We start from the raw sequence: 106614 nt of genomic DNA on the forward strand, positions 1-106614 counted from the left end.
CTGGCACCCACTAGAGAGCTTGCTCAATAGATTGAGAAGGTTATGCGGACACTTGGAGACTGTCTTGGTGTAAGAGTACATGCTTGTGTTGGTGGAACAAGTGTTCGTGAAGACCAACGCATTCTATCAAGTGGGGTTCATGTTGTTGTTGGCACTCCTGGTCGAGTGTTTGACATGTTGCGAAGGCAATCACTTCGTTCTGATTGCATCAGGATGTTTGTATTGGATGAGGCAGATGAAATGCTTTCCCAGGGTTTCAAGGATCAGGTCATTTTCTCATTCTTTCTCTCTTCTTATTTTTGGATGAATATTCTTTCTCTCTTCTTCCTTTGGTTTTTATATCCAATATGTTTGTGCCTTGTGGCTTTGATATATACTGCCTCTCAATTGATCTTCTTGTCATCTTTCCCTCTTTTCATTCTCTCTTGTATACTTCAACATAAACCCCAAAAAGGAAACCTCAGTCTTACATGAAATTCATCCAAAGATTTCATTACCAGGGGTCCAGGACTTCTAATACCAAAAACCCACTTGTAGAAACTCAGATCGTGAATCCATGTGTCTTGGTAAAAATTATGGAAAGAAATCATGACATGTCAATCTGATTTGTGCTCCACACGTCCATCACCAGGAGTATATGGAAAGAAAATCATCTTGTGCATGAAAGGAATTTGCTTTGGAAAGAAAATCTGCATGATATGGTCCCCTACTCATACACATCCTTTGAAATTCCAATCAAGTAGGAAAAAGACTCCATATCCGCACAGATTTGCGCTATTTTATTATGGGGCAATTTGGGCATAGTAAAAGTCCGAAATAGGAAAAACCTATTTCTGACTTATTTGTTGCATTTTTCATTAGCATTCCAACGCCACAAAATTCAATGCAATCCGATTCTTGAACCGAAAGTTATGATGAAAATAAAGTGACATGCTCAATCTGGATTCTTTCCATAAATAAAGGATTTTGCCACTTCATTAAAATCTTGGAATTTGAAGGATTTTCTTCCAAAACCTTTTTGCCAATAACGTGAGAGCTGCTACCCATTATGGAGGGAGATATGTGCTTGATTTGGTCCCCACAAGTCTAGAGATAAAATTGATTTGGACATTCCTTGCATCTTTATGTCAATTCCCCAAAAATAACGACATTATTTCTCAAAGACCTGCAAAACACTAAAATACCAAAACTAACAAAAAGTATTAGAAATAACAAAACTAAGGGTTTAACAAATATAAATTAAGGGGCCCAATTATACACTATTTTGCACTCATCAAAAAGACATTGTCATGATGTAACATTTGGATACCTCTTGTGCTATGTTTTTCTAGTTGCTCATACATGCTATCTTATGGTTTGTCTTTAGGGTAAAAAAGTAGATCCCTTGAAGATGTAGTGGCAAAAGAAAATATTGAAAAATATACAGCTTAAAGGTGAATTAAGCAACTTAATACTTGCTCCCCCCCCCCCCCCCCTTCTCACCCCTTTTTGCTCCTTTGAATGATAAAAAAATAAAAAAAATAAAAAAGTGCAACTTAATACTTGCTTTACGTACGAAAATCAAGTGCCTATGATATATCGGTTTGTAAGGATCCCAAGGAGCAAGCTATTTACTTCGACTTTCCAAGACAAGCTCTTTATGTATTTTATCAAGTTAGAATGATTATATGATTTGTATAATAATACATATATATTATCTTATGCTCATTGTATATATTCCTTGATTTTTATATTATATAATCATTGCATTATTGGATGTGCAATTTAGCAATTTCTTAATTTGTTAGACATGTTAAGTTTGTCGTGGTTCTATTTGGTTTATTCAGATTTAGATGATCTCTGGATTAATTAATTCACATGAGCATACCTTCTCTATTGAGAAAATATGTTTGATTCGTCTTAACATAACTAAAAGTTTGTTGCATTAGTGCAAGACTACATAGTAGTCAAGCTCACGATCAAGTTGCCAAATTATTTTCTATAACCAGAATATTTTATATGGTATTTCCTTACGACGAAATAAAAAAACGAAAATGAAATTAGTTTTCATTTAAAAGACTTAGAATCTCACAGGGGTTAATTAGTACTTTTCACTTTATATCCTTGGCAAACAAAGGGAGTGAAAAATTGCAAACAGAATGATGTCTACCTTTATATCATTTTTAGAAAAACTAATTAACTTTTTCTTTTTATACATTTGGCAAAAGAAATGAAAAAAAAAAAAAGAAGAAGAAAAGGAGAAAGTTGTGCTACCAACTTTTGCACGCAAATCTAACGTAGAGTGAGGGGTTCCATCACCAAGTTGTCCTTTTTTTTTAATGTTAGGATTGACATTGTGTCAATATTATATTAGGGGTTTATTTACAAAATTGTGTGCGATTATATATCACTAGAATTATTGCAAATTGAATAGTGCATGAAAAGATATAGGATTTTGGTTTATACAAATTTAGTAAAAATGAGAGATGAAAAGATTTCACCTTTATATATAGGCTATGTTTGAAAGAGAAGGATTTTCTTTGGTAGTCACATGAAACCATGTATAGTTTGGTGTTAGCAATTGTGAGAATTTGTTTTCCACCTCTAAATCAGGCTGGCTGTGATATATCTATAGTCTTGTATGTCAAGAATTTTCAAAGTAATGCCTATTTTTTTTATTGGAAAAAGGGCCCAGGTTTTCTTTGGAACTTATAATAGTATAATGTTGTGAAGAATGTAGTGTTACGTTAGTCTGGTTTTTTTAAGCTAATTTTACCATATTAGCCTCCTTATTTTTTCCTTTCTTTTTTTGTAATGCTCTGATTGTTGGTGGAGACATTATAGTTTCTGATCCCTAAATTAATGCTCTGTTTTCTTAGAAACCACTCAGGCACTCACTCGTTTAAAGTGAAGTCAAGCTACTCTCTCTCACACACATTTCAAAACATAGAAACATAGGTGTCATATATTTTATTTATCCATTCATTCACTATTAACGTACTGTGGTGGATACTTTTATTCAGCAGACTGTAGACTACAGAGTGCAAGTGTTCTGAAAGTTATCTATGAGCATTTCCACTACAAAAACAACTACAATATATAAATATATAGGAAAAGAGAAGTTACATCATCTATATATCATTTGCAAAACTTTTCATTATCATGTTATTCTCTTCATATTTCTTATGAATACAAATCTACCCAGTGGTATAATCATCAATTTTGCAGTGGGAAAATGCTATCAATATCTCAATAATATGCTATCAAACTAGTTCTCTTTTTAGTTTTCTTGTAGTTGGTTTATTGTAAGTTACTTATTGCTTGCTTTTGTACTAATTTTCTAAAGCTCATGTATAAATCTATTATGCTAAGAAAAAAAAATTGTAGTTGTTATTTACCTATCAGCATTATTAGTTGTCTTGTATTATGTTGTTGGCATCCATCTACCATTTATCTTTCATTGATATGATTGAATGTTTACTTGCAAAGATGACTAAGATTAAAGCTCAAATGAAAGAGGCTGAAGTTGATGAGGTAGAAGCTAAAATGAAGCAGCGACGAGAAACAGAGGGTGAAGCCTTTCGAGCTACACTTGAAATGGTTACCTTCTTCTATCTAATACTTGTTCACATTTTTAGCATATCAAATATAATTTTTTACATTGGGTTGAACTTGTATTTGATGTTGTGCACCTCTCTGTAGATGACAAAAACAATTGATCTAGAAGACAATTTGTGGGCTCAAAAAGAATTTGATATGTTGAATAGGTCTTCTTGTTCCTGTTATTGGCCTCGTGTTGTACATTAAACATACATTTTAGTGTTGTTTGTATGATGTTAGATGAAATTTTGTTTTCAAATGTAAAATGTATTTTTATATGCAAATAGTAGTATTATTGTAAATGGTGAATTTAGCTATTTGTAAACAGGGAGAGATCAATAATCTAATCTTAACTGCTGAGCCAGGTTCCTGCAATCATGATATAGCATAAATATACAGTTCTTTTGGCCAAAATCAGTTGTATGTGGACATCCACATGCTGGTTCTTTTGAATATACAATTCTTTTGAACAGTGGTCAAGCTCATAAACCTAGTACTATAATATATACCAATTTTGTAATAGGAGTAGAGAACTCATTCATGTTGTACTTCAAGAAAAGAAAAAAGGGAGCAAGGATAAACGAAAATCCTTCCCAAGGCATGTAAGCAATGTGGCCCAATATAACCAACACCAAAATGTTGTTGGGATTCATAAAACTAACAATTCTTTATCTAAGATATTTGGGTTGATAATACATTACAGTGTTCCAAGTATCTATTGAAGCCCCCCTCATCTTGTTCAAATAATCCAATTGTCATTGCAAATAAACATAAAAAAATAAAATAAAAAAAAAATCCCAAAAACCACCTTTTTAAAAGCAAATCTCATAATTATTTAGTAAATTGTCTAAACTATAAAAGTTGAAATACACTTGTTCTTCCAACAAGTCTTCTATAGCTAGTAGGAACAGCTAGTAAAACACCACTAGAACAAGACAATTTCAGATTTGATTCCATAGGAACTTGGAGGGTTTTGTAGCAAGTAATCCACTGTCTTCTAGGATTTCTAAAGTGAATTTTCTTTAAGAAAAAGAAATACCCTTTGAAGCACAAGCAATTTCCAACCCAAGAACAAATTTCAAATCACCAAGATCATTGAGTTTAAACTGATTGTTTAGAAATTGAATAAGCTGCATCAACATCATTACTAGCTAAGACAATATCATCTACATAGACAAGAAGAGCAATAAAGATCTTTCCTTGAACTCTAGTGAACAAAGAATAATCCGATTTGGATTGAAGAAATCCATGATGGATTGAAGTAGTCGAGAATTTGGCAAACCAATGTCGTGAAGCCTGCTTAAGGTCATACAAAGATTTTGTGAGCTTACACACTTTGTTCTCCCCCTTGATGACATAACTAGGTGGCAACTTCATGTAAACTTTTTCATTGAGTTTCCCATGTAAAAATAAGTTATTAACATCAAGTTGATGTAGCAACCAACCATTTGATGCAGTTTGAGCAAGAAGTCATCTTACTGTTGTGAGTTTAGCAACCGGAGAGAAAGTCTCATAATAGTCTAATTCCTCATATTGTGTATATCCTTTAGCAACTAATCATGTTTTATACCTTTCAATAGATCCATATGCTTTAAGTTTCACCTTATAAACCCATTTGCATCCAATAGGAACTTTAGTTGAAGTCAAATCTATAATAATCCAAGTCTGGTTTTCTTCAAGTGCAACAATTTCAGCATTCATAACATTACGCCAATGCCGAAATTTGTTGGCTCGGTAATAGAATTGAGGTTCATATGTAGAAGAAACTGATAAACATAAGGCATTATATGAAGATGACAGTTTATTATAACCAAGAGAAGAGGAAATAGAATACGGAATACCTGAATTCTAGAATCAAAATGAGGGGAATGAGAAGCAAGTTGACAATGATAGTGTTATAGATAACTCGGTATACATTTAGAACAGGATGATCTTTGAGGAATAAAGTTGGGATGTTCAATTATAGGAAGATGAGATGATAAAGCAATGTTAGAAGAGGATTAAGGTGGAGAAGTAATATCAGAAGCAAGGGACTATTGGTCAGAAGAGTGCTGATGTGACAAAGAAATATCAGAAGTGATGATAGGTGGAATGTCTTGAATTACATTGGGTAAAACAGACTGTGTGGGAGAGGATGAATGAGAAAAACCACCATCAGAAGAAGGATTATGCAAACCAACAACAAAAGGAAAGATAGATTCATGAAAAACTACATCCCTAGATATGAAAATCGAATGTATATGAAGATCAAATAATTTGTACCCTTTTTGTTGAAGAGGATAACCAAGAAACATACAAGGTTTGGCTCTAGGATCAAACTTTGCTTTGTTTCTAGAAAGAGTGGAGGCAGAGTAAAGGCATCCAAAGACTTTAAGATGATCATATGTAGGAGGTTTTGTATAAACCAACTCATGTGGAAATGTGTTTGATAAGTGTAGAGTAGGAATTCGATTAATAAGGTAAGCAGCTATTAGAATGCAATCTCCCCAAAAAATGAGAGAAAGATTGGCTTGAAATCGAAGTGATCGAGCAACATTTAAAAGGTGTTGGTGTTTCCTTTCAACAACTACATTTTGTTGAGGAGATTCTACACAACTAAGTTGATGTAAAACCCATTTGTTAGAACAGAATTCTGCCCTGGTAAATTCTGGACCATTGTCTGATCTTAAGACTTTAATTTTAGAGTTAAATTGAGTTTTAACAAAATGAAAGAAAGCTTGAATATAAGTTTAGGTTTGGTCTTTGGATTGCATTAAATGAATCCATGTAAAACTACTATAGTAATCAACTCTAGTGAGAAAGTAATGATGACTATTCCTAGAACCAATAGAATATGGACCACATATGTCACAGTGAATTAGATCAAATATAGATGTTGAAGAAGTAACACTATGAGGAAAATATAATCGTTTTTGTCGAGCTAAAGGACAAATAGTACAAGGAAGAGACAACAAATCACATGAGATTTGAGGATTATTTGAATGTAAAAGCTTAAGCCTAGAGTAAGACAAATGTCCCAACTTATAATGCCAAATATCTATAGAAACAGATTTGACATTTACAGAAAATTGAAATGGTGCAGAATTGAAAATACAAGATGAAGAGATATCTGGTTGATGTAACTCAGGTTTCTCTAGCAAGTAAAATAGCCCATTTGCTTCTCTACCCGCTTCAATCGTCATCCATGTTGCAAGATTCTGTATGAAACAATAGTTAGCAAAAAACAGGAAACAATAGTTGAAGGATTTAATGAGCTTTCTAATTGAGAGAAGGTTAAAAGAAAACGATGGAACACATAGAATATCAGTGAGTGTCAAATGTGCTGAAATTTTGACTGTGCCGATGAGTAACAAGAGCAAAATTACCATTAGGCAATTTCACTTTGGTAGAAATGGTGGCAGTAATAGAAGTGAAAAGAGAAACGGAGTTGATCATATGATCAGTGGCTCCAGTATCAATAATCCATGAATGATGTTGACATGAAATGGAAGTTTGACAAGAGGAAAAAAGAAGAAGAATATTTTGGATGTAAGAACACTGATTCACTGTGAATAAGTGCAATGGAATTACCTTCAGTGGATGGAATCAGACAATTAGTTGTAGTATTGGAAATACTACTTGGTTGAAGAGCTAAGAGTGAAGTTGTGAAGGCATAATTATTTTGCATGAAGGCCATCAATTGTTGGCATTGAGCTTGAGTAAATGGAAACGAAGGAGGATCGATTGCTTGAACTTGATTGGCAGAGGAAGTACTAGCAGACTTATTTCGAGTAAACTTGAATCCAAGTGGGAATCTATGAAGTTTATAACACTTTTCAACCATGTGACCAATCAAACCGCAATGGCCAAGTAGGCTTATTCTTGCTTTGAAACAGCTTAGCATTTTGATTAGTAGAAGAAGGAGATGTGCTTGACAACAAGGTCGAGCTATCAGCAAACTGAGAAGTTTGAAAGGTTCCTTCAGAAACTTCTTTTTGTCTCTCTTCTTGTAAAACTAGTGAGAAAAAATTGTTGAAAGGGGGAAGTGGTTCAATCAACAGAATTTGACCACGAATATTTAAAAAAGAATCATTTAAACCCATTAAGAAATGGTAAATGTATTCTTGTTGATGAAAATCCATGATTGTTTTCATACAACCACAGATACAGAGGCCACAAGAACATTGAGGAACTGGACGATAATTGAAAAGCTCATTCCAAACACTTTTAAGTTGAGTGTAATAGCAGCAATAGACTTTTGAAGTTGAAAGATACATGGACCATTGCCTTGAGAAAAGTGTTCTTTCAAATCTTTCCACATAGTTTCAGCATTGTTGATATAGATTATACTAGCTGCAATCTCATTTGAAACTGAATTAATGGTCCAACTCAGTACCATATCATTACATCTTGTCCAGGCTTTGAAATTTGCTGATGAATTGGAAGGCTTTGGCATTGAACCATCGATCAAACAAATTTTGTTCTTGGCACTTAGAGCCATCAACATTGATCGAGTCCAAGAATTAGGGATAATTACCTTTTCCCCCATCAACTATCAGTCATTGTCAACATGCCCTCATGAACTGACACTTCGACAAAAAAAAAAAAAAAAAAAGCATCAAATTACAATCTTTACATATTTTGGCCCCTTCCGTCAGGGAATCCTATTAACTTTGATGGAATATGCCATTTTTTACTGTTAATTTTGGTTTAAAGACCAAAATGCCATCTACAGTAATTAATAAAAAATATAAAAATTAATATATATTTAAAAAAAAAAAAAAAAAAAACCAGCCACCCCTTTTGGTGGAGGGGGTGACGTGCGAACCCTCCGGCCACCTCTGGGGTGTCTCGCGGCCACCCTAGAGATAAGCTGGGGTGGCTGTGAGGCCACCCCTAGTTTCGGGGTAGCCGCGAGCCACCCCAGAGGTGGCCTGAGCGACCTCTGGGGGTGGCTCGTAGGCCACTCGACCACCTCAACGGGTGGCTGCCGCCACCCCCTTTTGCCAAAGTATGTAAAGATAGTAGTTTGATGCTCTTTTTTGGTCGAAATGTCAGTTCATGGGGGCATATTGACAATGACTGGTAGTTGATAGGGGGAAAATGTAATTACTCCCAAAAATTATAATTCTCACCTATCAAAGGTTGGGAAACCAGAATTGATCTCGGACCATCTCCCTGATGGAGATAGAGAGAATAAGAAAATTCCTCATGAGAATGAATAGTGGAACTAGAAGAAAGATTAAGAATTTCCATGCTTGAGGATCGATAAAGCTTTGATACCATATCAGATATGTGAGCAACACATATGGAAATGAAGAAGAATGAAGAACATGATCAAAACAGAGAATGAACGAAGAGAAACAATCTGGAGAGAAAAAGTGATCTCTTGTATTGAATGAGTAAACAATTACAAACTATGTATTTATATAGAATGAATTATCAGCAACTAATTTGTGTTTAACTTTTTGAAAAAAAAAAGAAGAAGAAGAAGAAGAAAAATAGGGGCGGTTGAGTCACCCCAATAGTCGATCTGGGGGTAGCTGAACCACCCCCCATGGGCCATGGAGGTGGTTCGGCCACCTTCAAAGGCCAAACTTTAATTCGAGTATTTTTGTTTTATTATTATTATTATTATTTGGGTTTGTGGGGGTGCCAAACCACTCCCAATGGCCATAAATTGGTTCAGCCACTCACAGATTGGCTGATCTGGGTGGTCGAACCCACCCCTAGGCCAAACGAGGGTTGCCGAGCCATCCCCAAGGCTCTTGGGGGTGGTTTTGACCAACCCCATACCGGTCATGGTGGTTTTCTGTATTTTTATTATTATTTTTCAAAAAGTTTTTTCTTATATTATTTTTTTTAAAGCTTTTATTATTTTTAGTTTTTTAGTTTATTTTTTAATTATACATAGTGACACGTGTCTATTTTTTAAGATATGTGGCGTGAACTTTCGTCAATTTTTGAACGGAAGTACCATTTTCGTCTTTTACGATAAACAAGATACCATCTACGGTATGTAATAAACCACATGGAACAAAAAATATAGTCATTAAACCACATGGGGCAAAACGTATTTAACCCTTAAAAGTAAATATTTAGACAATAAAAATTATTTGACGTGACTTTCAAAAAAAAAAAGTAAAAAATTATTTGATATGAAAAAAAAAAAAAATTGATAAACGACTACTATTCTGTAATTAATAAAGATTTCCTGAAAAGTTTAGAATGCAATGCTCTTAAAACTACACGTCGTTCCAAAGGCCCTTGGGTTCCCATCTCCTTCCCGCGCGTTTGTCTTTTGACTGGGCGTTTCGGACCGAAGCTAAGGGCAAGCTCCAATACTTGTTTCCCAATCAATGCGCGACGCGTGGACTATTTTCTGCCTTAACCAACAAGTAACAACTGAACGTCTTCCTTTCAAAAAAAAAAAACAACTGAACGTCTTTCTCACTCCTTCTTCGCTCTCTCACTCTCTCAGTCTCGCTCTCTCGCTCTCTCACAACCGATCGCCGTTTCCGATCTCTGCGTCACTGAGAACCATCGCTCCCGATCCGCTCTCTCTCTCTCACTCCCGTTTTACGTTCCTTTGTCACTGACGCACAGCCATCAAAATACAGAGGTAAGTCCAAACCCTAACCCTTATTTATTGTTTTTCTTTTATTTTTTTATTTTTTAAATGACAATCCACGGCAACGATTGGGAGCTTGAATTAGGGTTTGGGTTAGGGTTTGAGAGAAACGATCTCTCGCGCTCTGTCCCGGGAAAAGAAAACGGAGCCAAATTTTCAAATCTTAGTGTGCTGTGTGGTTTGGAGCATTTTTTTTATCATCATTTCGGGTGCTAGGACCATGCGCTTCCTTTTTTTGGCTCTTACTGTTGTGTGGGGTCTGAGTGATGGGAAAATTTGTTGGAAGAAACAGAGGCATGCCTAATCAAGATGAAAACAGAGGATTGGCAATCCAACTGTAGGACCGATGGTACTGGGTTCGAGTTACGGGTGGAGGGGCTTTGTTTTTTTTGTTTTTTGTTTTTTAAAGTATCTATGCTTGGTTCCTGAGAAATGTTTGTATGTTTTGACAATTGAATACCATGTGTTTGTATTTGAGTGAAAGAAACATTTTCTTCCTTTATCCTGCATTTCTCGGAAACAATATACAGAGCATATATGCGTACAACTGCCGTAATGTAACTTAAATTATTTAGATTAGTGAAGCTATTGCTTACCATAATTAGGAGGTACACTCATTGATGATGGTATCATAGATTGAACACTATTATCTCATACTTTCTGCTTGCATGTATTAATTATGCTATCGCATTTCATTAATTATTTCTCTTTCTTTATTTATTTTTTCTTCTAAATTAACAAGACGATCAATTGCATACTCGTTCCACAAATAGTTTATTGTGTTGCTTATTTGCTGAAAAATCTTTTGTCGTGCTCAACACCTGAAACTGGCTTTGTTTAATTCTTGCAGATTCTCATTATGGGTGCAAGTGAAGCCATAGTATTTGAGAAGTTCTCGGTCAAACACTCCTGGAAACGACTAGAAGCCACTTGTGGTATGCGATCATGTGGCCTGTCGCACAATTCTACGACCAGTGTGTCTGATGGTGGAAAGAAGCTAGATTTGGAGTATTTAAAAGAAAAATCCTCTATGCCAAGGTCTCGCAAGCGTGAGGCTCCGAAGTTGATGGAGTACCAAAGGGTGAAGAGGCAAAGGATTGATCATAGTTTGTCTTCGCAGTGCTCCACCCTTTTGAAACTACAGACGGCTCATCCAGCTGGTTGGGTTTCCAACCAACCTGTGTTAGTATCCCATATGAACAAGTCAGATTCAGATCCAGATTCTGATGGTGAGTGACTTTCTATTTTACCATAAATATGTCTAATATCTCTCCATGATCTAATTATTAGCTTGCTGTTGGTGATGATGTGTAGGGGCTGCAAGTGGTTTGGACAGTGAAAACACATGCCTTAGTTCTCAACACACAGCTCCTGCCACAGATGTTGCTACTCTCCAAGGATGCCCAGTTTATGATGTACATCCGTCACCAAAGAAGGCTCTCCGTGCGGCAATGATGAAGAGCAGGTTTTCAGAAACTATTCTGAAAGCGCAAAAGAAGACACTTTTTGACCATGTAAGATAAGATTTTTATTATTGAGAGAAAATACATTGTCATGATGTAACATTTGCATACCGCTTGTGCTATTTTTTTTTTTTTAATAGATATGTGCTATGTTTTTTAAGTTGCTCATACATGCTATTTCTTGTTTGTCTTTAGGATAATAAAGTAGATCCTTTGAAGATGCAGCAAGAAAAGAAAAGATTTGAAAGTATACAGCTTCAAGGTGAATTAAGCAACTTAATATTTGCTCCCCCCTCTCTTTTTGCTCCTTTGAATGATTAAAAAAAAAGGGTAACTTAATATTTGCTTTACTTACGAAAAAATTATGATATATCGGTTTATAAGGATCCGAAGGAGCAATCGCTTTACTTTGACTTTGCAAGATAAGCTCTTTATGTATTTTATCAAGTTATAATAATTATATGATTTATTGATTTGTATAATAATACATGTATATTGTCTTATGCTCATTGTATATATTCCTTGATTTTAATATTATATTATCATTGCATTATTGAATGTACAATTTAGCAATTTCTTAGTTTGTTAGACATGTTAAGTTTGTCCTGATTCTATTTGGTCTATTCAAATTTAGACGATCTCTAGATCAATTAATTCACATGAGCATACCTTCTCGTTTGATAAAATATGTTTGATTCGTCTTAACATGACCAAAAGTTGGCTGCATTAGTGCAAGACTACATAGTAGTCAAGCTCAACGATCATGTTGCCAAATTTCTTCTTGTGTCATATTCAACTTTCTATGACCAAGAGATTTTATATGTTATTTCCTCACAACCAAATAAAAAAAATAAATAAATAAATAAAAAATTAGTTTCCGTTTAAAAGACTTGGGATCTCACAGGGGTTAATTAATACTTTTTACTTTATATCATTGGCAAATAGAAGGAGTGAAAAACTGCAAACAAAATGATGTTTACCTTTATATCATTTTTAGAAAAATTAATTAATTGAATTTTTTTTTTTATTATTATTATTTTTTTGTTATACATTTGCCAAAAGAAATGAGAAAAAGAAAGAAAGAGAAAGTTGTGCTATTTGCTCAACTTTTGCACGCAAGTCTAACGTAGAGTGAGGGATTTCATCACCAAATAGTCTTTTTTTTTAATGCAGGATACACATTGTATCAATATTATATTAGAGGTTTATGCACAAAATTATGTGCGATTATATCACTAGAATTATTGCAAATTGAATAGTGCATGAAAAGATTTAGGATTTTGGTTTATACAGATTTAGTAAAAATGAGAGAGATGAAAAGATTTCACATTAATATATAGGCTTTGTTTGAAACAAGGAAAGAGTAGGATTTGCTTTGGTAGTCACATGAATCCATGTGTCGTTTGGTGTTAGCAACTGTGAGAATTTGTTTTCCACCTCTAAATAAGGTTGGATGTGATATATCTATATTCTTGCAGGTCAAGAATTAACAAAGTAATGCCTATTTTTTTTTTTTGAAAAATGGCCTAGGTTTTGTTTGGAACTTATGATAGTATAATATTGTGAAGAATGTAGTACTATGTTAATATGGTTTTTTTAAGCTAATTTTACCATATTAGCCATTTTTATTTTTTTGTAATGCTCTAATTGTTGGTAGAGGTATTCTAGTTTCTGATCCCTAAATTAACGCTTTGTTTTCTTAGAATTCACTCAACACTTATTTGTTTAAAGTCAAGTCAAGCTACTATCTCTTACGTCCCCAAGAGGTAGCTCAATCGACTGAGGACCACGCCTTATGAAGCGGCAAAAAAAAAAAAAAAAAAAAAAAAAAAAAAAAAAAAGCTTCTATCTCTCACACACATTTCAAAACATAGAAACATAGGTGTCATATATTTTATTTATCCATTTATTCACTATTAACGTATTGTGGTGGATACTTTTATTATGTAGACTGTAGACTACATAGTGCATGTCTTTTGAAAGTTTTCTATGAGCATTTCCACTACAAAAACAACTACAATATATAAATGTATAGGAAAAGAGAAGTTAAATCATCTAGATATTATTTGCAAAACTTTTCATTATCATGCTCCTCTCTTCATATTTCTTATGAAAAAAAATCTGCACAGTAGTATAATCATCAATTTTACAATGGGAAGATGCTATCAATATTTCAATAATATGCTATCATACTAGTTCTCTTTTTAGTTTTCTTGTAGTTGGTTTATTGTGAGTTACTCATTACTTGCTTTTGCACTAATTTTCTAAAGCTCATGTATAAAGCTATTATGCTAAGAAAAAAAAAAATTGTAGTTGTTATTTACCTATCAGCATTATTAGTTGTCTTGTATTATGTTGTTGGCATCCACCTACCATTTCACTTTCATTAACATGATTAAATATTTACTTGCAGAAATAACTAAGATTCAAGCCCAAATGAAAGCGGCTGAAGTTGACGAGGTAGAAGCTAAGCAACAACAAGGAATAGAAAGAGAGAAGCAGCGACGAGGAATAAAAAAGGAAGCCTTTCGAGCTACACTTCAAAAGGTTACCTTCTTTTATCTAATACTTGTTCAAATTTTTAGCATATCAAATATAATTTTCAACATTGGGTTGAACTTGTATCTAATGTTGTGCACCTTTCTGCAGATGACAAAAACAATTGATTTAGAAGACAATTTGTGGGCTCAAAAAGAATTTGATATGTTAATTGGGTCTTCTTGTTCCTATTATTGGCCTCGTGCTGCACATTAAACATTCATTTTAGTGTTGTTTGTAAAATGTTAGATGAAATTTTGTTTTCAAATGTAAATTCTATTTTTATTTGCAAATAGTAGTATTGTTGTAAATGGTGAAGTTAGCTATTTGTAAGGAGAGAGAAATCAATAATCTTTAAGTTCTTAACTACATGACATAGCATAAATATAGGTTCTGTATACATGACATAGCATAAATAGTCTTTTTGTATGTGGCATCCACATGCTCTTTTGAATATACAATTCTTTTGGACAGTGGTCAAGTTCATTAACTTAGTACTATAATATATATACCAATTGTGTAATAAGAGTAGAGTAGAAGGAAAAAAAAAACACAATGTTTCTACTTTATGATGAAGCATGCATTATAATACTCTCAAATTAATGTTCTTACAATAATCACAATGCTAGCACAAGAAAAGAACGGATTATTTAAGCAAGAGACTGAGTTTTTTTTTTTACTGTGGCTATTCTACTTGAACATGACCATTGGAGACTGAGCTTAGATAAAGTATGTGTACCTCTATTGAGCTAAAGAAGAAGAAGAAGAAGAAGAAGAAAAAAAAAAGGAGCAAGGATAAACTGAAATCCTTCCCAAGGCATGCAAGCAATGTGCCCCCATACGACCATCACCAAAATGCTGTTGAGATTCCTAAAACTAAGAATCCTTCATCTAAGATATTTGGGTTGATAATACCATTACAATGTCCCAAGGATCTATTGAAGCCCTCCTCTTGTTCCAATCATCCAATTGGCATTGCAAATAACCATAAAAAAAATTTAAAAAAAAAAAAAAAAAAAAAAAAAAAAAAAAAAGAAGAAGAAGAAGAAGAAAAGAAAGACCCAGAAAACCACATTTTCAAAAGCAAATCTCATAATTACTTAGTAAATTATCTAAACAATAAAAGTTGAAATACACTTGTGCTCCCTAAAATTTAGCTTGAGTTTGAATTCCAATTGTGCATCAGATTAAAAATATGAAGAAAAAAAAAGAAGTAATATCATCCTTACTTCCATCACTCGTTTATTGAATTGCACTGGTGAAAAATATAAGGCAAATGTGGAACTATTAGGATTTGAGATGACATGCACAAAAATGACACCCGAACAACTATGGATAAAAAAAAAAGAGATGATATTACTCCCCTTTAAATTGTAGGGGGATGAAAGAAAAAAATTCAGAGACCAAAAACTGAAGTCCAACCAACTATAAAGTATACTAGCAATTAACATAAAAATGACACCATACAAATTACAATGAATACTATGAAAAGATTATGAAACCAATATTGTACCCTAATCATATACCAAACAACCTATATCTATTACATTCAATTTCCATTAACATTTCATAAAAGTCCAAGATCAGAAAAATCTATTACACCTTGTTACCATATGCCCTCCATAGAGAATCCCATTGTATGTTTGGTAGCTGTGTGGAATTGCTTGATATTTCCTCATTTAGGACATGCTAAACTTTTATATTCATCAAGCCATCCCAAATCTTTTACCATCAAACACAAATTTCAATCCATAAAATTGCAATTATTGATCACTCTGATGCCACCTAATCCAATAGACACCAACGTTGGCAGATTCTCTAGGAACTGTGAAGGCTGAATCAATAAGGTAATTAAATTCAGGGTTTTCCATGCACTTTATCCACAGAAAACCCACTCAAATTTCTTTACCACATAACAAACTCAACTCAACAATCCAGAATTAATGCTCTAAATCGTTCCTAAGAGAAAGCTATGAATCCAAATAAACACCCTGCTTGAACCAAACAAAGTATAAAGTAAACCCCCCTCTATCCTAAGCCAGAAAATTTCATGAAAATTCCCAGTCCTACTGACATCTCAGCAACCACAAGCACGAGTAAAATCACAGATCCACATATGTTCAGTTAGTGCATAAACCACCCTATCTCTAAGCAAAGGAGCTGTCTTTTTCCTTATTTCTTTTAGCAAAAAAAATTACCAAAAAAATTTCAGTTTTAATCCCCAAAACCAAATCTTTCAGTCTCTCGGCACTCAAACAAAGACAACCCAGAAGAAGAAGAAAAAAAATAAAAAAGGCTTTCACCTCCAGAAGTCTTCGACGGCACGAAGGCGTAGATCTGCCTAACAGAGCTACCCCAAGCTGCCTGCTTGGACTTGGCAGAAGGACTGTCGAACCAGAAGGCCTGTCCAGCGGATGTGGGTGATTGACCACCGGCGTGGTCTATTGCATCTAGTCGTCGTCTCCCCCTCCCTCATCTCCAGCTCCGCCAGCAAGAGGGTTGGGGCGCTGGTTGGTGTGTGTGTATTTATAGTAGGAAGGTGGCAAATGGAGCGGCACTCAACAACCCGTGAAATTAATACGTTGGGGCTGATGGGCTTGTTTGTTTTATTTAAGAATGTTTTCATTTTTCACATCAAATGCCCAACATGCTCCATCTCCGAAACCACAGCCCATTTAACTAACGTGTGAGTGTGCAGACCGAGCGGCAGGGGTCGACCCAAAGTTTCTGATACCTTTTCCAAAAGCGTGTCAAAAGATCTTTCCAGTTTTCAATATCATTGAAAAAGACAGAGACGGAGCAACTAAAGTAGAAATTTGGCAAAATCGTGATTTATGAAAGTTTGGAATATTGATGGTCCAATTTGCATCGGTGGCCGGACGTGAGTTTGCTGTCGCAGTTGAAGCATAACTCACGATCCTGTCGGTCCTCCATCTCCGATGCTGTGAGCTTCTTATGGGATGCGTGGTTGGTGTTATAATATATTATGAGATTTGATTTTAAATATTTGATTAGAGTGCAACTTCTATCGGGTCGTGGCATAAAATGGCTATTTTTTGCCCTCCAATAATAACATGCCACGTCGGTTTAGCACACGAAAATACTGTAAGCCGAAGACACCCGATCACACCAAATTTATGAAGAAAAAAATGAACAAGAAAAAAACCTCAAGCTCCCCAACTCCACCATGTCAAGACATGTGCCAATCACGATTTAACTTTCATGGCATTCTGGGCAATCTCAGGTCCAGGTTCTACACGGAAAAATGGGGAAATCTAGAGAGAGATTTCCTCAGCATCTTTGCTTTCTCTTTTTTTTTTTTTTGCTGGAATTTCATTTGTCCCCTCTAGGGTTCTCTGTTTACCTTGACGGAATATATTCCCTAAATCCCAAAATCCCCCTTCACTTCCTTACCATATTAAACCTCTATTTCTCTCTCGAACAAATCTTCCAAATCTAACCCACAATCATCCAATTTTTCTGACATCACCCAAACGGTGCTGCAATGTGTAAAATAAAATATAAAAGATAGAAGGGAAGAAAAGGAGAACACAAAAGAGAGAAAACACTACATTACTTGTTATTTCATTGAGTGCTTTTGAATACAAAAGATATGAATATATAGGCTAATAGAGGGGAGCACATCCCATTAATCATGGCACACAATCATGAAATATTAAAGTGAAAAATATTGAGGAAATCATGTAGGAAAATATGGAAAAATATTGGAGAGGAAATCAAGGAGATATTCTTGATATGCTGCAACGACTCTTTATTTTCTAACACAATGCAGGAACACTCGTGTCTGAGAGCAAGGGCCGTCGGTGGTGGGGCGAGCTATGATTTTCCTTCCGGTATTCGAGAGGGTGGGTCCGGAGGCGTGGTTGTGTGTGGTCGTGGGAGTTGGCCGTGTGTGGTGCTGTTCTATAGTGGTAAAACAGGTGGGAGAGGAGGGGAGCCACTTGAGGACGAGAGGGTGAGGGCGGAGGTGGAGAGCGTGCGGTGGAGGTGATCGGAGGCGGCTGCAAGTTGGTAGAAGAAGATGCCCATCTCTCTGCCTCTCTTCATTTCACTGCAAATTTGGCTTTGTTAATTTTTAATGATTTTGTTCTTATTTATTTATTTATTTTTCATGAATTTGGTATGATCAGTTGTTTTCAGCATATAGTGTTTTGGTATGCTAAACTGGACGTGGCATGTTATTATTGGAGGGCAGAAAATAGCCATTTTATGCTAAGACCTGATTGAAGTTATTCTCATTTGATTATAATTGATTGTAATTTCTTATAATAAGATTTAATTGTATCCAAATTTTATTTGATTAGATTTCATTTTCTATCTTTTAGCTATTAGGTAATCAGATTTAATTGTATTCCAATTTGATATTACCTCTATATTTATATTATTTTCATTTACCTTAATTATTGTATAAACAAGAACGTGTTGTATTATGACAATAAAAAGTGAATAAGAGTAAAATATCATCCTTGAAACTTTGTTACGCGGATGTAATCATAGACAAACCATGTATTTTTTTTTATTTTTTTTTTAATATTATCTTTTCTTCTGGTTGGCATGTGCTGTTTTGTTTCGGGAGTGACTGTTTTTCTTTGAGACACCGCGTGTGTCTCATAAACTCAAGACATGATAAATATACATTTTTTATACATATTTTTTTAAAAATTAATTATTCGATCTATAGGACTCACAAGTAGGTTCTACAAATTCAATAATTATTTTTTTTAAAAAAAAAAAAATTCAAATCTAAAGTGACAACTCTAACATGCTAGTCACAAAATGCATGTAGCGTCTTGAATTCACAACTTTATCAAAGTTTCTCCTTTCTTGTTGCTTATGTAAAGTACATATTCTCTATGTGATAGAAACATAGTACAGGATACCTCAGGCCAAAGGCACAACTTTCTTTAGTTTTTCCTTTCGTGTTGCTTGTATATATATATATCAAAACTTAAAACGTACATGTGTTTACATGTGCAAAATTCAAGAACAATATTATGACAAAAAAAAAGTTATCTCTTTTAAAGAACATTGCAACAACAATCACAGTTTGTAAATTGTAATTAACATTATCAAACAATATAGATCTAGTGATAAAAAAATTCATTTTAGTGCATAAATTTGAGGGAAAACTTCACTAAAGTCACCTGAACTTTCATCATTTTTGTAATATTTATCTTGAAGTTAAAAAACTCTCAATTTAATGTACTTAAGAAAACATTGAAATATCACCCCTCCGATGGGATTTTAAATCCCAACGGAGTGGTGAGAAATGCTAATTATAATTTAAGGGTAATTTTATAAAGTTTATATGCTAATTATGTTCAAATTAAAGTTTATACAGTAATTTTACTAGTTAGTACCCAGTTATCTGGACCGGTAATCAAAATTTTAAAAAATTGAGTCTTTAGAGCCTAATTTGAGTATTTGGCCAACTTTTTTGGCTTAATTTATACATTTTTAGCCATTTAATAAAATATTTCAACCTTATTTTATGAATTATGATCTATCATTGAATTTGTTTTCTTACATGTGGGCCCTAAATATTAAATGGTTAATATTAAAAATAAGTTGTTAGAGTTGTACAAAAATTGTGTATGAATTAGACAAGAAACATTACTATATCTATTTAGTATGATGGAATGAGACACCATTAATTAATTAAACAATAAGTTAACGGATGAATCAATTTGAAATTAAGGTAAAATCTAAAAAATTAATTATCAAAATTAAAAGCTTAAGAATTAAATTGAAATTGCGTAAACTAAGTTTGATTTTTCTCTTAAAAAAGAAAAAGGTGAGCCCAAGTGTTCCTTCCAGGCCCAGATATGGAACCGGTTGAATCCCTTTCTTCGTTTCCGAAATTCCAAAATAACTCCGACCCAACTCCTACCCACAAAATCAATCCTTCCGCCCGCGCAACCTCTCTCTCAACTGTCCGATCAGCCCCTAATCAATGGCCAAAACCGCACCATCACCATCACCCTCAACCTCTCGCGTCCTCATCATCCTCCTCCTCCTTCTGAGCACCGCACCGGAGCCCTCCCACTCCCTATCCTACTTACCGTACCGAACCCTGGTTTCCCTCTCCCACTCGCTCATGACGCGGGTGGCCAACCTCCGCGCCTCCCGGGGCGACATCTCGGGCTCGCACCGGGCCAAGCTCATCGCCCAACACCTCGAGCGCGGCCTCGGCCTGGGCTTCTTGGGGTTCACGTGGTCCGTTGGCTGGGACTACCTCAAGAACTACGCGTGGAGGGACGTGAACTACGCAGATCTGAGCGGCGCCATTTCGGACGCGAAAATGCTGCTGAGTTCTCTGGGCGAGTTGACCCGCACGGGCTCGGACGCCGAGAGGGCCGCATGGATCGGACGAAATTACCAAAATTTGCTCGGAATCTCAAATTCGCTCTTCCAGAGGCTTCTCAAAGTGTTTCGTCAACCGGTACGGCTCTTTTCTTTTAATTTGATTTGGGTCCAATTCTTGTGGTACGGTTCGAAACTGTTTGAAATATTGACAGGGCGCACTGAGGGAGGTGGTGGAGACGGTGCAAAGAGAGGTGGCGGAGGGTGGGTTACTGAGGGACTGCCTTGAATTGGGGGCGAATGACTTGAAGGGATTGCTTCAGATTTTCAAAGACTTGGCTTTACAATTCTATTCCACCTCCGGCGATGATCGGCGTGATGATCTATGACACTCCATGGGTTTGCACACACACGGATACTTCTTTATTTTATTAGTAGAATGTGGAAAAATAGGCTAAGGATTTGTAATAACATAAAAAAGAAAAATATACTCACAAAATATTTTTAGTTAATTATTTTTCAAATGAAGGTTATTTTTTGGGTCGTTGGACCAAATTGAAAAGAAAGTAAATCCTCTAGCTGTGTGAAGGTAGATAGGTCAAAAATGCTCCCCATTCAACTTTTTAGCATATAATCACTACTCAAAATACACATTTTTCTTTTTAGTTATTTGTTTTTCAATATAAATTTCAACAGATTATTTATCTCATATTCTCTAATTTTTTTTTAAAAAAATATTATTTTTTGGTGTATTTTTTATTGTGAAGTCGAGGGAGAGGGAGGGGAGAGAGAGAGAAAATAATAATAATAATAAAAAGGACTAAAATGTGCGGATGGAGATATTCTATTTTGAAGTATTTGCTGAATGGATAAAGTGGCTCATAATAACTATATGAAGGGTCTGCGGATTGCTGAAAATCGGTAAAAAATGGATAACAATGTCATGGCAAAGAGGAAAATTATTACAACTCACATTTCAAGTTGATATTATATTATATCAACAATATTGATAAGGAGTGTATTTTTTAAAATGTACGATTTTAAAGGTTAAACTGCGATTTTAAATGTCGATACATAATTTTTTTATCAAACGTCTAACTACGATTTTTTAATTTAAAAATTTTGTTTTATCATTGTCTTTTTAAACTGTATGTTTTGAAACCGTTAAACCATAGAAATACGTAAACTTGGAGGGGGGGGGGGGGTGGTTGGTTTGAATGGATGCTTGTATGGTTGTATGGCAAAATTTTATTGGGATGAATCTCATGTCAATGTTATATTGTATGCAAGTCCAAACTCATATAGGAATTCTCAAATTTGTTTTCTTCACCTAGATATATGAAAGGAGAGAGAAGGCAATATGGGCTTCCTTTACGGGCTCTTTGTTTAGGAAGGGAATTGGATATGCTCAGCAAAGATTTGGTAGGCCAGTGGAGCTAGGCCATAAGTAGCCCATAATAAGCCACATAAGACCCACTATAGGCACATACCCTCTAAAACCCATATGTGGATAAACTTGCCAATAAGATAATGGATTCACATTAAATATTTATTTTTTCAAAGCGTATATATTAGACTCAGCATTTTAGTTTATGCAGTTTTACTATTCGAGTTAAATATGATTTTCCAAAGATTTCTTTATACTTTTTCCTTCCAACAATATTATCTTTGAAGATTTGTATTTTTTTAACTGTCATATTTTTAAAAATGTATGATTTTTGTAATAGTCATATTTTATAAAATTTATATTTTCTTAACTGTCATAATTTTTTTTTTTTTTTAATTCAAATTCATTGTCTCGCACCAGCCCCAAATATTCAGGTTGCTATCCAAATGAAAAAAGAAAAAAAAATGAAGAGTGCGATGAGAAAACAAATTTAAATAAAAAAAAAAATGAAGGGATATTCATGTTGGTATACCAAGAGGAGAGGGGAAAATGAAATGAAAAAAATAAAAATAAAATAGAGGAGAGAATATTCAGAATTTATTTATTTATTTATTTTTATTTGGTGAGTGAACTGTGCTCACAAAATATAACGAGCACTCTTCATGGTTAGTAATTTTTTCAACAATTTAATAAAGCTGATGAAGAGGTTTTTAGAGTTTCTTAACTTAAGATACCGAAAATGGCACGGCGATGCACAAAGATGCTGATCATAAATAAATCATGTGGTGGGTGATGAAGTGGAAACTTGTATTAATACTTGTTTGAGATTGTGTTAAAAAAATAGAGTTTTTAAAGTTAAAAAAAGCCTTATTTTTCGGCTTCTACTAAAACTGCATTTTAGCCTTTTTATAACAAAAAAGTCAAAGAAGTATTTTTAAAAGCGCGCATCTCCAATAAAATAGGCAAATGGTTTATAATATAGTCAAATTTGACTATTATGAGCAATTTTTCATCTTCAGCAGAATAGGTAAAATAGATTATTTTCCTACTAATGTGAATAGTAAATAGACTCTTCTACCTATTCACTATTCCTTTCCTTATTTCTCTTTTTCCCTATTTCTTTTACACTTTTTTTTACATAAAATAATATTTAAATGCAAGTAGAGAGTAGAATAAATAATTTGTTGGAGAGAATTAATATAGAAAAAACAATAATTAAAATAAAAAGTTGTATTTTTTCAACCGCTACTTTGACTATTATTACTGGAGACCGATGCTTTTAAATTTTTTACTATTTTTATTTTTCATAACTTTTTATGTATTAAAAGTACTTTTAAACTTCTTAACGTAATCTCGATCAAACTTTAAGTAAACAGAAGCCGGGAAGGTGATGGTGTGGTTAATTAACAATTATTATTTCAACCACCCTAATTTAATTCTCACCCCCTCCGTGACTGTCGCATTAATTAACAGCATTATGAATGCATGCTTCCCCTTTGATCTTATCCTCCCGTTATATACGTGCCATAGATTTACTCATACTAATTACTCTCACTGTTACACTGGGACTTTCACACAAGTATTATATACACAGTTACAGTCTTACAGAAGCAAACAAGAACAAAATAATAATAATAATAATAATTTCTCCATTGAAGACATTAGCCGCAAGTTCTTGAATGTTCTCTCCCTTCGAGATTAATTTCTCATTTCCATTAGGTTTTGTTAATTTCTTGTCATTTTTTTGGCTACATATGGAATTGATCCTGTACGTTGGTATAGTTTCTAAAAAATCTGTTCAATGCATATAATATTGAGTCTTCGTTTATATATGGGATATAGGCTTATTTATAGGTAAAGATTTGAAGTTAAACTTAAACTTGGTTTTTCTACTCCTTGATCTAAGACTACTGTCATAGTTTTAATTGGATTTTTATCATTTATTAAACTTCGAATCTGATCTCTTATTAGACTTTTGATGTGATTGGACCATTAGTCTTATTCCAATTCCACCAAAAATAGAACTACTAATCAAACAATATTTGAACTAAGAGGTATTGGACCGAGTTGAGTGTAATTTATTCCCAAACTGATCCTAAGTTTAAATTCGGAGAAATTGAACACACATCATTATTGTCTTCTTTCAAGTAAATTTTTCCTTAAAGCATTTGTCTCAAAGTTTTTATTAAGATATTAATTAAATAATTTTTTTTTTTATCGGTTTAAGTTTTTAAAATAATTCATTATTTAACATGTTATTAAAGTAACGCGACATTTGCCATCACTCCCTAGCTTTTAAATTTTTAGGTTTGTGTTTTTTTTTTTTTGTCCAGTTTAGTACTTACAAATAATGTGTAAATAATTGATAATTAAAGGTGTTTAGTGTAAATAACCCCAAAAAGAATTATATAATTACAAACAATGAATTTAGTTCTAAACTGATGTGTCACAATCCCATGAGATCTATCATTTTGGGAAGTGTGCCACAATCTCATAGGATTGTAGCACATCAGTTTGAAATCAAATTCTGAAAAAAAGTATTGGGATGTCTAGCATTTCTCATGAATTATTAAAAGCAAGCTCAACATAATTGGACTGAGATCTCTATAATTGGAATTAGAATATTTTATAATTATTTGTTAGAATTCAGATAGGTGATTGTAAGAAATTATTTATAAGACCTATTTGATTAAATAAAAATTTAATTATATTATAAATGGTCTCTCATAATTATCTACTTAAAATCTTTTAAATTTAAACAAATAATTATAAAAAATCTTGATCGTTAATTAATTGAAGTATCAAAATATAAGAACCGTAAATGGATGCCACCGACGCGTTACGCGTACGTTAAGTCAATGACAGCTAATTGTGAACCGGCCAACTGGATTGCAATTTTGCCTTCAATCATGTTGGCCTTATAACTCCACTTTGGTCGTCTAAGCGGACCCACGTTACTCGGTATTTGACTACTCCTAAGCATTTACTTTTGCCAGCACCACTAGCATTTATGGTGTCAGACCTGACTTTATTGATCACTAGCTAATAATTCCAACCGTGAATATAAAAGACTTTTTGGGAAAACTTTTTTATTTAAGCGAGTAGACGGATGGCTCGAAACTTGCTTAAATAGGAGTGCTCTTTTATATAAGGTTGTCAATTTTTTATACGATTTGTGAATCTGCCACGACCCAATATGATATTAAAAAGTTAGAATTAAGGAATATAACTCGTTTAATTAAATGAGTCAAGTTAGAGTTGATCACATAGTCTTATATCCATGACTTTGCTCAACACGACCTTGACATAATGACTGACAATTTTTGACATGACCTGTGACGAATCAATACAAAATTAAATAGTTATGGTTGAGAGATTTGACACATTTAATTAAATGAGTCGAATTAGGATTGATTTGAGTAATGATAGAAGTTTCCCTTGTTTTCCTCTAAAAATAATGTGATTTTAAAATCACTATTTAATTTGTGATAGATCACTATTGAATTTTGATCAAATGGTGATTTTAAAAGCCAAATCAATTTTTGAGAGACACAAAAAAGACATGGGTACGACGTTACTTATATAGTCTTAGATATCTCTCATACCCATACCTCAACACGACTCGAACCGAATACAAATAACCACCCATTTATACTCGCATATATTAATTATATATATTTACTTTCTTGAATTTCGGATAAGAACATTGTCCCTATCCGTTACGAGCTCTATATTGCTGGATTTGTTGCCATTTTGATTCTCGGCCGTTGATACAAATAGTGTTTGACTCGGATTCCCTTTTCAAACACTTTCCGATTTCATAGCTAGACAGCTAGTCCATTTCTTGGCCAATTTTCTGTGATTCATTGAAGTGGGCCGGGAGAGATTATAAGTAAACGCAAAAATTTAATAGAAAAAGGGGTTGGCACCACTTTTGGGTCTACGTATTTATAATGGCATGTGAGCAAGTGTATGTTAATTAACATTATGAAATTAATGCGTTACGTGCCATCAATCCAACGTCGTCAGGTCGATCGAGTAAATAATTAATGCTGTTATTTTAATTATTTAAAGTTTTTTTTTTAAATGTATTAATATTGATATCATTAGATGATATGCCACATTTGATTTTTTTTTTATGCGTAATTAAATTGTTTTATGAAAATCCAAAGTGTTAAGGTTGTTTGTTTTTGGGTCGGAAATAAAGATTTATTAATTATTATATTCAATAGACAGATGATCATCGATCAGATGCATAATGCAAACAAATTAATGGTCAAAAAAGTGAAGGCTCAACCCATAAATTTAGGTTTACGGTAGTTGGTTTTGGCTGAAATTAGTACCTACTAAAGAATACGAGATGACCTTCTGTAGCCTACTACGTACTATTATTATTAGTTAAATATTGGTACTGTACGTACATATCCAATAACATTTTTGCACAGTAATAACGTGTTAGAATTTGGTAATATAAAGTCAAATTTGTTGGGATGACACACGTACATCCAGCTAACTTTAGAAAATAGTGATACATAAAAGAGACCGATCCATAAAAAGTGTGGTCCACCTTGTAACGTCCGCGAAAAACGTAGCCATAACATTCAGCCAAATGCATGCACATGCACCCATACGTCAGACATATGTACACTTACAAGTTACAATTGTAATACAACTGTATTACAGTATTTATGAGTGAAAATGCAGGTAATTCAAAGTCATACCTCATTACATTCACTTTTTTTTTTAAGGTAATCCAAATACCGATTACTCTTTGAGACAATGACTCTCTAAGGCTGATAATCGTAAATTTTGTAATAAATGAAATCTTAATTTATTTAAGCTTCATATAGTAATAACCGCATTATTTAATATTGAATATAGTCTTAGATAATATATAATCTAAAATGTTAATTACCTTATATGCAGATAGCGAATAATAAAAATATTTAAACCACCCGGATGCAGATACTAATCGTATGATGCGAATACCTAAAAGTGATAATCGCAACCGCAACCGCACCGCATTTTTACCCTTAACTATTTTTATTATAAATTGATGCATGTAATATATAATTTGTGTGACACATTATCCCGGTCTCTAAATTATAAACTTTTACGTGGTAATCCGTATGACATTTACCGTATTTAAAAATTGAAATATCAATTAATAAAAGCCATGGTGGTTGCATGAGTGTTTTCCCAAACTTATATGTACTTGTTTTTTTTTTTTTTTTTTTTTTTCTTAATCGTTTTTGTTTTGTTTTGTTTTTTTTCATCTTTTTGCTAATCGATCATTGTGATTACGTTGGCCATCATTGCATGATTACTGCATACCTACAACTGTACAAGGCATTTTGCTGTATATGTCATTAAGAAATTCCAAATTAATCAAATAAACCCACAAGAATTTCAGAGCAGATCGAGAGAGGTGGCATGCAGCGCCGGCCTGTGCATATAATGGCATACAGACCAGTCATATCCGCGTGAAATTAATGCTTCGAACCAACCCTCTCAACTGTAAAAGCAAAAACATTGCCCAATTTTTTCTTCGTCTCTCCCTTCTATATATACATTACCAGTAGCTTTTAAATTCTTCACCATTCCCTTTGTACTTCCTCTTTTCTCTTTCCTTTTTTCGTGGCTTTCCAATATTTCTACTATGGCCAGGGAGCTGAAGAAAATGGGGGTTGTGTGTGGGATTGTATTGCTGTTGAATATGTGGTGCATGGCACAAGCAGAGCCTCAAGTACCATGCTACTTCATTTTTGGGGACTCTTTGGTGGATAATGGCAACAATAACCAGCTCCAATCGCTGGCTAGAGCCAACTACCTGCCCTATGGGATCGACTTTGCCGGCGGACCGACCGGAAGGTTCTCCAATGGAAAAACTACGGTTGATGTTGTTGGTGAGCAATTTTTTTTAATTCTCTCTAATTTTATGTTGTATTTACAAGTCGTATAAAAAATTATCTATAGTTAGCAAACCATGCACGTACACACATAAGTGTTTTAGCTACTGTTAATACTCTTACATGCATGGTTAAAAGTGAAAAAAAATAAAAGAAAGGTGATCAGTAAGCAAATCGAATGGCCTAATTGTGAGTAGTCAAATTAGGGTTCTTTTTTAGTTACTTCAATTTCTTAGAATATAAAATAATGAGGAATGCTAGAGTTCTTTCTAGTGTCTTTAGACATTGTCATCCAAGTCAATGTCTTTTTGGATGACATGGATATAATATTTTTATTTATTTTATTACATTTATATCATTTCAAATGGATACCCAAAAAAAATTAAAAAGAAACCTAGCATTCCCTATCAAATAATAGTACTAGTCCAACAATGAACTTAATTGATGTAATAAAGTACATTTAATAAAGGCATGTGTCTCTTTCCTTTCTAATGTAATAAATCTTAGTTTTATATGCAAACATCTCATGTTCACAATTAAATGAAGAAGCTGTCGTATTCTATATATCTCGAGGTGTGTGCCCTTTAATTTCCATGCACATGGTTTTGGTGTCTGCACTAAATATGAAAGTAACTCCTTCATTTTCCTTGGCAAAAAAATCAAAATAAGATAAGTAAATTGTGGTAAGAAAACTTTATTCATTAATTATGTCAGCTCATTTGTTGAAAAATATGAGAAGTACAATTTAATTTGGGATTTTATTTCTTCGAATAATATATATTATCATCTATGTATATGATAATCATGTACATTATTTAGAAAATAGTTAATAAACCAAGCCTAGGCATATCAAACTCATAATATTTAGCTAAACTATACAAGCAATCTAAAATACTTTTCCATCTACATACAGCTGAGCTTTTGGGCTTCGATGATTATATACCTCCCTATGTAACTGCAAGCGGCCAAGACATACTGAAAGGAGTGAACTATGCATCAGCAGCCGCAGGAATTAGAGAGGAAACTGGTCAGCAACTGGTAAGTACTAAACTTTGCACTTTCTTCTTCATTGGCTAATATCATCACTTCAAGTAAGGTAGCTAGGAGTGGCAATTCGTATTCGCATGTCGAGATATAGTTACAAGACTATATTATAGGTTAATTTTAACATGACCAATTTAATTAAATAGGTGAAACGCTTCAACCTCAACTAATTTTGTGCTGAGTTTGTGTCAGATTCACAGATCATGTAAAAAAATATTGCTCGCTGTAGGGTTATATGGTTCACTTACAAACTTCTTTTTTGTGTAGGGCGGCCGGATAACCTTCCGTGGGCAGGTGAGAAACTACCAAAATACAGTTTCACAAGTGGTAAACCTACTTGGGGATGAAAACTCAGCTTCAAATTATCTAAGCAAGTGTATATACTCAATTGGAATGGGCAGCAACGACTACCTTAACAACTATTTCATGCCCCTATTCTACTCGACCGGCAGCCAATATACGCCTGAACAATATGCTGATGTGCTTCTTCGAGATTATTCTGAGCAACTAAGGGTCAGTACCAATTTCTTTAATTTTTCCTTAATTTATTTCCATGTTATTTCTATATATAGTTGTTCTAGGTTGAAGTCCTACAACTTACGTAGAAAAAAAAAAAAAAATTATATATATATATATGTTGTCTATGTTACAGATTTTGTATCAGTATGGAGCAAGGAAAATGGTCTTGTTCGGAGTGGGTCAAATAGGGTGTAGCCCGAACGAGTTGGCTCAAAATAGCCCTGATGGTTCAACATGTGTACAAAGAATCAATTCTGCCATCCAAATATTCAACAACAAGTTGAAATCTCTTGTCAATGAACTCAACAGCAATTTCGCAGATGCAAGATTTATCTTAGTAGACTCTTATGGGATTTTCCAAGAAATAATTAACAGCCCTTCATCTTTTGGTAAATATATAATTTTCAGTACTCTATTATAGTTACAAGTTACTTAAGCTAATAAGAAGATGTAAATTTAATTATTTAATTAATATTTTAACAATTTTTTTCTCGCAAATTTTAGGTTTCAGGGTTACAAATACGGGGTGCTGCGGTGTAGGGAGGAACAATGGGCAAATCACATGTCTACCTCTTCAAACTCCATGCCCAAACAGGGATGAGTACCTGTTTTGGGATGCTTTTCATCCAACTGAGGCAGGGAATGCAATTATAGGGAGGAGAGCTTATAGTGCTCAATCTGCATCAGACTCTTACCCAATTGATATCAACCGATTAGCCCAGCTCTGAAGATGGAGATTATGGGTGCATGCATGCGGTTGCACCATAAGATATATATATATAGACAACTATTGATACTATTTTTCTTGCTATGAGCCTAAGATTATATTTATCTTTGTAACCTTTCGTTTCAATGGAATTCAAAATCCAATTAATTTATGTTTGTTGAGAGGTGTGGAGTTTGTTTAAGACTTATATTAGTAGCTAGAAGATCAACTAGCTAGCTAGAAGTATTTTTGGTGTGCCTCATATATCCCTATGTAGTTAATGATTCTGTTGAAAAAAAATGGGTGAACTTGAATACCAATAAGAGAAAATGTTGAACTTTTAACTTTCGTCTTTTTTTTTTTTTTTCTTCTGTTTTGCTGGGTTTTTCTTATTTTTGGAGCAACAAAACCTAGGTCAGGTGGATTCGTATACTTGATAACCCTAGGTCGAATGAGGATGTGTGTTCGGTTCCAGGCCTAAAAGTAAGGATTTGTACAATTAACAAAGATTATTTTAACGAGCGATTTGATAATATTTAAACTTTCGGAATTAATTTGAACAAAACCTTTACACTATAGACTAATTTAGTTTTATTTTTTAAATGAAACGCAATCACTCCAAAGGATTATAGCCTTTAGAGTTTTGACATATTCATTTACATTCTCCTCATATGATTTCTTTATGAATCGTCAACAATCTGGTTCACAAAGTTCAGTTGAAGTGTTGGTCGATTAATCCTGTCTGACCGAAGTGTTGTATCACATGTCTCGTTCGAACGAAACATCATTTCATTTGAACGAGGAGTTATATTATACAAAAACTCGATGCGTTTGGTTGATATTTCTATAAAATATCGGTCGAACCGAGGAGGTTATTACAAGTCTCGTTCGAACGAGATCGCAATTGAACGTTTTTATTTTGTCTTTTAGTAAGGTTACAACTCTTCTCTCTAGTCTCTATACAAACCCAATAAGGACGTATTAAGTATGATATTCCAGCCCGTAATTATTAGGAATTAACGGTGAGTTCAGTGAACAGATTTATGTCCCATTTAGAATTGATTTGTGAATTTACATAAATGGGCCTAAAAATGGAATTAATCGTCCCCATTGCAGGTTTAATGGGCCAAGCGAACCGAGTTTTGAATTAAAAAAAAAAAAAAAAAATGGACAGCACGGTGGTGTAACTGGTGTTCGGTCGCCTGAAGCAACACCATTTCTCCGTTCCTCCAGAGATCAGTGAGACGGAAGGCCGTGAGAGGTAGAATTTGAGAGCAAAAGCTGTGGGTTTTACAAGGTATGGTCACTCCCTTCGACTCTCTCTCTCTCGTCACAGTTCTTTCTCCCCTCCGGTATTTTCCCCATTTCCTAGCTCACTCTCTCTCAGATTCTCTATATGGGTGTATGGCTACTTTGAGTTTTGCTAGTGTTGGGTAATGTCTTTTTGATGTAATTTATGAGATTGGGAAAATTTTATGTGGATTGTGGAACCTTGATTGTAAACCGAAAAACCCCCATGGAACACGACGAATTTTGTTTCAGAATGGGATGTTGATGCTGGGTTTGGGTCAATCTCTGAATGGGTATTGGTTCTTGCTGCCTGATTGGAGGTTTTGTTAATTGTCTAAGAAATTGGGAGATTTAGAAGTAGAACCCGAAATGGGTATTCTCTGCATATTTGAATGTTTTTTCATTTTCGGGAGTTCCTCCGTGTGTGTGTGGTGGGTTATGGTAGAATTTTACTTGAAACAACTTGATTGTTTGGGGGTAACCGAAGCTCCTTAGAGGAGATGTTGATATTCTTGAAGCATGTGGAGTACCCGATTTGTTGGAAATTGAAAGATAAACCTAAATTCTTAATGTTTGGTTAATTTTTCTTGAAGAAAATAATGTGAGTATGAGTCTGAACTCTGAAGGTTTAGTTCTGGCTTAGGAGAGTTTTTCTGCAATTACTACTGCTTTAGTTGACGCCACATCCAACCGGATTTCTGAAACTATAATAGTTTGTTTCTATTAATTTGGTTTTCATGAACTGAAATGAATTATGTTCTGTGTAATGGGCTGAACAAGAAGAATTTTTTTCATAGACGAAATTGTTTATTACATAAGATGCTATCTTTTGAGCCATGGATGAAAATTCTTGCTGTCACTTAGTCCTTCTCAAGAATATCCTGATCTCTGTTCCTTAAGTTGATATCTAGGACAGAGGATACGTTAAGATTATTGCATGCAAGAGGAAAATTTGATTTGGCAGTGAAGTACTTTTTTTTTTTGAAGTAAATAAAGTTTTATTGAAGATTTGGCAGTGAAGTATTGTGGACGGTTAAAGTGTATTGTGTTAGTACAGATTATATGTTCATTACTAAAATGGGTACGAAATGGATACATGCAAAGCGGTGCCACCTGGATTGATAGCCGTAGCAGTAGCTACCAGGATGCATGGAAAGCGGTATTACTGGGATTGATAGCGGTAGTAGTAGCTGCCGGGAAATGTGAAAATTATGATTCTTTTGTTCTAAGAAGCTCATGAATGTGTATTTTCAGCGGCTCCATCTTTGTCAAATGTGTATTTTACTCTTTTCTGAATTTCACATTCATGTAAGATTTTATCTCCATATATGGCCTATATGCCACGTAAGGAAGCATTTATTAATAATTTAATAAATGAATAGTATATACGGTATTACGGTTAGGTAATTTAATTAATTTAGATTACCGTAATGGAATCAATTAATTGATTTAAAATCAATTAATAATATTGTTTCCTTGATGGGAGGAACAATACGGTACTTACCATATTTGAGGGTCCCTGACCTAGCCTATAAATAAACAGCCTGTGTACACCATCAGTACGACAATACAGTCATAGGCATAGGTTAGAAGATCCTTCAAATAATCTTTCTTGTTCTTCAGATGGATCGTGAAGACGCTTGAGCAAATATGGCTAAAGGTAAGCCTAGATCCCTGTCAAATTTATTTCCGCTGCGCATGTTAGTTTAAAGAATAATATCTTGAATATTTCTAACATGTGGTATCAGAGCCTGCCTCTATGGCAATTTGCTCAGCATTAAGTTTTGATTAATTTTTTCCGTTTATTGTTCATGTACAGACATATGGTTGAAAGACATACAGTTTTAGATGGTTTTCTATTTGTTTATATCGTTGAAAAGCTTTCAATCCTTCATGCTAGAGCAACCCTTGGAAACACACTGAAAGGAGCAAAAATTAGGCCACCGCCTAGTGAGACGTCGCTGGGCACAGTGGCGTCATCGCCAGCCTACCGCGCGGAGGGCGCTTCTGGTGGCCTTTTCTTGTGCCGTAACCGTTGGTTCTTTGTAGCCGGCACCTGAAGAAGAAACCTATGGTTGAACTTCACCGGCCGATCCTCAGCACCGGCCATTCACTGGTGAAAACCCGCATAAGGCTGAGCGGGTTTTCGCCGCATGCAGTAGGGACCGGCCCGTATGGGCCGGCGTCGTTCCGGAGGGAAGAAGTCGCTGCAAGCGGCCTCTTCCCCATCACAAGAATTGGCGGCCCGTAGGTTCTTGGGCAAATGGCGACCCCTCTGGGTCGCCGTTGCTGCTAAAGCAGCGGGCCACAGTGGCCGTGCATAAGGAGGCAGAGGATCTGGCCGGCGTTCATGGTGAAGAGAAGGGTTTTTCAGCTTTTCGGGTTCCGGGTGTGGGTGTGATGAGGAACCGGGTAGGGTTTCGACCCTTCAAGTAAACCGGGTTCCGGTTTTGGGTTCAAAAGACTTCCGGGTCAGGGTTGGGGTCGGGTCAAACTGGTGGTCGGGTTCCGGGTGTGGGTGTTTTAACCCATGCCCGATTCCTTTTTTTTTAATAATGCAATTAAAAAAAAAATATGGCCCATTAAGGGACCAATGCAGTTAAATATATATATATATATATATATGTATGGCCCATTAAGTGACCAATGTAGAAACCCGACCCGATTAACCAATAAGAAAACTGACCCAATTAGGTGGGTTGACCCAAATTGGGTCAGCCAAATACAGCAACCCATTTCAGTAGCCCATCAAGAATTAAAAATAGTAAACTCATGTGGGGTTTAGAACTTGGGTTGACCAAGTGTAAAGGGCTTAAGGCCACTTACTAAACCATTGGGCCATGTGTTTTATTATGTCCTCATATTGCAAATTTATTTCACTTGTTATTTATAGTGTTGTATATTAAAATTATTGTTTCTTTAATACATGAATTGATGAATATATTTTAATTATTGAATTTATATTGTTTAAATATAAATTGCTTGATGCCTAGACCTAAGAATAATCAACAATATCATATATACTGGTGTGTTTACAGTAATATCTAAGAATGCAATGTCGGGGAAAGTTCTGGCAAGGAAAGTCTTGGGATTTAAGTGTATCCGGTGTGACCCCCCTCACTTTCCTGGGAGCTCATCTGCTTGCACCTTGGAGAATGCTGTTTACCCCATTTAAGTATTGGTTTGTTATATTCCTGGGGCTATTAAGGGGGCATCTATAAAGTTGTTAGATGTTAATGAAGTCGCAATTATTATGATAATTTTGGGAGAGCCAAAGCATCTCAATTTTTGAATAATAATTGCATCAAGATTACACACACGTAATTTTCATAATAATTATGGGAGAGCCAAAGCATCCCATTTTCGTATGATAATTACATCAGGATTACACGCATGAACCTCATAAAGATATATTAGATGTTCATGAATTACAACGTGATTATTATAATTTTGGGAGAGCCAAAGCATCCTAATTTTGTAATAATTGCATAAGAATCGTACACATGAACTTCATATAGAAAAATTAACATCGTATTGTAATTAACTCATAAATTTAATTACCTATCCCCAAAGGGAAGTTTTTATTTTTATGACTTAATCAGAATGAGATAACAAATTTAGTATTAAAAGTAAAATTTCTTTCGGTTGCCCAAAGGTATGAAGAATTTTATTTATTAATATTTAAATTTGCTTTAGTCTTATTAATAAAGAGTAAATTTCGTGTGTGATGCAACTTTTGCCCACAAGTAGGTTGAAATTTACTATTTAACTTGGCATTGGCTAATTTAAAATAAAGTTACTTCATAGCATTAAAGTATTTTTATTTTAATATTCTTGGTGATTGCAGCTATTCCTGTCACTCTACCTTTTGGTAGTTTTATATTCCAATATATTATGGTAATATTTTTCTGACTGAAAAATGATTAATATGCCTTTTCATTTGAGTGTTTCTAATTACATTATGGGAATGAAGGATATTGTAGTTTAGCTTAAGTCCCTAAAGATTGAGATTTTTAAGTCATTATTGGTCTATTTCAATTTTTTGAATTCTCTCTTCTAAGTGTAGAATTTTATCTTGTAACACACGTAAGGATAAATGGTTAATAAATAAACTTCTAACCATGTGTGTTCAAGGATATGAGAGAATTTATAAAGTGTTCACATGATTACTCATGTCAAGGGAAGGACCAATAAATGCAATCATGTTCAACACTTAAAGCATGAGAATAAGGTGCCAATAAAGTATTATGGTAATCAAGATACCTATTTCTCATGCAATAAGGAAAATTAAGGACATATAAAGAAAGATTGCATGAAGTATAAGAAATGACTTAAAATAAAGATAATCTCATATATTTGGTATGTCGTGAATCTCTTTTAGTGACTCATTCAAATTTATTATGGATTGTTTATGGTTTAACAATCCATGTTGTCAACACAAATGCAGAGTCCTTTTAAAGTGAATAACACGTGTTTATAATTTGAGGTTGTTGGGATCTATAGGTTAATTTTGAAATTCAGTCATAATTTTTTCCTCAAAAATTATTTATATTCCATAATCTTTTAGAAATTTATTTTTCTAGTTTGGCTTGTTAAAAATTTCAATTTTATTTTAAACTTGAAATTTTTCTTATTTTTGGGTGGAATATTGGTTGGGGTTTATTTAAAATTTACCTATATCCCAACTTTTGAAACAAAATTATTTGTTTGTCTCTGCGTACTGATGTTGACGTAAAGTAGAGTCTTTTGAGAATTTTTAAAAAAATGCTCTTGTTATGGCTTTGGAGATTGAAATATATCTCCATACAGTAAATAAAAGTCGGTAATTTACTGACTTTGGTTCTTGTGTGGGCTACATAAGGGAAAGCATACCAATAAGACCACTAGAGGTGCCAGAGAGAGCGTTTTGAGATTCTTGAGATCATGTACATTGAAAGGTGTTAACCTTTTCATACTCATTGCCTAAATGATCAGAGATATTTTTTTTATCTCTTTTAGTGATGACCATATAAATTTTGTGTATCTCTATATTCTAAATATTAAAGCTGGGGTATTGAATGCTTTCAATATCTATAAGGAAGAAGAAGAGAAACAATATGAAGATCATAAGATCTAATATAGACATAGAGTATTAAGGTAGGTACACACAAAGGGAAATGATTAGTAATACTAATCTGTTATTACCCTTATAGAGTAAAGCTTTGAAAACCGTTGTGTATATGTTAAACAGGATTCCATCTAAGGTTATTTTTAAGACACTTTTTTTTTTTTTTTTTTTTTTTTTTTTAAAGTATGAAAAAGATGGAAGCCAGGTTTAAATTATTTACACATATGGGGTTGCCTTGCTAAAGAGGGGATTTATAATCCTCGGCTAAGGAAATTAGATTCAAGGACAACCAACGGATCTTTTATAAGCTATCTAGTAAACTTTAAAGGGTTTTAATGTTTTATTATCCTTCATATAATCTTAGAGTTGTTGATTGTAAAATTTTTAGAGGATGCAGAACCTAGTGGCAGTGCTCATTCACATAAATTGGAATTTGAGGAAGCACTAGAGTTGGCCAAGTCTCCTCCTCATAGAGGATGATTGATTGTATTCAGGAAAAATCAGATTGATTATCCTGAGCCACAATCATTTCTAGAACAACCAACTCATACAGAACAGGTTCAAAAGTCTATTCTCCCATTGCAAAATGCAGAGGGAGTAGAATTAAGAAAATCCTATAGAATAAGGAGATCAACAATTCTTAGTGATCATGTTGTATATCTCTCAGAGTCTGATGTTGACATTGGACATAAATATGATCCAAATTTGTTTTCACATGCTATGAGTGGAGAAAACTCCACATTGAGATTCAGTGCCATGAAGTGAGAGTTAAGTCCATGGCTGAAGGATCGAGCTAGACTCGTAGCCAATGGTTTTACTCATAATGAAGGCATTGATTATCGTGAAACATTCTTTCCAGTGTCTAAGAATGGTTCATCAAGATGATCATAGCATTAGTAGCTTATTTTTTATCCAGAGCTACATCAAGTGGATGCGAAAACAACTTTTCTGAATAGGGATCTTAAGGACGAGGTTTACATGAAACAATCAAAAGGGTTTTATAAATAACAGTCAGAAAGCTTACAAATTAAAGAATTCTATTTATGGGCTGTGATAGATCTCTCAATGGTAAGATACTTTTTACAAGGTTATTGTTTATAGAAAACCTTGTTGATTAGTATATATACCTTAAGGTCAGTGGGAGTACAGTAATCTTTCTGGTCCTATATGTGGATATTATTTTTGCAAGTGCTGATTTAGGTTTGCTACATAAAGTTCATTTCACAAAACTTTGAAATGAAGGATTTGGGTGAAATCTCTTATGTCTTTTGACATACAGATTCACAGAGACATAAAGAATATTAACATTGTCTCGGAAGGCCTACATTGAAAAAGTTTTGGGAAGATTTAGAATGAAGGATTATGTACCTTCAGTAGCAATTAAGAAGGACCAATTAAATACAGATTAATGCCCCAAAAGTATTGGAATAAGGGCAGATGAAAAGTTTTTTAAGCGTCTGCATTATGCATAACCATATGACTGACAATAAGAATATTGGGTCAATAAAGTGCTGCAAATAAAGTCTTGCGGTATATGCAAGGAACCAAGAAGTATAACTTAACATAAAGATACACTTTCCATTTGGAGGTGGTTAGTTGTTCTGATTTGAATTTTGCTGATTGTGTAGATAGTAGAAAGTCTACTTTAGGGTATATATCTTTTTATTGAGACATATATCTTAAAGATGCAGTGTGCAGACTATGGTTGCTACGTCTACCAAGAAAGCTAAAATTCTAGCGTGCTATGAATTTAGTACACAGGCATGATGGTTGAGACATTTTGTTGAAAGTCTCAATCTTGTCGATTTTACAGTTAGACCGTAAAGATATTCTACGGTAATTCTACTATAATTTTCTTTTATAAGAATAAAGAGTAGAAGCAAAAGTAAATCGACATTAAGTATCTCAGTACGAGAGATAACATTAAGAGACATAAAGGGTCTATTGAGCATATAAGTACTGAATTAATGATTGTGGATCCCATGACTTAAAGTTTACCGGTAAAGAAAGAATAAAGTCATGCGGAATATATGAGACTCATTAATTCATTTTCGCTTGGTTTGTCTCTTTTTGGTCTATAGACATAAAGTTATTATAATAAAGATTTTTTGTGCACATTTGTTATTTTATCCATGAGGATAAATAAAGTTGCACCCGAATGATTTATAAGAAGTTCATTCATAAAGCTTGATTATCCATAAGGTACTCATGTAAGGAGTGTTTTACATCGTGATACATGGAAGGGACGACCTAATTTTATAATGGTTTTACTGCCATGATTCGTGTGAAACATTTCTTATCTGAGTGGGAGGATTCCATAAGTGATTGGTCAAACTAAATAACCTAATACCATAAGGTTATGTGTCATAAAGGCCAAGTGGGAGAATGTAAGATTTTATCTCCATCTATGGCCTATATGCCACGTAAGGAAGCATTTATTAATAATTTAATAAATGAATAGTATATACGGTATTACGGTTAGGTAATTTAATTAATTTAGATTACCGTAATGGAATCAATTAATTGATTTAAAATCAATTAATAATATTGTTTCCTTGATGGGAGGAACAATACGGTACTTACCATATTTGAGGGTCCCTGACCTAGCCTATAAATAAACAGCCTGTGTACACCATCAGTACGGCAATACAGTCATAGACATAGGTTAGAAGATCATTCAAATAATGTTTCTTGTTCTTCAGATGGATCGTGAAGACGCTTGAGCAAATATGGCTAGAGGTAGGCCTAGATCCCTGTCAAATTTATTTCTGCTGCGCATGTTAGTTTAAAGAATAATATCTTGAATATTTCTAACAATTCAAACAAATTTAGTTCACACCCTGAGGTTTTCCCTTATTGTGGAATATTAGAAGTCGGGGCGTGACATTAGGACGCAGGTTATGTTGTATTTTCATCAATTTCCAATAAGAAACTTCCTAAGATTGAGTTTCTTGTATTTTCCCTACAAATCCTTCAGTTTTTGGATTGTGGAAGAGTTATGACTCTTGTGTTTGTTTAATTTTTGATCTACTACACCTACGCTGCATTAGTTAGTATTAGAGCCCAGGTTTCTTTCTTGCCATGGCATGAAGAGGGCGCGAAGGAGGAAACATATTTGCAAGCATTGGTGAAATGCATGAGTGCGAAGAGGCAATATGTGAGGAGCAACTGACAACACATTTGCAGCACATGGAGAAATGGCTTGTTAGGTTTGGTGATCAGTTTGAGTGGTTTGGAGATCAAATTGGTGCACAACTTGAGGCGCTAACCAAACAATTTGTCACCATGAGTGGTGCTAACAAGCGCTTCCATCAACCAAATCCGTGTTTCGTGGAGGAGGATTACAAGTTTATCGTTAAAGAGGTGTGGTTTCAACAAAATGAGGTAAGTCTTGATGCACTAGATTAGCTGTGCACCACCTTGATTGTTGTTAGTGAGCTTCATACCTATGTACCGAATCCATCTTATGTGGAAGAGGAAGATGAATTTGTTGATGAAGAGTTCCAACATGAAGAGGAAGTTGGAAAGCGTACATTCATCAAAAAAATGAAGAGCAAGTTGGAGATTCTTTTCAATATTTTGTGCTTTGGAATTCTCCGCCAATTTATGATATCGATGTCAATGATGAAGATCTTGTGGAGGTAAGTTCTTTGTCATATGATCAAGAAGTTGACCAAAATTGGGATATACATAATGTGTTTGATGAAAGTCCAAAGAGTGAAGTATCTTAATTGGGTCCTGATGAAATTAAATTTGTTGATTTTCTTTCCTGGGGTTGATAGTTTTCTATGAAGTTTACTTGATCAAAATTTTGATGTTGGAGGAAAATTTGAATTGTAGTGGGTAAGACATAATTGATCATTTTTGGGAGGTTTTATGTAGGGTGAGTTGGAGAAAAGAAATAAAGGACGTGAAAATTGAGTTATCTCAAAGTTGGAGGATTTCTTCCATTATCTCAAATATTCTCAAATCTATCTTAGCATCTTCCACTTGGGAAGCTAGGTAGATCAACAACTGTTTTGCAGCACAATGGGCCGCAGCCAGGTCTTCTTCTTGTAGGATTCCCATAGCTTCTCTGCCTATCCCTTTTGTTCCTATTGTTAGTGGGAAGGACCCACCTATTCCTGTTTTGTTAGTTTAGCTTTGTTTCTGGTTGGTTTATGTACTTACAAAAGAAAAAAAAATTTGTGGGAAGGATTTCAGAACTGTTATTCAGAATAGTTGCAAGATATTTCTTTTATGGTATCAGTTTGTTTTGCTATTGAGAAGGACAAGATGAAAGGGATTGATTCGCATCCGAAAGATTAAGGCAAAGTCGATCAGAATTCGAGGATGAATTCTCTTTAACCGGAAGAGAATGATGCAGGGCAGTTTATAAGCAGACCAGTGCTACTAAATCAGCCATATCTTGAGATTCAAATATTGGGTGAAGACAATCTTGGTGGCGTTGGAAATATTATTCAAAGGGCTACAAAGTCATTCATGAAACCTTTTCAATTTCAACGTTTGCTAGGTCAAAATGAGCCATCAATGGAAGTTCAACAATCTGGTTTGGGATGCTTAGTTGAAGTGCTGGTTGATTCCTGTTTGACCGAGGTGTTGCATCATACAATACCCGGTGTTTGGTCAATGTTTCGGTTGGGTCTCATTCAACCGAGGGGGTTATCTCAAGTCTCATTTGAAGGAGACTTAATCTTGTTTGAACGAGATCGCGATTGATCGTTTTTATTTCGTCTTTCAGTAGGGCTACAACTCTTTTCTCTATATAAACCTAATAAGGACGGCTTAGGCCACATGCTATGTTTTATTTTCCTCAGTTTTCAATAAAAAAATTCCCTAAGATTGGGTTTTCTTCTATTTTCTATACAAATCCTTGAGTTTTCTTGGTTTGTGGAAGAGTTATGATTCTTGTGTTTGTTTAATTTGCGATTCACCACACCCATGCTGCATCACTAAGTTTTTGACTTTTGGTCACGTTTTTAGTTTAGGAGAATTATGAGGGGAAGTGTGTAACACGTAAGTTATTTTCTATTACATTCCTGTAAATCTTCTATGAAAAATCAGGAAATGAAACTCAAACTGAACTTCATTGATGGAATGGAATGGATTTTTTACAAATTGACTGGTCTGATTCGAGGTAAACTGGGCCTCCAGTTAAAACTAAGATATCTAACAGAGCTAAGCTATCATTATACATCAAGATTCTGAATGTTCTCCTTCTACTAAAAGATAGCATTATATACAAGGCTTGTAACCCAACAAACAAACTAACGCCCAACCCAATCTGTTGGCCGTTCAGCCCATGTGCTTTTTAGCCCAAAGCTGGATGCTCGCACTTGATAAGGCTTCCACGTGCTCCCCTCAACTGCCTGCCAGATACAATGAATCTGGACAGCTAGCTGACTCCAGCTGTAACCCACAATCATCAACCTTCTTGTTGTTGCTTTGGCTAACTCACACACGTCCTTCTAACTGTGACTCATCCCTTCCTTCTTTCTTTGAAAAACCCTAACATTACAGCAACCACACTGCTTTTTCTCAACAACGGCTCTTTCAAATTATCAGAGAAATCCTTCTTTCCTACTGTAAAATAGTCGTTACAAAGTGACTCGCGTGAAGGGTGTAGTTGAGAGAGTAATGGATGGTAATGTTGTTTTATAATCTGTGTCTGTCTGACTAAACATGTTTGTGTTGATTCGTACTTTAAGAGGATATGTTATGTTGCTTTGGGTGGTCTCAAGTCCGTTAGAAAGGTTGAAGCATTGGTTGGGTTGTCTACAGAGTATGCTGGGTGATCTTAAATCTTGTTGTATGAAGCATTCACTTGTATTTAACATTTGCAAAACTTGCTTAATTAGTGTTGCAGTTTAGATCTTGATTTTTGACACGAGGCAGCATTTGGCCTATAATTATTGAATTCAGAATTTGAAGGGAATTGATACAGAAAGAAGTAAAAATATGAAAATTTTGATTCTTAACCGTTGATACAAATAGTGTTTGACTCGGATTCCCTTTTCAAACACTTTCGATTTCATAGCTAGTCCATTTCTTGGCCAATTTTCTGTGATTCATGCATTGAAGTGGCATGGGCTAGGAGAGATTAAAGTAAACGCAAAAATTTAATAGAAATTAATGCGTTACGTACCATCAATCCAACGTCGGTAGGTCGATCGAGCAAATGCTGTTATTTTAATTATTTAAAGGCTTTTTTTTAAAAAGAAAAAGAAAAAAGAATGTATTAATATTGATATCATTAGATGATCATATGCCTCATATATTTGACTTTCTTTTTATGCGTAATTAAATTGTTTTATGAAAATCCAAAGTGTTAAGTTGTTTGTTTTTGGGTCGGAAATAAAGATTTATTAATTATTATATTCAATAGACAGATGATGCATAATGCAAACAACTTAATGTTCAAATAGAAGCGAAGGCTAGCTCAACCCATAAATTTTGGGTTACGGTAGAGTTGAAATTTGTACCTACTAAAGATTAGTATCACCTTTTTTGTATCCTACTATGTACTATATATTATTATTATTAGTTGAATTTTGGTAATATTGTACATATCCTATTACATTTTTTGCACGGTTATAACGTGTTAGAATTTGGTAATACAAAGTCAGATTTGTTGGTATGACACACATCCAGCTAACTTTAGAAAATAGTGATACATAAATGAGACCGATCAATAAAAGTGTGGTCCATGTCAAAAAAATAATATCCACCTTATAACGTCCGCGAAAAACGTTGCCGTAGCCGTAGACTTAGATAATATATAATCTAAAACGTCAATTACTTCATGTGGATAATGGATAATAAAATATTTAATAACCACGCGAATAAAGATAATAATTATATGATGCCAATGTTTTTGTTATTTTTTTCCTCATCTTTTTGCTAATCATTGTGATTACGTTGGCCATCGATCATTGCACGATTACTGCGTACCTACAACGCTACAAGGCATTTTGCTTTGTATAAATATCATTAAGAAATTCCAAATTAATCAACTAAACCTACAAGAATTTCATAGCATAGAGAGGTGGCATGCAGTGCCGGCCTGTGCATAGAGTGGCATGCAGACCGGTTTGACATTATATCCGGCCGCGTGAAATTAATGCTTCGAACCAAACCTGTCAACTGTAAAAGCAAACGGCGCCGTTTGGTAAGTAATTGTGTTGTGAAATGTTTGTGTATTGTATAGTAAGAAGTAATTGATGTGATATAAAATTTGAAAATATTTTATAGAAAAGTGAATTTTTTTTTTTTGTTTTGTAGTGAGTTTTTTTTTATTTGAATAATAATAAAATATGATTGATGTGATATAAAAAGCGTAAAAAAATTAAAATATTTTTTATTTGATTTTTTTTTTTGGAAGAAGTGAGAATTTGAATTGTAGTGGGTAAGACATAATTGATCATTTTTGGGAGGTTTTATGTAGGGTGAGTTGGAGAAAAGAAATAAAGGACGTGAAAATTGAGTTATCTCAAAGTTGGAGGATTTCTTCCATTATCTCAAATATTCTCAACTCTATCTTAGCATCTTCCACTTGGGAAGCTAGGTAGCTCAATAAAAGTTCAAACTTCTAGGCCCGTTTTGCAGCGCAATGGGCCGCAGCCAGGTCTTCTTCTTGTAGGATTCTCATAACTTCTCTGCCTATCCCTTTTGTTCCTATTGTTAGTGGGAAGGACCCACCTATTCCTGTTTTGTTAGTTTAGCTTTGTTTCTGGTTGGTTTATGTGCTTACAAAAGAAAAAAAAATTGGTGTGAAGGGTTTCAGAACTGTTATTCAGAATAGTTGCAAGATATTTCTTTTACGGTATCAGTTTGTTTTGCTATTGAAAAGGACAAGATGAAAGGGATTGATTCGCATCCGAAAGATTAAGGCAAAGTCGATCAGAATTCGAGGATGAATTCTCTTCAACCGGAAGAGAATGATGCAGGGTAGTTTGTGAGCAGACCGGTGCTACTAAATCAGCCATATCTTGAGATTCAAATATTGGGTGAAGACAATCTTGGTGGCGTTGGAAATATTATTCAAAGGGCTACAAAGTCATATTTCAAGAAACCTTTTCGATTTCAACGTTTGCTAGGTCAAAATGAGCCATCAATGGAAGTTCAACAATCTGGTTTGGGATGCTTAGTTGAAGTGCTGGTTGATTCCTGTTTGACCGAGGTGTTGCATCATACAATACCCGGTGTTTGGTCAATGTTTCGGTTGGGTCTCATTCAACCGAGGGGGTTATCTCAAGTCTCATTTGAAGGAGATTTAATCTTGTTTGAACGAGATCACGATTGATCGTTTTTATTTCGTCTTTCAGTAGGGCTACAACTCTTTTCTCTATATAAACCTAATAAGGACGGCTTAGGCCACATGTTATGTTTTATTTTCATCAGTTTTCAATAAAAAAATTCCCTAAGATTGGGTTTTCTTCTATTTTCTATACAAATCCTTGAGTTTTCTTGGTTTGTGGAAGAGTTATGATTCTTGTGTTTGTTTAATTTGCAATTCACCACACCCATGCTGCATCACTAAGTTTTTGACTTTTGGTCACGTTTTTAGTTTAGGAGAATTATGAGGGGAAGTGTGTAACACTTCAGTTATTTTCTATTACATTCCTGTAAATCTTCTATGAAAAATCAAGAAATGAAACTCAAACTGAACTTCATTGATGGAATGGAATGGATTGTTTACAAAGTGACTGGTCTGATTCGAGGTAGACCGGGCCTCCAATTAACACTAAGATATCTAAGGCCATCTCCAGCAGTTGGAGTTAAAGTAGCTACTCAAAAAGTGACAATCTCTACTTTAACTACTGGTTATCTTAAAAACACTCCAACAATAATCTCTATCCCACTCTTTATTTTCTTTAAATAATATGTTTTTTTTCTCTCTTTCGTCCTCAGCCCCAACCGGCCAACCCCATCAAACCCACAACCAAACCACTGAAACCAACCTTGCCCACCCACGCCCAAGAACCAGAACCAAACCAGCCTTGCCCACCCACACCTAAGACTCAGAACAGTCGATGGTGGCTGGTGCGGTCGATGGTGGTTAGAGCGGTCGATTGTCGGTGGTATGGTGTAGTGAGGTAATTTTTCCTAAATTCAACATTTTCTTTGCTTCTCCTTGGTGTTTCTCGGCAAACAAACGAGGGATTGAGAATGGTATCGGTGTTTCTATACCATGTGGTGGGCGATTTGACGGTGGGGAAGCCGGATTCAACATTTTCTTTACTTCTTCTTGGTGTTTCTCGACAGACAAACGAGGGATTGAGAACGGTGTTTCTGTACCATGTGGTGGGCAATCTGACGGTGGGGAAGCTGGAGATTGTGGAGTTCCTGGAGACGAAGACGGTGGAGTCGGCCAGCAACGCACGTAGACGGCGGCGACATCTGGGTCGTCAAGGACAGTCTCGTTCGGCTCTGGAGCTTTGGGAGGCTCGGTCGGACCTCGGCGTCGACACTTAGAGAGGAGACCGGTGCCTATTCCGAGCGGCGTCAGTGCAAAGAGAGAGGCGTCGGCGTCGGCGTCGGACCTCATCTTCTCCGATGGGCGAGAGACTCTTCGGTGGGCGAGAGAGAGGAGTGAAAGAAAGAGGGAAGAGAAAAAAATAATAAAAAAATAGTAAACATGTGAACAGTGAATAGCCAGTAGTGACTATTCACTGTTGCTGAAGTTAAGAAAAAAATTAAGATAACTATTCTGTTGGATGAAGAAAAAGTAGTAAAAATAGTCAAATTTAACTTTTTAGTTAAAATGAAGCTTCTGCTGGAGATAGCCTAACAGAGCTAAGCTATCATTATACATCAAGATTCTGAATGTTCTCCTTCTACTAAAAGATAGCATTATATACAAGGCTTGTAACCCAACAAACAAACTAACGCCCACCCCAATTTTTTGGCCGTTCAGCCCATGTGCTTTTTAGCCCAAAGCTGGATGCTCGCACCTGATAAGGCTTCCACGTGCTCCCCTCAACTGCCTGCCAGATACAATGAATCTGGACAGCTAGCTGACTCCAGCTGTAACCCACAATCATCAACCTTCTTGTTGTTGCTTTGGCTAACTCACACACGTCCTTCTAACTGTGACTCATCCCTTCCTTCTTTCTTTGAAAAACCCTAACATTACAGCAACCACACTGCTTCTTCTCAACAACGGCTCTTTCAAATTATCAGAGAAATCCTTCTTTCCTACTGTAAAATAGTCGTTACAAAGTGACTCGCGTGAAGGGTGTAGTTGAGAGAGTAATGGATGGTAATGTTGTTTTATAATCTGTGTCTGTCTGACTAAGCATGTTTGTGTTGATTCGTACTTTAAGAGGATATGTTATGTTGCTTTGGGTGGTCTCAAGTCCGTTAGAAAGGTTGAAGCATTGGTTGGGTTGTCTACAGAGTATGCTGGGTGATCTTAAATCTTGTTGTATGAAGCATTCACTTGTATTTAACATTTGCAAAACTTGCTTAATTAGTGTTGCAGTTTAGATCTTGATTTTTGACACGAGGCAGCATTTGGCCTATAATTATTGAATTCAGAATTTGAAGGGAATTGATACAGAAAGAAGTAAAAATATGAAAATTTTGATTCTCAGCCATTGATACAATAGTGTTTGACTCGGATTCCCTTTTCAAACACTTTCGATTTCATAGCTAGTCCATTTCTTGGCCAATTTTCTGTGATTCATGCATTGAGGTGGCATGGGCCGGGAGAGATTAAAGTAAACGCAAAAATTTAATAGAAATTAATGCGTTACGTACCATCAATCCAACGTCGGTAGGTCGATCGAGCAAATGCTGTTATTTTAATTATTTAAAGGCTTTTTTTTTAAAAAAGAAAAAAGAAAAAAGAAAAAAGAATGTATTAATATTGATATCATTAGATGATCATATGCCACATATATTTGATTTTCTTTTTGTGCGTAATTAAATTGTTTTATGAAAATCCAAAGTGTTAAGTTGTTTGTTTTTGGGTCGGAAATAAAGATTTATTAATTATTATATTCAATAGACAGATGATGCATAATGCAAACAACTTAATGTTCAAATAGAAGCGAAGGCTAGCTCAACCCATAAATTTTGGGTTACGGTAGAGTTGAAATTTGTACCTACTAAAAATTACGCTCACCTTTTTTGTATCCTACTATGTACTATATATTATTATTATTAGTTGAATTTTGGTAATATTGTACATATCCTATTACATTTTTGCACGGTTATAACGTGTTAGAATTTGGTAATACAAAGTCAAATTTGTTGGTATGACACACATCCAGCTAACTTTAGAAAATAGTGATACATAAATGAGACCAATCAATAAAAGTGTGGTCCATGTCAAAAAAATAATATCCACCTTATAACGTCCGCGAAAAACGTTGCCGTAGCCGTAGACTTAGATAATATATAATCTAAAACGTCAATTACTTCATGTGGATAATGGATAATAAAATATTTAATAACCACGCGAATAAAGATAATAATTATATGATGCCAATGTTTTTGTTATTTTTTTCCTCATCTTTTTGCTAATCATTGTGATTACGTTGGCCATCGATCATTGCACGATTACTGCGTACCTACAACGCTACAAGGCATTTTGCTTTGTATATATATCATTAAGAAATTCCAAATTAATCAACTAAACCTACAAGAATTTCATAGCATAGAGAGGTGGCATGCAGCGCCGGCCTGTGCATATAGTGGCATGCAGACCAGTCTGACATTATATCCGGCCGCGTGAAATTAATGCTTCAAACCAAACCTGTCAACTGTAAAAGCAAACGGCACTGTTTGGTAAGTAATTGTGTTGTGAAAATTTTTTGTATTGTATAGTAAAAAGTGATTGATGTGAAATAAAATTTGAAAATATTTTATAAAAAAGTGAATTTTTTTTTTGTTTTGTAGTGAGTTTTTTTTATTTGAATAATAATAAAATATGATTGATGTGATATAAAAAGCGTAAAAAAATTAGAATATTTTTTATTTGATTTTTTTTTAGAAGAAGTGAAAAGAAAAATAGGGAGAATTGAGAAAGGTACGTAGCTTTTAAATTCCTCCATCACTCTCTCACCCCCACCATTCCCTTTATATATACTTCCTCTTTTCTCCTTCCTTTTTCGTGGCTTTCCAGTATTTCTACTATGGCGAGGGAGCTGAAGAAAATGGGGGTTGTGTGTGGGATTGTATTGCTGTTGAATGTATGGTGCATGGCACAAGCGGAGCCTCAAGTACCATGCTATTTCATTTTTGGGGACTCTTTGGTGGATGATGGCAACAATAACCAGCTCCAATCGTTGGCTAGAGCCAACTTCCTGCCCTATGGGATCGACTTTCCCGGCGGGCCGACCGGAAGGTTCTCCAATGGAAAAACTTCAGCCGATATTGTTGGTGAGCAATTTTTTCTATTTCTCTAATTTTATGTTGTACTAGCTAGCTCATAACCCGCGCTATGTGCGAGATTTTTCATTATAATTTAGTTTCAGAATTTAAACATATTTTCGTCGTACTTTTTATTATGGGCTAAAAAATGTTTGTAAAAAACCCATATAATTCAAAATATTCTAAAAAAAATGCATAGCAAACTAAACAAAATGGCTGAAAATCGAGTAAATCATACAAACGGAAACAAAAATATTCCTTAAAACATTCAAATGAACTAAAAAATTAAGACACTTAATTTTAGTTTAATCCATATAAATTAGAACACATGTTAAAATCTTTGTGCCCATATGAATAGTTTATAACGAGAAAGAAGTATAAAGAAAAAAAGAATAGCAAGAAGAAAACATGGTTTCACCTAATTACCAAAGCATTAATAAAAAATTAGTAGAAATCTATGATATTGTTAGTGTGATACCTATTATATTTAAATACAAATAAAACCCAAGTAATTATAAACATTTAAAAAAATACTGAACAAACTAAACAAATTTTTTTTTACGAATACAAAATAAAACAAAATCTTTTATTAAACATTTAATGCAATCAAATAAATTCTCACATCATGTTCAATGCTTAATATCTCTTTGGTATTTCAAAATTATTTATATTCTTTTTATGCACAACAATCAAATAAATTTTTGCCTTGTTTTGCTTTTACAAGCATAAAAACACTTCAAAAAATGGCTAAAAATATAGTAAATCACATAAACGAAAAAAATTAAATTTCGGAAAACATAAGTCTCTATCTTAGTTTAATCCATACATATTAAAACATGTTTAAATCTTTGTTCCTATAGGTATACATGGTTTAAAATGAAAAATATAAAGAAAAAAATATATCAAGAAGAATATATAGTTTAATCTAAATATCAAAGCATTATAAAAAATTAGTAGGAATCTTTGTGTGACACCTATTATATTTCAATACAAATAAAACACAAATAATTTTGAACATTAAGAAAAAAAAAATATAGAGAAAAATAAACATTTTTTATGAAAATTTATCCCCATAAGTAGACATGGTTGAAGATGGAAAGTATAAAGAAAAAAAAAATAGCAAAAGAATATTTAAATTCTAATTATAAAAATGCATAAAATACAAAGTCCTTCAACCTCCACAAAACCAAAAAAAAAAAAAAAAAAAGTAAAAAAAAAAACAAAACAAAATTATGTACTTCAACACTCTGTTCTTCTCTTAAATGTTGCTGCATGGTGCTCTTGATTTCACAATTCAAGATGTTTCAAACCCTAAAGAGAGAAATATATAAATAACCAATCTAAGAGAGTAATATGACTTTTCAGCTTACTTGTACGGTTTCTTTAGAATTAATGTATGTAATACCTATATGGTCAATTATGGATAGTTAATGTAGTACGTTCTTAATTTTAAATTTTGTCTCTCTAAAATTTTGAAGAGTTGTAAATTCTGAAGAGAAATGCTTGGTTGTACACTCTCATCCCACTCCTATCCCACTCTTGTCTACATGGACCAATAATATTGTTAAAAAAATCAGGGTCCCACTACACTCTCTATACTATCTCTCATATTATTGGTCCACGTAAAAAAGAGTGGGATAGTGGTAGGATGAGAGTGTACACCCAAGTATTTCTCAATTCTGAAACCATAATATGTACATTAAAATTTTGAACTTAATGAAATCTCATATAAGGAAAATTTTTGAAATAAAATTTTGGAGGAAAAAAAAAAAAAACTGACCAATTAGAATTAATGCATATTTTTAAATTTTAATTTTCTTAAAAAATCACACAACTTAATGCGGCTATAATGACACTTAATGATATATTGCGAAAAAATCCTTATTTTGGTCCCATGAAGATTAATTTCTTTTAAAAAAATATGACAAAATCGGTTCAACCTTTAAAATTCACCATTTTTTTATTTAAAAAACCGGTTCAATGTTTAAAAATTATGGGTTCACGCCACGTGTCATAATTCTCCATTGCACAAAGAACATTGGATAAACACATAAATCACATAAAATTTTACTATCAAAAGAACCATAACATTAGTTTTAATCCATATAAATTAAAACATGTAAAATATTCTCATATGTGTAGTTTAAAATGGAAAGAAGTGTAAAGAAAAAAAAAATAGCAAGAGAAAAACCTGGATTTTGATTATCAAAGCATTAATTAATAGTAGGATTAATAGTAGGAATCTATGATATTGTTAGTGTGATACGTACCTATTATGTTTCAATAAAAATAAAATCCATATAATTTTAAACATAAAAAAAAAAAGCATTTCAAATTTAATGCTTAATTAATTCTTTAGTGTTTTAAAAGCATTTCTATTCCTTTTGTGCACAATAATTAAATATGATTTTGCCTTTTTTGGTTTTCAAAAGTAGAATAACACTTCCAAAAAATGAGTGAAAATCGTGTAAATCATATAAAAGAAAAACAAATATCCCATAAAACGCTCAAATGAATTAAAACATAAGACCCTTATTTTTAGTTTAATTCATATAAATTAAAACATGTTAAAATCTTTGTTCTCATAAATGTAGTTTAGAATGAAAATAAGTTTGAAGAAGAAAAATAGCAAGAAGAAAAGCATGATTTTGATTATCAAAGCTTAAAATAGAAAATTAACACGAATTTTTCTTATTGTCGATGTGGTACCTATTATATTTCAATCATATATAATTCTGAACATTCGAAAAAGCAAATGAACGAAAAAAAAGATAAAAAAAATCTCATAAACATTCAAATGAAGAATTGCTCAACCAAAAATTTCACAAACATGTAAAATGGAAACATATTTAGATTTCAACTAAAAATATAAAATACTAAAGAAACACTTTTCTCCACAAAAGAGTCATACTTGTATTATTAATTGAGAGAGAGAGACTAATTGTATCATTAATAGAGAGAGAGAGAGAGAGAAAGAGATTAAATAGGCCGGTTCAATTTTATTTAAAAGATCGGTTCAGTACTTAAAGGACCGTTTTAGTTACTAAAAAATATGGGTTCATGCCACGTGTCCTCATTCTATGCCATTATAAGGAAGAACTCGGCTTTTATATATATATATATTAAAATATTCTCATATGTGTAGTTTAAAATGGAAAGAAGTGTAAAGTAAAAAAAAATAGCAAGAGAAAAACTTGGATTTTGATTATCGAAGCATTAATGATTAATTAATAGTAGGATTAATAGTAGGAATCTATAATATTGTTAGTGTGATACGTACCTATTATGTTTCAATAAAAATAAAATCCATATAATTTTAAACATTAAAAAAAAAAGCATTTCAAATTTAATGCTTAATTAACTCTTTAGTGTTTTAAAAGCATTTCTATTCCTTTTGTGCACAATAATCAAATATAATTTTGCCTTTTTGGGTTTTCAAAAGCAGAATAACACTTCCAAAAAATAAGTGAAAATTGTGTAAATCATATAAAAGAAAAACAAATATCCCATAAAACGTTCAATTGAATTAAAACATAAGACCCTTATTTTTAGTTTAATTCATATAAATTAAAACATGTTAAAATCTTTGTTCTCATAAATGTAGTTTGAAATGAAAATAAGTATGAAGAAGAAAAATAGGAAGAAAAAAAATCATGATTTTGATTATTAAAGCATAAAATAGAAAATTAGCAGGAATTTTTCTTATTGTTGATGTGGTACCTATTATATTTCAATCCTATATAATTCTAAACATTCGAAAAAGCAAATGAACGAAAAAAAAAAAATTTCATAAACATTCAAATGAAGAATTGCTCAACCGAAAATTTTACAAACATGCAAAATGGAAACATATTTAGATTTCAACGAAAAATATAAAATACTAAAGAAACACATTTCTCCACAAAAGAGTCCTACTTGCATCATTAATTGATAGACTAATTGTATCATTAATAGAGAGAGAGAGAGAGAGAGAGAGAGAGAGAGAGAGATATTAAATAGACCGGTTCAATTTTATTTAAAAGACCGGTTCAGTACATAAAGGACCGATTTAGTCACTAAAAAGTATGAGTTCATGCCATGTGTGCCCATTCTATGCTATTATAAGGAAGAATTCGGCTTTTATATATATATATGATATATGATTTGCAAGTCGTATAAAAAATTATCTATAGTTGGCAAACCATGCACGCACACACATAAGTGTTTTAGCTGCTGTTAATACTCTTACATGCATGGTTAAAGTGAAAAAGAAAAAAGTGATCAATAAGCGAATGGAATGGCCTAATTTAAACAATCAAATTAGGGTTATCTTTTTTAATTAGTTACTTCAATTCCTTAGAATATAAAATAATGAGGAATGCTAGAGTTTCTTCTAGTGTTATTATTTTGGTGTTCATTTGTTAAGACGTAAATGTAATAAAAAAATTACATTTGTATCCTTCTTAATAACATAGATGCAATTTTTTAATTTTTTTTTTTTTTATATTTATGTCTTTCTATATAGACACCAAAAAAACACTAAAAATAATTTTAGCATTCCTTTAAAATAATAGTACTGGTCCAACAATGAACTTAATTGGTGTAATAAAGTTATATATTTATATTATCATCTACGGATATAATAATCATGTACATTATTTAGAAAATAGTAATGGATGTGAAAATACACCAAGCTTAGGCATATCAAACTCATAATATTTAGCTAAACTATACAAGCAATCTAAAATACTTTTCCATCTACATACAGCTGAGCTTTTGGGCTTCGATGATTATATACCTCCCTATGTAACTGCAAGCGGCCAAGACATAATGAAAGGAGTGAACTATGCATCAGGAGCCGCAGGAATTAGAGAGGAAACTGGTCAGCATCTGGTAAGTACTAAACTTTGCACTTTCTTCTTCATTGGCAAATATCATCAGTACTTCATGTAAGGTAGTTAGGAATGACAATTCGTCTTCGCATGTCAAAGTTAAATCGTGTCGAGATATAGATGTAAGACTATATAATAGTTTAATTTTAACATGACCAATTTAATTAAATGGGTCAGACGCTTCAACTTTAACTAATTTTGCTGGGTTAGTGTCGGATTCGTAGGTCGTGTCAAAAAATATTGCCCGTTGTAGGGTTATATAGTTTACTTACAAACTTCTTTTTTGTGTAGGGTGGCCGGATAACCTTCAGTAGGCAGGTGAGAAACTACCAAAATACAGTTTCACAAGTGGTAAACCTACTTGGGGATGAAAACTCAGCTGCAGATTATCTAAGCAAGTGTATATACTCAATTGGAATGGGCACCAACGACTACCTTAACAACTATTTCCTGCCCCTATACTACTCGACCGGCAGCCGATATACACCTGAACAATATGCTGATGTACTTCTTCGAGATTATTCTCAGCAACTAAGGGTCAGTACTAGATTTTTTTAATTTTTTCTTAATATATTTTCATGTTATTTCTATATATATATATATAGTTCGTTGTTCAACTTGTTCTAGGTTGAAGTCCTACAACTTACGTACAAAAAAAAAGAAAAAAAAAATTATGTAACATTTCGATATATATATGTTGTCTATGTTACAGATTTTGTATCAGTATGGAGCAAGGAAAATGGTCTTGTTCGGACTGGGTCAAATAGGGTGTAGCCCGATCGAGTTGGCTCAAAATAGCCCTGATGGTTCAACATGTGTACAAAGAATCAATTCTGCCATCCAAATATTCAACAACAAGTTGAAATCTCTTGTCAATGAACTCAACAGCAATTTCCCAGATGCAAGATTTATCTTTGTAGACTCTTATGGGATTTTCCAAGATATAATTAACAGCCCTTCATCTTATGGTAAATATATGATTTTCAGTACTGTATACCTATCTTAAAAGTTTAAGTTAATAAGAAGTTGTAAATTTAATTATTTAATTAATATTTTAAAGTACAATTTTTTTCTCGCAAACTTTAGGTTTCAAGGTTACAAATGTGGGGTGCTGCGGTGTAGGGAGGAACAATGGGCGACTTACATGTCTACCTTATCAAACTCCATGCCCAAACAGGGATGAGTACCTGTTTTGGGATCCTATTCATCCAACTGAGGCATGGAATGCAATTATAGGGAGGAGAGCTTATAGTGCTCAATCTGCATCAGACGCTTACCCAATTGATATCAACCGATTAGCCCAGCTCTGAAGATGGAGATTATGGGTGTGCATGCGGTTGAACCATAAGATATATATATGCAACTATATATTGATACTATTTTCTTGCTATCAACCTAAGATTATATTTATCTTTGTAACCTTTCGTTTCAATGGAATTCAAAATCCAATTAATAATTTATGTTTGTAGAGAGGTGTGGAGTTTGTTTAAGACTTAGTAGCTAGAAGACTAGCTAGAAGTATTTTTGGTGTGCCTCATATATCCCTATGTAGTTAATGATTCTGTTAAAAAAAAAATGAGTGAACTTGAATACCAATAAGAGAATATGTTGAACTTTTAACTTTCATCTTTTTTATTTATTTATTTTATTTTGTGGGTTTTCCTTTATTTTTGTACAATAAACCTAGGTCGGGAGGGTTCGTACGCTTGACAACCCTAAGTTGAATGAGGATGTATGTTCATCACCAAGCCTAAAAGTAAGGACTGATACGATTAACAAAGATTATTTTAACAAGAGATTTGATAATATTTAAACTTTCGGAATTAATTTGAGCAAAACCTTGACCTTGAGACAAATTTAGTATTCTTTTTTTTTTAAATGAAACATGATCACTCCAAATGAATTATAGCCTTTAAGAGTTTTGACATATTCATTTACATTCTCCTCATCTGATTTCTTTATGAATCATCATTTTTTTATTTTCTTAGTCATAAATCCTAAATTACATAACATAGAAAAAGAAATCGCTTTTATAGACAAGGCTCACTATACTTAGTATGTCGACAAGGCTCGCTGTATTTATGAATACTTCGCTTTGAAAAATATTTGTACCGCAATTTATCGACGCGTTACTTACAATTGTGAATTCGTGATCTCCAATTCCACGACGAAGATGCCATGCATCTTTCGTCGTAACAATCTACTTTTGTAATTACAATTACTCGAAAGAGGTAGACCGTAGAGAGCCTTACGAAGGCAAAACGATGCCAATTACCTTGTATCTACTAATGATTATTAACATATCAATGCCAAATCCTGTCCTTTGTAGAATTAATATTTGATTATATGCCTAAATGCAGCCACAAAATCACAAATTTGCTCCTCAGCCGAAGTAGACATAAGCTGCATAGTGCATACCTTTGCTGCTGAAATTGTTTCTTTCTCCTCAAGAGTCCACATAAAAACTATAAAGTGCTACTTTTCAATTTTATTTTATTTATTATTTTTTTTCCTCTTTTTAATTTTTGGTGGGTTCATGCTCCATGTCCTGTTTCCTAGTAGACATATTTGTCCATGTTGATATGTTATTGATATTCCAGCCCGTGATTATTAATTTATTAGGATTTAACGGTGAGTTCAGTGAACAGATTTATGCCCCATTTAGAATCGATTTTTGAATTTACATAAATGGGCCTAAAAATGGAATTAATCGTCCCCATTGCAGGTTTAATGGGCCAAGTGAACCGATTTTTGAATTTAGTGGGCCGAAAGATTTTGAGACTGGATAGCACGGTGGTGTTCTGTCGCCTGAAGCAACACCATTTCTCTGCTCCTCCAGAGATCAGTGAGACAGAAGGGCGTGAGAGGGAGAATTTGAGAGCAAAAGCTGTGGGTTTTACATGGTATGGTCACTTCGTTCGACTCTCTCTCTCGTCACAGCTCTTTCTCCCCTCCGGTATTTTCCCCATTTCCCAGCTCACTCTCTCTCAGATTCTCTATGGGTATGAGACGACTTTGAGTTTTGCTAGTGTTGGGTAATGTCTTTTTGATGTAATTTATTAGATTGGGAAAATTTTATGTGGATTGTGGAACCTTGATTGTAAACCCCCATAAAACATGACGAATTTTGTTTCAGAATGGGTTGCTGATGCTGGGTTTGGGTCAATCTCTGAATGGATATTGGTTCTTGCTGCCTGTTTGGAGGTTTTGTTAATTGTCTAAGAAATTGGGAGATTTAGAAGTAGAACCCGAAACGGGCATTCTCTGCATTTTTGGATGTTATTTCATTTTTGGGAGTTCTTCCGTGTGTGAGTAGTGGGTTATGGTAGAATTTTACTTGAAACAACTTGATTGTTTGGGGGTAACCGAAGCTCCTTAGAGGAGATGTTGAAATTCTTGAAGCATGTGGAGTACCCGATTTGTTGGAAATTGAAAGATAAACCTAAATTCTTAATGTTTGGTTAATTTTTCTTGAAGAAAATAATGTGACTATGCGTCTGAACTCTGAAGGTTTAGTTCTTAGGAGAGTTTTTCTGCAATTACTACTGCTTTAGTTGACGCCACATCCAACTAGATTTCTGAAACTATAATAGTTTGTTTCTATTATTTTGGTTTTCATGAACTGAAATGAATTATGTTCTGTGTAATGGGCTGAACAAGAAGAATTTTTTTCATAGACGAAATTGTATATTACATAAGATGCTATCTTTTGAGTCATGGATGAAAATTCTTGCTGTCACTTAGTCCTTCTCAAGAATATCCTGATCTCTGTTCTTTAAGTTGATATCTAGGACAGAGGATACGTTAAGATTATTGCATGCAAGAGGAAAATTTGATTTGGCAGTGAAGTATTTTGTTTTGATAAGTAAATAAAGTTTTATTGAAGATTTGGCAGTGAAGTATTGTGGACGGTTAAAGTGTATTGTGTACAGATTATATGTTCATTACTAAAATGGGTACGAAATGGATACATGCAAAGCGGTGCCACCTGGATTGATAGCGGTAGCAGTAGCTACCGGGATGGAAAGCGGTATTACCAGGAATAATAGCGGTAGCAGTAGCTACCAGGATACTTATCAAAAAAAAAAGAAAAAGAAAAAAAAAAGCAGTAGCTACCAGGATGGAAAGTGGTATTACCGGGATTGATAGTGGTAGTAGTAGCTACCGGGAAATGTGAAAATTATGATTCTTTTGTTCTAAGAAGCACATGAATGTTCCTAAAGAATTAACTCTTTTGATCACATGGTTGATTTATTACTTACTAATTTACTTATCATGCTGATATTATTATTTTGTTGTGTTTACTTATTGAGCCTAGACTCACCATTCCACCTGTAAATTTTTATTTACAGAGGACATGATGTATGGTGTCAAAACACAAGATTAGATGGTAATATCAGAATAGAGGCTTCAACTTGACGCCCTAGACATCAACATAAGATAAGGTAAATTTTGATATGACTGAATTTTTTTTTGAAAAGTAATAAAGTTTTATCATTAATATGACTGAAAGTTACATATTATATGATTGAGGTTTTAGTGCTCTAGTTTATTAGACGGGGACTAAAAGATTGAAAATTTTCAGCTGCTCCATCTTTGTCAAATGTGTATTTTACTCTTTTCTGAATTTCACATTCAAACAAATTTAGTTCACACACCCTGAGGTTTTCTCCTTATTGGGGATTAGAAGTCGGGGCATGACATTAGGACACAGGTTATGTTGTATTTTCATCAATTTCCAATAAGAAACTTCCTAAGATTGAGTTTCTTGTATTTTCCCTACAAATCCTTCAGTTTTTGGATTGTGGAAGAGTTATGATTCATGTGTTTGTTTAATTTTTGATCTACTACACCTACGCTGCATTAGTTATTGTAGAAACAAATAATATTTGGCTTTTCAAGCTTACTCATCTTGTGAGCATCTATTGATTTATATAGAGTTTGTACATGATACAAGATAACATCAAGGAACTTGCTTCCTAGTCTAATACTATCTCTTAGAGATAAACCTAATCTAAATACAAAACTGTGATCAGCAGCCTAAAGTAGACAAATACAATTAAAACTCTTCTTGTAAATACGAGTAGGATTCTATCTCTTTAGGAACCGGTTGTCAATAAGAATTGTGATCAACCGGGTTTCTCCTTAACACACTCACTAGGACTCTTATTAGTTTGAATAGAGTTGGGAGTGTGTTGTGCGTTAATAGTTAGTATCAGAGCCCAGGTTTCTTTCTTGCCATGGCATGAAGAGGGCGCGAAGGAGGAAACATATTTGCAAGCATTGGTGAAATGCATGAGCGCGAAGAGGCAATATGTGAGGAGCAACTGACAACACATTTGCAGCACATGGAGAAGTGGCTTGTTAGGTTTGGTGATCAGTTTGAGTGGTTTGGAGATCAAATTGGTGCACAACTTGAGGCGCTAACCAAACAATTTGCCGCCATGAGTGGTGCTAACATGCGTTTCCATCAACCAAATCCGCGTTTCGTGGAGGAGGATTACTAGTTTATCGTTAAAGAGGTGTGATTTCAACAAAATGAGGTAAGACTTGATGCGCTAGATTAGCTGTGCGCCACCTTGATTGTTGTTAGTGAGCTTCACAACTATGTACCAAATCCATCTTATGTGGAAGAGGAAGATGAATTTGTTGATGAAGAGTTCCAACATGAAGACGAAGTTGGAAAGCGTACATTCATCAAAAAAATGAAGAGCGCTGGAGATTCTTTTCAATATTTCATGCATTGGAATTCTCCGCCAATTTATGATATCGATGTCAATGATGAAGATCTTGTGGAGGTAAGTTCTTCGTCATATGATCAAGAAGTTGACCAAAATTGGGATGTACATAATGTGTTTGATGAAAGTCCATAGAGTGAAGTATCTTAATTGGGTCCTGATGAAATTAAATTTGTTGATTTTCTTGGGGTTGACAGTTTTCTATGAAGTTTACTTGATCAAAATTTTGATGTTGGAGGAAAATTTGAATTGTAGTGGGTAAGACATAATTGATCATTTTTGGGAGGTTTTATATAGGGTGAGTTGGAGAAAAGAAATAAAGGACGTGAAAATTGAGTTATCTCAAAGTTGGAGGATTTCTTCCATTATCTCAAATATTCTCAACTCTATCTTATCATCTTCCACATGGGAAGCTAGGTAGCTCAACAAAAGTGCAAACTTCTGGGCCTGTTTTGCAGCGCAATGGGCCGCAGCCAGGTCTTCTTCTGGCAGGATTCCCATAGCTCCTCTACCTATCCCTTCTGTCCCTATTGTTAGTGGGAAGGACTCACCTATTCCTGTTTGTTAGTTCTGGTTGGTTTATGTACTTACAAAAGAAAAAAATTTGGTGTGAAGGATTTCAGAACTGTTATTCAGAATAGTTGCAAGATATTTTTTTTACAGTATCAGTTTGTTTTGCTATTGAGAAGGACAAGATGAAAGGGATTGATTGGCATCCGAAAGATCAAGGCAAAGTCGATCAGAATTTGAGGATGAATTCTCTTCAACCGGAAGAGAATGATGCAGGGCAGTTTATGAGCAGACCAGTGCTACTAAATCAGCCATATATTGAGATTCAAATATCGGATGAAGACAATCTTGGTGGCGTTGGAAATATTATTCAAAGGGCTACAAAGTCATATTTCAAGAAACCTTTTCAATTTCAACGTTTACTAGGTCAAAATGAGCCATCAATGGAAGTTCAACAATCTGGTTTGGGATGCTTAGTTGAAGTGTTGGTTGATTCCTGTTTGACCGAGGTGTTGCATCATACAAAACCTGGCGTTAAGTCAATGTTTTGGTTGGGTCTCGTTCAACTGAGGGGGTTATCGCAAGTCTCATTTGAAGGAGACTTAATCTTGTTTGAACGAGATCGCGACTGATCGTTTTTATTTCATCTTTCAGTAGGGTTACGACTCTTTTCTCTATATAAACCTAATAAGGACGGCTTAGGCCACATGTTATATTTTATTTTCATCAGTTTTCAATAAAAAGTTCCCTAAGATTGGGTGTTCTTCTATTTTCTATACGAATCCTTGAGTTTTCTTGGTTTGTGGAAGAGTTATGATTCTTGTGTTTGTTTAATTTGCGATTCACTACACCCATGCTGCATCACTAAGTTTTTGACATTTGGTCAAGTTTTTGGTTTAGGAGAATTATGAGGGGAAGTGACTCGCGTGAAGGGTTTAGTTGAGAGAGTAATGGATGGAGATGTTGTTTTATAATCTGTGTCTGACTAAACATGTTTGTGTTGATTCTTTGTTGCAAGTACTTTAAGAGGATATGTTATGTTACTTTGGGTGGTCTCAAGTCTGTTAGAAAGGTTGAAGCATTGGTTGGGTTGTCTTCAGAATATGCTGGGTGATCTTAAATCTGTTGTATGAAGCATACACTTGTATTTAACATTTGCAAAACTTGCTTAGTGTTGCAGTTTAGATCTTGATTTTTGACACGAGGCAGCATTTGGCCTATGATTATTGAATTCAGAATTTGAAGGGAATTGATACAGAAAGAAGTAAAAATATGAAAATAGTGGTAGTTTTAGTGTTCAAGAATTTTGAAAGGGGAAACATGGTGAATGATTTTGGTGCACAGCTACTTTACTGGGGGGGTTTTCTTGCTTTTGAAAGTGAAAATTACAGTAGGTTAAGCTCTTAGGTGCCAAAATTACTTGCAAAAAATGCAAACGAAATGGTTCCTTAAATCTTTTCAGTTTTCCTATATTTTCTTGGCAACCAAACAAAATTAAAGCTGAAATTTGTATAATACACTAAATCTATAAATTTTGATTCAGAGAAAATGATGTTGTTGAAATAAGTGAACGTGTGTAACCTTTACTACAATTTATGCAGGAAAAATTGAAGTTTTAGTAGTTGAACTAGTATGAATAAGCTACTAGAGTTTGGAAGGAAAGCCCTGTTCTATGTGAGGGTCCTGTCTGGGTATGAAGAGCGCAGAATTCGAAATTTTAGGTTGCAGCTTGAGAAGCAAATCCAACAGGTGTTTCTTACATTTCTATTTCTTTTCTGTAATATTTTCTTGATATTCTATGAACATGTGTGTTCATGTATGCTTTGTTGTTGCTCCCATTTTATTATTTTTATTTTATTTAAAAAAAAATGCATATTGAACATGATTTCTGGCAACAGTTATGCTTTTCTGGGTAATTTATATGTTGACAGCTGCGTTTGGTACATATTTCATGTGTAACCCTTCAAAAGTTGTTAAATGTAATGACTGTGGAGACATAAAATGTCTATACGTCCAGGCCTCTTAAATCTCTGATAGGGCTGTATAAGATGCCCCATTGTATTGTCTCTACATCTGGTTGGTGAGCAGCATGGATTGACTCGTTCTACAAGTAATACTAACCCCATTTAGCAAGAATCATATAGGATCTTGGGCGGTTGATAGTATATTTGCCACAGACCTATCTAGTAACCATATTATGGAGTCAACTTTGCTAGTTGATGGAAAATACTACGTAAAATGGGTTATTTTTTCCTTTCTTTTTTCTTAACATTCTTTACCTTAGTTACTGAGGGGTTTCAGGTGATATCGGTGATATAATTTGTGTCCTGGGTCATTAATGCATCAGAAAGTTTATAATTAATGAGGTAAGTGATATCACGTATCTCAAAATACAAATACATTATGCACTTAGTAGCATGTACCTCTCATAAGCTACTTAAGGCAAATGCATTTGTTAGAGTCAAAACAGATGATTTACAATAGTAAAAATAAGTTTTGCATAAAAAATCATCTGATATGCAGGGTGTTAATTGAGGAACACGTAGATACTGTAGACACGTAGATATTGTAGCTTGCTCACTGCTAGCTTTCCTATTAAACTTCATTTGATAGTTCCATCATTGGAATTACTGTTTTCTCGTTGATGAAATCTTTGTGCTTTGTTGCTTTATTTTTATTACGGGACGAGCAATATGAATAAAAAATACATGGTCTCGAAAGGCTTTAATTTGGTTATAAGTGCTAAAAGTGAAAATGCTCCTGTTTTTCCTTTGTAAACTTGCCTGTCCTTGATGTCTTTTCATATCAAATGATCAACTTTGTGAAAGATAAACATTCAAGAGGTAGAACCAGACAATTTTCCAAACTTTTTAGATGTGCATGATGACCTCTTGACTTCTATGATTTCCAAACTTTTCAGTTCTCTAGCTACTTTTTCTTTTGCATTATGTAATTTTTGCCTCTTGGTGACACACTTTGAAGCAGGTGTTTTACTTATAAGGGATCTTTTCGGAATTCATGTGTTCTTTATTTTTCTCCTTCTCGCTCTCTCTGTTTTTTTTTTTTTTTTTTTTTTTTTTTTTTTTTTTTTGTGGGGGGGGGGGGGGGGGGGGGGGGGGGGGGGTGGGTTTGCTACTTTTTGTAACATAAGCCATAATATTCGTATTGGTGGTGTTTGATCTGGAATTGTACCTGTGCACCCTCAAAGAAGTAGAATGACAGCGATTGTTTTAATGGAAGGGCATGAGAATGACCTAGTGACTGCAAGTTGAGCAGTATTTCGTTGGTAAAATAGGATGATCCAGTCCTGTCAAGTGTAATTGTCCTAATGAGAACTTGAAGGCTCTTTGTAGGAAGCCTAAAGGCGAATCTCGAGTTATTCAAATCTGTCAAATGGTCCCCACATTTCATTACTTTCAATGGATGCAAGTTCATGCTGTTTTAAGCTTAACTTTGTGTGGGATATACAAGTTTTGATGGAGATGAAACTTCTTCTTCCATTACAGAGTTAAGTTATTAGCATCAAACTTTAATTCACAGCTCTTATTCCCTGCTACTTCTGCTTATCTGATTCTATTTTTTTTTGAGCCTTCACATTCTTATGTTAAACATGTTTCGTCTAAATGTGCTTTACGTACACACTCTTCCGCTGTGTCCAGGCACAAGAAAGGAAGGCAGCCTTAAGAAAGATACCAGAGCAGGCTATTTTGGGGGAGGTTCGCCGTATGGTTGAGGAGATGCAAACTTTAAATAAAAAGCTAGAAGAAACAGTAAGTTTCAGTTCACTGGCGGGGATTACTTGAAAAATGATTATTTGATTATTCGAGACTGCTTTAAAAGTAGTTGTTGATTTCATTTAGATATTTTTTTTTGTCAATTCACTATCAATAAGAGGATTCTTCATTAATCAATAAGCATGAAACAGAGCAACAAACTTGCCTGATTTTGTTTGCTCTAGACCATGCTTTATTTGTGTTCAAGTTTCCTGGTGAAGAAAAATTAGTTTAGTTTCCTGATGACGAAAAATTGGCTATGTTTTGTTATTGTTGAAAATTATGAGTTTGAAAGTAATATATTAGGTATAGTTGGGGCTATTAGCCAAAGAAAAAGGACTTAACAGTAGCACGTATATATAAAACATTTAGTTGCTATGTTTCTATGACACCTCACATTTTATCAGACGTTTAGCAGAAGATATCCTATAGCCCTATGATGGATGACTTTTGATGAGTGCCCTATGTCTAAACTATGCTAATCTCAGTAAGGACTTGTTAATCTCACAATTTGTTTCATTGTATGCTTGAACCATTTCACAATTTTTGGTCTCAGAATTTTGAGATGTGAAAGAAACTAAATTGGTTTGGATAATGTGTATCTATGATTTGCTAAATATTGCTGGTGGCAGAGCATATACTTAGTACTTCTATTGGAGATGCTCAATTATTTCATTTGGCTTATATCTATCATCTTTTTGTTTGTTTCCCGTGTTAGCCTGAGTCTATTGTGTAACAAAAATGTGATATTTTCAGGAGGCTGCTATTGAAGATTACTTCAAGCCAATTGACAAAGAAGCAGAGGCTGTAATGAAAATGCAACTTGAAGGAGAGGAGAAGACAATGAAAGAGATGATGAAAGCTATGCAGCACCAGGCTTTGCTTGAGAAAGTTGAGGCAGAAAAAGTGACAACTGTCAATAAACAGCACAACCAGGATCAAGTATCCTCCACCACCCCTCAGGAAGCTCAGAATAGATGATTTCATATGAAGTTGGCGACTTTAGGCTTAGAAATGATTTTGTTACAGAGTGTAGTTCTGTTTTTGCTGCCTTTCTTGGTGTGCTTTGATCAGTTGGTAAGACATAAAGGAGCCAATTCCCTCCACCCAACAAAAGAAAATAAGAGAAAAATCCAGAATTTTTTCAATATTTGTATACCTATTTAGATCTTAAAGCCCGGAACATCTTACCATGTTTGTTTCTGTCTTTGTTTTTTGTCTCTTGGTTTTTGTTTTCAAGACAAATACATTAGCAAACAACTCAAAACACTAACTAAACCATAAAAATAGTTTTAACCTTTAGATCACATCAAAACACTTTTTCAAACAAAAAAAAAAAAAAAAACACATTAAAAAAATGTTAAGAAACATATTGAATCCTAATATTCTCTCCAAGTCATATGATTTGATGTCTTTCTCTTTTCCTTATCATCTTCTTTTCTTTTGAGGATGCCCAATTCCTTATAGAAAAGGGCAGTTATACCTTTTAAGGCATTCATTTTGACCATGGAATTCTGCCAATTTTGTCTTGTGGGGTTTTTTTTTTTTTTTTTTTTTTTTTTTTTTTTTTTTTGTTTTGGATCTCAGACAAAGAAGTTGAATAAGAATGATTGTTTTCCTCACTTTTGGGGTTGTGGAGGCAGTGAAAAAAAAAAAATGATGTCTCTATCAGATGTGAGGCACTAGAGTCAGGATTATTCCAATTTTTATGAAATTCGAGAAAAAAAAAAAAAGAAAAAAAAATTACCTATAAAGCAATTACAAAGAGTTGATCTAAAAAAAAAAAATAATTCACCCAAAAATATATTTACCAATGTTTAAAGGCACCTATGATTTAAAAAACAATACACGAAGAAAATAATAATAATAATAATGTCAATTTTCAAAAATTATTATTATTTTTTGAGTAAGCTCTTAAGAGTATCTCTAGATTGTTATACAACTTGTCGTGACATGAATATCAACTATTTTGGATCAACACTTGTAAATAAAAATAAAATTAAGAGATAAATTTTATTATCATATTATTCTAATTAATTATATAACAGTCTACTAAATAAAATTACTATTTTCGTCTGCATCTTTTCAATAATGCCATCTTTTCAATAATGCAAGAGAAGGCCCCTCCTCCAAATCTTCAATGTCGTATACTCTGAGACTCAGACAGAGGTAACATGCTGCATCAGAATAAACTTGTCGTTTTACATGCATCCTCACGTTTTTTCCTCTGTTTTCATTCTGAGTACTCCACATAATTACTAATTTGTCAGATTCATAATTTCCTTGTTGGTCGGGAAAGAAAGAGGGTTGTCTTGTAGCACAGTACTCATGTTGTCTTGTTTTTTTGGGGGGACAGAAAAAAAAAATAAAAAAATAAAAAAATAATCAATTTGTTTGTCGTCTAAACACCCTCTGTGCTACGCTATTGTGCCGTATACCCAAAAATGACAAAGCTATGTCTAGTCAACTTAATGTATTTTCTTTTATATTTCACGTGATGAATCTTTTCCGAATCTCAATTCTTTGGATCTTTCTTCATCGAATCATCCTGATCGTTGATCATTTTGCACGAACAATTCCCCACCGACAAAACAAAAAAAAAAAAAAAGAAAAAAAAAGAAAAAAGGAAAAAGTCTTTAATTAATAAACCAATGTATTTTGATTTTGAAGAAATTTCTTTGGTTTCATCGTTTTTCTTTCTTTTATTTTTATATTTTTTGTTTTTAGTAAGTGCCAATGGAATTAACAAGCTAGTTAAGGATGAAAAGTCTAACCTGCATGTTTAATTAAATTGGTCGGATAAGAGTTGATCTAAATAGTCTTATACTCATGTGTAGATATGACTCGAACCTTACACGCATTACTTAAGATTGTCAATTTTTGACATTACATGCGAACCTGACATGAACCGAACAAAATTAATAAGTTAGCTAGGGTTGAGAAGCTTGATATGTTTAATTAAATGAATTTGATTAAAATTAATATATTTAATCTTATATTCATGATTCGAGATATTCGAACTTGGCACAAAAATACAAATTTACCATCCTTACAGTCAAGTGAAATTGTAAAAAATTTATAATAAAAGCAATAATATCCTAAAAACACTCAAGCACGAACAAGAGTTAACTACTATTGACTATATTAATTATATATTTAACAAACTTCAAAATTATCTTAAAAGACCTCAGTATCCCGAAACTTCCCATGCCTAAAATACTACAATTTTCATTATTTAAATTTCTTACGAAATGATGTGGCATTTCATGCCATACTTTTTATATTGAAACGTGAGATACATTATTCTTTTTTATTTTTCTATTATTCTACGTGACAGTGTCAATTAATCTATTTTTAAATTATTTTTAATTAAAAAATAAAAAAATTTAATAATAAATTTACAGTACTACGTCAAACATAAAAAAATGAAAGAAATTAAGATTATTAAGATGTCAACGGATAAGAAAACAAACAAAAACCAGGAGGACATCCATAATTTGTGGAGCCAAAATAGAATGGTGAAGACCAAACCTGGCCCCCCCCCCACCCCACCCCCCCCCCCCCCCCCCTAGCTAGCAACTTTCTATATGTACTCCCTTTGCTCAGCTCATGAATTTCCACGCTTTTCGCAAATTTCAGCTTCCATATTCATCATCTTTCCTCGACGTTTTTTTTTTTTTTTTTTTTTTCTTCCTGTTCTTGTAATTTTCTTTCTCAACGGCGGGTAAGATGAAAATATGGTTGTCTGTATTTGTTCTCCTGGTGCTCTCAAAGATCCAACTTCACGTGCATGGAGAGGCGCAAGTACCTTGTTTTTTCATATTCGGAGACTCACTCGCCGACAGTGGCAATAATAACTTGCTTCCGACAGAGGCTAGAGCCAATTACCAGCCATATGGTGTTGATTATCCTTCTGGAACAACAGGAAGATTTAGCAACGGCCGGACCTCCTTTGATATCATAGGTTTTGCCTCTCTCTCTCTCTCTCTCTCGTTTACATCTAGATTTATACACCACTAGCTAAATATAATGTAAAGTTCATCGGAGCTTTAAGGCTGACATGCATAATCTGCAATTCAATTTATATATGCATGATTTTTTCTTTTTCAATGAATATCAATATGATTTGTTGGTTGCAACGTTTGTATGTGCTCTTACAATGGTATATATATAGGGTATGACTTATGATAGCAGGAGTTTTGGGTTTGGACTTTATCTTTGTCGTTCAATTTTTATTTCGATCGACTAAATATTTTATGCGTTGAGTTTTACTTATTAAGAGAGAGTTTAAGTCCACGTAAAGATCGGATCGGTTAAGTGTTAAAATATTAGTTAAATAATAAAATTTATTATTTAACTAATATTTTATATTAGTTAGACATAAAGTAATATGATAATTGTAAAATTTTCTCACTGCAGGTGAACTTTTGGGCTTCGAAAACCACATTCCACCCTTCACAACTGCTAATGGCTCGGACATCCTCAAAGGTGTGAATTATGCATCTGGGTCAGCAGGCATTCGCAATGAAACTGGGCAGCACTTGGTAATGAATCGATCAACATGCATATTCATCTTATACTAGGAAGTTCTTCGTGTGTATGTATATATGATTGTCATATAACTGAGATAATGTGACAGTGAAAAATCAATATTTAATCAGAAAAAAAACTCGTAAAAAAGCAAATTTAAAAGTTAATTTTTACTTCAAAATCATCTTACAAAATTGTATAATAATCTATTAAATATTAAATAGCATTGCAAATCGTAAGTGACACAAAGTTTGATCTCCGTGCAGGGTGCTCACATCAGCTTGGATGGACAGTTAAGGAATCACCAAGTTACAGTCTCAAAAATTGCAGGGTTACTAGGAAACAATGTCTCAGCCGCCACCGAGTACCTTAACAAGTGCTTATATTCAGTTGGAATGGGAAATAATGATTACATTAACAACTATTTCCTGCCCAAACATTACCCAACAAAACGCCTGTATTCTCAAAACCAATACGCTCAAGTTCTTATCGATCAATATTCTCAGCAAATAAAGGTGCAAAATCTGATCTTTTGCTCCTCTCTCTCTCTCTCTCTCTCTCTCTCTCTCTTTATATATATATATATATGGGAAAATTTTACTTAAATCCCATAAACTTTCATTACATTTACAATTATCCTTCTATATATAAACTTAAAAAACTCTCAATTTTTTGTATTAATCTTTCAAGTTTTTTCAATTTAATCACCACGTTTGGATTTTTTTGTTAAATCCTAACGAAGGGGTGTCAAAATTCCTAAAATACTCATCTCTTTCTTTTTTCTTTTTTCTTTTTTTTTTTTTTAAAAAAAAAAGAAAAAAGAAAGAGATGAGTATTTTTGATTTTTTTTTTTTAATAAAAAAAAATGACCATTTTGAGAATTTTAACAAGATTTAATGAAAAATTCTAGTAGAGGGTGAAATTGAAAAAAAAAAATTGAAATATAGATACACTAAATTTATAGTATTTGAAGTTTAAGAGGATAATTTCAAAAGCAGCAATAATTTAAGAAAATTAAGTGAAGTTTTCCTTATATGTATGTATAGTATATTGTGATTATCAATTCCTGATTAATTTTCCTCCCTTTTTTTTTTAGAGTTTGTACAATAACGGAGCAAGGAAGGTTGTACTGTTTGGAGTAGGACGAATAGGGTGCACTCCCAATGCAATTTCTTTGCATGGCACGACAAATGGATCGCTGTGTGTAGATAAAATGAACAAAGCTGTTCGACACTTCAACGTGAAGCTTAAACTACTCATCAATCAGCTCAATAGCAATCTAACTGATGCACATTTTACATACGTTAATGCTTACAGGATGGGATCCATGAACGTGTCAGCTTTTGGTATGTAAAACGAACGATCCTGATCGATCAAATTAACGTTGTTGTCAATCAAACTAATTAAACCATCGTCGTCTTTGAATAAATAGTACTAATTCTATGCATGCATTTCTGCAGGTTTCAAGGTTTGGAACGTTGGGTGCTGCCCGGTAGGGGAAAACGGGCAGTGCCTTCCCGACCACCAAAACACAATATGCAAGAACAGGACGGAGTACTTGTTCTGGGACTCTTTCCATACCACTGAAGCTGTAAACATACTTACTGCGGCGAGATCATTCAGTTCTGTTGACGAATACGATGCCTATCCAATGGATATCAGTCGTCTAGCTAAGCTTTAATCATGGAGCTCCGATCCGGATCCATCTCTACTGGCGGCCGTGTGATTCATCTATCATATGATTGTTTTTTTTTGTACCTTGTAAACAATTATTTATCACGAGAAAGTTCCTAGAACGACACGTACGGTACTGTATATTAATTGTTCATGGTACAATTTTCTAATGAATCAACTGCGCGCATGTAGTGATGCAATGCATGATCATAATATGAAAATTACATAACTATCATATCATTAATGCATGGTACCATAATAAACGTGGAACTTATATATTGATACAGTGGAATTTACTTGTTTGCCTATGTAAATACGGTAACGCCATATTTATATAGACTATGATGCAGGATTTGAGGAAGAGGATCGGGATCCTTTTGCAAGTTTTGGCCATTCTGGATGAGGCTAGTACTTGTTGCCTCACTATCATGATAGACTAACACGTTTAGTCTATCTTTTGCCATGTTTAATTAATCTACCATTTTATGTACTCGCTATTATGGATTTGCTCTCATGGCATATGTGGCACTTACGATAAATCAATGCACTAGTGTGTATTTAAGATATAAGAATACAATGTTAATATTTATCAATATATATATATAGGTTTATTCAGTCAGATCAAATGTGTACGTAATGTGAAGGTTTGCTATTTCTTTTTTTTAAAAAAAAATTATTTTGCAGCAATCGAAATTTATTATCTTTGATGTCGTCAAGTCACGTGTAAAATGAAAGATTTCCACTTACGCTTTTATTATATAAAGGCGATCGAGGTGTCACATTGGGTTCGTAGGAGCTAGGTGGCCGGGCTGGGTTTATTTAGTTGATGGCCTCCTGTTTCACTTCAGAGGCAAATATTTATTCTCCATTGTGGTTAGAATTAGATAGCTGCTACAGTATACGCTCAATGGCATGCATGTGCTCGAGAGAAATGCTGAGGAATATGGATTTTGGGTGCGTTATTTTTGAAATTATGTTTTGGGTTATATTCAAAGTCAACTTCAATTCTTTAAGGGGGTCCGTGATTCTCCCGTTAGTCACTCTCTAGCCGAGTCCTGGGATTTTTTTTCAGATGTAATCTTTTCGTTTTGCCTGCCGATGTTTGCCTCTTTGTAAGCGTTTTCGCTTGTGTAGACACCCTTTGGCCTTTTTAGGCCGTCTTGCTATTAAGGAATTTCTTTTGAATATATCTTTTTGTTTTTATTGAGTTTCTTCAATCAATTATTACTTATCCAAACCAATCAGTTGCATTAATTAATAATAAAAAAAAAAAATTTGTCTTACTGAGTTAAAAGAAATGTCTCTAGGCAATCTCCAAACCTTCTTATATATAGCGTTGCTAAAGGAGTCAAAGAGCGAGCAATTACTGAGTATCTTGGATTAGAGGAAGAAAAACAATTAATTTCCTCCCCTAAATGAATAGACTGACTCCTATCTCGACCACTTGGGTTCGACCCAATTGGCTTGTGCTCCTCGTACACGGTGAAGTATGGGCCGGGGCTAGTGCCGGTGCCGGACTGTTAATCTCCTTTTTGCAGGTTTCAGTGGCACGAACTAACTGTTTTCTTGAATCGATGGACAAAGAAAACAATGACTCCGACGATTCTTCTTAACCAGTGAATGAACATGCCCAACCTCATCACTTTCTACCAAGGGGTTTGGTGGAGAGGATAGTATGCTTGAAGTAATCAAACCCAAAAGGGATTTGCTTTCTTTAGTCACCTCCGTTTGTTTTTACTATTTTTTTTTTCAATTATAAGTGACACGTGTGACAATATAATTGGTACTGACGTGACAAACAATAGATTCTATCAAAACATTTAAGTATATCCTTTTTTTTTCTTTTTTCCTGCCCCATAAAGTATTTTGTCACGTTTTAAACCACGAGAAGCTATTTGTCACAACGTACCCCAAACCACAGGCGCTAAAAATAGGTTTTATTTATTTTTTGGGATAAGAAACAATTTATCGAAAATACCCAACAAAAACAAAAAGGATCCACAAGCACCCCTAAAAAAAAATAAGACGACCTAAAAGCTAGAAAGAATCAACACAAACAAGCACCTAGCTACATGGAGGCAAAAAAAGAGAAAAAAGAAAAAAAGAAGCAAGCAAATGAACAGACCATAACAATTAGGGGTGCATGTACATGCGAACGAGGTTATTTGTAATATCTGCATCCGCATCCACCAAAATGCATATATTACTTATAGATATCCGTATCTGCATAATGTTATTACTAATCACATCCGCGCGGTTATTGTGGTTATTATCCGCTATCCGCATGTTAGGCAATAAACTTTTGGGCCTATTTTAATCTTTTGGAGGCCTTTTTTGGGTATTTTATTAAAGTCTATTTTAAAAAAACTTAAAAATAATTTAGGCTGATTTTTTTAGTGTTTTGGGCAGTTGGGCTTGTTCTAATTTTTGCTTTAAGCCCTAATCTTTTGAAAATATATTTATTTCACATTATTTTTGTCTTTTTGCCCAAGTGTTACATGAGAAACCAACATAACCAACCAAACCAATGTAAACATAACCTATATTTAATTCAAAACGACATCGATTAGGTAAATTTATTAAATATAATATACATAAGATATATATTATATATAAAGGGTCTGCAGATACAGTTAATATCTTAAAACTGCTATCCACATCCATATATGCGGATAGTGGTTTTTACTGACTGTATTTGCATGTGCAGATAACAAATAGTTACGGATAGTAAATGAGATTAGTTAATATCCACCCGAATGTACACTCTTAATAACAATGATCCATGAGAAGTGAGAATCTTGTTTGTGATTTCTCAGCTAATTAAGTGAAGCAACAGAGCTACAAACTCTGGTTTGTTAGAGCTTAATGCTCTATTTTCTTTAGCTTCATAAATGAAGTCTACAAATTTTCTCAAAAAAAAAAGCAAAAGAAAAAAAAAAAAAGTGAAGCATTTGTTCTCATTTTAAGATTACTTCCAATTCCGAACACAATGTTGTCTATCTGTTCAAGGGGTTAAGTTAATAATCCATTCTAGAAAAGAAACGAGGAAATTAGTGAAGGTGGTGGCTCAGTTGTTTTTTAAATTAAATAGTAATAAGCGTGTCCAAAGCGTGGCATGAATCCCAAAAAGGCCTAAATATTAGGGTTGTGCTAGTATTTCATAATTTTTCTTTTCTTTTTTCTTAAAAATTTTTAAGGAAGTGAATTTAATTTTTTTTTCCTAATATTCTTTATTTAAATATGAGGGTTGTACATAGCATGAATCTCTACATAATTTTTCTTTGGGTAAAGTCCACATACTTCCTCAAATTACCACTCAATTGACAACGTCCCCCTAAACTTTTAATTTGGATAATGTCCCTCACCAAACTATAAAAAATTGTCAATGTTCCCCCCAACGACGAAAAATACCCTTAATAAGATTAAAAATAATTAAAATTCAACAAAAAAACTAAAACTACAAAAAAAATATATAATTAAAAAATAAAATACATAAAAACCAAGGGTGTCCAAATTACAAAATTAAATGAAAAATTAAAAAAGTTTTCGTTTTTCTTAAGAAACTAAAAGTTTTTGTTTTTAAAATAAAATAATTTTTCTTTTTCAATACAAATTTTTCGTCTTTTTTTTTTTTTTTTTTTTTTTTTGAATTTATAAGGTTATTTTTGTTTTATAGAAAAATTGTAAGGTATTTTTTTTTTTCAGTCTTTTTGCTGGCCTTGAGGGGACATTGACAATGTTTTGATAGTTTGAAGGGGACATTGTCCCAATTAAAAAAGTGTAGGGAGACATTGTCAGAATGGGGTATATATATATATATATATATGGACTTTTCTATTTTTTTTTTCTTTAAAATTCATCCTTTTCTATGGGATGTAAACTTTCTAAGTTTTTGTTTGAATCTATTAATGTTATAAACTTCACATCTCTCACATGCATAGAAATGAATGGCCAAAACATAAAAATGTAAGAGAGAAAGTACATATATATATATATATATAGGATACAAAATGTTGAAGAGAAATGCTACACTTTCTAATTTTTTTTCCTCTAAAAGTTGCTTTCCAAGTGATTTTGTCACCATTTACCGACAAATTTTTCAAAACAATAGATTACACGTCACTTAATTAAAAACTAACTTTTTTTAAAAAAAAAAAAAATTAGAAAATATAGTATTTCTCAATTTTAAAGCCCTCCACGTAAAAAGACAAAATATATTCACAATTTTCATTAATTGGTTAATATTTAAGGCCTTCATCTTTTTCTTGACACTTAGAAGCCTTAGGCAATAGCCTGCAGCCTACCTCCTGAGCCGGCCCTATTTTCCGGAAGACTTGGGAAACACAAGAAGTTTGTCCCAAAACAGAAAGAATTCGACACCCTTTTTAAGGATTAAAGGTACCTCAAAAAGGACCAGAGACCAAACACAAGTCTTTACGTGTGACTTTTCCTAGTTCTGTAGTCTGTTTGTACGTACACCCTTTCAGTCTATTTGACAGTCGTGATATATATTGACTACATGCATAGGGTTTGTGCAGATGATCATGCAGCTGAAATTGTGCACAAAAAGACACGCAAATAAATGTTACAAATTAAGAGAGCAGTAATGTTCAAATCAGGCTACTTATGATTCTGTCACAGATTGCTTAGTGCATGCATAATAATAAACATACAGAAAAGATATCCATTTCTAATAAGCATACTTAGGACAGTCTTATGTCTGTCTACAAAGCCATTATATATTGTGGGAGTACTGCATGTAACCTCCCGTTAGTGCCTGGCATCATGCATATATGCATACCTTTATCTTTCACTTGATCATGTCAAATTCGATACACTCCATGGTAATTATAGAAACAGCTGAAATTACCAGTCCCTCAAAGCTACCATATAATCAACTGCATCAAAAATAGTAAAAGCATATATATTAGAGGGTCTGTGGAAGGCAGTTGATTTACTTGGATGAATCTTTTATATAATATTTTTGTTTTTGGATGAGCAAGAACAAAAAGATTCATAAGCAACCCTTCAAATTAATATAAGACAAACAAGAACTCAAAAAGACCCAACTAAAAAGTGGTTAACAGAAAAATGTGGATACTCTTAAAGATGCTAGCTTTGGATCTTGCCCAAAACAAAATTCTAGAGAATTATTATGTCAGTGAAACTCGAAAGAATTAAGAAGAGACAATGCTGACAACAATAATTGTTGAGAGAGACAAAAACTAAACAGCCACAGCTAATTAAGGAGAAGAAAAAAACATATCATGCAAAAACTAATAAATAAATTAACCAATTAAGATTGAAATGTCAAATGGATTTAAAATTAGAACAAAGTGAAAATACTTCAATTTCCCGGTACATGCAGTCCAATGTGTATAGGCCAAACACAACCCCATTTAAAGCAGACAGTTACACTGAAAGTTCCTTTTTGTAAGTTATTAAAACTTTATATTTTAGGTGTTTTCCTTTCTAGTGGAACTGAGGAAATTGCTTATCAAAATTTTCTCTCTTTCAGCTGGTCTTCTTTAACTAAACATTTTTTTTTTTAAAAAAAAAAAAATTTCCAACCGCAGCACTCGAACAATTCCTTTTTTAAATCACATTAATATGGGGGCACACTGCACACATATGTACAAATAGAAGGTTAAGGTTCCAAGTTAAATTTTGCTTCCATTGTTTATAGAAGCATTTCTTTGAATTCCTGTGTTACAGTTCCAAATATTTGACTAAATTTAACCCTTAAAACGTGCAAAGAAATTGAACAGAAATTTGATCAATCAAACATAATGTACCTCGTTTTCATGAAAAACGATATAAATGCATGCATGGTGATTGATGATGAAGAGATGAAAATGTTCATTGAGGGAGATTCTTACACTAATTGAAGTGGGATCTGGTCTTGGCGTGGGTAGGGATGATTGGGTTGTAATGCATCTACTTGAAAATAGGTTCGAGAATCAAATGGCTGAGACTGCATGAGCTCATAGTTTCCCCCTTCTGGCATCATATTCAAGTTTTGCTGGTTTCTCTCATTCTCGGCTATCTACACCATCCACCAGATCCCCATACATGTCACTACTACTACTATCACACAAATATATATGAAGAGAGAGAGAGAGAGAGAGAGAGAGAGAGAGAGAGAGAGAGAGAGACCTTTGCTCGGATAAGCTGGTTATTGTTATGCAAATCAACTTCCTGCAATTTATATATATATATAGACATTTCAACTATGATGAATATAATATCAACATTCAGTAGCTAAAAGAAATCTGAAGCTTTTTTCTTTTCTTTTTTTTTTTTTTTTTGGGGGGGGGGGGGGGGGGGGGGGGTTTAGTAGATGTGTATAACTTCTACAATGAGAATCAGCACATCCACTTTTTTGCAAACATCAAAATAGATTGCAAGGTTATACGCAAAAAAATTAGTTGGCAATCTATTTTGATGTCACAAAAAAAAAAATCTTGCATAATACAAAGATGTCAAAATACGAGAAGTTACATTAGCTAGTCTCCCATTTCATATTTTAGGAAGAAAAGAGAACCAAAAAGCTATCCAAAAAAAAAATTCAGTAATTAAACCATGTTAAACAGGAAAAACCTCTTAAGGCAAGCAAGCATCCTAGCTAATTTTGTGCAACCTTGGTAGTTAACACTTATTGATTGCAAGCACTTGATATGTTTTTTGGGTGACCAGTATCTATTGAGTTGAATGGAACAGAACTCAAATACAAAGGGAGGAGACCAGACCAATCACGCAGTCCCCTAAAAACTACAATCTAGAGAACAGCGAAAGCACCGCATACAAGCCAACTAAGCAACACTTTTTAGACTGTAAGGACCTAAATAAGACCAACTTTTCTAACTTGTTTGGCAGAGTGTTGCAAGCTAAATAGAAGTAGGAAAATTTTTAGAGGCAAGTCCATCTTAATCCTTTAGATTCCAGTCTTTGTAGAAATGAAGTTTGTGCTGCGAAGGAGTAAGGAAAGCTGAGTAGAGCTGAGGAAAGCTTCCTCAAGCAAAAGTCTCGTGTTTAATGGTTGAAGTTGGGGGAGGAAAATTTTGTATTCTTTTTCAGAGCTTTGAAGAGTCACCATGGGAGGAACAAGGTTCTTAATTTGTTAGTAGAGATGATGGTACAAGAATTGATGATCTTGTTGAGGTGAAGCAGTAAGTATTAGGTATTTTCAAAAGTTTCTTAGTGAAACCTCCATAAATAGGCTTGTCAATCTAAATGCGCGTGCCATACCCAGAAGATTGTCACGACTTAGGAAAGTGCTAATTAATCTGCATTATTCCTTAAAAGAACTAATCAATCTTTTATAAAACCAAGTTTTAAACGATAGAAAACCAATGTAGGACTTAGTATTCATGCAACACCTTCATCATCTACCTACCTAATGTATGACTTAACTTTTTAGGGTGTTACTAACTCTTTTACTCAAATCCTTAACATTCTCGCCAAGCCAACATTACACTGCAGTGCCCCAGCTCTACATTTTGTTACTAGGTTGACTTTGATACTACTTGTCATAATCCAAGGAAGCACTAGCTACATCGATTGTTGATATACCCCAAAAGGATTAATGAATGTTACAATTTTAGTTGATTCGAATATCGTATAAAACAAAATTTCATCTAGCAAAGAACCAATATTAGACTTAATTAGCATTGTTAGATTTTTTAGCTGGCTAAATCGGTGATCAAAGTATATTTGATGTAAGGCATATGGTCAAACTTGAAAATTGTTGAATGAAGACTTTGGTTCTATGAGGTGTCAATGTTGCTCGATTGGAAGGTCATTCATTAAGACATTCAAACGCGACACTTATAGACTATCACAATGTTGACATTTGGGGGCTCGTTCCCTGAGAAGTTTGGACGAGACACTCAAGGAGTATCACAGTAGTGCTCGGTTGGAACCACATTCGGATGATCGTTCAGATGGTTGACTCATGAAGACTTCCAGCAGAGTTCAATCCTAGTCTCAGTCGCTGGATCGTCTGAATGGGTGAAGAAAGCTTGAAGGAAGTTATGCTCGGTTGTTAGTTTGTTCAATGAAAAGTTCAGTTCGGACGAAGGGAAAAAAAACAAAGCCAAGCAAAATTGCACGTTTGCTAGCTCGGTTATATAAGGGTCCTAATGACTAGGTTACTGGCCTTTGATCATACCATTTGTCAAGACACAGGTAATCGCTAACCATATTTACGATATAACTCAAAAGGACTATCAATATATATTACAATTGAAACTCTTCAAAATCATTTATAAATTTCAGTTTCACTTAGTAAAAAGTAAATATGAGAATAAGCATCCATGCAACACTTTTAACTATCCACCCACCCAATATGGGACTTGGTTTTTGGAAGTGTCACATTAATTTCTCTCTTAGTCCTTTGAATTAGCTACAAGTGTCTCTGAAGAAAAAAACAAAGATGTTTTCTCCTAGAATGATAACAAAGCCCTTGATGCATAGTGTTTTAGTACAATGTCTTTTAAAATGTCTTGGAACATTGTTGGGTATGATTTAGCTAGCTAGAGCCATGGAATCTCTTTTTGATTCGTTTAAGGCGTAGTTTGGGCTCTTTTCTAACTCAAAGAAGAGCAATTTATCCATTAGCTAGTGGGATTGTTGATAGTACTAAGAGTATTTACAGCAGACACCCTATAAGGGGTTTTGTTCCTTAAATTTAGGAAAAATCTCAAAAAAATTACAAAAACTCACATACAGTAGCTTCCCTATATATTCTATATACATTATGATTGGGTAGCACTGTAGCATTCTCATAGATTATTAATATTCCTAAAAAGCACTCACACTCTCTCTTCTCTATCCTCTCACGTCTCCCAAGTCCCACTCCATTTCTTCTTCCTCTCTCAAAACTCCCATCTCCCTCTTTCCTTCACCATTCTCACCTCCCTACAAGGCTCCAACATTCCATCATCTGCAACCACCGAAGAAACACAAAACCGAAAGCGAAGCATCGACAACAACGAAATTGAAAGCGCAAGACTCAAAAGAAATAAGTCGATTTAGAGAGAGATGGCATTGCAGTGGATGATACTGACGTACGTGGTTGCAGCAGAGGCCGCCATCGCTCTTTTGTTAACCCTACCTTCACCCAAGCTCACCAAGGATCGTCTCGTATCTTCGATTTTGCTAATTCTACAACCTGCCCTCTTTATTGTCCCCTTTGCCAGCTTCCAGCTCCCGGGTGGGTTTTTTCTGCTCTCTCTTTCTCTTTGATTTTATTTTGTTTGTGTTTGTTGAGAATTTGGATCTTATTATGGTTTGCACCTGTTATGGCTTTTTAGAAGCTGAATAGAGGATTGACCCATGTTTGGTTGATGAGAAAAATTGGAGAATTTGGCTTTTGATTAACGAAATTTGATCATTTGACTTTCTTTTTGTTTTTGTCTTTTGAGTACTTTCTGGGTCTCCAAAAGGGTGATGATTGTGATGGGGAAAAGGGATTTGAAATGGTTTCTGAAGATTTGGAGTTTTGTGTTTTTTATTCTTGTTTATTTGCAGATATCTACTATAAGAATGAGCTTCACTTGATGTGCATGCCTGATTAAGGGGCTCACTAATGATTGTCTTTCTCTGTCTCAATGTCTCCTTCTCTCTCAAGCTCTTTGATCTCTCTCTCTCTCTCTGTCGATTGTGCCTCTCTTTGTGATGTTCATAAGGAAGAAACGAAAGGGATGAGGGAAAGATAAAGAAAAACGGAAGGAAGAAACAAATGATAATACTCTTGCATGAGACGGAGACAACGAGAGAGGAAGAAGAAAATAAATGAAAAAAAAAAATTAAAAACAATATTTTAATGTTATATGGAAAGATAAATGAAAGCTGTTGTGGAGTGTATTTGTTTAGGGAAACAAAAAGTGATTTTGTTCCCTCCATTTAGAGTAAATGGTTGGGTAGTTGCTGGGAATGCTATAAGGAGCATATGTTGATCATTTTGGATACAGGGTAAGATGTACTTCACCTTGGCATGCCTTTGATTCTTCAAAACTCAAGATGCTCGACTGCTCTACCTTAGAAAGTGGAACGAAGGCCAAAATGATCAAAGTGCTGGACATGCAAAGTTCTTTTTTATGCTGGTAGACTTTAACTTCTTTTTTATGTTGGTAGACTTTAACTGCTAAATTTGATTCTCTTTGTTATTCAAGCTTATTAGTGGTCTATGTTTATGCGTCCTAAGGGGTGGTAAAGCAAGTAGAACATTTAGAGCTTTCTTGCGGGAAATAAGTGATCTTAACAGTTATGGGGTTTGAAAGTAAGATGAGAAATAGAGTATTCATATAAGATGGAAGGAGGGTCAGGGATAAAACGAGTGAAGTCTTAGAACTATGCAGCTATGCTTAAGCATTTATGGAATGTTGATTATATACTTATGAATGTAGAAATGTTAAGTTTCACATAATTAGAAGAATATCACATATATATAAGTAATTAATATAACATTTATGAAATATTGATTATTACAAGTGAGTGTAGAAATGTTAAGTTTCATGTTAGAAGAATGTCACAATATGTGTGAGTGATTAATATAGCATCGTTGGGCCTGAACTCATAAGCTTAAGGTTTTTTCGTTGAGTGATATCTTAATATGTTATATTATGGTTTCACTTAGAATATTTCACAAGATGTTAATATCCCTAACAAGAACTATTAGAGCTAACAATGTTGTGTAGTATGGTTGATGATAATAGTCCATTTCATAGTCGGAGTGGGGATGGTAGACATATATAGATGATGGATCCATTTCGCAGTTAGAACAAGGACAGAAGTGCATGTTACAGATAAAGCTCACACATCCCACAAAAGTGATCCTAGAAATGGTCTATAAGATTGTTAAAGTTTTCATATGATCAAAGTGTAGAGATATGGTGATAGACTCATACTCGTGTGTGTTGAAAAGTTATGTTCCACAATGGAAAGATGTTATGTCTGTAAGTGGTTAATGTCACATAGTTTGGCCTAAACATATAGGCTTAAGCTTTTGGGTTGAATATTGTCCTAATATATATTATTATATATGGTCTCACTTATAAATAGAAGAAGGCTATCCAATCAATTTCCTAACATGAAATATGTAACACCAATAAATTAAAAAGGACAGTTCTAATTGTCTTGTTGGGTCAAATTAATCAATCTAATTAAGGAAACAAACTTTTGGCAGCTGAAATTCCCTGAAAATTACTCCCAGACATGGAGGAAGATTTTGAAGATTAGACCCCTTGAATGGGATACGAAAAGAGATATGTTACTCATTCATCTCCCATCCATCTCCATCCATAATTTTTTTTTTTTTTTTCAAAGCCATCATTGGATCTATAAGACCCACATGCATGTGGTGGGCAATGCAATCTCTATTTCCTTATGGTATGACAACTAGCACCCCCTTTTCCCTTGTGTCAATAAATTTGGAAATAGTTTCATTAATCTTGCTTTTGATTTGGGAAGGGAGATGCTGGGGATTGGAAATGACCTAATGGGTTCTCTGAATGGCAGAAAATCATCAGTGACATGCTTCTTGATTTGAATTCTAATATTGTGAATAGGGATAAAAATCATTTGGTTGAATGTCCCAAGCCATAAGTTTTCTATTAAGCATTCTTGGGATAGCATTCAACCTCGAGGCTCTGGTGTGAGTATGGAATCGCCTTGTGAAATAGAAAGGCTATTCCTTCTCATTCTTATATTCTTTGGGTTTTTTGGAGGTAATTTTTAGGTCTAAATTAAACAATGATGTTAGGTTTTTGTTCTTTGTGCTGGAAGGGTACTGTCTTAGTCCTAGTCTTCCCTCCTAATTTGTACTGTCTAAGCCTCTAAGATCGAGTAAGGTATATATGCCCCTGTGCTGTTTTTTTTTTTTTTTTTCTCGTGTTCTATAAAATCTCCCTCACGCCAAATGGCTGGTCCATATTCCTTAATTCAATTGTTGTTCAGTTGAAAAATTTATTATTATTAAATTTAATAAGCATATATATATATATATTCGGCACCTACAAGGTTGATAAAGAAATGAGGCTGTCCGTACTATTCAAAAATCTGTTGCACCAACAATCATATAAACATATTTAGACATCTAACATGCTCACCTGCTGGAATGTTAAGCTTTGTGGAAGGACACCACATGCTCAACAAACATATTCAAATATTTTGAGATATCAATATAGAACAGAATATAATTAAGGAGGAAAAATACTCCAAGAGAAGGATCAGTTACCCTTTTCTGCATATACTCAATTTCTGCGAACAGGAGCTCATTCTGATTGATTTATAGGTAAAAGGAAAGGAAATAAAGGAAAAGGTAAAACGTTAGGGGCAATTCAATATCCAGCAACAAAAAAGAAAACTCATTAACTTGTTATGATAAAAATAAAAAAATAAAAATACATAGATTCCTAAATGAAAAGATGGGAGAGATCATGCCTTTTTGGATCTGATTCTGCTAATTCCTTTCTCTAAATTTTTCTCCAAGTTCTTGAGAGCTTTGAAATCTAGCTCGCTCAAAGCCTCGCCCAACATGTGCCTGCAACCAACATCGTCAAAGAAAAGATTGCAACAGTAAAATTCCAGACAATTAATGAGATTATTTAAAATATCTTTAGATTACCTGTTTGAATCCTGGACACTTCTAATTTGGCCACGCAGTTTAGCAGCCTCTTGCTGGTAGAACTGAGATTAAGGTTTATTAAGCATTAGGGTCAAAAGGCCTCAATAAGATATATAAAAATATGCTGTTAATGCTAACACAAGATAGATTAAATGTACATTCCTTAGCTTGTTTTCTATACTATATGGTTAGTCATTCAAAATCTGCATATTCCTAATATAGATTTTGTATCAACCACTTAAGTTTATCGTTTCTACTTCAAGCGAGATTTTCCTCCACATGTGAACCCTTATCTTCCTAAATATAACATGGCTTTTAAAATTATCATTGGATCAAAATACAATAATGATCAATTCTAAATTTAATAGTGATTTTAAAAACCATGTCATATTTTAGGAGATAAAAGGAGGATACGAGTCTTGCATGTTATAATTAGTTGAACGTATTGCACATAAGTGAATAACGAAACTAAGAACTTGGACACGTCTAAAAGCCACCTCAAGAATATCTTTTCCACCGATACATATATGTTACAGGCTAACATGACTATATGAGTTGAGTTTTAGCTAGTGTTAAATATTAATTAAATAATTAAATTCATATTTTCTTATTAGTTTAATATTTTGAAATAAGTGGTAATTTAATATGGTATTAGAGCAAAGCTCTTAAGTTCTACTCTAACTCACATAGTTAATTAACCCTCATTTTCGAATAAAATATTCCACTTCTTGTTTGGTTCCACATGCGAAAGAAAATGTTTAAATATTAATTAAATAATTAAATTCACATCTTTCTATTTATAATGTACTCATCTTTCTTGGATGAGGTAAAACCTATATAGCTAGGTAAAAATGGTATCCTCCTCCGGCTAAAGAGAAGTTAACAGCAGCAACCATAAGGGTAAGTAACACACAGGATACTAAGCACTGTAACTTTGACTATTAGAGAAATTAAAATAAGAAAATGGTGATTAGCCTGGTGACCGTAGATAATGTCATTACTTGAAGCCAATTCTAAACACATTGATCAATTTCAAGTTAGAAGGAGATTTTCCAGGAAAAAAATAAAAGCAACTAAAGGTCTACCTGAGTATTAGCTTCAGAAACAGACCCAGAATTTGAGGAATCAGCGCATGCCTTCTTGTACCTCTCAATTGTTGCCTTGACACTGCTATCATAATATCAATTATCAACAAAAGCAAACATAATGAGTTGTGAATTAACCACAAGTTGGTGGAACATCTATCAATTTCTTTAACAATTTTGATCATACCTTACGCGATCAAATTGAACAGCATAATCTGAATTATATTCAGTACCAAATAGAACTAAACCATAATAGTTTGATGGAGTTACTTTTTAACTCATGTTGGCCTCACATATTTCATCAAGTTACAATGCTTCTTCCACAAATGAGCACATGGATAGATATTTGATAGAAATTAATATTTCAGAGATGAAAGTGTAGGAATTGGATCAAGCTAATGGGGATTTTGGTGGAGGGAAAAACGCGTGTATAATACACGTGTGTATCATAATATCACGTGAATGCGGATGATGAAATCTCCTAATAATAATATCACATCTTAAACTTTTTGAATGTCGTTCTAACATATCTATTGTGTAGTATCATTTACAACGCTAGATACAATAATTTTAAATTCTAACCATGAAATTAAAATATCCTATTCCAATAGTAAGTAAAAGACTAAGTACTTTTGTCTACTTAAAATGGTAAATAGCCTCTAGGGGGAAGATTATCTATCTTAATGTGACTTGAAAAAGAAAAGGTGTTCATTGTTTCCTTTTTTATTTTTCAAATATTAGGCTAACAATGGCGACATTGACGGGAAACACCATTGCATAATTTGGTTGTTGAAGGAGAATCAAACGTAAGATTTAAAGATTATTTTTGGAATAAGATCAACAGAAGAATGCAAAAAAATCGAACAAAACATTTAAAAATTATTTTTAGAATAATATATTTTACTTTTTTTACAAGTGTCGGGTTATTTTTGTATTTTATTTCTTTCTCTTTCTCCTAGTATTTAGCTTGGAAAATACTCAAACTTAGCCTATATAAAGGCATTTCTATTTTTGTAATTCATTTTTGAAGTATCAATAAAATTTTAGTTTTTAAGTATCAATAAAATTTCAGTTTTTTAGAGTTATTTTTTGTTTGCGCAACTAAGGTCTTTCTCTTCTTTAATCATTATTTTCTCTCTTCTGGTTCTCTTTTCAGTCCTTAATTCTTAATTTATGTTGCTATCATACATTGTCAGAAAAATCTTAGTTCTGTCTAGCTTCAACTATTCATATTGATCAATATCATTTATAAAATGTCCGCTGTTTTTGTTTGAGAGGATGGAAAGCCTGTATTTTTCTTGATAATGGGGGATAAAAAAAATTAATTTTTGGGGATTCATATATCTCATAAAAAAACATAAAATAAAATAAAATAATTATAGAACTTAAAATTTTGAAGGCTTTTTTAAAATTTCTCCCAACCCAAAGGATGGTTCTGCCCCTACTTGCTAAAAAACTAATTACCACTATCAGAGTAACTGAGAGAGAAGCTAGCTTTAATAAAAATTACCAATGCAATTAGTACTAAATTACTATAATGCCACTTTTTATCTAGCTTTGCTATTAAACTTCCCCAAAAATCAATATATAGGATGACTTGAATCTTGATTAATTTTTTTTTTTTTTTTCCTTTTCAAATAAGAGGAAGAGGATTACCAAATTGTAAGACTGTTGGACTATTGAATACTTGACAGTTAATTTAATGAAGATGTTACAAAGCTTAATTTATGGCTATGTATCTAGCTCTTAATTAATAGTCATAGTTATTATGAAAATAATAATAAAATAATTATTCTCATATGCCGTGTGTATGGCCCCAAATCCTGAGAGGGTTAAGCTCAGGTCATTAGCAGAAAAATGACAATTATTAACGGTCAAATCAACCAACTCTTTCAGTTAACTGAGTCTAATACGAAACCCCAAAGCCCGATTGAATGGTAATAAATCTCTCATTGTCCTGAGTCAGAGCTGTTCCATCATATTGTGACAGGAGGTGAAAGCGAAACACTACAAACATAGGAGTAGATATTTTTAAGGAAAAAAGCAAAAAATAAACATAACTAAATAGATAAATATCAGAGTCAGAGATAAACACCCACCGTTTTCAAGGTGTTGATACCTTAATTTCGTCGAGCCACTGATTGGCTGTCTCTACAGTGCTGGCACTATATGATTGGCTAAACTATATCCACGGCCATGTACGTGACACGTGTCAAATACCCATTACACAATGGATAATCTCCTTAAACGACTGCCTATTACCCACCTCGATAACTTTAAAAAAACCTTAAAAAAATTGGTTTAATATTATTATAAAAGCTTTGAAAAAGCAAAAGTCATAAAATAATGTTAAAAATTAGTCACTTCTGTCTGAAAGTCTGAGCACATCATAGCCGTTTCAGCAGCCGCTTCTCTCATTGCATGAAACAAGCTAAAGGCTCAGAACTCTCCCATTGGCTCGCAGTTGTCGTACGTTGTCGCTGTCCACTTCTTTACTCTAACTCTCTCTCTCTCTCCCCTCAAAGCTTTTGTCTTTCTAAAGCTTACATAAATATATCTATGCAAGATCTTTGAGCAAATGCAGCTTCCAGTCTATAATGCAAACCATGACATTATGATGACCCAAGATGAACCATTCTTATTGGCTCATCACTCTCTTTCACTCTGTTCGAGTCGTCTGGACCATTTGATCAGCTTTGGTAAAGAATTTTAACCCGAGAGAGAGAGAGAGAGAGATAGATCTAAAGAAGAAAAGACTCCCCAACATTTTGAAGATAAAAACTAGGGTTTCTGGTGGATGAAACGAAGAAAACCCAGTATAAGAGTCATGACATAAACTTTTTGTCAGATGTCCAAGTCTTGTGACGTGAATAAAGATTCTTTTAACTGCGACAGATCTTAGTCTGGTCCTCAAACCCTAACATGACCAACCCATTTTCCTAAATAAATTAGAAAAAACGAAAAAACGAAACTTTTTTTCTTGATTTAAGAGTTACCCATTAGAGTCGTTGGACAAGCGGATTACGCCATGTAGTTGCTAATAAACCCTAATTTGGGAATGTTTGACTATGGGAAGATCTAGCACGTGGTGCAACTGAGATTTGGGGATTTTGCTTGCCGGTTAGTGAGGAAATCAGGAAACCCTAACTTGGGTGCGTGTGTCTGTGACCTGACTCGGTTGTGATTGGTTAGAAAAGGGAGTTTCAGCATTTGGGTTTAATTTTCTCCTTCTTTTTTTTTTCTCCCCCTTTTTTTTTTCCTCCCTTGTTCTTTCTTTTTCATTTTGGGAAGGGACTTGACAACTCTTTGAAACTGTACTTTGCCTTGTTGATGTCAAACTGACGTGCCATTAAGGAAGTGTCAAGGAGATGGAGCGATTTTTGGGCTAATGAGAAGGTGACAGCTTTTGTTGTAGGCCTTCTTAGCCTCATAGATGACATCAAGAAAGCGAGAAAGGGAGAGGGGAATAAGGGAAAGGGGAAGAGAAAGGAAACAGAAAATTTAACAACAATGGAGGAGATAGGGGAACATTCCCAAATCTCTACTTCTTTCTACTTACAACAGCAATGCTTCTATTTCTATCTATTACACCAGATCTATGTATCTACCAACCAAGAACTAAAAATATGATCATAAGAAGAAAAGTAAAAAGAAATAAAAATAAAGGAAGAAAACCCCATAAAGCTCATAGAGGGAAAGAAACAAAACAGAAGACAGAAAGGAAACTGAATCTTAGTTACAAAGAGAGATAGAACTCAATCTTAACTGCACCAAAAAAAAAAAAAATGATTATGTTCTGCTTAGATAATTCACTCTAAGATTTCTTTGCAGAAGGAAAAATCTTCACCAGAAAACGTCAATATTTCAAACTTAGAAAGAAAAAAAAAATACCATTAAATCAAAAGCCCTAGGTGAAGAAGGTAAAAAGTACTAAAAATCTGTGAAAATTAAGAGATGAACAAGAGTAACAAAGCAATAAGAAGGCTTAAAAAGTTAATTAATAGGAACCCATGAGAACACAGTACCTGTTGTTAGCATACTCGTAAAGGCGGCCGCGGCTAGAGAAGACGATGAGGGCAATCTCAGCATCACAGAGAACAGACAATTCATAGGCCTTTTTGAGCAGGCCGTTGCGCCTCTTACAGAAGGTGACTTGACGATTAGTTGTGTTTTCGATCCGCTTGATTTCAATCTTTCCCCTGCCCATTTTTCTCTGGGGAGAGACTGACATCGATTGGTTCTGGAACTCCATGGTTGCTAGCTAGCTGAATCAATCAAGCAGAAAAACATCAATAAAAGACTTTGTTTTGTATATACCCAACAATTATTGGAGCATATTTTGGAAATCTTTGAATAGCTAACTTCTCCAAGACTCCAACTTCAACATGTGGGTGAGCTTCAAATTTTCATTGATTCTTGCTAACCAAACAAAGTGTATAATTAATTAGTTGCTTAATCTGGGTCGAACCCAAAAGAGGTGAAGCAGCTGAAAACGGTATTCGGATAATGTTTAGGTGTTTTGCTTACTGACCTGGTAAGGAAACAATAGGGAAGACGATGGAATTGAAGAACAGAAGCAGAGGTTTCTGCCTTAGGTTTACTCTCTCTTCTTTTGCCACAGATCTGGACAGGAAGAGATGCAGAAAACTTAAGCAAGTTTGCCTAAGAGACAGGTATTTATAAAGTGACAAGGGACCTCTCATCCATTATAACTACTTTACAAAAATCTTTACTTACTCTACCATTTTCATTTTTCACTTTTTTTTTTTTTATAATTTTATTATTTTTATTACATTTTTATCCTACAATTCCGACCGAACATTCTCAACCAATTCAAATTTTCTTTTTCTTTTTTTAATAATAATTGATTTAAAGATTGGTTGGAACGCCATGTCAATCAGTATTAAGTGATAGTCATGAGATAAAAATAAGATTTAGAGCGGTACTTGGTAATAAGTAATGGAGAAGAAGCAAAAGAGAAATGGAAGTCACTGTTAATGATTCTCTTTCTCCCTGTTTTTTTAGGGTGTGTTTCGTTTGAATGATGGGTTGCGTTTAGAGGGAGGAGAGAGAGAAAAAGTAAAGGAACTTTGAAAGCGATTATTAATGAGGGTGATTGAGACGTTTGGCTAAGTTGCACCATCAAAATTTCAATGGAAAAATGAGAGAAACCTAGAAACAAATTACTGATGGGTCTTCTCAATTTCATTTCGAATATAGTTTTTAGCTATGTATTAATTTGACATGAGATCAGTCGAATAAGATCTTTTTCTTTTTCTAAAATTATTAATATTTTACTGTATGTATGTTTAAGACATGACTCTACTATATATCTGTTATATATATATATGCCTAGTTGGCTAGTTGTCAAGACGATGCAGCTACATGCTGTGTACTTTTTATGGCACCAAAGAAACACTAAGATCTTTCGAGGTAGGAAGACCCAAAAATGTACTCTCTGATATCTTTTTATGGTTTAGAATTAGAACTAATTCCTCGTCTAGCTAGGTTCCTATATATCTTTTCCTTCAATAGGGGACTAATTGGGTTTTAAGAATTTTTCATTAATTTAGAATATGATTAGGAGTTGCTTTCCTTGCTATTTGTTTGCCTGCTTTATGTTATATGTATACAATGGGTAATATTATGTACCACACCATTATTCCAACGTGGCACTGCCAATTTATTTTTAATTTCTTTTTTCTTTTAACAAGAATTGATCTAAATATGAATTGACAGTAAAACGTCATAATAATATGATAGGGAATGTGATATATAATATTACTCAATTAAAATTGTTAGACACGACGAACCAGATAGCTAATGAAATACCAAAACTATAGGCAGGAGGCCCATGTATAGTTTAGGTCTTGGCAATCAAGCCCAAACATGGGCGGAGCTAAAATTTTAGGTATGAGGGGCAAAACTAAAATGAACACTTTTTTGATGTACATATGAATTAATTTTAGAGTCTATTTCATTAAAAAAAAAAAAAACATATAAGTTAGAGGTATTTTTAAAATTCTTGTGGGACCATGTATTTCCCGCCACCCACTCAAAAGTTTCAACGTCGTTCCACCCCTAGGCCCGGATCAAGCCATAGGAGCTATCGTTCTAGTTGTATAGATAACGACTAAGGATGTGGGACATATGATAACTCTCCATTTCTTCGTCCTATTGTTCCATTATTCTTCGCGAGGAGTTAGGAAACGTCCTTAGCTTGCCAATGAGCATACAATTCGGCACAATACCTGATAACGACCGCAACCTGATAATAGACAAGGAATTCCACACCACAATTGATCTGGGTTGTACCCCATTAACAGGTGACACATGTCCAAGGGCACACCTTGCTAGGAGACATAGATTCGATGCCATTCCTAGCCAGGGTCATACCCTATCAACGAACGACGCCTAGCCGAGGCCGTACATTGTTCACAAGCACTTCCCATAATAGGAGATATGCAACCTATCTAGGTACATTCACGCTAGCATACACATTATATTATCTCATAGCTCTTATTCACCTAGAGCCATTCATCAATCACACTTGCTAATTACTTAAGCATCAGAGATATTCCCATCGGGACCCCCGAAAAATCTTCGACCACTAACACCCTCTCTTGCAGGTGTTCATTGTCTAAACTTAATCGTGCATTCAACTTTAATTAAAAATTGAGAAAGAATAGAATTTATATTTATTGAAGTCATCGTAGAAGTGAGAACATTTCTATTGATGAGCTGAACTTAGGATTTATCGATCTTTCCATCTCATTTGTTCATCTCCATCTCTTAAAGACTAAATAAAATAATGTTAAAATATTAATTAAATGATTAAATCTTTCAAGTTCTATTTCTTGTTAAAGGAGAGTTTGTGTCAAACTTTAACAAATTCAATGAGAAAAAAAAAAAAAAAAGAAAAAAAAAGAAAAAAAAAGAGAGATTAACAAGATACTTTAGTTATTGACAGAATTACTCTAAGATTCAAACTCGGGCCTCGATGAGTGTGATAAACAGAAGTTGAGTACTTAAACCACCCTCCCTATGAAGTTATTGTTAGTTAATAGAAATATTATATACTGCACGCATTTTTATCTCATAATGTCATGGCAATCTCAACCGACCATTGAATGTTTTTTTTTTTTTTTTAAACAAGAACTATATATTGCTTTGAAGATTAATGTTAATTAAATCCTCCCCCTTTACTGCAAAACATGTGACATCTCTCTCTCTCTCTCTCTCTCTCTCTCTCTGTGGCAATTTCTTTTCACTTTTCTTCGGTACGTACTTCTTACATTATTTGAGTTACGACAAAGGTGAAGGCGACTGCCATGTGACATCTGGCCCTCCATCTCCTTACCATGTAACTCATTTATGGTAACAATAGAAGAAGCCCTTCCCATTCTAGACATCAATTTCTTTTCCTCTTTGGTTGTGAGGGCCATAGCTTAGGTTGAGGTGCATGTACGTCCCACTATGAGTAAATGCGAAGCCCCCTTGTTTTCCATTTTCATTTTAATTTCCCTTTTTTTTTTCTTTTTTTTTTCTTTTTTTTTTTTGCTTTTCACGTTTTCATTGGATATATATTGCAAGTCTTAGCTTGCTTTGTTCATGAGAGAATTATTGACTTCACCAACCCACATTACATGCCCACGTCCACACTTTGCTCCCCTCCCCCACGTTTACTCTTTGTTCCATCTATTGGTCACTTGTGGAGTACATGTCACTTTTTGGATAAGGAGCCTCTTCATTTCATGGTTAGGATTTTAAGTTGATGCATCTAACGGTATATATGAAGTTAATCTTAATATATGTTTTAAAAAATTTAAATAACGTGGAATCATGTATACCGTTAGATATAGGTTTTAGGGCATTTCATTGGTCGTTTATTTGTTTCCTAATTTGATTAATTAGTGTTTAAGAATGATGCATGGATGGGTCATGTATTATAACAATTAATCTAATTAAATTTAATTGACTACCACATCTCTCGTTAAACCAAACTTGAGTGCAACCCTTTTGTTTTTTTTTTTTTTGAGTACAAAGACTTTTGTACACATGTATTGGATTTGGCAATTAAGAGCATTTACATCAGCTTCTCTTTGATTTTTTTTTTCTTCTTAAATTCAGATAACAAAACTACTTTTTGTTTCTCTATTAAAATACGCTCCACAATAGCTAGCTTCCATTATCTTTCCATATATCAATTGAGTAATGCTAGATGTCATACTCATGTCTCTCTTGTGTCCCTCTAAAAATGAGGTGGCTTTTAAAATCACTGTTGGGCTTGTAATCAATCAAAATTAAATTTTGATCACATGATGATTTTAAAAGCCATATCATTTTTAGAGTGACACAAGAGGGACATGGGCATGACATTTAGAATTACTCATATCAATTACATATTCTATCTTTACAAATTTAAGTTCCTATATACTCTCATATTTTTTTTCACAAAATTCCAACACAATCCCCAGTAAAAAGCAAAGAGATGAGAGATGAGAGAGGAAAGAAAAATATTTTGTATTAAAATTGTAACACTTCGGTCTCATATTGGGAAAAGATAAATAGTTCACATAAAGTGAATGATTTATAAAAATACTCATGGGTGCTAAGTCCCACATTACCTAGTTATTAGGTGAAACTGGGCTTTATAAAGAATTTTAGCTAGGAAAGCTCCAAATTGACTAGTCATTTTAGGGTAATAGCATAGATCTAGCTAGAGATTTTTTCTGAGTCGTTACAAATGGTATCAGAACTACTTAGTAATGCCAGATCATGTGGTACTGGAGCACCGCATGACGTGGTACTAATGAGGACGTCAGGGGTTTATGGGGAAGAGTTTATAACACACTGGTCCCATATTAGGAAGAAATGAATAGCTCACATAGAGTGAGTGGTTTGTAAAGATACTCATGGGTGTTAAGTCCCACATTGCCTAGTTACTAGGTAAAACTGAGCTTTATAAGGGATTATAGCTAAGAAAGCTTCAAATGGACTAGTCCTTTTGGTGTGATAGCGCAAATCTAACTAGCACTTTTTCCTGGGTCGTTACTAAAATAATAGATAGAGAAGCTTTCTTTGTTCCCTATACATTGGGTAGAACTATAGTATTTTCAATGCTTTGGGAACCAATACCGTATTTGCTGTGTTTTTTTTTTTTTTTTTTTTGTGATTTTATTATTATTATTATTTATATTTTTCCTATATAATGGAATGGGCTATAGTGAAGCTGTTGAGAATGCTCTAGTGCGATTCCTAAGGGTCAAGTGATTGAGAACACTATCCATCGGTCAAAATTCATTCTTTTTGTTAAAGAATTAATACTTTGATGAGTTGAAATAGTTATTCTTACAACTTCTGGACATACTATATATCGTCAGCCATTGAAATCCAAGCAAAATTCTCTAGATAGCGAGGTGAATTCTTTAAGTCTGTAAGAGGAAAAATCTATACGTACGAATTAGATTACTAAAGCTTTGCCATGGTAATCTCTTATATATGGGCGTCATATATATATAGATATATGTAATGAGATGAAATCTGATGTGGGTCTCAACCCAATCACATCACCTTTACCTTATGGGAATATTGTGACAATTTATGTACTCTTGTCATCTACCTCAGCATTCTCATCATATATATTTACCACCTATATATATATATGCGATGTCCTCTCAAACATAAATATTCCATGCATGATCCAATGTGTACAGTGATGATCATGACATGACTATATATATGATCAATCCTTTCTGGAAATTTCCAGTAGTACTACTGTTGTCGATTTTGTGATTAAGAGGTAGAACATAAATAGGCAATTTTCATACTTTCTTTCTCTCTAGTTAAGTGAGTGAACTTTTTTTCCAAACCTCGCTCATCTCTTCAAGTCTAAAGTTACTTGGAAAATATATAGGAAGACCAGAGAAATGGTACTGTATATGTGCATGTCCTCAAAGGTCAAAATTCTCTTTATGATTTGGCAAGAAGAAAATCTCTCCCATATCTACCATGAGGACCACATTGAGAGCAACTAGTACCATATCCCTCTTTCGATCTTCGCATTTTTAAATGCTAGCTAAAAATTAAACCACTGTGGGGTTAAAAATATGATCTTTTAATTTGTTGGTTTTCGTTGTAAAGTTATCAATCAATTTGGATTGGATTGGATTCATTCTAGGGCTTTTTTATGGAAGGGAGGTGATGAACTTAAGAGAAATACTACATGTACGGACTTAAACTTTTACAAAAAGAGCCTTATTAAAATGATGTGGGGCTTATTCATTGGTACTCGTAACATTTCTTTTTATTAATTGTTTTGATCATCTCTAATGAATAAGCTCCACATCACTTAATTAGTAAAGCTCTCTTTGTAAAAGTTTAAGAACATGTAGCATTTCTATGAACTTAATAGCCTAGGCGCTAAAGCGGCTTGGAATTCTGTTTGCCTTCTTGACAAAGAAGGTGGCTTGTGTGTCAAATAACTCTCTCTCTCTCTCTCTCTCTCTCTCTCTCTCTCTCTCTCTCTCTCTCTCTCTCTCTCTCTCTCTCTCTCTCTCTCTCTCTCTCTCTCTCTCTCTCTCTCTTCCAGTTGGGTTAATTCAAATTTCTTAGACATAGGAGTTTGGGGAATGTCAAGATTCAAGGGGGTTGGTATTGGTCAAGATTCAAGGCCGGGCGTTAATTGTGCTTTGTCGATTAGGCGGGGTTGGGAGACCTTGAGGGACCGTGGCCCTAATTAAGGTGTTATGGAATAATCTTGTGTGACATGGTGAAATTATTCCTTGTCATTATTTTCTTGTCCGTATATATTTGCCTCCTTTTAGGTGTTTCCTTGTGCATGCATGCCCCCCTAGCTCTTCCAAGTTTGTTGGCTCAGACCAGCTTTTTGTTTAATTGGTTTAATTTGGATAGTGTTGTTGCTGCTTCGGCTCCTAATTAATTCACTGCTCTGTGTTCGAATTCAGTTGCCCAGAATATCCTCGATCGATCGTCTGATAACTTTGATTCCTCTCATGAAAATTATATAGGTATACCCATATATATATATATATATATGTACGTGCCTTTGTTCTCTTTTTTCTTTTTTCTGTCAATGAAATCTTATTAATTTATTCAAAAAAATAAAATATAAAAATACCACTTTTTGATTTTCCTGTTCAGTGCATACCATGAGTAGATTTGGTTGTTGCACCTAATCACTACAAAAAATAAAAAAACCTCAATTATTGACGGTTTTTAAAACCGTCTATAAAAAGCTTTTCACAGAGAGTTTAAATGAAACCATCTGATATTTTTATTTTTCCTTCTGTTTTCTTCTTTTTAAAACAAAAGGCCTAGGTCTTGAAATTTTCATGTCCGGACGGTTTTAATCAAACCATCTGGAAAAATTTAAAAACGAGTCGATTCTTGGTGTCACCGATTGCTATCTATGTCACTCTCCTCAAAACAATCCTAGCCGTAGATAACATTGCCCAATTGATGCTCCAAATAAACTCTCCCAACTTATTTCTTTTCCCCCAAATTTTTTCAAAATCGAAACAAACACAGACCTAATTTCTTTTGATGCCTTTAGAGTCATGGGGAATCACATACAAAGAGCAACCAAGTTGGCAGCTTCGACCCGATCATCGGTGCGAAGGGAGCCCACGACGACGAAGCCGATGAAGAAGAAGCCTTTCCCCTGTCGACTTCTGGCCAAAAAGTGACGATATGAAAGACTGGTAAGAAAGAGCTCAAATTTCTTTTTATTGCGTTCAACTTGTTGGTTGCAAGCTGCTTCGTACGTGTTGGGGATGTAAGTAGCCATGTTTAGTAGTGAGGGTTGAGAAAAACCGGAGCTTTTGGGAAAATCTACTGCCTTTGGAGTCGTGGGTTTGCGGGTGGTGGGTGTTGGTTGGGTCTCGGTCTCTGGTTCGGGTCGGGTAGAGGGAGAGAGGGAGAGAGGGACAGTGAGATCGCCGTGGGTGGGCCCGACGTGGCTGTGATGGGGCTGGGTGGCCTATCGATGGTGGCGATGGCGAAGATGAGGAAGAGCGATCTCATGGATCTCCGGGACGAAAATACCCTTATTATTTTAAAATTAATGATATTAATATATATATATATATTAAATCGAGACAGTTTTATTTCTGGAAAGAAATAAATCGAGAAATAAATTATTAATTCTAGACGGTTTGAGCAAAACCATCTAGAAATAATTGTGGACGGTTTTACCAAAACTGTCTAGAATTAATTCTAGACTGTTTTGCCCAAACCGTCCATAATTCGAATTCGCGACCTATATTTCTAAACGGTTTTAAATCGTATGGACCTTTTTCTAGAAGGTTTTTTGTCATTTCTGGACAGTTTGAAATCGTCCGGAAACCTTGAATTTTTTGTAGTGAATGGTTCATCCAAATGAAATGAAAATTCAGAACCCAACAGGTTTAGCTGCATGAAAAGGGAAAATAAATAAATTCTTCAATTTTTACATAAAATAATATTTCGATTTCTACTAGATATGATCTTGAGTTCGGAGTTCCCTAAAGATCTTTCTTAAAGAGCATGCATGGTGTCATAATACAAAGATATTTCAATTTTTACATAAGATATTTCGATTTCTACAGATCTTTCCTAAAGAGCATGCATGGTGCATGTCTTATGCACATCAAAACTCATGAAAAGTATATATAATATATTATATTATCTTCAAATTCTCAAAGGGGACCACAAGATCGAGACAACATCATATTTCTGTTTTAAGTTCATATCATGCTGAGAGGTGGCAATCTTCAATCAATGCAAAGCCTAAATCCCATAATTGCATTTGAGATGTGATATATTCTCATCTCAAGACATAATTTTTTACTACCTTTATTCACGTGATAATTTTTACTTTGACTTTGACTTTTTTCTTTTTTTAAAAAAAAAATAAAATCTTAAAACTAAGTAGGGAACGACCATCTTGCCACATGGACAAAATAGTCAAAAATTATGTCTTAGATTAACAAAATCATATCTCATTGCATTTTAGGCGGTTGCAATCTGCTCACATGCTTCAAGTTCTTATTTTCTGATGTGAACCATATATATATAATTATATATGCATACACACCTTCTAGTTTTCACACAAAGCTAAAAGTCAATATGGGGGCTAAAGATATATTGTTGAATTTGGAAGTTGCAAATCATTAGTGGTGGTCTCGATTTTCTTCCTGGCCGGCCTTGACCACATCATGAGGGTGCAACAGCATCCTAGACCATATAGACTGGATTTTTATATCTAACGTTTTAATTTTATTTATTTTTTCCCTTCTTTCTTTCACAATTTTCTCTCTTAGCTTCTATTAATCTAGCAACTTTTGTTTGCACCTTCTGTCCACGTACACTTTATTTTATTTTTCACAAAGACCATATGTTCTTTGAGTTGTACGTTGATCAGAGTACTTTTGATTTCTTATTGTCAAGTATCGGGGTTCTATATATTAGTTTAAACTTTACATGTTAGTTTATTTTTTTTGGAAGAGAAACACCAAAAGAGTCAAACAATAGAACAATGAACATTAATATATATATATATACACCATAAATGCACTCACAACAATTTTGATTTTAGATATCAATTAATGTATTTTGAAAGCGATAGAGAAGAATGGTTTTTAAGTACAACTTTTCACTATTTTCATATTTATTATATTAAAATACCTTTGGGGTGTTTGATGGTTAGGCCACCCCATTTGGCTAATTAATTAAGTCACCCTCTCTTCGAGTATATCCTTTTTTCTTTTTCTTTTTTAAGTATTTTTTTAGCATTTAGTTTTTCTTTAATTTTCTTTTTGTGATTTTATAGGGGTATTTTTGTAAAAATTTAGGGTTATTTTTGTCTTTTTTTTGGAGGGGAGGGTGGGGATTGACATTTTTTTTTTTTTTTTTTGTTGGTAATTTTGAAGGACAATTAATGTAATCTAAAATTTGGGAGGGACATTCCCAATCGGACAATAGTTTGAGAGGGGTATGAAAGTTTTTCCTAAATTATCAGCCAAACAAATACCACTTATAAGTGGATCACAACTTTTTTTTTTTCTCCCTCTATTCAAATTGGAATTGAAAAAGTGAGAATATATGTTTCTAAACACGAGGTGTGAAGCGGCCCATTTAGCACAAAAATTAGCACATCTAAAAGATTTCAAAGTCGTTGTCCATATTGGAATAGAAAGCTACTGAAGCTGGAGGATATTGGAGATAACAGGAGTAGAAGCCCGCTTAGTGAAAAGGGATTGAGGGATCTTTATCCTAGAACAACACTTAGTAGCTCCACAATGAGGATTATGTATCCTTGACCGTACCATATGATCCACAATGAGGATCTTATCTAAACTGGAGAATTTTGAGGTTGGGTAGAAAGGCACTCAGGAGCTAGCTAGCTAATACCCAGGTAGCATCTCCTATCCTTATTATTATTATCCACCTTTCTTTTTGATGCATTGCCTCAACCCTACTTTATGAAGAGAATTAGCTAGAAAGGTGAGTGGTAGATGCATCCAATTCCTATATATTAACAGCATATTTGTGCACTTAATTTTGGGCATCTAGTCTTTGTGTTTATTTTTGGCATTTCCACTCGAGATCCATTAAGCACACACTCAAGCTGATTAGGCTGAATGCCATGAAGATTGAAGACCATACAAAAATTGCACTTTAGACTTTAGAGGAGGGTCAATGCTTTTAAGATTAATGGATACCCTTTTAGTACTCTTTATATAGTGAGGTTACTTTATATTCAGTAAAGCTTCCTAACTCTGGTGGTAAGCTAGAACTAAAGAATTTTGTGCTCTTCTTTATGAAACGACAGATTATAAGTATAAATATTGCCTGACATTACCCTTTACAATAATGTAATTGAAAGAAAAGGGAGTAAAAGCTCAACTCCTTTTTTTTCTTTTTTTCTTTTTTTCTTTTTTTTTGTGTGGATAAATTAGATTTATTGGAAATGTGAGAGAGAGAGAGAGAGAGAGAGAGAGAGAGAGAAGAACAATGATACATGGACAAACCCCAAAAGAAGCCTCTAGTTAGTATTCCTAAGAAGGAGAAAGGCTAAAAGAAAAGAGCAACCAAAAAGAGAAACAACTATCTAAGCCAGGTTTAATTTAGAGCATTCAAATTCAATTGATCAGCAAATTTTCTCTCAATTTCATCAGTTAAAAAAAAAATTATATTTTTCTATTTTATATACACAATTTACTAAATCACCTACATCACACTCTGTATTTTATATACATATTTTTAAAAAATAAAAAATAAAAAAAATTACATTTGATGAGCACTGTAATAGCTCACCAATATTTTTTTATTTATTTATTTTGGTTTCCAAATTGCTGACCTAGATGTAGCTTGATCGTTTTGCTCCCATTTTAACATATCGACTAACATTTGGCTAGCGAGATGAGAATGCTCTTAGAATGCCTTCAAATTAAGAAGCCGCACATCCTCAGTAGAAAGATGTTTTCAGGGGAAGGATCAAAATTATCCAAGAGATCTATTAACCCTCATCCTGACCCATAAAAGTTCAAGTTGTGACTAAGAGGTTTTTTCTTTTTTTGGATGAATGGTAAAGATTAAAGCACAAGCAAGAAATACAAGCAGGCAGTTGCAAAGCCGGTGCCAATCCCAGGCACAAGATAACAAGAGCAACAAAATAGCACAACTACTACTCAGTGAGTAGAACATTTTCAGAGATATGCCAAGACATAACAATTCTCCTATTAGTAAGAGAAGCAGGAAACCTAGATAAGGAACATACTCTAATTATTTAACATGCAACACAATGTCCGACTCAAAAGATTTTGAGGCCTAAGACAACAACGATAGATTGAAGTACGTGCATAACACACACACAACGACAAAAGATAGCTAGCGTGCTATTGTTGCCAGTATTTTGAATATTAGCAACGATGGCAGTATCGTTGCGAATCTCTAGCGGTTGTGGTCACTAATAGGAATCATGTGGCAAAGATTCAAGAGGAATTACGTACAACAACTATTTTTTTCCCTCACGTGTGGGTTTATTAACTTCCTATAAATTTTTCTCTTACGTATGGGATTAAACTTCCTTTTAAATAGATGAGGTCCAACACGTGAAATATTTTAATTAAATGAGAAGTGAATAATTAAACCAATTTTATCTATCTTTCATCGAATTAGTTATATAATATTAATTCTCACACAACTCCTTTGTGGAATCTATCTACAGCCTACATGTACGTCATGTATTTGAACTTTTTCACACAATACTCCACATTCTATTCCACGACCAATAATTATTATATAAGCAGGAATTTGAATTTCAGGACTTTAAAAATCTTTAAGCTTGCTTGCCCTTTTAGCTTCTTAATTTGTAGGTACTTGTTTGTGTAGACCCCTAGCCTCTAGCTTTTAGGCCGTCCTTTCTTTTTAGGGGTTGTCTATTGATCAATTTTATTTTATTTTCTTGTTGAGTTTATTCTACGTACAAAAAAAAGAACATAAAAACAAAACTCTTAAAAAAAAGAAGAGAAAATCGAACAATTTGAGGGGGAATCTGCACAAGCAAGTGCTTACAAGAAGACAACACAAAAAAGCACAAGTAAAAGCTTCCATCATAAAAGCCACAAGACCAGCCAAATTAAAGCTTTATTAACAGGCCAGGAGAATCTTTGGCCATTAATCAAGGAATAATTAACTTTGGCCCTAATCCAAAATATACACAAGATATCCCCATTTCTGCTCTGAAACAACTTAATTAAGCTTGAGTATCATTCAAAGGAAAGACTTGTAAAGAAAAGCTCATAGACAACTAAACTATATTATTGCATTTGTTCTAGAAAAACGCCATATCTTGTCAGAGTAGGCACAGGAGAAGAACACAAGTGACTATGGTCGATCGTCAGGATAAAGATTGCAGAGGACGTATAATTGGTTGGTCTGAATGATGTCATATCATCCATCAATTTATCCTTGTTGTTCACTTCTTTCTTTTGGAAGAATGATAATATATTATGAAACAAAACATAACACGTACATAAGAGCAGACAGCTTACTCCTAGCGGACATGCAACAGACTGATATCAATTAACCTCAAAAGGAAAAACAAAACAACAAGCCCAATTAAACCAATTAAGTAGTCAACCTGAAGCCAAAACACAAAAACAAAGCTATACTAGACAGCATTACAACTGAGGTAGCAATTAATGTTTGCATGTCACGTTCGGATTATGTCGAGCCATGAATATAAGACTATATAAGTAAAATAATTTAACTTGACCAATTTAATTTAATAGTTCAGACTCATCAACACTTACCAACTAATTTCATAAATGTTAAACTTGTGTTGGGTTTGCAGATCGTATAAAAAGCTTTCAGTCCAAAATGTTGCGGGTCGTGCTGAGGCATGCATGCATGAGTATAAAATAATATAAATCAACCTTAACCTGAGCTATTTAATTAAACGGGTTAGACTCTTCAACCCAACTCATTAATTTCGTATTTGGTTCATGTCGGGTTCATAAATCGTATAAAAAATTATCGTACTTTAAATGCATTCTTATCTTTTCCAAGGTTTCCCCAAATCTTTTATTTCAAAAACCAAGTTCTCCATAAAAAGTATACACTTGGGAAGATTTAGGTATGGTGCATTCAATGTATTCATCGAATTAAGTCTCTCGATATAAATTAGCTACATACTTGTCATAATTTTTGCCAAATTTAAAGGCTAGGTTATAATTAATTGAAGCTCCAAGTATACGGTAATTATGTGCACCAAGCTTGAGGCCCTTCCAATCCTAGAACTTTTCCAAAACGTACAGCCTTTGCTTTTACTAATTAAAAAGAAAAAGAAAAATGGCGCATACATATTAAGAAGCTAGCTTTAGTCGATGAGCAAACTTAATTCCGACCCTTTTCTGAAAATCGAAAAATTTGAGGAAATTAAGAAGCCAATCCAGAAATGGCGTATATATGATGCAGGGCTTGATTTGACATGGATTAAACACAAAAACTGAGATTGATCACCTACAAAGAGAATAAATTAGAGCCCTACGATCCAAAGGGTAGCTTAATTGGCTGGAGATCACGCCTCATGAAGCGAAGGTCACTAGTTCGAATCTCTCATCCCTCTCTTGTGTGGACACGTCAAAAAAAAAAAAAAAAATTAGAGCCCTAAGCACATACAATTTACCCACCAACCTCCCTTAGAAAACACAATTGCATATATATGTCTTATGCCGCGAGTTTGATCGATCATGCAAGCGTTAACTCTTAAGATATATTATTTTTTTTTGGGGGGGGGGAGGGGGGGGGGAACCCATCCAAAGTAGCTAGGACCACTTTGTGTACCAATCTTTGTTAGGCAAAGCACCCCCTCCATACAGATCGAGTAACATTCTGGCTTCGTTAGCGGGCGTAGCCCTAAAGAATTGTTTGCACCTAAAGAGATTTAAACCATAGACCTGATGGGAATGCTACCAAGATCAAGGCCTTAATTTATCATTTGAGCCAACTTATTTGGATTAACTCTAAGATCCATTGGATATAAGATTCCCAAAAGAACTAATCAAAATTATAATTGAAGTTCTTTAAAATCATTTATATAGTCCGGCCAGAGATGGTCTACATACATCTTTATAATCTACTCACTTGATGTAAGACTTTAACTTCAACCGCAGGTGAGATATCAATCACATGCAAGTCTCTTACAAAGATGCAAGCATGTTTGAATATTGTCTAGAATTTTCAATCCGAAGCAACCTAGCTAGATACAAAAAGTTGTCTCCATTCAAGGGATTCGTATTCGGTGCACGGAGAATTACGTGCACTAGTTTCTTAAACATATGGTTGAGAGTGATATATAGTACATTAATTGTTCTTATTCACTCCTAATTATTGGCAAATTTATTCTCATAATAATTATCAATTCTCAATCTGTGATCCCTAACACAAAGCTTCCTAAAAGTTTATCACGAGTACGTATATATCTTATCATATTAAAGAATATGAGTTAGATGATTAAATATATTATTTTTGATTATTTTAATTTTTTTAACATATTAAAGAATATTAGTTAAATGATTAAATCTATATTTTAGCATAATAAAGAATGTAGGTTGATCTTGTTGGTGCTCGTGCTTTGGGTTATCAGGAACTAGACCGATCGAGTAATGCTATATATATACTAAATCAAATCTTATTATACTGACGTGATATAATTAATGACATTGTTTATTCACTATTAAATTTTTTTTCCGTTTTGACAATGACTTAATTATTTAAAAATTGATCGACAATATCACATCATCAACAGAGTAAGATAATGACGGGATACCTTAGCACCAACTAGACCTACACTCATGGTCACATGCATGCATGATGCATGGGATAGAAATGTGTAAAATTATTAGGGCATGGGAAGCCATTAGGGTGTCGCAGTCAGAGAGACACATCATAAGTGTAACTTTTGATCTTTTTCAAGAAGAACCAATTATTATGCTTGTTCTGCGTTTGGACGGAAAGTATAATTATTATTTTGATTTCCTCTTTCGTGAAACACTTTGTTCCAAAGTAATTGCAAGATGTCTAAGTTCTCCATCAATATACAACCTTCTGGCCCACAAGTCACACATGCTAGCTATCATAACCAAAATAAAAGAATATATATATATAATTACGATCGAGTTATGGTAAAAGTTTTGTTTAGAAATTGAAAATTTATAGGTTTTAAATTGATTAATTTTTTCTCTGAGTAAAGGGTATCTGAAAAAGTAAGATGTTGCTGTTGATCATTGCGGAGATATATACTTATTTCACATTGTGATCTTCGACGTGTCACGGCATTAAAAAGATAATAGAGTTTTCTTTTAAATTGGATTGAATTTTTTTTTTTCTAACCTAGTTTATTAAATTGATATTTATTAGGAAAATTTTCACTTATTATTAACCCCTGATCTTTCTTCATTTTTGTAAAAATGTACTCAAACTTTAAAATGTGTTAATTTAAGGTATTCATCTTCCAATTTTTTTCAATTTCAATCTTCCGTTAGAATTTTTCATTAAATCCTATCAAAATTCTTAAAATACCTCTATTTTTTTAAAAAAAAAAAAAAAGAAATTTTTTCAAAGATTCAAGTATGAGAATTTTTTTCAAATTCCGTTAAATTCTGACCAACACCTAAATCCTAACAATTTTTTTTTTTTTCTAAAAAGAATGAGATATTTTGGAAATTTTGATAGGATTTAATAAAAAATTCTAACAGATGATTGAAATTGAAAAAAATTGAAAGATAAATACCATAAATTGATACTTTTTAAAGCTTGAGTACATTTTTGCGAAAAAAGTGATGAAAGATTAGGAGTTATAAGTGAAGTTTTTCCTATTTATTATTAAAGTATAAAATTCTCATATGTATTTTTAATAGGATGAACAGATCATGTGAAATATGTTCTTAGAGAATATTTGTGAGAATTTAAAAGTACAGCATGTGAGAATAACATGCTCACATGCTCTCTTAATTAATCCTATTAAAATGCATATGAAAACACATACAAATATAAGTTTAATAAATCAATTAAGTGTTTGGTAAACTTGTTTAGTACAACTTTTTATGTACTAATTAAAAATACATTTTTATGCTCTTATCACAATTTCAATGATGTAGGACGGAATTTACTAATATTTTCGGTAAAAACAAAATAGAAAAGAAGTTAAAAATAATATTGAAGCAACACCGTTTGATTAGAAGTTTACCTGTTCGCAGACAATAGAAGTACAAAAGGAAAGACTTGATCGTCAAGCCAAGAGTTTATTTTATTTTATTTCCTTATTAGAATTAAGACTTTATTTCCTTTACTTATTAGAACTAGATTTGCTTTATTTATTTCTTTTCCTTTTAGAATAAGATTTACTTATACTACTAGAATAAAGTTTACTATTGTTACTAGAATAAGGTTTACTATTACTATTAGGATTAGGATTTCTTTCTCTACAAGTATTTCTCTTCTATAAATAGGTTTGCTTATTATGTAAAACTCACTCAATTGAATTGTTATAAAATTAGAGAATTCTCTCTCAAATACTCTGCGGAGTTTTGTCTTTCTTTTAGCCTGCAGCCGGCTTATTTTATCTTTTTAGGTAGAAGACGATCGAAGACGCTTCTCCTTGCAAAATCAAAGATGCTGCTCTTTGATTAGTTACCTTAGTCTTCCGCTATGTCATTCCAACAGGCTCTTATTCCATTAGATAATAGCTTTCTACTATTAGAGTGTGGTTGGCTCTGCAATTTCGCAAGTTAAATGCATGTATTTAGTCGAAATCTTAAAAAGTATTCTGTTTGGTAATGCATTTGGGGAAAAAAAAAAATGGCCGTTGAAAATGTGAAAAATTTCACATTTTCGCACAATTTAAAGGACGTGCGCTTTTAAAAGCAATTGCTATCCAATTGTTAATGTTTCCATCAAACTATCAATTGGTCAATATTCTCCCTCCAACTATCAAAAATTGTCAATGTTTCCCCTCAGTTAAATAAAACTGTCAATTCCTAACAGCAAGGGTATAATAGTCATTTCGTTACATACTAAATGTCTAAAATAACCTTTTGAATTTAAACAATTTCCTTAAAAATCTCAGAATCATATTCCACAGTGTTGTCCATGGTGGGTGTAGTGGCATCTGTTCGACAAATAGTTCTTGATGCCAAAGAATATCGTTTGTTTGCTAACAGGGATGGGATTTACCTCGTCTTGCACACAGTTTGATGTTTTTGGGATTTCAAGCAGTAGCGGTGTCAAAGAAAATTAAGGTTTGGACGCTTTTTTAATCGGATTGGGATTTTGAGATTTTTAAGGGAATTGTTTAAAATCAAAAAAGGTTATTTTAGACATTTAGAACAAAATGAAATGACTATTATACCCTTGCCATTAGGATTTGACTATTTTATTTAATTGAAGGGGGACATTGACCAAATTAATAGTTTGGGAAATTATATATATATTTTTTTCTTTATTTTTAGTAAGCCATCAACAAAAAGGAGAAAAATAAAATGAAACATGCCACCTGTCTGACGTACCCCAAGCGAGCGTGATCATTCAACCTGACACGAGAGTTAGATTTTGCAGGGCTTCTGTCCGATCTGATCAACAATGAATGAATTAATGTGTAATATATCTAACACGTACAGCACATTCATACCCAAACTCGTGAAACCATTCATAAATAAAAAAAATAAAATAATAAAGTAAATGGATAAAGTGAATATATATATATATATATATATATATATATATATATATATATAAACCATCGTAAAAACAAGGGAAAATTGTATCATTGGTCCCTGTGGTATGCCATAATTATTTTTCACTCCCTATAGTTTAAAAAGTTCATAAGAGATCCCTGTGGTATATAATAATTACAAATCGATCTCTTATGTCAAATTTTGTTAAATTTTTAACAAATTCCGTCAAATGTCATGTCAGCGCCACGTGTCGTCATCTTATTGGTGACACGTGGTGCTGACATGTCCAATCTTAATAAAAAAATAAAAATTTATTAAAAAATAAATAAAAATACTTATTTTTTTAAAAAAAAATTAAAATTCAAAAACAAAGAAGAAAAAAAAAGAAAAATCAAAAATGGGAAAGGGGGTGGCCGCGCGCCACACGCTTTCCCATTTTTTTTTTTTTTTTAAGAAAAAAAAATAAGTATTTTTATTTATTTTTTAATAAATTTTTATTTTTTTTATTAAGATGGATACGTGTCGCCATTTTATTGGCGACACGTGTCGCTGACGTGTAGGGCTAACAGATTCCGTCAAAATTGTGGACGGAAAATCGAACCAGGGAGTAAAACGTAATTATTGCATACCACAGGGATCTCTCATGAACTTTTTAAACCATAAAGAGTGAAAAATAATTATGGCATACTACAAGGACCAACGGTGCAATT

General features: G+C 33.9%; 6 protein-coding genes and 2 long non-coding RNA genes across 11 annotated transcripts; 6 read left to right on the top strand and 2 right to left on the bottom strand.

Annotated features, from left to right (window-relative positions):
- Positions 1 to 15646: 15646 nt before the first annotated feature.
- Positions 15647 to 17101, bottom strand: LOC133868420 (uncharacterized). Its single transcript, XR_009900331.1, has 2 exons — positions 16494 to 17101; positions 15647 to 16024 (listed from the first exon to the last, which is right to left on the bottom strand). It is a non-coding gene; the product is annotated as an uncharacterized LOC133868420 (long non-coding RNA).
- A 2934-nt stretch (positions 17102 to 20035) lies between these two features.
- LOC133869420 (uncharacterized) lies at positions 20036 to 21179 on the top strand. The gene is made up of 2 exons (XM_062306411.1): positions 20036 to 20653; positions 20730 to 21179. Exons 1-2 carry the CDS (start codon positions 20165 to 20167, stop codon positions 20901 to 20903), a joined length of 663 nt encoding a protein of 220 aa, XP_062162395.1. The 5' UTR covers positions 20036 to 20164; the 3' UTR covers positions 20904 to 21179.
- A 6296-nt stretch (positions 21180 to 27475) lies between these two features.
- On the top strand, positions 27476 to 30251 carry LOC133868044 (GDSL esterase/lipase At5g45670-like). Its single transcript, XM_062304846.1, has 5 exons — positions 27476 to 27807; positions 28724 to 28848; positions 29122 to 29367; positions 29507 to 29762; positions 29878 to 30251. Exons 1-5 carry the CDS (start codon positions 27561 to 27563, stop codon positions 30099 to 30101), a joined length of 1098 nt encoding a protein of 365 aa, XP_062160830.1. The 5' UTR covers positions 27476 to 27560; the 3' UTR covers positions 30102 to 30251.
- Positions 30252 to 31145: 894 nt separating this feature from the next.
- On the top strand, positions 31146 to 32753 carry LOC133868049 (uncharacterized). The gene is made up of 2 exons (XR_009900277.1): positions 31146 to 31376; positions 32427 to 32753. It is a non-coding gene; the product is annotated as an uncharacterized LOC133868049 (long non-coding RNA).
- A 15779-nt stretch (positions 32754 to 48532) lies between these two features.
- Positions 48533 to 55155, top strand: LOC133868045 (GDSL esterase/lipase At5g45670-like). Its single transcript, XM_062304847.1, has 5 exons — positions 48533 to 48863; positions 53602 to 53726; positions 54017 to 54262; positions 54438 to 54693; positions 54812 to 55155. The coding sequence occupies exons 1-5, from the start codon at positions 48617 to 48619 to the stop codon at positions 55033 to 55035; spliced, it is 1098 nt and encodes a 365-aa protein (XP_062160831.1). The 5' UTR covers positions 48533 to 48616; the 3' UTR covers positions 55036 to 55155.
- Positions 55156 to 56465: 1310 nt separating this feature from the next.
- Positions 56466 to 64949, top strand: LOC133868047 (uncharacterized). 4 transcript variants are annotated; one of them, XM_062304850.1, is made up of 5 exons: positions 56466 to 56760; positions 58078 to 58170; positions 61575 to 61722; positions 63633 to 63743; positions 64503 to 64949. In XM_062304850.1, exons 3-5 carry the CDS (start codon positions 61606 to 61608, stop codon positions 64725 to 64727), a joined length of 453 nt encoding a protein of 150 aa, XP_062160834.1. In that variant the 5' UTR covers positions 56466 to 56760; positions 58078 to 58170; positions 61575 to 61605; the 3' UTR covers positions 64728 to 64949. The 4 variants fall into 4 exon arrangements, with proteins under 4 accessions (XP_062160834.1, XP_062160833.1, XP_062160836.1 ...); XM_062304849.1 differs by having other exon boundaries at positions 56466 to 56727; XM_062304852.1 differs by having other exon boundaries at positions 56466 to 56681.
- A 2452-nt stretch (positions 64950 to 67401) lies between these two features.
- LOC133868046 (GDSL esterase/lipase At1g29670-like) lies at positions 67402 to 70128 on the top strand. Its single transcript, XM_062304848.1, has 5 exons — positions 67402 to 67710; positions 68166 to 68290; positions 68543 to 68791; positions 69373 to 69622; positions 69737 to 70128. Exons 1-5 carry the CDS (start codon positions 67476 to 67478, stop codon positions 69955 to 69957), a joined length of 1080 nt encoding a protein of 359 aa, XP_062160832.1. The 5' UTR covers positions 67402 to 67475; the 3' UTR covers positions 69958 to 70128.
- A 5697-nt stretch (positions 70129 to 75825) lies between these two features.
- LOC133869648 (agamous-like MADS-box protein MADS1) lies at positions 75826 to 88284 on the bottom strand. Its single transcript, XM_062306706.1, has 8 exons — positions 88195 to 88284; positions 87689 to 87928; positions 83664 to 83745; positions 82579 to 82640; positions 82395 to 82494; positions 82189 to 82230; positions 76107 to 76148; positions 75826 to 75996 (listed from the first exon to the last, which is right to left on the bottom strand). Exons 2-8 carry the CDS (start codon positions 87913 to 87915, stop codon positions 75826 to 75828), a joined length of 726 nt encoding a protein of 241 aa, XP_062162690.1. The 5' UTR covers positions 87916 to 87928; positions 88195 to 88284.
- Positions 88285 to 106614: the final 18330 nt, after the last annotated feature.

The sequence above is a fragment of the Alnus glutinosa genome, chromosome 5 (assembly GCF_958979055.1).
Source record: "Alnus glutinosa chromosome 5, dhAlnGlut1.1, whole genome shotgun sequence".
NCBI classification, from domain to species: domain Eukaryota; kingdom Viridiplantae; phylum Streptophyta; class Magnoliopsida; order Fagales; family Betulaceae; genus Alnus; species Alnus glutinosa.

What these genes read in the sequence shown, in the direction of transcription:
- LOC133869648 (XM_062306706.1), bottom strand. Translation starts at nt 87,915, where the DNA reads ATGGAGTTCCAGAACCAATCGATGTCAGTCTCTCCCCAGAGAAAAATG. An exon ending in AGTGTCCAGGATTCAAACAG is followed by an intron (nt 82,495 to 82,578) that starts GTAATCTAAAGA and finishes TGTTGGTTGCAG; the next exon opens with GCACATGTTGGGCGAGGCTT. An exon ending in TTGAGTATATGCAGAAAAGG is followed by an intron (nt 76,149 to 82,188) that starts GTAACTGATCCT and finishes TATAAATTGCAG; the next exon opens with GAAGTTGATTTGCATAACAA.
- LOC133868045 (XM_062304847.1), top strand. Translation starts at nt 48,617, where the DNA reads ATGGCGAGGGAGCTGAAGAAAATGGGGGTTGTGTGTGGGATTGTATTG. An exon ending in AACTTCAGCCGATATTGTTG is followed by an intron (nt 48,864 to 53,601) that starts GTGAGCAATTTT and finishes ATCTACATACAG; the next exon opens with CTGAGCTTTTGGGCTTCGAT. An exon ending in AGGAAACTGGTCAGCATCTG is followed by an intron (nt 53,727 to 54,016) that starts GTAAGTACTAAA and finishes TTTTTTGTGTAG; the next exon opens with GGTGGCCGGATAACCTTCAG.
- LOC133869420 (XM_062306411.1), top strand. Translation starts at nt 20,165, where the DNA reads ATGGCCAAAACCGCACCATCACCATCACCCTCAACCTCTCGCGTCCTC. An exon ending in TCAAAGTGTTTCGTCAACCG is followed by an intron (nt 20,654 to 20,729) that starts GTACGGCTCTTT and finishes AAATATTGACAG; the next exon opens with GGCGCACTGAGGGAGGTGGT.
- LOC133868047 (XM_062304850.1), top strand. Translation starts at nt 61,606, where the DNA reads ATGAATAAGCTACTAGAGTTTGGAAGGAAAGCCCTGTTCTATGTGAGG. An exon ending in TTGAGAAGCAAATCCAACAG is followed by an intron (nt 61,723 to 63,632) that starts GTGTTTCTTACA and finishes CGCTGTGTCCAG; the next exon opens with GCACAAGAAAGGAAGGCAGC. An exon ending in ATAAAAAGCTAGAAGAAACA is followed by an intron (nt 63,744 to 64,502) that starts GTAAGTTTCAGT and finishes TGATATTTTCAG; the next exon opens with GAGGCTGCTATTGAAGATTA.
- LOC133868046 (XM_062304848.1), top strand. Translation starts at nt 67,476, where the DNA reads ATGAAAATATGGTTGTCTGTATTTGTTCTCCTGGTGCTCTCAAAGATC. An exon ending in ATGAAACTGGGCAGCACTTG is followed by an intron (nt 68,291 to 68,542) that starts GTAATGAATCGA and finishes ATCTCCGTGCAG; the next exon opens with GGTGCTCACATCAGCTTGGA. An exon ending in AATATTCTCAGCAAATAAAG is followed by an intron (nt 68,792 to 69,372) that starts GTGCAAAATCTG and finishes TTTTTTTTTTAG; the next exon opens with AGTTTGTACAATAACGGAGC.
- LOC133868044 (XM_062304846.1), top strand. Translation starts at nt 27,561, where the DNA reads ATGGCCAGGGAGCTGAAGAAAATGGGGGTTGTGTGTGGGATTGTATTG. An exon ending in AGGAAACTGGTCAGCAACTG is followed by an intron (nt 28,849 to 29,121) that starts GTAAGTACTAAA and finishes TTTTTTGTGTAG; the next exon opens with GGCGGCCGGATAACCTTCCG. An exon ending in TAACAGCCCTTCATCTTTTG is followed by an intron (nt 29,763 to 29,877) that starts GTAAATATATAA and finishes CGCAAATTTTAG; the next exon opens with GTTTCAGGGTTACAAATACG.